Source organism: Ammospiza caudacuta, chromosome 4 (genome assembly GCF_027887145.1).
Source record: "Ammospiza caudacuta isolate bAmmCau1 chromosome 4, bAmmCau1.pri, whole genome shotgun sequence".
NCBI classification, from domain to species: Eukaryota; Metazoa; Chordata; class Aves; order Passeriformes; family Passerellidae; genus Ammospiza; species Ammospiza caudacuta.
The window spans coordinates 32432415-32576593 of NC_080596.1; the positions used below are offsets into that span (position 1 = coordinate 32432415).

At 39.1% G+C, this 144179-nt stretch overlaps 1 long non-coding RNA gene across 1 annotated transcript; it reads left to right on the plus strand.

The window, feature by feature from the left end:
- The first annotated feature begins 4378 nt into the window (after nt 1-4378).
- Nucleotides 4379-6075, plus strand: LOC131557291 (uncharacterized). The gene is made up of 3 exons (XR_009274724.1): nt 4379-4466; nt 4915-5036; nt 5896-6075. It is a non-coding gene; the product is annotated as an uncharacterized LOC131557291 (long non-coding RNA).
- The last annotated feature ends 138104 nt before the right edge of the window (nt 6076-144179 follow it).

Consider the following 144179-nt stretch of genomic DNA (forward strand, 5'->3'; position numbering starts at 1 on the left):
TTGCAGAATCCCAAGCAAGGCTCACACACAGCAAGTGAAGAGCCCCGTTTGTGCGTGGGTTTTTCTCGTAGCACAATTAGAGATATGACCCCAAACGCTCAGGGGTCAGAACTGGACAAGTGTGTGGGCAAAAGCTTTTATCTCACCTGGCTCCTCTGTGTATTATCTACGACAGTGATTTATGTCTCCCCTTTCAATTTCTCAGGAGAAATGAGATGATTGTGGATGAGTTTTTTGAGTAAATACAAGAGTTACATTTCTACCAAGATGTGGGGTCCAGCAGTGCTCTCCTGGCTGGATCAGTACTTGGGGAGGTTGTGTGCTGTTTTTATATCAGTTACTGCAATCCTGCATCACATTATCCATTACTAAAGCAATTGATCTGAAAAAAAAAAAAATAAATAGCTGAGGCAGGGTTCTTATGGCTCATTAAGGGCTTAAATACATCTAAACTGGCATTTGATCCAAACTTGTATCTGTTCATGAATGAACACTGGATGCAGTCAGGATTTTGAGGACCTGATAGCAGCTCCTGACACACACACCCCCACACCACCTGGCATGTGTGTGTGCAGGTGGAAAAGAAAAAATTGATTGTCTTGCTAAGGAGTTACTTTGAAACTGGTTTTATTTTGTGGATCTCCAACCAGTGAGGTGAGTAAAACATATAAGAAATAAATACAAATTATAAATTATGTGCACTGTGAAGGTAATTTATATTTGATCTCTAATATACCATAAATGCAGAATGTAAAAAAAATTGGCAGTAACTGTATGGGCTCTCTGGTCTTCCACAGAGCTTGTTGAAGTGGTATAAAAGGGCACACTTCTCCATATTCAGAGTTTTCTAAAGATTTATTTTAAAGCATATTTGTAGCTCTAAAACAGCATAATTCAAACATTTTCAAATGGTGAATTTCTTGTGTTTTAATAGTACTCTGGTTGGGTTTATACTCTCAAAGATAGGAAGGAAAAAACCATTGGTTCATTCATTAAATTAGTTTTTTCAACTTTGGGGCACCTTGTTATTGCATGTGACTTTCTTTTCTAACCCTTAGACTGATGTTAGGTCTTCTGGTGATGGAAGGCATGGTTAGGTATAAAATATACTTACTGAAAGGTGGACTGTTTGTGGCAATATCTTCTCCAGCCTTACTATCCATCATTCCTGACCCTAATCTTTTCCATCTGAGACTGCTTCAGGCTCTGAAAGACAAAAAACCCAATGTTGATTAAACCTAAAATCTGTATATAATTCATTATTCGCTGTTTGCTTATGCTGGAAATAATTTTGTGCATAGATCTCCATGGCAAATCTTACATCCTTTATTGTTCATTTACTGCTCTACCAAGGTAAGTGCCTGCATTGGTTACTCTATATTTGCAGTTGGGATTTTAATAATTGAACAAGACTTTAAAAGAGTAACAACTCTTGAACAAAGAGAACATAACAATGGGAAACGCTTCTTTACAGAGCAGGACAGCAGTTTGATGCATAGCATTCTTCCCAGGAGACTGAAAGTCATGTCAAAGCTTTGGGTGATTTTTGAGCCTGGTTTGTTTTCTCTTCTATTAAAAGAGCTAGGCTAAGGCCTGTTGTAACCAAAGAGGGAAGTTGTGATATGGTTTTCACCTTGCAGAGAGGCAGACAGACACTGGCTAGAGTCTGTGTACAAATCACAAACAGGACAGGGCTGCTGTGGAACTGCCTTGAGCTGTTTCATTTTCCAGCATCACTCTCATTACATGGTTATGACAATGGGAAGATGCCACCAGCTCACATCCCAGGCAGCAGACCAAGAACTCAATATTTCAACTTACTTTATAAGTTTTTTGACCAATTATACAAAGCAAAAGCACATTGACAGTAGTTCTATCCAACCACTATAAGCACAGGTACCTTTGGTTAAAACAATGCTTGCTTATTTTGAATAAAATACCTGCTTGTAAGCCTTAAAACACAATGCACAGAGCTCCATTATTAAGCTTCAACCTTCCTAATATCTTGCTAGATAAACTTTTCTGTAGCTTAGAGAGTTATTCTAGACAAGTGTTAATACACAGACCATTGTTCTATTTGTCCTTGCTTTTCTACAGTTTAAATAATTTTTCTGCTGACCAATCTCATGGCTGCTGCTTAGCTCTGATCACAGTTCTGCTGTCTCTGGGGCCTGCCTTTTGCAGCTTTCCCAAAACCCTCTGATTTTGTGGATTCCCACAGCAGACTAAGTGCCATGAATTGCTGCAGCCTTAATTGTGAAATGCTGCTGTCATGACAAGGCCTCTTCATAGAGCAATGTTGTGCATAACTTTTGGGTCTGGTTGGAATAGACTGTGAAAAAAGGGAGATGGAAACAGGGTTTGGTCATATATTTATGAGCTAGAGGGTTTTTAGTTGCTCTGAGTTATTCATGCCGGAGTAGCAAAGCTGTTTGTGTGTACTGGATCACAGAGAGGGATTTGGGAACAGCAGAAATGATTAATCCTTGTGCGCTCTAAATCCCTTCCTGCAGAGGATGGGACTCAGTGTAAATGTCAGGAGTCAGATCTGGGGAGGGTGACACAGATATTGTGACACGGTGTATTGCCTTTCTTTAAACGCAACCTTGTGCTCAGATAACTGAGATTTCTCAGTGCCTCTGAGTCAGGCACCTGCATGTTTGCTGTGCTGGTGGAAAAGCCTTTTCACCCCAGCAATTCTGCAGTGCAACTCAGTCCTCTAGACCGCAAGGCAGTAAATTATGCTGTGGGGGAAATACCTCCATGCAAACTAACTCTTGAAGGGCAAGAACTGAGGTTTTTCATAACTTTTTGCACGTTATGAGTTATAACTGTAGCAGCCTGGAGTGATAACTGCAGCAGCAGTTCTTTCACTCAGTGTCTGGTTTGTTAAAGCACACACTGCAGCTGTGGCAGTGCAGGGCTCCGCTCTCTTCACCTGAGGCTACTCAAACCATCACCTCTCATGAGGATTTTGCCTGTGCCTGCTGTGAGATTCATGCTCTGGAGCTGTTGTGCTCCAAATGAAACCTGGATTCCTTTGGGACAGCAGAGGCGAGGGTGGTTTGAGGCCTTTCCTGGAATATTATTGGACACATCCTGAAGCACTTTTCAATGTGAGATGTTTTGGGTTTTTTTTTTTTTTTTTCCTGTGGGCTTTGGCTGTTCAGCTAGGAAGCCCTTTCTTTTTTCTACATCATTTTTTGTTTCAATATTTAGAAAGGGAAGAAAGGGCAGACTTTTCCTTTCTTCAAAAGGAAAGTTTGAGATGCAAGTTTGGTGTTTTCTCCTTGGTATTTGGCTTGGATACTAGCTTGGTACATGCAGCAATCTTTTATTATCAATAACAGTTACTGTTCTATGTAATGGTCCTATAATTAATTACACTACTTCAGCAAATCTTTTTAATTAGGCTTGCTCTTCACATGGTGTAACAAAACAAAAATAAAAGGCCTCTCACTGTGTTGCAGGCTTTCTACCGACTTGTTTGTGTGCTCTTTTGTGGGCAGATCAGAGGTAGCAAACAAAATAATGCTGGAAAGACACGATCTTGAACCAATGTTTGGTTAATAGAATTCCCTTGAGATATGGGCAAGGCTGTGGGACGTGTCTGATGGCCCAGCAGGGTTCATCAATGCGTCTCAGTGGGTAAATGTGTGTTTATTACAATTTTATGTTTGTCTGACAGCAGTTCCAGCTGCAAAGAGTAACAGAGTGCCTCTGAGGCTATGGCTTAGTGGTGTTCTTCTGGTTTTTAGATATGAGTGTTTTTTTCTGTTCTGTTTCAAGATAATATAGGAGCCCATGATGTGTGGGAGTTAACTTTTTTTTCCTATTTCTCTTCAGAATTAATTTATATTGGATGTCTGAGGTCAATTTTAAATTGGATATCTGAAGTGAAAGGCACTTGAAATTGCTCTCTCAATTTAACAGCAACTTTTTTTGGTAGTTCTTACCAGCATGCTTTGTTTAGATCTTGGTAAAACTTGGCCTTACTTGCTTTTTTTTGATGTATAGTGCAGCACAGAAAACAAAAAAATAATTGAAAAAGGTATAGTGTAGCATAGAAAAAATAAAAATGGTTTTAAACATGCTATACTTAAAATAGCTTAGTACTGGAAAACAGCTCTGTGCAGATTGTCATATTTTAGAAGTTTAAAAGAAAAAATGGTCTACTGTGACTACCCTTTTGTAGAAATATGATGGTTGTTAGCTTGGGAGATCTAACAACATAAAACCATGTATTTACTATTTTACCTTGGATTCAAAACAAAAAAGGTGCACATGCTCTACATGTGTGCTTTTAGCACAAACTCAAACGAGTTTGACAGAGGTGAAAGCCTGAACATGTAACGAAGGATCCTGGCACTCCATGCAGGTTTTCCTTTGGTGCCAGATGAGGAGAGAGGAATAAAAAGTCACCAAAAAGATGATGATAATCAGCTGCGTTCAGCTGTTCCTGTCAGGTATGGGCTGGTATGTTGTTGGTTTTAGAAGGAAATGCATGGGGAAGTAGGAAAGGAAGTTTTCTCTTACTCTAAAAGTACATTATGTGAAAGAAATTAAAATTAAAAAAACCTCAAGGTGGGATGCAAATTTGCAATGCGGATGTTTGGAAATAATTTTCGTGACTTAGTACAGAAAAATCATCACTTAAACATATTTTGATACGACTGTTTATCTGGAAAATATTTTAATGCTCTTAAAGGATAATTTACTTTAAAGGATAATTTACCTGTCAATTTTGCTACACTTTGTTGTGTTAATTAGTGGCTGTAAGGAAAATACTGAAGCACAGAAGGGAGGGAGGGGCATTAGAAAGTGGTATGTGATCTTCAGAAGTGTAGAAATAGGTTATTTCTGAAAAAATGTTAATACTTCAGAATTAGCATGTCTTTTACATGTTTGATTCAGTTTCTCAGAGAGCTGGATGCAGACAATCCTGACAGTCCCTCTTGGGACTGAGTCAAAGTGTGATTCTTCTGTGGCTGATCGAGGTGGTGCCGCGAGAGAAAGTTGCCTTACTTCAGATGAAGGTAAATCTTTTCACGACAATGGGAGTTCGATATTGTCACAGACATCTTCTATGAAAAATCCTTTCCCCTTAGGATTTTTCCTCCTGAGAAGCTGGGAGGCCTCAGGAACAAAATGCAAACATTGATTATCTGCTGCTGTGGAATGCAACAGGTGCATCTGTGACTGGCCCATGTTGGATGTTTGTAATTAATGGCCAATCACAGTCAGCTGGCTCGGACAGAGAGCCAAGCCACAAACCTTTGTTATCATTCTTTGCTATTCTATTCTTAGCCAGCCTTCTGCTGAAATCCTTTCTTCTATTCTTTCAGTATAGTTTTAATGTAATATATATCATAAAATAATAAATCAAGCCTTCTGAAACATGGAGTTAGATCCTCATCTCTTCCCTCAAACAAGAACCCCTGTGAACACCATCACAGATATTTTTTTCAAATAAATCACTGCCATAAGCTCCTGGTTTTGCATGTCTCCTGTAAGACTCTTGAATATTTTAACAGAGTTTTAGTGTTCTGGCTGCACAAGAGCTTTTTCTGCCAGTCAAACACGTTGTGAGTGAAGCGCCGGTTTGCTCTTCCAGGAGACTGAAGAGCAACCAAGCTCAGTTGAATTCCTCTTGTATTACACTGATGATTCAGGTCCTTGGAAGATTGTCTTCTTGAATTAACATCTCAGTTTGTCACTCTGCCTTTGGGCAGAGGCTGTTTTGTAGGGAGAGCTAGAAAATGTGAGGTTTCTTTAATTTATTGTTTCCTTCTTTGGTGTCTGAATTTAAGAAAAAAGGCTGCATAAAAGGAATTGTTTTTTTCTGAAGTTTGGAAGCTTTTTCCTTCAGACATTCTGGTTTTTGTTGTTCTTCAGAGCATGTTGGATACCTACAAGAGTTCCAGGAGGAGTTCAGAAGAGAACTTGGATTTGTTTTCACTTGTTCTGTTTGCCCACCAATGCTGCACAAATAGCATACTGCTGACCTGATTCTAAAACCCCTACTTCTTTCATTCATCATTAGAGAGAGGGAAGATTATTTCTTGTATTTTTCCTTAATATTAGTTTTTCATATGCAAATTTTCATATTGAAATTTATGCTTTGATTTATTTTGCTGTTTAAAAATTCACTTTTTTTTGTTTTCAGAAAAGAAAATAAAGGAGTCGCTTTCATTTCATGTGCATGTTTTTATTAAACAATGGTAGGGAAAAACACTAAACTAGCCCTTCGAGGAGGTTGGAGCCTCCAGTCACTTAGAGAAGCCTGCTTGCTCTTGGTAATATTTTCTTCTTCCAGTATGGTTTCTTTCTGCAGCCTAGAAGCTGCTGATGCTGATACCAGAAATGTTGCTGGCTCTTCCTCTCTGAGACTGAGCTTTGATTTTATTACCTATCTGTAACAGATGTGATTTGAGTCAAATGATGCCAAAATCCTTGTTTTGAACCTATCCTAGTTCATCTTCTTTCTAGTACGGGGATTTTCAGTGTAAATACCAAAATTCAGCTGATATAATAACTTCCTCAGAATCTTTTAAAATATAAAAATATTATATGAAAATTATATCAGTTATATCTCCTACTTGAGATTTAGTGATCATTTCTCAAAACATACCACTAGATTTAAAATATCTTGATCTGTAGATATTTTGATTTAATCTCCTTTTCCTGAGTGATCAGTGATCCAAAATCAAGTTCTCATTTCTTTCAGACTGGGCCTCACAAAGCACCTATTCCACTCTTTATTTCTCTTTGTTCCCTCAGTCCTTCTCCAAATAAATATTATCAAATGATTCAATAGTGTTATCATATGATTTACCTCACCTACAGTGCCAATTATGTCAAACATATGACATATATTATTTCAAACTCGGACAGATACAGTGACTTTTTCTTGTAACTTGACATCTGGGCATATTATGGAATACTTTTAGGATTTTTTTTTTTTCTTAATGAATTTAGACTTAAAAAATGTAATGACCTCTTTACCTTTAATACCCAGTGCTCACCTGCTTGCTTTCATCTTTTTCTTGATCTGTTTCTCTTGGGATAAGAGTCTTCTCAAAGAATTTTTTTCCCCCATTTGATAAAAAAGGTCAAAGAAGGAGTCTCCAAATTCTTCTCCTGTCTCTGCAGGTTTGTGAGATACCTCCATAGACCAACATCAGATACTTCCCAGCTTACTCTGGCAAACTCACTTGTTTTACTTATTTTGGTGTACTGGGCACCAATTTTTTGTATTTGGTCTTATTCCAGTATCTTTTTGTCTTCTAATTTAAGTGCACATAAGAGTTGCTCCTAAGAAGCTCTAGGATAAAATCCCTGTTTGTCCAGCCAGGATATCATCCAGATGTGCCTTCTGTAGCTTTTAATTTCCTTCTGCAGACACACCATTTCCAAAATACTTAAAAGAATTGATGCAACAATTATAATATAATTCAGAATATCTTTATCTGCCCCTTAATTTATGTCTTCATATTTAATTTAATTATAAATAATTTGTTTCGCAGTTTGTTTGCCTTATGTCACCTCCTTGTAACAGCTGCAGACAAGAAAAGGAACAATGCTGGATGAATTAATATCCAAAACTTTTTATTTTCTTGGACACTGCTTCATATTGACATGCTCTTTGGCATGGCATTTTAATATTTTCCTTTGCAAGTCTGTATTTCATGCACCAAAAACCCCACCACACAATCCCCTGCTATTTGAGTAGAAAATAAAATCCAATGCTTCCAGGGCAGATATGGATGAGTAAATCTTTTCCAGGGAGAAATGGATAAGTAAATCATTTCCAGAGATAAAGCTGAGGGATCCATGGTATGTGCTCAGCCTTACATCTGCTCCATGTGTTTGTCTTCTCAGCAACCTTCCTTTATCAATGCCATTGAAGAAGTAAAGTGCCTGAAATACTCAGAAAACAATAGATTAGCAAGCGAAAGTCAAATTTTTGGGTCTGAACAGAGACTTAACGTCTCATTCTTAATTCTTTCGACACGAGCACATCAATCTCCCTCACCTGGGCTTTCAAGAAACTGAAATCTCTTCCATGCATTTGTGATGGAAACAAACTGACCTTGCTAGGAGAACCTCTACTTCTCAACACAGTATCCTCAGTTTGCCTTCTGTTGCCATCAGAGATTATTTGCTTTCCGTTCTGTTGTAATTTTTGCACACATGGTGTATTTTTTGCCTCATCACTGAATTTTGCGTGACAAGAAATTGGAGCCATTCTTCCGACTGTACTCAAAGTTGGAAGGAACACCTACATTTGCTGAGGAAATTAAACTAACCTATAATGTTAAAATAGGTTTTTAACATTATAGTTAAAAACCTATTTAAGCTGTGGAAATAATGTATATTTTGTATAGTCTGTGTGCATGCCATTTCTTCATTGCCTATTTCCTGCCGTTCCTTCATTGCCTATCGCCTGGTGTTGGTATCTAATGACTTGTCTTCCTTACACTCTGATGCTTGGGGAACTCTTTCCTCTCTGGAACAACTAATTTTTAGACAGTTTAGCTGAAATGCATCCCTTTGTCAGCATTAAGGCACCACTGGTAAAATTATAGAGTAGCACAGAGAAGCACGACGGAGATAATCAGGCTATCAAGGTTATAATCTGTTCCTCTGCTCATGGCTACAAGTTAGAGTGGCAGAGGGGAGGATTAGGGTGAAGGCACGGGGAGCCTGCAGTCATAAACCCACAAAGCTATGAAAACACTGCAGCATCATTTAGAAAATGGAAAGTGCTGTTGTTTCATCTGGTTCATCTCTAACTGCTTTAGCCTTTGGTGTGAGTGGCCGTGCTGCTGAATCAGCAGTGGCAGGGCTGGATCCAGACTGGCTGAGGTTGTTTTAGGAGAAATAATACATAAAAGGTGTGTGTGTGTGCTTTTTAAATTAAAGACAAGTGAGTGTACACAAGAAACGTTCATTCTGACAAAATATGCTAAACATGCATCACAGAAGCCTCAAGAAAAAATAGAATTCTGTTTTGGTTACCAATGCTTGAAAACGTGGATAAATATTTTAAAGGAGGGATATGCCTATTAGGAATCCGTGTTTGTGTCAGGGAAGAAAAACAAGAATTTTCTTCTGTTTGTGGGTTGGCATTTTGATTTGATTTAGTTTGGAGTTGAGCTTTCAAAATCATGGTTCTTTAGAATTCCTTCTAAGACTTACACGGCTAATATTTAGTTTCCACTGTGGAGGCATTTTTTTCATGTGTGTTACAGCTCTTACAAACAAGTCAGTTTCACTTTTAATGAAATTTTATGGTAGTTTTCATTGTTGCTGTGAATCAAAGACAAAGTTTACCTTCCACATAGAGTAGAGAATTCTTTTCATTCGGTAGGCATGTCTTGTAGCTGTCCTAAGTGAATGTATATTTTAAATAAATTAAGAATTGAATAGACAGCACTGAAAACTCCACTCCCTTATCTCTGTACCCAAGACATACTTCTATTAAAAAGCAGGGGGAGAAGACCAGATATTTCTCCTTCTGCAATTTCTATCAGCTTTAGGGTCTTCTGGGTTTATGCAGGCAGTAGGAATGCAGTCACACTGGAATTTTCCTTCTCCTATTTCATCAGCAGTATGTCAGAAACAGCATTTCTCAACAGGACAAAGGAAGTATCCTATTGTTTTCATGGACAGGCCAATGTGCAGCCCATAGGAGAAATTAGTGACTTTTAGAAGTGGATAAAGTTTTATTTGTTGTTGCAGTCCAATTGTAAGTGCACTAAAAAGCATAGATTTCGTGGTTTATTTTTTCAAGCCCATACATTCCAGTTGTAGAGTAAATGTTTGCTTAATGAAACAATTTTTAACACAAAATTTACTTGGAAAAAATGTGAATATTTTACTGTCCACAGGCTATTTTGGTTTTAATGCATTCAGCTATTTGCATGCATGGATTTAATAGAAAAATGTGGGGTGAATTCCATGTTCTCCTCTTATGGGTGCTGTTCTCAACTCTTTGCTCTAAATCCAATAGTTGCAAGCTAAGTACAGGCAACATTAGCAACACCAGCAGCAGTTCTGTACAAAATGTGATTATCATGTACCCATAAAGAAATCAGAGTGTTGAACATCGCTTTGCTGAGCAAGAGGCATTACAGGCTCTGGGTGATTTGTTTGTTCCTGCTTTAGGGTGACTGCACGCCCACCTGAAGTGGTGACAGTGTGAGTCTCCTTCTGTGCCATTAGATGAAGTGGCATCGTTTTCATGCTTTGGCATTAGTTAACTTCACGTGCTCCCAATCAGTGCATCCGCATCCAAGTATCTCCAAGATATTTCAGTGTGCCCTTTCTTTGTCAAGACCATCTGCACGAGTATTTCAGTCAGTGTAGACAAATGCCAAAAGTGCTGGAGCATTCTACTTAGTCATACAAGGCTCTTTAAGAGATTTAAAATTGCTGTTGTGCAAACTGATGTCGCTTTACTCAGTGTCAGCAGCTTTTACAGGGCTTGCTCACTGGTTACGCTTTCTGGAAGTTTTGAAGAGTGAAGATATCAGTAGAGCCAGTCCAACTTCTTTCTTTTTTTTTTTTTTTATTATTTGTATTGTATTTCTAACAGGCTAGGGTGAAAGAGGAGAATTTGTGCATGCTACTAATGTGTTTTGCCACTATCTGAGTGCTGTGTTCAAATAGTCATTTTCAGAGAATGAAAAAGAAAATTGAGCAATATTATTTTGTTTCTGTACAGTGTGAATGATCCTAACAATATCTTAATGTATTAGGTGTTCTTATTTGCATGGTTTTCCATTTTCCAGGCATTCCATTTTAGTGATTTCCTATATTCCTTAGGAAAATGGCAGCTGGTGATACAATTGTCTGGCATTTATGAATGGGTCTGGAATGGGCCACTTGAAATATGGCAACCATGTTTTAAATTCTTGATCAAGCTTGGCTGGACTGCTTGGCTGGAGATTGACTAATCTGAATGAATTAGGTCTTTTTTAACAACTTGTTGCTGTTTTTTTCTGGCTGTCCTTTAGGCCATGTGTTGGATGTTCAATTCTAGTCTGTCCCCATGGGGAAGATTGACAGTGGCTGCTTGTATTTAATAGAACTCATACAAACTATTTCTGAAGAGATTAAAAAAAATTATTCTGGTCTTAACCTAAAAAGTGAAAGAACTCCCTTGAGTATTTATTCAAGCTGAGGCACAATGAGAGTAAACACTGTATGTAAAATCTGAATTTCTTACACACTAGTTGTGAGGAAAAAAATCTTCTAAAATATTTAAGTTAAAGGTTGCCATAGTAAGATAAGTAGAAATAGAAATAAATCACTCTGCTAGATTTAGTAATGATAGGCTTTAGGTGTGGGCCTTCTGTCAGTCTTGGTATCATAGCAGGTGTATTTTGGTAAAGTAATATTGGTCAACAACTCTTTGTTCAACAGGTCACATACTGCAAAGAGAGAAAAATCTTTTTGCTGATAATAACCTGACCCCACTGGAGAGGGGAAGCAGAAGGGGGGGAAACCTACCAAATGTGTGCTTAAAGGACCTGGGGCATCCCCTGTGTGATGATGTTGTGTTTAAGTCACTAGATGATATACAAGAGTTTTTCCAGTATTGACAAGTACAAAATAGAACGATGTGAGATGCTTGGGGAAAATGCTTGGTGTCACAATAAGCAAAGCTGTGGCCGAATTGCTGAATTTCCCAAAGAAAATGTTAGAATGAGGTGCATGGTATTCCATTAGCCTGAAGAGTAGTGCTGTAGAGAGAGGCAAGAAACAATAGAATTCAATTTTTTACTGATCCTGGTAGCTCTTCCCAATCCACAGGTCATGGCAGTTGGTTTTTCCCCTTCTGAAAATTAAAACCTAATTTGGCCTGACACGAGTCACTGAACAGTCCATTACAAAAATTTTGTTTTGCTAAGCATTTCTTGGTACAGAGTGCCAAATAAAGGGGTGGTTTCACAAATGTGCTGTTTGAATGAAACTGGGATAACTCTGTGACTTTTATGGGCATTTTGGAGTACTCAGCACCACAGCTGAACAGATTCACTGATAATGACCTTTCTAGTCCATATTTGGACTTAAATACGTTGAAATAAAATTTTGGAGAGTGAGAATATTAGAAATACTGGTTAAGTCTGGAAGTTACTCTTTCTCAAGAAGTCCTACCCAAAACTCTGCTTTCCTACACCTTCATTCCTAAATTTTTGTATAATTTTATGATGACTTGGATAAGGTACTGATATCATTGAAAAAAATTCCATCCAAAGGAGTGGATAGGCAGACTTTCCCTCAGAACCCAGACTTAAACCAATTTGGCCCTCTGAGTAAACCACACTTAATGTGTGAACCAATAAATGACAGTAGAAATGCTGCTAAAAAAGCTACTCAAATCCAGCAAATCTAGAACTACCAATTACTTTTCTGCAGATTCTTGGCTTCTGCTCATGCACTGCATTTTTTCCAAGAGAGAAACCTGGACCTTAAGTGAAATCTGTTGTGCTTATGCTATTGTTTTCACAGGAATTAACTTTATAGGGTTGACACAAGTGACAAAAATGCCCGCCAATCTTAATTTACTAGTTTTAAATCATACCCTTTATGTCCCGGTGTGTTGAAGAAAATACCACAAAGAGGAGTCCTGTTGGTGGGCAGATAGCTGGTGAATAGGAATACTGAATAAACAGTCTGGGTTTGGATATTTTCTTGCTGCAATCAGGATCTCAATCAGTCTGTACTACAATCTATTTCTCTTTCTTGAGAAATGTATACCAAACAGCAAACAAAATATTCTCCTGTATTAAAGTTCTAGTCAGCATATAGCTCTGAAAAAGGCTGCCATGAAGAGTCATATTGGCTGAATTCTAATATCTCTTGCATGGTAAATGCTGAAATTGGATATGTCACTGAAAGCTGCTCTTTGGCACTTTCGGCTTGCATGACCTGCATTTCCTCAGCAGATCACTACAGGTCCTGCTGATCTTCCCCTGACACCGCTTGAACAAGATCTTTCTAATGGATATATTTTCTTTTTTTTTCTTATTTTACTTACTGTTCCTCCCCCCACCATGTAGTTGGTATTAACATGCTTTCCTTGCAAGCTGGAGCATGCACTGCATGTCATTCCCTGCTATTTCCTTCTTCAGCAAATTTATTTCGCTGCAAGGGAATGCTCTCTTGTGCTGCTCAGTGGTGTAATATTCAAATGGGTGATATGCTTGAGCTGCCATATTATGCATTGGCAAAAAGAAAAAAAAAAAAAGAGTAAAAAGAGTCTTATTTTTTGAGAGAATTTAGCCCTGAAGGCACCGTGTATCCTGTAGCTGTCCTGGTCTATCAAGGGGAGCTTAGCAGCAAGATATAATGTTAGAATTCAGATGGCAGCAAGTTTCTGGATGTTTCCAGCTGGCAGAATGTGGGTTGCAGCTCAGGCAGGCCATGCTGAACTTCTCTTTGCTTGGCTCCAATACACACAAACACTGCTCAGCCTCTTCCATGCAGCTGGATGTGCTCTCCAGTGAGGATGGCATGAAAATTCAATGTGGGGGGGGATGCTGTCTGGGTCAAAGCATGGACTTCTGAAGTGTTTTAAATTTGCATTCAAATCATTCACACTTAAAGAGATGCACTCATGAAAGAGTTTGGCCTGAGAGACATTTTCTTGTAACATACCATGTTATAAAAACCATTACGTATTATAACATACCATGTGGTAGGAACAGACTGGCATTGGAAAAAATGGCATCACAGCTAATTTATGGGGTCAAAAAAGAAAAGAAGAAAACTGTGTGAGGAATCTTTTTGCTATAGGTTTACTCAGCAATGTTGAGCACAGTGATAGCTGCTGTAGGCTTTGGGCTTTAGCAACTGATGTCAGCAATCCTGCTATGATATGCAGAGTAAGAGTAAAAAAGCCACAACAGAGGCTTAGTTTTCCCCCTGTGCACCTAACTATGAACATTACAAGTTTGTTTTACTATTATTAACGTTACAAGTTTGTTTTGCTGTTATTTCAGACTATATATTGTAGTCTGTCTAACTTAGTTATTAGAATCAGTGAAATTATATTTGGAAGCCCTCTCTGAGAAAAGCCAGCAATTTGAGGTCAGAACCCATGAAGAATGGCAAGCGAAGAGTTCATGTCTGGTTTGGGTCAGGATTTCTGAAGCAGGATCTCCCCAGAAGGATCACAGCTCTGGTTTTTGGGTGTAGCTTTTAAGGAAATTATTTGTTGTATTTGGGAAGGGAATTCCTTCTGTGCTTGTGCTTGTTCTTAATCGGTTTTTGTTATACTGTGAAGTGTTCCTCATTAACAGGGGTCTCCTCTTAATTTCAGTTTTTAGGATATGTAATTGTACTGCCTGAAACATTGTCCTTCACAGAACAATACCCTGTCTCTAAAAGAGGTCTTTTAAAACTGGCTAGGTAATTGCAGATTATGCTACCTGTATGTACTTGTGTTTTGTAGATTGACCTTGGTCTCACCTGCCAGAATTTTATTCCAATAATGTCAATTTTTGATATGAAAGAAGATAGGAGATGTTGAGCTCTGAGCTGGCAGCACAACAGAGTTCTCAATAAACATTGGCATGGATTGGCAGTGGTTTTGTGATAGTCTTTAACAGCAATAGAGGATTTATATCCCACTTGTAACAGTGAAATGTACATTACATATGAAATGCTTTACTCAGCAACACTCCTTTTGAACATTGGGTTCTCCAGTTTAAGTTTTTTCCTGGGCTATGTTTGGACACATAGAACTTGGAAGGGTGAGATGATTTGGTACTGTACATATTGCTGCTATGACAGTGGAGATGCCACACAGCTTTTGTGTTCTCAAAAGCCACATCTTTGCTACTGGTTAAATATTCAAAGATGTTGCAACAGTTCAGTTCATAAAGCCATAAAGATAATGATGTTGAAGAATGTTCATAACTAATGCTTAAAAAGAGATCCAATATATTGGACTATTTAAGTAAATCATTAGGGGAAAGAAAATTCCGCAGTGGAAACTTCTTTAACCTTCTCACATTTTTAGTGCAAATACGGTCCTACAAAGCTGCTTGATTTGGAAACAAATTTACAGAAGTAATTGGCATATATGTGCATATAAATAGGAATAAATGCATTTAAATGGCAATCTTCCAGCCTATATTTAGCAGTGGATCAAGTGCAGAATGCTCTTTCCATCTCCTTTATTTCCTTTGAAACTTTGCGTGACGAGTTCCTCTCTGTAGATTGTTCTGTTAACTTTCTTCCATCTGTATCTCCCTTTAGCCTCAGGCTGTTAAAAATGAGACAGTTTTTGAATGAATAATGCTTATGTGATGGCTTTTTTATATGATTAAAGAAAGTGTGGCATGATATTTTGGTACCCTTTTTTTTTTTCCACTTCACTAATGATGATATATAGACTGTAAGAGTTTCTAAGGAAGGAAGAAGAAATAATACTATTCCTGTTTGATCCTTTTTCTTGGTAGGAATCAGGTCCTGTTTTGCCTTTGTTCATTTGGGCTCAAGCTTTTTCTAAAGATGATAACTGATACCTGCCTTAATGTTGATTCAACTGAAAGAAAAATATTATCTTCACTTCTGCGAAATTAAAAGTATCCTATAACTTGAACATGTGAAAGAAATATTGCAAATGTTATTGACATAAAAATTTTAAAATTTAAGAGCTTCATCTCCCTTAATTCAGTATCAGATTACACTTATATCAGTGGAATTTTGCTGCTGAACTCAAATCTACTATTAATACTGTATTTCAGTATTATAGGCTGTATAGATCTCTGTTGACAGGATTTGTGAGTGTCAACATTAAAAAAATGAACATTTTTTCAAAAAACTACCTGTAGCTAATATTACATTTGGCCTTTGAGTTATCCAAGCAACTAAAGAGGTGAAAGTTAGTTGTTTCATGGAACAGGCTTTCAAGGGTTTTAATTATTCAAAGGATCATAAAGGCAGGAGTCAGAAAATGTAATGCTAAACAATGGATCCACTTCATATCCCTGACACCCTATGGAGCTATTTTGAAGTTAATGAACCTCTTTGTTTCACCCTTTTCTATCTGAAAGAAAAGTAAACAAAACCCGTGAACTACCCTCAAAGAAATGTTTTCATTGACTCTAAGGGAGCTATTGGCATTAGCAAATCTAGCTGTGATTTAAGGAATTAGCACTCTGTCCTCTCATTTTGTGTTCTGTTCAATGAAATGTTGAGAAATGGATAGGTATACAGGCTGCCAAAGCTTTAGGTTACTGAATGAGATATGTTAAAGTAGTTGGAAGCTTTAGGCAGTTTAAATTTCAAAAAAACCCAACCAAAAAAAACCCAAAACAAACCAAAAAAACAAACCACCTCAAACCACAAGGTTTTTCTATCCACTTGGAGAGCATCTGAAATGTTCTGTGTCTGGGAAATTAATCCTCTTTGGCTTTTTTTAATGGAAATACTTATTTACTTCATATATTCAAGGGAGTACAGAACAGAATTTAAGGTTTTGGTCAAGGCTTAATAAAATAAATACTAAATGGGGAAAGCAAGCAAAGGCTTCAAAACCTTTCAGCTGTTGTGATGGAGTTTGATTGTCTGGGTTTGACTCAACAGAGAGTCCTCCAGCATTTTGGTGCTGTGTTGGTCAATGGAGCACTTGGGTGATGCAGAACAGATGGAGCTTGGTGTGATCTTCAGCAAAGCAAACAAGATTTTCATGAAAGAAGCAAGTGCACACCGCTATTCTCAAAGTAAAGAAAAAAAAAGTTTATTTTCTAACTCCAACGTTTATAGTTTTCTAAGAATAACAATAGATTGGAGGGTGACAGTGTCACCTCTCCAATGACACTGGTCAAACCAACAGTCCATCGACTTTCTCCTCCTCTATAAAAGAATGCAAAACAATGAGCTATTTACAAAAAGTGTGTGAGAAAGTTCACTACAAGAATGTCAACATCAGAAGGCTTAGAAAATCTTAAAAAACCAGGGTGGCACGAGATTATTTCATTATGCCACCAGTAACACATCTCAGCAGTTGAACTTGCTGGTGGCAGCAGCTGAAGTGTGTGCATGCACGTACAGCTGTTCCCCAGGTGAGATCCCGCTAGAAATGTGCCCAGGGCTCTGGCATTTGCTGCTGGCCCCTGGCCCTGTGTGGTGGCACTGGGGAAGGGATCTGTGGGTGCTCTGTCACTGCGACTTTGCCCCTTTTTTGGGAGGGCAGCACAAAGTTTGTGGTCTGAACTTGAATTTATCTGCTGTGCTTGAGCGAAACTTGAAATTAATTTAGGGACTGAGAGGCAAGTAGAGAGTCATTAAATTATTAATGAGCAGAACTGATCGGGCACATCACTTTGTTCATCACATTTGCGTCTAGTCTTTTTTTATTTTATACCTATGTCTTTCACATTCTCTGATTAAGATTTGTAGGCATACAAAGACCTTTAGAATTATGGTTCTGATGTGAACTTATTTTCTTATAGCTGTGCCAGGTAGTTGGTAAGGTCAGAGAACAGGGAGTTATGGTGACTTCAGCCTTTTAAGGAAACTGTTTGCAGTGATCTTTAAAAACAAACAGTTTTCTCTGTGTGAAATGAGCGGGTCTTGGTTCAGTTGCTGGTAAGGAAATGAAAACATTGCATATCAGATAACACAGCTGGGATTTTTCCACATAGTTCACCGTCTCTGTGTTAATCTCAGACATTTAAGAGAGTAATAAGAGGGATTAGTTTTATTCATTTATTCATTCTCCAAAGACATTTCATTCACAGCAGATGCAGGTTTGCTGACATGAAGAGGCTTTGGTGATATGTCAGCAGAGTTCAGATGTGATTTGCTACACTTATTGGACTACTCACACTAGAAAACTCTCAGAGCAAAGCCTGCATCTATATATATTTCTCCTGAGACCTATGGGATATATTTCATGGTTTTTTAGAGGAACTGAAGTTTTTAACTCTTTTTCTAACATACTGTGGTGAAATAATTGGGTGCAAATCCTGGGGAGGAGGTTAATTGCAAATCAAAGTAACAAGTGGTACTAGTTACAGAGGGATTTAAGGATAGCAAAAATAATAGAAAATAACATTGATGCATCAAGAATAAAGTGAGCTGTTCTTGCCATGCTTATAGACTTTAGATACAACCTCATAGAAACAAGTTTTTAATACGCTGTGATTAAAAACCTCCCAAGTTTGGATGTTATGCTGCTTGTTTTATGCTGGGTAGGGCCTTGTTCACTTGCACCCGAAATGTTTGCTTAGAAATAGCACAGAAGTGTAATGAATGCCCTTTATCTGTAGTAGCTTTGTATTTTAAAACCAGCTAAAGAACGTCTGTCTTTTTAAAAGTGTGTATATAGTCATATTTGTCTCCTATCTCCCAGTTGATGCTCTTGGACCTTTTTGCATCATGTCAAGCAAGCTATTAGCATGCACTTCAGTTTATAAACATCCTGGTAATTATGTTTCTGATTTCCTACATCTGCGAAACACAACAGACAGACTTTTTTGGTTTAAAAGTTTAACACCACGCAGGGTGATTCGGAAATGAACGTCGCGATTCAAACCGCGTTCTCAACGGTTTTTAATCCTCACCGAATATGGAGTTTTTTTGCGGCTCCCAACTTTCATTTAGCACTGAAATACTGAGCCCATTCTGGGCTTCTCAGCCCATTTCCCACTGGTGCTCCAGTGCAGCTGCCGTGCTGCCATCAGCCATTAATGCTCAGGCAAAGCCAACAGCTTGTTAGGATGTGTCTGAGCCGTGCAGGGGTGCAGATGGCATGTTCTGTCTGCCTCTACCTGTAACATCTGGCAGCCGTCAGATGTGAGAAAGCCCAAATGAGAGGGAGGGAGATAATGTTTTTATGCTGAATTGAATAAATAATTTTTCCAGACAAATTGTCGCAGTTTGCTTGAGGTCATAAAGGGAAAAAAAAAAAAAAAACAAAAAAAAAAAAAAAACCACCCATGTAAATGGAGGGCAGAATTAGCCTGCTTGGTTAAATTAATTGAATGAATTTATATATTGTGTGGACTTCCAATTCAATTTTTGAGAATTTCTGTGAGCTGGTTTAGAGCTGAACAGATCAATGCTGTAGTACCTAGGGAGTTTTCTCCTTAACTATCCCCAAGAATCTATCAAACTACAGACTAGGCAGATGGCTGGGAACAAGTTTTTTTATGCTGTTAGCAGCTTTGCTGTTGGTCTTGATGCAATTTTAAAATATTTTCTAATTGTATTTGGGATTGTGCAGATCAGATTCAAATGGCATTGTTTCCTTCTAAATGACCTTGGTGATGCTATGAAGATCCTGACAATACAATGACTGGTTTGCCATCTCATCACATGGACAAGAATGTGCAAATTTATTTCCTTCTGAATCAAATGCTTCTTTCCCCTCACACCTTATCCTTCAAAAAAGCCTTAGTGTGGTAAGATGTAGTGTCCTTCACAAAGCTTTTACCCTGGAAAAACTACAGCTTGGTAAAATGTAAGCATGTGTATGCAAAAGCAGAATCTGTGCCGCAGAGAACCAATAATCTGCATAACTCTCAATCATCTCAGTTTTGATTGGAGAGAATTTTGCATTCTTGATTTTTTATCAGTTAAGAAGGTGAGAGGGTTTGGCTTCTGAGATTGGCTGAGTGATTTGGCTGTCTTTCCCCTCCCCTCTCCCATTTTCCTTCAGTTCTTAAACTGTTTTAGTCTTGGTCCATGAGCACTTTTGCTTTTGCTCTCTCTGGTTTCCAGCTGGGGAAGGGCAGTGAGCTCTGAGCACAGCATTGCATGGGATGGAACATCCCTCTGGCCAAGTCAACTCACCTGTCCTGTCTGTGTCCTCCTTTCTTACTCCCAACTTTCCTGTTGGGGAGAGGAGGGGAAGATATTAAGAAACAGAGAAAGCCTTCATAAAATGCCTTTTTTCTCTTTTTTCTTTCTTTTCCCCAGCTTTTTTGTGTCCACCTCGTTGTTCAGAAACAGCCACGACAATGTTGTGTTATCTACACAGTTTCAGCCACAAACTCAAAGCACACCATACAGGCTGCTGTGAAGAAAATTAATTCTGTTGAAGCCAGATCCAGTATGGATAGGAAACTCTGCCCAAGTTAAATTTATATAAGATTTGTTTATCTTTAATTAACAAGGCACTTTTTCCTGCTATGTAGACAAAGTTTGCCAGAAAGTGCTCAATTGTGCAGGAGAGGTGAATAAGGTTATAGTGCAGTGGACGCAATAAAGCTGTAAAGCCCCACTCAGTTCCCCCCCTCAGTTTTACTAAGCTCGAGACACTTTACTAGTTTTGAAAGATGGATCATGTCAGTAAATCTTAAGATTTGTTGGCCTGCCAAAGAAGGAGGAACAGAATAATATGGCTTTTCATCTACAACAAGTTTTGACACTGTTAATGAGTGCAGAACAAGTGAGAAAGGCTTTGCAGACCAAGTGAGGAAGACTGATTTCTGATATCAAAACCAGCTCCTGGGGAAAGACCTCATCCTGTTACTTGCAAAGTCTCTTGGCTTTCAGAATAAATAATGCAGACATTTTAGATACCTTTTTGTTTTTCAGAATCTGTACAGAAGAATCTTGACAACACTAACAAAAACTGTGACGCAATAATCACCCTTAAGTTTTGAAGAGCTATTAGTAGAGAGGCATATTTTGTGTTAGCATTTATATTATGAAGTTAACATAAAGATTGCTTGAAAGTCCAATGTCCACTTTTTTATGTTTGCAGTTTAGCTTCTAAGACATTTTTGAGGATGCAGAGTTGTCAGGTGGTTCTTCAGCCCTGTGGTATGAGAATACAGTTTTAATTAATGCTTCAGCAATAAAAATGCATCTGTATTCTGTGTCTTTTGCATCCTTAAAATAGTTGTCTTCGTTCTCATTCGAGTTGTGATTTTCTGCCTTTTACACACCCAGAGTAAGAACTAGACTACTTTAGAAACAGTGGCAGCCTATCACCTAAAGCAAAACATGCAGATAATTTGCATTTTGAACTGCTGACCTGTTTGCAGGCCTCATTTTCTCTCTCGCTGAAAAGCTCCAAAAATGCCTGTTGTAACCTTACAGCTGCTAGGGAGGGAAAAGGGGAGTATGTAAAGCAGGGTACCAGACCTCCTCCTGTCAGTGCAGCTGAATAGGTTCAGCTATTGTCAGTCAAGTAGATACTAGTGCTATTACACTTGCAAACCTGATGTTCCTAATCAAAGTCGAGTGTTTGCCATTTCTCTGAGTGGAGAAATTTGACAACCTCCGTTAAAAGTGATGGAAACAATAAGACAACAAGCAGCCTCTTGGAAAGGAGAAATTAAGAAAAAGAAACCCAAGGAAATGGTCACAGCGGCAAATTTGGGCATACCTGCCACATCCAGAGGGAATTACTAAAAATCCACAGGCTGGGTACTGTTCCCCTTTATATTGGATTTAAAAACAAAGGTTTCCTCATATAGTTCCTTCCCTTTTTTTTCTCCACGAACTGTAGTGATTTTTTAAAATGAGAAACAGTAATATAATTTGGTTGTGCAGAAAAATACAATATGTGCCAAATGATTGATCACTTTTGGCCTCGGAATCCTCAGGCAACTATTTTGCAGTATGTTTTAGGAGTAGTTTTGAAGATATAAATAGATCATCACAATCTGTGGCAATTAGCAGATAAGAGGAAATAACAATCAGCTCTATATACTGGATATGTAGTAAAGCTGGATTTTAAAACCAAAGGGAACACAGAAATTCCCCTTTTGAGCTCATGATTCAGTCATTCTGTGGTGGAATTCAGCAGACAAGAAGTTGATTTTTGGGATACAGTTTAATGATGTGTTGTGGTTTAACCCCGAAATTAACTCAGTCCTATTACTGCTGGCCCACTCTTCTTCAGCAGGAAAAAGTGAGAAAACGTGTGACTTGGGATGAAAACAGCTTAACAGGCAAAGCAGAACAAGGAATAAATTCACCCCTTCCCAGGGGCAGGCAGGGGCTCAGCTATCCCAGGAAAGCAGGGCTTTCCACTCATAATGGTCCCCTGACTTTCTGTTCTGAGTGTGATGCCATATGGATCATCATGTGGAACATTCCTTGGGTCAGCTGGGATCAGATTTCCCAGCTGTGTCCCCTACAAACTCCTTGAACACCTCCAGCTTAGTGACTGGTGAGGTAAGGAGGGGAAAAGGCCTCTTCTCTCTGTATGTGCTGCTTAGCAATTGTGGGAATCCACAAAATCAGAGGGTTTTGGGAGAGCTGCAAAAGGCAGGCCCCAGAGACAGCAGAACTGTGATCAGAGCTGGGCAGCAGCCATGAGATTGGTCAGCAGAAAAATTATTTAAAAAAGCAGAAAAGCAAGGACAAATAGAACAATGGTCTGTGTATTAATGCTTGTCTAGAATAACTTTCTAAAGTACAGAAAAGTTTATCTAGCAAGATATTAGGAAGGCTGAAGCTTAATAATGGAGCTCTGTGCATTGTGTTTAAGGCTTACAAGCAGATATTGTATTTGAAATAAGCAAGCATTGTTTTAACCAAAGGTACCTGTGCTTATAGTGGTTGGATAGAACTACTGTCAATGTGCTTTTGCTTTGTGTGATTGGTCAAAAAACTTATAAAGTGAGTTGTAACATTAAGTTCTTGGTCTGCTGCCTGGGATGTGAGCTGGTGGCATCTTCCCATTGTCATAACCATGTAATGAGAGTGATGCTGGAAAATGAAACAGCTCAAGGCAGTTCCACATCAGCCCTGTCCCATCTGTGATTTGTACACAGACCCTGGTTGGTGATAAGCAATAGCAGAAACACCACTGCATCATTAACACATGTTCAGCACAAACCCAAAACATAGCCCATACTAATGCTGTGATGAATATTGCCTCTGCCCCTGACAAAACCTGTGCTTGGTGCAGTAGAAGATGTTGCCTTGCCCTTGTTTATTTATTCGTGCCTCCCCTCCAAAGGGGAGACATAACTTCTCATGAAATGGTTGTCAGTGTGGTTCTTAAAAAGCCCATATTGTTTCTGATAGGTAAACAATTATTGGTTTATGTTTGACCTTGTTTGGGTTACAGTGACACCAGTCAAAGTGAAGATCTCGGGACATTTGTTTACGTGCTCTTTAAAGGACTGTTCTCAATGAGAGAAGTTTGGGGGTTATGTGCACCAGATTCGTGCAAGCTTTTCTTCAGGCCTAGAATAGAAGGAATAATACCAACCTCCTATTCCTGGAGATGAGCTTGATGGCTTTTTCTTAGCAGGATCTTTCTGTTTCAGACCCAGAGAACAGCTTCTGTGCAGGAAGTCTTGTTTATTGAGCTACATTAGCTGATTCTGCTCAGCTTTCTCTACACCCTGCATCACTTAGACATTCATGACTCAGTGGGAACAGCACATTGCTGTGCATGTCTGTCTCTTGCTTAAAAAGCTTCATTGTATTATATGCTTTCTAAAATTGTTTTAATCTAGAAAAGATATGTTTTCATCAAATATAGTAGAACAGAAGTCAGGTTTATATAAATACATGGCTCATATGCATATATAGGAGGTGAATGTTTTTGGTAAGGAACCTTTCATAAATGTCTGTCCTGGAGGTAATTTTAGTAAAATGTGGTAAGGTTGCCAGTTTCATCTGTTGCAACGTGCCCTTTGCCAAGTGTGCAAAAAAGAAACATCATGAGTTATGGACTGATGCTTTGATCATGTGTCACTTAGTTACAGCAACTTAAGGGCAGATACCCAGGAGAAAAATAGGCCCCATTTAAGGAGCTTCATAGTTCCTAAATTTGGTGTGGTAATTTCGGGGTCCCCCGTGGCAGGAAGGAAATGATGAATCTGACTCCATGTTATTAGAAGGCTGATTTATTATTTTATTATATTAAATGATATGATATTAAATAGTGTGATGTTAAATTATATGATAGAATTCTATACTAAACTATACTAAAGAATAGAGAAAGGATGCAGACAGAAGGCTACAAACAATGATAAAGAAAACTTGTGACTCTCTCTCCAGAGTCTGACACAGCCTGACCATGACTGGTCATTAAGTTAGAACAATTCACATGTTGGATAAACAATCTCCAACCACATTCCAAAGCAGCATAGTTTTCAGTCTTTTCTGTTAATGAATCATCTTGCTAGTTGAAAATTGGTACCTTTTTTAAAATGAAAGCTCTTAATTTTAAAGTTACAGCTTGTTTACTGAAGTGTTGTCATGACAACCAAAAACAAAACACAGGAGAAGCAAATGAGAAAATATTGTTTTCATTTTTCTCTGAGGCTTCTCAGCTTCCCAGGAGAGAAATCCTGGGCAAAGAGGATTTTTCAGAAAATATGATGGTGACAATGTTGTAGTGTTCTCAAGAGGCATAAGCCAGTACATTATTTTATCCCAAATTCATCATTCCAATGTGATCATGCTGTAAGACGATGCAGCGAAACTCAAACATTGAACTTACTGGTTGCTGTTTTTTTTTTTCCCCTTCAGTAATGAAATTTATAATTAGCATGTTCAAGATGCTAAAGAGAATGTGAGCATGTTAACAACTCTCCAAATGTCAAAATGATTTTGCAGTTGTCATTGGTTGTTCACATTAGGGAAGATGCTTTTTACTACTTGGTAAGTTTCTTCCTGTCACAAAATAGAGCACGGAAGTATTGAAGTACATCATTCAAACCTGCAAAGCAGTAGGGGTTGATGCTAAAGGCCATAGCTGTCCATAACTGTTAAAAGCATCAATTCATAACAATTGGTGCTAACATTGCTTGCTCTGGTCAAATTTATCTTAAAAAAAATAAAATCTTGTGCACTAGAAGATGATAAAATAAGCTTTAAAAGAAACCTCTTAATAGTGTTACCAGTCTTCTAAAAATGAGCATGGGAAATCACATAAATAATTTCACATAAAGAGTATGTATCCTTATTATATTAATGGACTTCCTTTAGAGCAAGAGAAAACATTCAGGATGATCTCAAGGTAGTCCACTTGCTTGGCCAAAATCTTACTAAGATATGTCTTGATCCAAAGAAGCATAAATAAAAAAGCATAATCTAAATAATTTGCTTCATAGAGGTGAAAACTGTTGCAAATATGTTGTTACATTATATTTAAATTATTATCTGAAAAGATGATAGAGATCTATCACTCCAAAATGAAAGAGGAGACCTGGCATATTTTTTAGGACACAATCTTCTGATCATTAGAGTATTCTTAGACATTAGTCATGAGCAAAAATATGTTTTGAATACAATTGCAAGAGCATGAGTGCTGATGAAAGATTAAGGTGCTGTTGTGTAGCCAGAAGAATTACTGATTCATGGAAAACACTGATTTCTTTGCAGTCTGGAAGATGAATGCATGTAGTACATGAGAACAGAAGCTCAGCTGGGTAGAGCATGGTGTTAATAAGGCAAAGGTTGTGGGTTTCATCCCCATCTGGGCCATTTTCTAGAGTTGACTCAATGACCCTTGTGGGTCCCTTCCAACTGTGACTCTGTTTGCAGGCTGGCAATCACAGTCAGTTCCCTTTGAAGATATTAATGCTTTCTTGAATTCTGTTGTAACTACGTCCTCCTGTAATTTTTAGTGTATTATTCACAGTAACCTAACAAAGTATATTTGTGTTAAATGAGCCTGTTTAATCTATCTGCAAAAAATAGTTAACAGGTTGCTTACCTTTAACAAACTAAAATTTTTTAACTATAGAGTTACTACCCAAATGGTATCAAAAATTCTGTTACCTTAAGTGCAGAAGAGCAAGGCAGAGTTGTTGAATCTTCTATCAGATGGCATCTAATTTAATCCAGGTGAAGTTGGTGTATGATGATCATGCACTTTTTTTTCTGAGGATCATCAACTTTGTCAGAAAAAAAAATATATATAGCATGTTCTGTTGATCTGTTTTATATATCTGATGTTGACACACAAGATTCACCCTGTTTCTCATTTCAAAAACTTCTCAATTATCTCTCAGCCATGTTAATTTCAGCTTAATTTCCTTCATTTATAGGATGCTTTTCCATGTCTGGACCTTGGAAAAACATCCTATAGATGAAGGAAATTAAGCTTTATGCTGCCCTAGAACAAGGTTATTCCTCCCTTTATTTTTGGCTAAAGTGTTTTTCTAGGGAATAGAAGAGTGTGCTTCTAATACTATAAGCTGGAATACTTATGAAGCCTGCTACACTAGTAGCTTCACTGACTGTAAAAATACTGACTATTGGTGACAGGAACAGTCTGTGAATTGTGAAGTGGTAGCATATATACATATATTCTTTTAGCTGACTGTTAAAGACCCTTTTTCTTTAACAGTGACCTGCACTCCTGAGACAGCCAGAGGAACAATCCTTCTCAGCCTGCAGTGAAGTCACTTACATCACCTTTAAGTAAAATATTTTAGTAAAATCTTTTAGTAAAACATTACCTTAAATCCAGTAAGGCATAAATTCATCAATTAACTCCATAGTGAATAATCTCTAGCATTCTCAATTTCTCTACAGATGCAGAATGTGTGTGGGTTGATCAGAGTAGCACGTTTGACTCAATCAAAGTATATGCCTTGGATACTGAATATGGATAACTCCTTGGTAGCTTTCAGTCTGTTCTGTTAATTAATCATCTTGCTAGTTGAAAATTGGTACCTTTTTTAAAATGAAAGCCCTTCATTTTAAAGTTACAGCTTGTTTACTGAAGTGTTGTCATGACAAAATGCATCTATTAAACTTCCAATGTCTCCTACTATTTTCAAGTGGTCCTTAATTCTAAGGGCAAGAGTAATTTTCTGCTATTGAACTTTTAATCAATTCCATAAAACATAAATAATTATGACAGTGCCCATAGGTAGATCAGGTAAGGATTTTGTGCAAGAAATTTTATCTATTTCAGCGAAGGATGGAGGTAATGCTCAATTTTTCTACATTGATTTTTTTTTTTTAAGTGGCTTCTTGAACCTTATTCAGAGCTGAATCAAAGGGATACCAGTGGCCTGGCTTTGTGTGTTGCCGTGGGTGATGTTGGAAGTTTGCAGCTGCCCCTTGATACACCCTAATGCTTGGGCAGTGTGAGATGGATCCCAGGATTGGCTCCGTGCTTCCATTTGCTTGGGGCTAATTTCCATTTTCTTGTCAGAGACATGTCTTGACTGGGCATGTTGCAGCCAGCACTGTGAAGGCAGAAATTGCTTCAAGTGGAACTAGATGAGCCCAGTAGTCTTTTCCTTAAAGGAAGCTGCTATCAGCTCCGTTGGAAATAACCCAACCAAAACCCCACAAGGTCTTTTCCCTGACAATTGGGAAAGACAGACCCTGGATTTCATTTACTGTTGGAAGATGCCTCCTTCTCTTCAAAGTCTAGTTGTGCTAATTCTCAGAGTTCAGCACTACTTTTGTTGAAGCACATCTTATTATCCATTTATCTGCTGAAATGCTGCACGTGGGATGTGAATGCATGTTATTTAATCCCTGATAGGCAGATTCTTCATCCTTTGGTAAACAATTAGATTTTCACCTGGAAATTGCCTTTCATTCAGAACAGATTAAGTGAAAATACAAATGGAACTACTCACAGCATCCAAAATAGATAATATGGGTGCTAATGTTTTTAGACTTTGGTGGAGAAATAAGGAAAGCATTTCTACACAGAAGTAAAATTGGAAAGATTACTCTCTCTACCTGCATTTCCCTGACCTCCTGATCTGCCTCCCTGACCAGAGTGCTGGAAGGTATCTTCTAGAGAAAATTTCCTTTTAGTAAATTCTAAACTGCTTCAGGAACTCACTTGAAGGCTTCCTTGGGTTCAATTTCAACCCGCTCTTCCTCCGAGGCTCACTGATTTTATGAAAATGAGAGATGCTTCAAAGCCCTGACAAACGAGAGGCCAGCGTGCTGTTTTTGGAGATGCCAACCCTGGCAGAGCAGCCCAGAGGCCACGACCAGCAGTCAGATCAGTGAAGTTCATCCTCTGGCCTGCCTACCCCCACTTAGCACTTTAGTCAATGCCTGTATCCATGGGCACATTGATGAACGTGCAGGGGTGCTCTAAACAGATGATATTAACACAATGGGATTGCTGCTAGCTGTGGGTTGAGAGGAGATGTAGCTGTGCTTTCTGAACTTGAGGATCACAGCTTTGGAAGGAGACAGTCAATCTCCAAGGGACAACACGTTTCCCCACAAAACAACAATTTTGCCTAAGACCTCACTTGAAAATAAGTAGATGTTTGACACTGACTAGCAATGCTGAAGTGTTAATAACTTGGAAATGTCGCAGACATCTTTTATGGAAAATCCTTTCCTTAGGATTTTTCCTCCTGAGAAGCTGGGAGGCCTCAGGAACAAAATGCAAACATTGATTATCTGCTGCTGTGGAATGCAACAGGTGCATCTGTGACTGGTCTCAAGTGCTTGTTTCTAATTAATGGCCAATCACAGTCAGCTGGCTCAGAGAGCCAAGCCACAAACCTTTGTTATCATTCTTTCTATTCTTATCTAGCCTTCTCATGAAATCCTTCCTCCTATTCTTTTAGCATAGTTTTAATATAATATAACATAAAACAATAAATGAAGCCTTGTGAAACATGGAGTCAGATCCTCATCTCTTCCCTCAACCTCAGACCCCTGTGAACACTGTCACATGGAAATGTTGCAGAATAAACTCATGCAATGTACTCTTACCTTGCTTGTAATTTAATTAGTGAGTTTTGATGAGGCTTTTTTTTTTCCCTAGTAGGTTAAGAATGTCTTCTAACAAGACTAAATAGAAAAATTGCTAATATCAACAAAGCTGTGCTTTTCTATCATGTCAAAGATAAATTCCCAGTATTTCCTGGCAAGGACATGAAAGCAAGCAATCAAGCAATTATCTATATATGAACCACGTGTCTTGGAAAGCAGGTGTTATTCTGGAAACACTTGAAAAAAAAGATTATTTTTCTTTTTAACTGTTCCTGTTTTAGCAACTGCTAGTCAGCTTGAAGTATGTCCTTGATTCTCCAGTCCTTAAACAATGCACTCTTCTATCTTAGCTAGAAGTACATGTAGGAAAAGAATAGGGATGAAGAAGAATTTGCAGGAAAAATAATTTGAAGTTAGCACGACGCATGCTGGGGATTGGCAAAGTAGCAATGCTTTTTCTTGGGGTTCTATTTTTGCTATACATTTCCTTTAATGCAAAGAAGTCTGCAAATATAACTGTTTGAAAATTATTTTAAGATGGAGATGGACATTATTTGAACTGCTTGCAAACAAATTTAAGTTTAATTTATTCTTCAGTGAATTAACTTGGTTCTAATCACTGAATTCCACATGACTGAGTTCAAAGGAAGATCATGCACCCCTGCTTCTTCCCTAAATTTTAATTTCTTCTTGGTGTGCTTCAAAACCTGAACTCTTTAGACACACCATACTTGACCTTTAAAACTTCAGTGTCAGAGGAGTCATGACAACTGGATGAAGCCATGCAATTATTTGTCTAAAATGTTTGCATAAATGTTAGAAGCCCCATAAGAGCAGTTTGTGGGAATGCTGTAGCTTCAGAGGCATGGGATGCTGCTGAAAGCTGCATCTTCATGAATTATTAGTGCTTCTGCTCAAGATGTTTGCATATCTTGCCTGCTTTTAGTGGAAGTTGATTTCACTTTTCTTGATGAAGTCTGAAAATATTTCTTCTACTCTTTTCAGGCTTGTGAATAACATCTACCCAAGTATGTGTAGTCTGCTCTTATTTCCTCCTCATGATTATCTACCAACATGAGAGCACAGTTTTCCTTCATGATGCTGCACTTCTCAAATAAGCACCAGTGTTCATCGTTTGCTGGGCAATGTGTTCTGTAAAGAAAAATGCATGGTGTGTATAGCAGGAGAACTACACCTACAGAACAATTTCAAATATAGCTGTGCTGTATTTTATTTGATTTTTATTTGATTCTGAACAGCCAATGAAACATAGAATTTAACCATCACACTCTGTTAATGTGTTGGAGCTGGCAGAAAAGCACCAGTGTAGGTTGGCATACTTACTGTGACAACACAGAGTAACCTCTGTAAAGAGCAAAGAATGGTTTTCTTTCTGTCAGTACAGGAGTGAACCAAGAGAGAGAAATTAGTGTGCCTAATGCATTAATGCCATGGGAGCCATTTGCTGAGGGGTTAAGACTTTTCTGCACACTTGTAAATCTCGAATGTGTAACTGGGCTGGGCTAGGAAGATGACAGGAGCTAAAGAAAACATAGAAGACTTAAGAAAAAAAGCAGCTTAAAAATGAAAAGAATAACAAAGTATAAACTATATGAATACCTTAGTTGTCAGCAGACTAATTCAGTTTGAATACATCAACAGTTTTGTGCATCTCTGCAGATTAAATGTAAAATGTGCTCCAGGAAGGACTGGCTCCTCCTCCAGTCTTAACCTGGTGACCGCTGCTTCTTTGAAGAGGCTACCACAGAAGATAAAATACATTCTTGAGCTGCAGTGATAATGTTGATTTTACTTTAAAGAATTTTAAGGTTGATAAACTGTATCCTGTGGAATAATTTAAATTTGAGCCACAAAACAAAATATATTGTTTTAAATTGTCAGAGTTGACCAGTGGTAAATTTATGTTTCAGTGTTTGAAAAGCCTCTTCAAATTGCTGTCCAAGAAATAATTCTTTTTTGGGTTAATTCATCTTAAATTGTCTCAGATTAGCTCAAAAATATAGAATCTCTGCATATCACTAGTCAGTGTAAAAAAAAAAGATATCTTCTGGCTGCAGAGCTTTCTAATGAAGGACTAGGGAACAGCCAGTACTCAAGGGGTTATCATCAACTCTTGAAGTACAGAGAATCCCAATAAGGATGTGTAAGGTTCCTTTGGTCTCTCAGCAGGCATTTGAATTTTTCTGTGCATGGATGGAAGAAACGTGGACACACTCACCAAAGATGTGTCATGAAGGTTGTGGAACTGTGACAAACACTTGTGCTTTGAACACAAATGTGAGTGTGAGGGATAAAATTGAGCCAAGAACAGTTTCTGAAACCTTTTGATAATTCACTGGCTACCCACCCTCATTAAAACATTTAGGAAATGTGTGTGGGCTCAGTTTTAATTCTGAACTGAAACAAAAATGAAAGATGGAAGGAAAAAAAAATCAAATTCATCTAAATGTAGTCCCCTGAACATGTAACTTAAAAAAGAGTAGTGAGCTTTATCCACCCATTATACACTACTCAATGAAAGACCTGCTCATTAACTACTTTAATTACTGAAGGCAAAGATCCTCTGGAGCAGGGTCAAAAAATCTGTGCTCTGGTCATAATGAAGAGTGGGTGGGGATATGGGAGAGAGATTTATACTCGACCATATATTCCCAGAGAGATGCTGTCACTTTTGTGTTCAAAGGAGAAAAACATACAAAACCCCACAACAATTCAAGCCAAGGAATGTCGTGCACTAAGTCTAGGAAAAAAAGGGAATCATTCCTTCTGTGTGAAGAAGTTAAGTTGAATTTACTTAAGTAGAATTTAGTAAAGTAAGCTGAATTTAGTAAAGTAGAATTTAGTAAAGTTGAATTTAGTAAAGTTGAATTAAGGAAATTAATTTATAAGGAATTAGTTAAGGAACATAGTTTCATTGTTTCTGTGAATTTCTGAGCATTCCTTCATTCTAGCCAAACTCCTAAAATACTTTGTCTTCCTGAATTTGAATATTTTATAAAGCAGGACAGTTGAAATGGGGAAAGCCAAGCTGTGAGTTACACTAGACATGATGTAAAGCCTTGTGTAGGAATATAGCAAAAAAAAAAATGACATGGTTTTGTGTGGTTCAAAAATAATGTTCTCTGCTCTCAGTCTGCTCATCTTTAATTGCATTGCTGCACTATCTGTTGCAGAAGATGAACTTTTGGGGTGATTTGTGTTATAAATGATTTTCCTATCAGTAAGAACAGGCCATTGTGGAGATTTTCCTCCAGCTCTCAGATGGAGTGGCAACTTTGGGCAGAATAAAATTCCACAACAGGTAAGAATCATGGCCGTACTTTTGAGCTAGTGAAAATCATTAATGTTTTTTTTTTAAACTTGTTTAGAAGGGAAATTCTGGCTCCCTGCCCTCAGTAGGTTGTCTTTCACTTTTATGGAGCCGTTCCTTATGATGAGCAGCAAGTGGCTTATCAAGCATCCCCCCCTTAGGTGTGAACTGGTTTGGGGTTAGGATTCTGGTGACTTGAGCAAGAAACCAGCCAAATACACTGGTTTTGGGACTTATATGAAGTTTGGTGGAGCCTGCTTGCCCTTTTTGGCTGAATAGGTGGGCAGGGCACATAACCTCTCCTATGCTGAGTCTGTGACTCTGCATAAAATAATTGCAAATTAAATTTGAAAAGCAAATTGAGAATAAAAACCAAAACCAAGAAAGGTATAGTTTAAAAATTTTTTTGACTACAACATAAGTTATCTTTGACTCATTGCACTACAAAAGTGATATTGAGACTGCCAAATTGTACAAAGAGATTTTCCCAGACAGTGTTTGACATCAGTGAGCCAGACTGGAGGAGCAGTGTGAAATCATCTAATGATGCATGACATAAGATTTTGTTTTGTAGGGTATGTAAGCACTGTGTTGATGAATGTCAGAAGTTCAAGACTTACATGAATTACACAAAAAGAAATTTTAGGGCTTTCTCCAAACAAAATTTTGACACAATAGTTGTTCATAGCTCTTTCACTGGGCTACTCAAAGGCTGAATTCTGCAGTCCATTACTCACTTTCTGTTCAGTAGAATGTGAACCTGGTCCAAAACCAAATCTCCCCTCTCATGCTCATTTAATTTAGGCTTACTAAAATCTGAATAACAGACCCCCTATTTGCCAATTAGCTGGAAATATTCTGATTACTAAAGACATATCAATTTTTATGGCTATGAACATTTTTCTTCCATACGAGTGAAGCGAAAAATGTGTTAGATGCTCTAAGTGAGGAAAAAAATCTGGGTTTAAATATTTAGAAATTAAATATAAGTATGTATAATTGAGAGAAAAATATGCTTATGATTATGCTTTGTGTTAATGAATCATCAAATAGCAAAATGTACTGGGGCAGGTGTAGTTGCATATGTGTGCAAGTATATATATATATATATGTATATATGTATTTATATATATACACACACAGTTCAGTGTGTATTTCTAGTTGGTCTGTATATCATATTCTCCACTAGATTGTTATGGTGATATTCAATTGATTGGGAATAATGGCACCATAAATGTTTGAATTAGAGAATTTAGGTGACAAATAAGAAATATTTGTGTGTAGGAGTTACTGTGTGATGTTATCTGGCAGGCTGAATACTGTCCTCTAAGCGTACTTCCAAGGAAAAATGATTCAGACTTATTTCTGAATCACAGGTTTTCTTCTCCCCTTCTCTTGTCTACTCTGAAAGGGCAACATAAAACTGTAGCACTTGCAAAATGGGTCTTTGCAGGAACAGTTTTCTCCCCTTTCTTTTTAAATATCAGAACTGTTCCACTGAAAATACTTTCCATAGTCATACTTGGTTACACAATTTTTTTTTTCTAATTTTTTTTCAGTGATTAGCACACTGAAGTTAATTAATTAGAGGTGTAGACACATTCTCATTTATGCCTCTGTAGTTGTGCTCCTGACCTGTAGCACCACTGTTCACCTTTGGCTCTCCTGCCCTGATCAGATGCCAAAAAAACCAAAGCACTCCATGATTTGTACCTAGAATGACTCACTGAGTATGCAAGGTGTTTTATTTTCTTTGCCTAGGTAGCACCCAGTTAAATCAGTCATATCCTGTAGAATAACTTCAGATCACTCATGTGATCATAACACAAAGTGATCTTAGAAATGTGACTGTTCTCCCTTCCCTGTCAATTTGTCAGTGTCTGATAGAAAACACATCATTGTTTCAGGTTAGTGGTTTGGTTATTTTTTATTACTTTTATGTATTCTGCTTATAAAGTAAAGATAAGGGAAGAAAGAAATAGAAATGCTTTTCACCAATTATGTTGAGCTTCAAGCCATTCTGAGTGAAGGGAGTGAAGGCTTTTATGCTGTAATTTGTTCTCACCCCTGGGGTGTATAGGTCTCTATCTACATTTCTCAAGTATAAGCAGATAGTATTCAAATAATGAGAAATCAGGCTTGTTAATCCTGTAGTTCCTTCCAAAAGAGCTCTGTGCTGCTCAGGGAATTTGGTGCTACTGCTGGGTCCTGTGCTTGGGGCTCTCCAGCCACTGCTTCTAAATGGTGCTCTTCCTTCCAGGGGTGTGGAAAGCCTTTCTGCCATGAGCTCATCTCCCTCTCTGTCTCTGCTCAAAGGGCAAGGATGATGTGTTTTAGAAATTCATGGGTTTCTTGAAGTGCTGAGTCCCTGAGCACCTTTCAAATGAACACAGCGCTGTGTATGCTACCCTAAGCATGTATATTTATTTGACTTTTTGTCATTTTGAGACTTTCTAAAATGCTTAGGACTTCCAGTGCTTTATAAATAAAATGTGTGGTTTTACATGTGGAAGCTATGCCAGCTATGTCAGTGTTGTGCTTTTGGGAGGATAGTACAGGATAGTAAGTTTCTGCTTCTTCAATTCAAATTTCTCACCAGGGCAAAGGGATGGAACAGGGAGAAGGGGAACAGTACTGGCATTATCAGCCCTTTCAAAAAAGGCTGAATTTGCCCCGTGTTTAGAATTGTGTATGAAGCAAATATGTATTTATTTTAAAGCACTTTATTTTCGACTCTGATTCCACATTTTAGCAACTTGGCTATGTATAAAGATTGGGACAATCAATACCCTAAAACATCTAGCATACAGTTTTATCAGTAGAAATCTCAAAAACTGACCTTCTCTTTGTGCTTTTCATTCATCTACTCTTGAGATCAATGCTTCTATGGTGCTTTATTAATCAAAAAGGCATTTGTTTTTGTTAGACATTTTGTTAATAAGTTCATGCTTCCTGCCCCTCGTGGCCAGGGTTCATACTTCAGGAGGATACAGCAGAAAGGTTTTAAAGCAAATGCTTAATGCCTTAGTGATTTTAGCATTAGAACCCTGAAGCTTGGTAGCTGAAAGTTGTACAGAAGGGATCAAATCCCCATGGAGGATTACACAACCTGCTGCTGAGAAAGGGCCTGAGGTAGCCTGCCCCTTGCACCTTGCTTATACACAATCACAATTTTTCCTTCAGGCTAGGCAAGGCAAAAGAGTAGCAGTCCAAATAGTTTTTGGTATTAAACATCTCTATGACGGTGCTTAAGTAATTTGATTTATCTGGTCATTATATTAATGATATATTATTATACATCATCATTATATATATTACACATGCTATGTTTCTCTGGTTTTATTTAAATATAAATATTTATTTAAACATTAATATTAAATATATTTAACACTATTATATTTATATTTAATAAATATAAATTAATATAAATATTGTATGAATATAAGATAAATATGAAATATAAATATCTAATTAGCATAAATATTATATTAAATATAAATATTTATATTAAATATAATTTTTTTTTTTTCAGGCTCGATGCAGTAGCCATGAAGTTGCTGAAGCAGCAGCAGTGGCTGCTCAGTCCAGATGTGGCACTGAGAGCACTCCCCTGCAGGTAAGGACAGATAAGTGATGGGAGAGGTTTGTGTCCAGATTTTTAGAGAAAATGGGAGTGAAGGGGAAAATCAACACTTCTGCCTGCCAGCCTCTAAAAATGAGAAGAGCTACCAAAAAAAAAAAATTTTTTTGGTAAATTGATTTTGTTATGGCCCCTGATTAGCATAATTGTGTAACCATCCTAATGCATTCTTGTTAACTGTAAAAAGTTTTTTCCAAGGGCTTGAACAAGTACATCTCAAAGTGCACTGCCAAATGTCTTTACTAGAACAGAAATCTCTGAAATCTTTGCTTAACTTTGACTGCAGTTGTGCAACTGATTCTGTGGATTTAGCTGCATGAACTATTCATCCCTAATCTCAGAAATGTGTATTTTGATGAATAATTTCTAACAGAAAGGCAAAAGACAGGAAGCAGGAGTGATCTACTTGTCATGTGGAGTGTTTAGAAAGCCCAGGGAGACAAAAGAGCTGCCTTGCGTCAATTTCCCTCCGCAGGTTTGCATTAGCAGGGACTTGGGAAAGTAGCTCAAGAAACGTGTTTGTGCAATGAACACTGTTACCATAGCTGTTCTGGGGGGGACCAGGCCATTGCTGACTTGTTAAGCAGCTTTTACTCTTCAAAAGACAGAGCTGTGTGCAGTCTCTGAGACCAGAATCCTAATGAGGCTGCTACGCTTGCCCTTCTTTTTTTTCCGCCCCATCCTGTCAATCCCAAACCTTTGTAACGCGTTGTGATCTATTGAGAGGTTCATTTAAAATGTGGGAGATGGATGGGTCAAAGGCAGGGTTCTGGGTGCTCCTTTGTGGCACTCTTGCTCCAGAAGGTCAAGCAGAGGCGCTGCCTGGCCCTCAGCCCCTGTCTGTTGCCAGGATTCCGTTTCAGAGAAGGTCTGTGGACAGCGCTGCACATGTGAGGGATGCTGCTGATGATTTGTGAAATGCAGGAGTTCTGATACTGTGTGATGTCAGCAGTGAAAATCAATCCGCAAAATGCATCAAATTAGTCTAGAAAACATTGAACATGTACATTTATTGCCTGGGGAAATGAGAAATCTGTCATCTCTTTGGTAGCATCAGTTTATCATCCTGATCATAGAGTTGCTCTGATTTTGTGACTTACAAACTGTAGTTACAGATTTTTGTGATTCTTCTACAGTCTAGGTACTGTAGAGGCCCTAATTTTTTAGAACATCTGCTGATAGCATCAGGATCTGCAGTGGCTGTACAACTGGAAAGCGTTCATGGTACAGAGAAAGGAGAACATTTACAGATCTTTTCGGTGGAAACAGAGAAATTATTTCTTAAATCTCTGTGTGTACTTTTTTTTGTTCTGAAAGACACGAGACAAATATACAGGTCTCCTGGAATATGTATGGACTATGGCATGACTTGCTGGATAAATCATCTTCCACTGATACAACTGGAAATCTCAGTCTGCCCATCAGCAATTATACCGTAACACAAGCTACAGTGACCTGCGTACCAAGCACTAGGAAACATTTATTTTTTTTTTTGGTTCAAGAATTAGCTAGCTAGTGTCACAGCTGTGGTATTTACACCCCTGCTATATTCCTTCACGGAAAGGCATTCAATCTCCCTATTGGTTCAAACATGATGGTTTTTCAAAAGAGATTTAGAATTCCTCCAATTTTCAAATATGAGCAGACAAAGTGAACAGTAAAAGAGATATAGTCTAGAAGGAGGCTCAAGTAAATGCTAACACTAACTTTCAACAAAAAAAACCTAACAATCTGATTGTGTTAGTGAAAGAATTTTGGCAATAAGTGGCAATAACTGCCCTGGTTCTGGCCAGGACAGGATTAATTTTGTTTTTGCAATAGCTGGGAGTGGACATGGCTAGGACTCAGTGGTTATTCTATAGCCCTTACATTATTGGCAGGGGACAGGGACTGTTTTCTGGGAAGAAGGGGTTCCTTCTGGTCAAGAAAACGTGATGCAGGGAGCCACTGGTACAGTCTATTATCAGGGGGTTTTTATGTGTGGATTGTATCTTTTACCCTCTCTCATTAGCAGTGTTGATGTGACTGTTTATTTTTTCTTATCCCATAGCTATTTCCAGTCAATTGTTCTTATATCAACCCCTGTTCTTTGCTTTTATGCTTCCAGTTCTCTCCATCCTGTCACAGGGGAGAGAAGGGGACCGAGCTGTGGGGACAATCTCAGTGGGGACACTGAATTGGGGGATGCTGTTCCAAAACCCCAACAGCCTTATTTGGTGCCCAGTGAAGGGTTTGAGGTGACAGACCTGCTGGCATGTACCAGATTGAATTTCTGTCTGGCAGTAATGAGCAGGCTCCTGTGTTTGCCATGGGGCTTGTTCCCACGAGTGCCAATGAGAGCCTTGTGCTTGTTAGTGGCTGTCACTCCTTGCTGTGGTGCTGTACCTCTTGTCACCTCACTGAATTGTGCCTCGGGATGTTTGATGACAGCCAGGGATGTGCCTGCACTGGCAGGTGGCCAGGGTATGGCTGCTGTGCTGGACAGGCTGGCACTTGGGTCCCAGCTTGACTTGAAGGGATTGTGACTTGTGAATGAGCAGACAAGGGAGGAGATCCACCGGAAACTCTATGCCAGAGCAGCTGGATGGCTGAAGGAGGATGTGACCCCATGAGACGCCTGTGCTGGAGCAGATTTGCTGGCAGCACTTGTGACTTCATGGGGGACGCACGCTGGAGCAGTTTGGAAGAACTGTGGGAAGGACAAATGCTGGACAAGTGCAAGGAGGACTGTCCCTCCTGTCTGGGACACCAGGCTGCAGCAGGGGAAGCAAAGATTCCCTTCCAGTCTGTGGCAGTCCATGGAAGACACTGATGTGGACTATTCTGGGGGGCTTCAGCAGGAACCCTCAGCTGCAGCCAGACTGGGGAGAAGAAGAGGAGTTCATTGCAACATTATACCAGATTAACACGGCCCAAAAGGACCAGGGGTGAAGACTGTATTGAAGGTACCTTTAAATTGTTGCAAGCCATGATTTGAGTTGTCTGTTAGAGGAATTACTGTGACAGAAGCCACACAAACCTGTGGAGGAGAACCTTACAAGGAGCAGCTGCAGTGCAGTAGTGACTTTGGTGAGCTGAGCTGGCTTTGGTGCCCAGTAACCCCATGTCACACACCCCTGTCCTGTCCTGAGTGACCACCACAACAGAAGCACCCCAAAGTCATGGGCTAAATTATTTCAATGGACATTTTGTGGGCATTTGTGTGTGCCCACAGCAATGACCACAACAGAAGCACCCCAAAGTCACGGGCCAAATGAATTCAATAGACATTCTGTGGGCATTTGTGTGTGCCCACAGCAATGACCACCACACAGCAGCCCAAAGTCATGGGCCAAATGAATTCAATAGACATTCTGTGGGCATTTGTGTATTTTAGAAAAGAAGGCAAAGGGTTGTGGTGGGCAATTAAGTTGTATTGCACGGTGTGGGATCTTAGCATGATGTAAACAGCACAGGATAGGGATGGAATGTGCTGGATTTGGCTGGGGTAGAGCTGATCTTCACAGTGCATGGGGCTGTGTTTTGGATTTGTGCTGAGCACAGGGTTGATAACACAGAGATGTTTTTGTTGTTGCTGAGCAGGGCTTACACAAAACCAGGGATTTTCCTGCCATTCGTGCTGCCACACTGATGGGAAGTTGGAGGTGCCTGGAAAGCTGGGAGGAGATACAGCCAGGACAGATGACCCCAACTGACCAAAGGGATATTCCAGACCATAGGAAATTATGCTCAGAATATGGAGTGTGGAGGCGGTGGAGGAAGGCAGGGACATTTAAAGGGATGGTTTTGTCTTCCCAAGTCCCTGTTACCTGTGATGGGGCCCTGCTCTCCTGGAGATGGCTGAACACCTGCCTGCCCACAAGAAGAGGTGAATTAATGCCTTGTTTTTCTGTGCTTTTGTTAAACTGACTTTATCTCAACCCACAAGTTTCCTGGATTTTACCCTTCCCATTCTCTTCCCAGGATCCACCTGGTGGGGGAGCAAATGGCTGTGTTGCGCTGGGATGAAATCACAACAGTAGATTACATGCACTTATATGTGTCACTTCTCATTGAAGACTTACGTGAGAAAACTTAACAATTCTTACCTTGTTCTATGGTTGCAATAACTAAAGAAATGTTGGTTTGGTTTTGGAAGTTCACCTAGCAAAGCATCACAGTTACAGTCCAGCCAACACACAGAAATTGTACAGAGGAAAGCAGACTGAACTGCTGTCTTAAGAACATTATGTAGACAATATATTTTAGGTTTCTAGCTAGAGACTCACATAACCCTACCTTTTATTAAAAAAAAAATCGATTTAAGAGGATTCCACTATATATCTGAAAAGTAGCCTGCATTGCGGAATTTAATAGGATTATGTTATTGATTCCATCTTTACAATGCTAGCTACTATTTGGTACTTGTGAACTGCAGACTATTATGTGACTGAACACAAGGGAAGAGGGATTAGTTTGTAAAAGAATAAGCAGCTTTCCCCTAAACTGCCCTGAATCAAACATACACCTGTTTTGGTCTGTTTAGTAAATGCCAACTAACAAAACATCAGTGGCAGCACTCCCTAAAAATGGATCTCTTCTTACAGTCACTTAGTCTCCAAGCAGAAGGCAATCAACCCCCTTGTGAAGTCATATCTGTTGCTATAATGCACCTGTTTACAGTTTCTTCAGGACATTCTACCTGCATGCCTTTAATCAGGGAAAAGCTGCTAAAAAGTTGTCTGGAAACCCATGCCATGCATTGATACTAATGTATCTCCTGGCAATAAAAAGTGCTTATGGCTATTTTTGAACTTAATGGAATAAATGCCCAATTGAAATATGGTTTCCATAAAAGTGCATTTTCTGGAATGTAGCTCGTCTTAACTGAGAAAATAGTTTTATGCGCTAAGTCACTTCCTGACACACCAGCATTCTCTGCTTATTTTTATTATATTTAGTGACCATAGCTAATCCCTAATGTTTGCAAAACCTGTTAACCTCTGATGTCTGATTCCCTTTGTGATGACAAGTATTTCTATAGAATGTATTGTGTAAAACTTTGAGAAAAAAAATTAAATTAATTTCATACAAGATAGTCATCTTTTCTTTCTCCACTTCCTCTTCCCTCTTCTCTACACTGAAATATTTGTCTTTAGTGCTCAAATCCTTTCATTTATCTTTAGCACTGAAATATTTTTCTCTGTCTTTGCTAGTCAGGGCCTCCTAAGCTGTTGCTCTTCTTTAGTTTTGGATGGCTCTGCTTCAACAAGGCAGATGGCCAGCTGTGAAAACACCAGCACAGCAGAGCTACACAGAACTTGCTAAGGATGAGCACCAGAAAAATGCTGAGGTCCCAGAGAACAAATTATACACCTCCCAGATAAAATTTGAATTAGCAGCCTTCCCTGACTCAGCAGTCTGTGCTGAACTGTACCAGAGAAATGGTTATAATGTCATCTTTACTTTTGAGACAGGTGGCAACAAGTGTGGAACAGTTCTCTCTTTCTTTTCCAGTTTGGTTAATAGGGGAGGATGTGGAGACAAAGAAACCTGCAATAATTCACACATTATCCTGTCAGCTTTACATTTCTGAAGGCTGCAGGTGATGGTGGGTTTCAAACCTTCAAGAAATGAAGAAGCAAAGAAAAATTTGAGTACAGTACATCAATGTGAGAATCCACAAAATCAGAGGGTTTTGGGAGAGCTGCAAAAGGCAGGCCCCAGAGGCAGCAGAACTGTGATCAGAGCTAAGCAGCAGCCATGAGATTGGTCAGCAGAAAAATTATTTAAACTGTAGAAAAGGACAAATAGAACAATGGTCTGTGTATTAATGCTTGTCTAGAATAACTTCCTAAACTACAGAAAAGTTTATCTAGGAAGATATTAGGAAGGTTGAAGCTTAATAATGGAGCTCTGTGCATTGTGTTTAAGGCTTACAAGCAGGTATTGTATTTGAAATAAGCAAGCACTGTTTTAACCACAGGTACCTGTGCTTATAGTGGTTGGATGGAACTACTGTCAGTGTGCTTTTGCTTTGTGTGATTGGTCAGAAAACTTATAAAGTGAGTTGTAACATTAAGTTCTTGGTCTGCTGCCTGGGATGTGAGCTGCTGGCATCTTCCCATTGTCATAACCATGTAATGAGAGTGATGCTGGAAAATTAAACAGCTCAAGGCAGTTCCACAGCAGCCCCGTCCCGTTTGTGATCTGTAAACATCCCCCTGCCAGCACCACATCCAGAGTACAGTGGAACACGTGAAGAGCAATCAAAACTCTCTGAGAATGCTTCTGCCCCTCCCAGCTGGTGTGTGCTGCTGTCAGCAGTGAGGCACTGCTGCATGGAGCACTGCTTGCTGACAAGCTATGTTCCTCCATCCCCTTCAGCCTGAGTTTGAACCAGCTTAACAATAACAGAGAATTTCAGACCTCAGGTATATGTGCAATGTGAATGCTTCTTAAATCTTACTGTAGGAATAATTTTATTTATTTTTTTAATGTGGAAACTAATATTATTGAGAAGTGTCTAACTTTTGTGCTATTTTATTGAATTAGCATTTGAAGTACTTGAAAATCTGAGACTTTATGGAGTATCTTTCCTTTTTCTGGCCTGTCAGTCCTTTAAAATATTAAATATATGTTTTAAAAGCAGGCCAGGAACATGTTGCTTTTGCACAGTAGAAGGAGCAGCACCTAAATTGCTTCATGGTTTTTTTTTTTTTTTAAAGAAGTCTGTTTGCCAAATGATCTATGTGCAATTAATGCTGATGATTGCTGCTAAATCTAATATGAGCTGTAAGCATGAAGCCTCCCATTGCTGTCGAGCAAGAGGGAGGCAGTGCCAGGTAATGGCATTCAGTCAATGTTCTCTGTCTCATCAGTCAAGGGAAAGGGTAGAGGGAACAGTGCATCACTGCTGGCTATAAAATATATCTGGAAACAATGTGCCTGAGTGCATGGGCTCAGGGAGGACACTGAGAAAAACATCATGAAGTGTATCCTGTCCTTTATATGTTTCTGGCAATGAAAGTTGGATTTATTAGCAGTTTGTTGCTACAGTAAAAAGCATTCACAAGATTTACAGCTGAAACAATAGCTGCAGATGTTCACTTCCCTTGTATTTATTGAAGGTTTTGTTGAGCTCATGGCATCCTTTGAGTAATTGCCATCTGAGGCATGTTTTGTAACAAGGACTGTGTCAGAGTTCTCTGTCACTGTATTTCATAAAGTTCTATTAGGTCTTTAGGAAAAGGCAGTTCAAAAACATTAACAAAAACAAATATGTGGGCAAGTGGTAAAGGTGATTACTAACTGGCTGTCAGTCAGGATTTATAAATTTAGAGATCATCTCATCAACTAATGATGGGTTTTGCATTTTACTTAAACACAGAATAACCATTGTCTTGTTGTTGGAATGAGTTTCCAGAGTGTTCATTGAAAAAGCCCAGAACATTCTCAACAATTCAAAAAGGAGACAGAGAACTATACTGTAGTTTGAGGTATTTTCCTTTCCTTTATAGCAGAGTGGAAAGGTAATAATGTGTGTAAATCATGGTAATACAATAACACTGTGTTTAGTTTGTATGAATTCTTGCAGTATATAAGACACACACTTGCAAAATTGAGGATCTTAAAGTGTTTGGCTTAATTTTGTAGAAGTTAAAGAAGTAAAGGTAACTTTGAATATATAAAATGTTTTCTATTCAGTATCATTCTATTATTTTTTCCCACCTTTCTTATGGCTTTTGAAACATAATTTAAACCAGAATTTAAAGATTAAGCTAGGCCCATGCTTTGTACAAGTTGTTTCCATAAATACCCTGTGTGAGGCCACAGAGTCTGGCAGAAGCCCAGTTTTACTGTTATTGCACAAGTGTCATTGATTTGTATTTAATGGGGAACAAAAAGTAGGAAAATGATGTAATTTTGAAACCAAATACTCATAGAACTAATGTATTATAAGGAACACACTTTCTGTATAGCTAATTTCAGAACTCCTACCACTTCATGTGCATTGAACTTCTATCTTTTTGTAAAAAGAGTCAAATTCAAACTGGTTTGGTTTTTTTGAGTATACTCATTTCAAAGTGCAGACCTTGTGACTTTCCTGATTTTCCCCATGAAGTGAACATGACCCTTAGTGATTTGTGTCTTACTAACTCATTTGAATTGTGTGCTTGGATCCAAGGCCCCTACCTTCAGTATCTCTGATGGTGTTTGCCTTTACATTCTCTTGATCTGAAAAGGTGCATGCTCAGGAGTTGTCCCTCTAACATTTCAAAGCCTGAAATACACTGTTGACTAATTCCCTACTGTTTCAGACAATTTTTTTTTTCTGTCATTGTCATAGGGGAAAATAAGCCCAAAACTTAGGTAAGTAAGGTGAAAGTCTTGGTTTTAATCCTGTGTATTGTCAGATTTTTTTTTGGTCTTACACTGTTCCCCTGTCCTGCTGAGAAGGGCAGTGAGGGTGGCTAACAGCCAGGGCTAACCCACCACAGATCCATCTATAACCATTTTTCTAGAAAAACAGCACCAAACAAGCAACAAAACCCACAACTCCAAACAAACAAAAACAAAAGCTGCTACTGAAAAATGTAAAAGAAAAAAATGTAACAAGAATGATGGCAATCACTTCTATTTCCTTTTCAGAAGGAAATGAAAACGGTGCTGTTTACAAATGCCATGTAAAATGCCTCCAGCATTTTAAATAAGACTTTAAAATATTACATTAAAATTAGCATTTTTCACCAGTTTCTTTTTTAAAAAAAGAAAAACACCGAGACTCAAAATAATTACTATAAATAAAATATTAAAGAGAAGCCATTTTTATTCCATTGCCTGCATTAGCAATGTAATAATTTCTTTTGAAGAATGCCATTACCTCTAGTAAATATTTAGTCCCTGTGCTTACACAAATCCAAACTGACTTTATCTGAAATCAGTTGGACAGCCAAAGGCAGTAAACTGTTGATGCACGTGATAAATGGTATGTAATTATTTAGGCATCTTAGTACAAATCCATTTCCAAATAAAGCAAAGGACACTAAGCTAAAGGAGATGCTACAAGTCGTCATTCTGGGGCTTGGCACAGCTTCCATCTTGGGCACCAGATGGAAGGTAGAGGAGTTTGCAGGAGTTTGGCATTCCTGCAGCTGCTGTTAGGACAGGGAGAGGACATGTGTGGCATTCACATTTCCTGGAAAAATCCCTTCACCCAGGGGTTTTCTCATGGGAAGCTGGGAAGCCTCAGAGAAAAGGAAAACAATTCTTATCTCATTTGCTTCTCCTGTGTTTTGCTCACCTGGAATGTGTTTGGAGATTGTTTACTCACAGGTGATTGTTTCATTGGATTCTGCTGTGAGTTGATTTCACTCTTTGGCCAAGCTATGTCAGGACTCTGGAAAAAATAATGAATTTTCATTATCTTTTTAGCACTGAGTAAGTATCTTTTCTGTATTCTATAGTATAGTATTCTTTAATAAAATATAGTATAATAAATTAATAAATTAGCCTTCTGAGAACTATATTATATTAAAGAATACTATATTAAAGAATATTTAAGAATACATTATATTAAAGAATATTAATATAATATTGTTCTTTATTATATTCTTAATATATTGTATATAGTATAATATATATATCATTTCTATATAATGTATATTCTTTATATATTATAAAAAGAATGTAATAAAGAACTATATTATATAGTTATATTATATATATATATATATATATATATATATATATATATATATATATACTAGTATAGTATTCTTTAATACAACATAATACAATAAAGTAATAAATTAGCCATCAGATTCATCATTCCTGCCTTTGTTGGGGCATTTCCCAGCAAATAAAATAGACATGAGTAATGCCATGGCAGCAGTTTTCTAGTCCTCTCTCTTCCCCTTCTTTGCACAGACCTCCTTGCACTGGTCCATTGTGCAAATAAGTTAAATCATGGAAGCCCAATTTAAGAAAGCAGCCAGGTAACCACAGGCTGCTGATGCTGGTGTGTGCTGCTCTTTGATTAAAATAAATGAACGTCCTGCCCCTGAGACTGAAAATCCTGGGAGCCGTTTTTCTGGCTAAAGATTTATTTAAGTTTTCAGTTTAAAGGGAAAAGGCAGAATGGAAGAGAGTTTTCTAGTGCAGAGTGATGAGAGGGTAAGGAAGGACTCTTTCTACCTAGAACACAAGCAGGCAGATGTGTCTCTGTTTAGGAGACAGGAATGTTGTCCCATGTATGCATATATTTAATTAGTTCAGTTTTAACTTGTACCTCCATCCATCCATCCATCCAGTTTTGCTGTTTTCCTGTTTAAAGAGTCAGCTGAGCAGTTCCATTAGTGTGTTGCTTTTGAAAGTAGGAGGAGAAAATTGGTCTGTAACTATTGTAACAGTATAAAATTACTTATCTTGAGAATTTCTTCCAGTCTTTGTTCATAATCAAAGCATTTTCAAGACAGTTACAAGTCACTGTGAGCACATGGGTTAGATCTGGTTATGCTGTGAGGGCCTGGAGAAGATTATGTTCAGAGCAGCTTTTGTGATTTCTTTTACTCTGCCATTTATAAGTGAATATTCATAGATCATTTCCTTTCAAATATTTACTGGATTTTCTGTTTTCACATTTTTAGTCTTCATTTGAAATAAGCAGGATAATTTGGAGAAAACATTTTGATTACAGCCAGAAGCTATAAGTATTATTTAATAAAATAGTGCTGCAAGATGCAAATGATTAAATGGAACATGTTTTAGATACTTTAAATTGCTAAGAACTTAAAACGACATATTCTTTCACACTCCCAGATGGAACAAAACCTTGATATATTGAAACCCATATTTTTTGTTTCTCAGTGACTAAAATGAATTCTTTTTTCCCCCTTTTTTCTCCAGTGGGATACTGTAGGAAATGGCCCTCCTTTGCTGAAAGCTAAAATACAAGGATTAAGCCATTAGGAAAAGAGGTAGGCAACTTGGTTTCCAGTTTTATCTTCAGCTTGTGGAGTATTTGTTTAAAGAATGGCGCAGTTACTTTAATTCTCTTGAAAGATCATAAAGAAATCATAAGTGATAAAGCTGAAAATAGGAAGCATCAGGTTCAGGTAATATGATTTAGGAGTATTGTGAATACAAGTCAAGTCTCATTGTACTTCCCCTTACTTAAAAGGTCAAGAGTGATTTTTGTTTAAAACTCTGAATGTTTTCTATTTGAATAATGAAAACAGGAAATGAAAGGTATAAAAAGATCTGGTTAATGCAAAACAGTTAAAATGTATGTTTTCCTTCAGAGCTGTGAAAAGGTTTGTGTTGCAAGAACAATATTATTCTCAGGGTTTATTGCATCTGTATTCAATTTCTGCTGCTTTCCTTTCTGAAGCACAAAGCCCAGGCTGCATTACTGTGCTGTGAGAATTTTATCAGAATTGAATGCAGCTCTATATTTGCATCCTGGCAGTCTGGGAAGGAAGGTCACACGTTTACAATAAGTACAAAGCACTTTGATGTTCTCTTTTGTCCCTGAGAAGAGGGCAGGCTGTGTGTATTGGTTTTGATGGCTTTTTCATGACAAGCTTGTGTGAAAATAAACTGCAGACCCTGCTTTGAAGCAAAGTCAACAACAAGGGAACACAGATTTCTAGTTAAAAATGAAAAGATGAAATAATTAAAAATAGAAATAAGGGTAGAAAAAATGTAGATTAAGCAAAGCAGATGAAAGCATAAGCAAGAATAATTTGTGACTTGGGATCCTGGACATTGATTATGGCTTTCTTATGTTCCTGGGAATTTTTTTACAATGCTATTGAATGCACTGTTTCTGTGTTGGGGTTGCTTTATTTTTTTCCTTTTAAACCTGAAAGCAAACTCATGTGATCTCAAAGTCCCAAGCCCAGCTCTGATATTGTGCTCCCAGCTGGAGGTTCTATAACAACCTGAGACTATTTCCCCTTGGAATAGAAGTACATATGACATGGCTATGTTTTGATAATACATCTCTACAAATAATGTTCAGATGTTATTTCCTGCCCTTACTGTCATCTTGTTTGCAAGATGACAAAGGGATAAATAAAATGATATGGATACTATGACATCCTATGTGATTTTTCAAGTGGTATTTTGACATTAAATTGTGAAATAACTAATGGAAGGTAATTACAAATTACCACCAGGAATTGTGAAATAGATAGTTTTGTCAACTAACTGTGAGAAAACCTGGAAAAAATATGTTTTGTTTTTCAAAGAAACTTTTACTTTATTCATCTAGTTAATATCTATTAAATACTGTGAAAGTCTGGGGTTTAAAAATATTGTGACTACAGAAGAGAATGGTGTACATTCCTTGCTTAAAATTATATAGGCAGTTGAATAGTTGAACAACAAAAAATAAACTTTTCTGTCCTAATCTGCTACATTGGAGCCTGGAGAAAAAAAAAAAAAAAGAAAGAAAAAAAAGGTAGAGGCAGATTTAGTATTATAAAGTACAGCTGCTAAATACCTGCACTTCATCTCTCAGTACTTTGAGACTGAACCACACACAGAAGTACAAGGTAGACTTAGGGATATCACAAAGAGATTCATAAGACAGATGGCAGCACTTCCCTGCACCTGCCTTAGACAGATGAGCTGCCTTTCTTTGGATTTTTTTCTATTTCTTTAGAGTAAGGCATCTGGAAATACAGCTATGTTGCACTTGGGCTTTTTATAGCTGGTGGTTAAAAGACCCAGAAATTTTGGTAATTTCACTGAGGTCATCAGGACTATGTCCTTGCATCAGTGGAATATGATTTAAATATTTAAACTGCTGAAAATTTTGTTAATCTCTTTTGTAGGTTTTTATTTGCCCAACATATTGTAGTAGTTACACAAATTTTGTATGCTGGTGTAGGTTTTAATTGACTTGGAAGAACTATTAATTCATATTTCATAACCTTAGCTCTTAGTTAAGATGAATGGACCCTGGCAGAAGGAGGAAAAGCATAGAAAAGATCAGAAGATCTTTGCTGTGACAGTAATATAGGTACAAATGAATAAATAGAATAGAAAGGCTAATAAAGAACTGAAGACATGAGTCAGAATCATGTAAATGAACAGATGCCCTGCAATCAATATAAGAAGAGGTAGGTATTTAATTAAACAAAAAAAACCCCAACCAAACAAAAAAGTAGATTTGGGTAAAAATAACATCTGCAAAGTTTATTTTATGGTATCAGTGCAGCAGGTGTTGTTATGTGGCAGTAGCTTAACTCTGCTTTGAAAGTATTTTGCAAAAGGCAGATTGTGACAGGACTACTTCAGCTGTCATGTATCCTGCTCCAAAAGTGGTGCCATTAGCTTCACTTGAATTCATGCAGTGTTCCTGGTGATTTTAACGGGAATAGTTGCTGCTGTACAAACCTGGGAACTCCATCTGAGTATTAGACATGCCAGCTAGAATGGACAACACTGAGAGCTTGCAGGTCCTCACATATTTTTACTTTAAATATGGTTGTTACTGCCCCACAGAGGGGGTAGGGTAATCTTGAACCTCAAAAGATATGCATCTAAACTATTTCCAGATTTGGAAAAATAAAAGCAGCCAGACTTTCCTTGTTAACTCTAGTTCCTGCCGCTTAATATTATTCAGGTGAAAATTTTAAGATGTACCGTCGCAGACATCTTCTCATGAAAAATCCTTTCCTGAGGATTTTTCCTCCTGAGAAGCTGGGAGGCCTCAGGAACAAAATGCAAACATTGATTATCTGCTGCTGTGCAATGCAACAGGTGCATCTGTGATTGGCCCATGTTGGATGTTTGTAATTAATGGCCAATGACAGCCCAGCTGGCTCAGACAGAGAGCCGAGCCACAAACCTTTGTTATCATTCTTTGCTATTCTATTCTTAGCTAGCCTGCTGATGAAATCCTTTCTTCTATTCTTTTAGTATAGTTTTAATGTAATATATATCATAAAATAATAAATCAAGCCTTGTGAAACATGGAGTCAGATCCTCATCTCTTCCCTCATCCTCAGACCCCTGTGAACACCGTCACAATGTACCCTGATTGTCCCCTGACAATAGAAGCTTCAGCTCTTTGCTTGTAAGAATAGAATATGTCGAAATGAAAATGAAGGATTTGATCTTCCACACTACTGATGCTGGATGCACTTCCCTGAAATCAGCATCAAGAGCACAGGAAGTTGTAGAAACTTTTAATTCTGTGGGTTGTTTGCCTAAAGAAACCAAATGATGAAGAATTTTGTCCTTGATTCTGAAAGGAGGAGAATGGAAGTTTGGTGAAGTAATTTCCTCTCCTAAAGAGGTAAATGTGGTTTCCTTTTGAGCTCTGCAGCAGCATTAGAGGGGACCAGTGGTGGAACTGGATTTCAGGTGATGTGGGATAGATCATAAGCCTCTATGACACTGTGAGATGGTGGGTGACAATGTTCTCAGGGTGAGGGAAGAGTTGAGGATCTGACTCCATGTTTCACAAGGCTTGATTCATTATTTTATGATATATATTACACTAAAACTATACTAAAAGAATAGAAGAAAGGATTTCATCAGAAGGCTGGCTAAGAATAGAATAGCAAAGAATGATAACAAAGGTTTGTGGCTCGACTCTGTGTCCGAGCCAGCTGGGCTGTGATTGGGTATTAATTACAAACATCCAACATGGGCCAGTCACAGATGCACCTGTTGCATTCCACAGCAGCAGATAATCAATGTTTGCATTTTGTTCCTGAGGCCTCCCAGCTTCTCAGGAGGAAAAATCCTAAAGAAAGGATTTTCCATAAAAGATGTCTGTGACAATGGTGAAGCATTCTGGTAAACTGGTTGGACTGGCTGACACAAGAGGAGCAGAGGAGTGAGGTGAAAGAAGCAGCTGGCAGAATGTGTGGCAGCAGCAAACAGGAAAAGCCAGTGGCTGCTGCACTCCTTGATCCAGAGGATTTCAGAAACATACTAAAGCAAGGTTTTGCCTTCTTCACTGAGAAGCCCTTGGAACAGCCTCAAAGTGCAGTTCCAATAGGAAGAGTTTGGGAGTAAAACAAGAAAATGAACTGCAGCAAATCTAAGGTTAGCAGAGTGTTACCTTAGAGTCCTTGGGAAACTAAGAAATTAAGTGACTGAGAGAATGGTTGTGGAGCATGACCTTGCACTAAATCAGCCCTGATTTCAAGGGAATAAAAGGTGGTGACTGCAAATGCTGCTTTTATTTGACTTTGTGGAGAACACTCATATGATGCAACTAAAAGTCATGCAGATCTGCACTGTTCATAAATGCAGAGTAATGAATGCACTTAAGGAAAAGTTAAAAGAGCTCCACTGATATATATGCAATGCTGGGCTCTCATTCAGTTCTCAGCAGTTAGGAAAGACAGCTGGATATTACATTCAAAAACCAGATGAGGCCCAGAGCAGGAAAGAAGAGAGGTGTGGAAGAGGGGAAGTTCCTAAAAGAAAGATGAAACTGACTCTTCAAATGACAAAAAAACTGGTGAGGTGAAATATGATGGAGATTTAAGAAATGATGAGAGTATAGAAAAGGTGAATGGGGAGTGATTGCTCGCTGCTTCTGACAATGCTGGTTCTAAAAGGTGCCCAATGCCATTATTCAGCCTCAGTTCTAAAGTGGAAAAATAATATCTCTCTTCCCCCTTGGGGAGAGGTTAGTCATTTAAACTTATGCTTTCTAGAGGTAAGGAGTCCAGGAGAACAAGAAAAAAATTTGGAAAATCCAGTGTTCATTAGAGGCTATAAAACATCTTCCCTAAAACTGATTGTCAGCTGCTTGTGTGGTGTTGGAGGGAGGGAGTTTTTCTCCTGGCACACCTTGCCTGTCACACTTCTGCTCTTTTCCTGAACACCTGGGAGTAATTTTTTGTTGGGGTAACAGAGGAAGTAAACCTTTGTTCTGACAATGTAAAAAAAAATTCTCCTTTCATATATTGTAGTTCTATTTTAAAATTTAGATGTCCTGAAAAAAAAAGAAAAAAAAAGAGGAAAAAATATCTTACTTAATCAGGGCAACTTGCAGAGTTACAGCTGATGGGGAGAAGTTGTTGAGGTGCACCTTGAAGAAAAGCAAGGCCTGGCCTTCATCAGTAGTCATGGATCTAGTAGTTTTGGCTCTCTGCTTATATTTTGCTCTATGGGTACCTGAATTACTTTGGTAACTGCATATGCTGTGAAATTGTGACAAAATGGAGCAAAAGCTGAGATTAAAGCTCTGCAAATTGCCTGGTTTACTGGGTATGAATGCTTAGACCTGGCAGCTCTCTGATCCAGATGAAATTGGTTCACATTGAGCCTGAACCATGCTGGTTATGACTGGGAACAGTGTGTAAATGCATCAGCTTTTAAAGGGTTAGGAATAGGCACCAGCTGATCAAAAGTTTCCAGGCCCATGGGAAAACTCTGCCATCTAAATAATATTTCAGTGCCCAATGGAATTTGCGGCTTTATCCCTGTATTCTAAATAACTATTTCTCTAATTTTCTCACTTTGACACTGTCTCAGCATATATTGAAAGAAAAGTGTCTCAATGCTGTTACTTTCTTTTCTTGTCCTCACTGGTGATTCAAACGCCTGAACAATAACCAAGTTGATTGCATCTAATCCTTATATTTAGTAAAAGTTTAAGTTCTGGTAAAGCAGATCCCTGGGAAAGATTCTTAAATATTAGCTCTCTGCCACTTCTGTCTTCAGTAGAATGGCTTGGCAGTGAACTACAAAATAAGAAATTCTCTTAAACATCCAGCGTTCTCTTCTTGTCAGAGAGCTGTTTGCATCTGTGACTGCATGTCTGCTGTCCCTCTACCCATCTATATTCGAGAAATGATTTTTCCTGTAGTCTTCCATGCAGCTCTTCCCAATCATCTCTAACAATCCTACAAGTTCGTCTGATGGCTCCATTATTAGGGTAGGGATTACACTATTATTAGGCTTGGCATAGCCAATGATAGCTATTAGAATGAAAAGATGTGCTCAGTGTCAAACCAGCAGAAAACTGTGGTGACATTAGGTATATCAAGACATCAGGTATATACTGTCACCTGGATTTACAAAAGCTTTTTGTTTTGGATCTAAAATTTGTTAATGGACTGTAATCAAAACGATTCTATTTTTATTTTTTTCATAGACAATTCTCTCTGTGTATACAATTCAAATGTATTTAGCTGTTACATGCTAATTTGTTAAAACATGTTTTTATTAGTGGTCTTAACTTAGGCAAATTACAAGATTTCACTTTGACAAAAGTGATGTAATATTCTTCTGAGTTCTGTGGTTTGCTGTTATAATGTTTACAAGGTCTATTTTCCTGAATTTCTGTCCTAAGTCAGGCTTTTGCATAGGGGCCTGCAGAATAAAAGTTAAGTGCAGGTTTATGCTAACATGCAATTATTTTGCAGGCTAAATACTTCAAAAGGAAAAAAGCAGAATCAAAGGAAATACCATAATGATGGAAAAACTGAAGAGAGTGAAATTCATTTTGTTTTGTTTTGTCTAATGGTACTACAGACATGCAACCTTTCATATATTGATTCTACTCTTCTCTGACTTCGACAAAGATGTAACTACTTAGTAATCTTTAATTTCTTTAATTTGCTTTCAGATAATTATATTAAGATGCCTATGTTGCCTTATTCTCTGAACTAAATAAATAAAGAATAATTTTTAATTGATTGAAGGTAGACTGGAAAAATATTTAAATCATAATTACAATTATCTACTGATGAAAAGTAGGTAAAATACTTAAAACACATGCTTTTTCTAACTAAGATATGCTTTTATATTATGATATTTTTAAAACATATTTAAAATACGTTTTGAAACACATTTCAAACACAGAACAATTTTTTTCTTGATGCCTGTTTTGTGTTTTTCAAATGTGAATGTTTTTATAGATGGCCACTGAATAGTATTTTCAGAAAAACACATTTTTTTCATAGTCTTAATGTCTACATTAAAATAATTTAAAGGTCATCCTCAGGATAGCCAGTCTTATTAATTCAATAATAATAAATAACACAGATTCCTATTAATTCAATAATAATAAATAACACAAAATCCTGTCAGAAAAATGGATTTAGATATTTGTCTGTATTCACCAATTCTTCTATTTAGTATTCTTATTAATTCAGTTGAAGCATCTGAAGCAAAGTATGTTAGTATAAAGTAAGCAGAACTAGTGTTTAATTTTGGTTTTGGGTTTTTTTTGTTTGTTTTAATATTTGATGCTTGCAGCAGCACCCAACAGACCAACAAGTGTAAAGCTGATGTAAAATTCTCTTACTTTGTCCTCCCATAGCTTCTTACTCAGGAAAGAACTCTGGAGCTCTACAAATTAAGCAAGAGAGCAGAAGTCATAGAAAGCAGTTCTTGATTTCTTAGGAGGATTTCTTAGTGAGTTACTAGTGCTGTGGTAGTACACAAACCTTTACCTTCCTTGTAAAGAAGGTTTTTCTCTACCTGGAGTGTTTTCAGGAGCTGGGAGTTGATCAGAGCAGCAGCTGGTGGCCCTGGCGGCTCGGTGTCACTGCCAGGGTGTTTTTGGAGCCTTCCTGCTGTGCTGTATGAAAGCTGTGCTCCCCTCTGAAGGCAGGAACTTGTTAACACCTGGCCCTGCGGAACGCTCCCTCACACAGCACAGGGACAGAGGTCTGTGCACCCCTTCACTGAGGCTGGTGAAAAATCAATTTCCCACTCGTCACACAATGGTCTGGAGCTGTGAGACGCAGCTGAAAAGCCCAGCACAATGTCCAAAAGGGGATATCTGTGTCCCCTGGGGCTGTTCTGGTTGTTAGGAGCCGGTGCCAATGTGTGCCTTTTCCCTTTTCATCCTCAGCTTGTCCTTTATCTTGACTGATAAGAGGTTCTCAGAGCCAGGAATACATCCCACATCCCTGATTCCCAGAGAGAGCTCTGCCCAGAGGTGTTTCACACACACTCTATTGTCACTGTGGAGATGGACGCGTGATTTACACACACACTCGTGCAGAGACAGCAATGGCTTCTTCTTTATTACAAGCTGTTCTTGAACTTTATACCCTTAACAAAGCCTGACCTTATGCCATTGGCGACATCAAAGCTCATTATATTCATTGGACAAAGCAATAGCCTCTTGTATTTTATTGGTACAAAGCAATTAATGTCAATAATTAATTGGCATGAGTTTACAACAAGTTATTAAGGCACATATCCTCTGACTGCAAGGATCCCATATGTGTCTGTTTTATCAGCTTCCATGCTAATGGGCCTGCTTTCTTCCTTGCTGTGGATAAACTCATATTTTATCAGTTTCTTCTTCTGTTAACCCAGTTGTTTGGCCTGCAGACCAGCTGCTAAGCCTGTCCACAGTCTGTGAAGCCTCTGCCAAATGGGACATCCCAGTTTTTCCTGCTTTCATGCTCTGCTGTTGTGTATTGGCCCAGCTGAGGAGGAAGTGAAGAACACCAATGTTCTGTGTCCCTGCCATGTCCTTCTGTGGTCCATAGCCTGATGTGCCTGATCAATGGAGTAATACCAGAGAATATCATGGACTCCTGTTGCTTTTCCCCATATTTGTAATTTTCACACACAAGCATGTTATCTACACACAGATTTGTGCCCAGGAAAACAAGGAGAAGGAAGATTATTATATTTATAATAATATCAAATTATATTCATGCTGAGGATTGCTCTGCTTTGTATAAAATACTTCTCACATTTGAGGTTGACCCCTGGTTTTAACCTAGAGATGTTTGTTCATATTTTTGCGTGATCTTGTGTTCTTTCAAGGGCATCTTGTACATTGCTTTCCCTTTAGATAATAATAAACATTTGTTCTCCTCTTTTAGTAATAATATAAGAGAAAATAGTAATATTAAATGTTTAATAATTTATGCTAACTTCTGGATTTATTTTAGACCTAAGCCTACAAAATGAATCATGCAGCAGATGCTGATTTTTTGTTATCTACAGCAGGAGTCAGGCTGAAGAGTGAAGAGGTGGAATAACCTATGGATGGTATCCATCTTCCTTCCTACTCCTTGGCTTATTTTTGTATGGTCATAGACCTATAAATGTGTAATGGAACACTGCCCTAAGCTATAGCAGTTAATACAATATGATTGCATTAAAAACTAAGAAGAAATTTTAAAAACCAAAAGATATGTTGCTGAAAGGTAGAGTTTAAAACACAGTGGATATGTTTACATTCTGTATTTAAAACAAGCTGACTTGTTTATATGATGAGGAATCTGCAGATTAATTGAAGTGAATATTCACTGGAAATATATTAAAATATTCAGCAATTTATGAACTATATCTGCCTCTAAATTCTAATCAATTCTTTTATTATAGAAAACCTACTAAATACAATTTATAAAATGAATATATACATTTTTATATCCTTTTTATTCTTTTGTGTATGTTGAACAATGATTATAGTGCAGTTAACATTAAAAATATATTAGTAATCACAATGCAGGCTTTTTACTAATTTATTAGTAAATTATGCAGGCTGCAGAAATAGAACTGTTCAGGCAGTGGATTTAAACAAAACTCTTTAAACATGTATTCATTCACCTTTTAAGATTGTATTTAGTCATGGATTATTACAATCTGAAGCTTTCCTGCATTCTGTTCTTAAAGCCTATAATTTCCTGTTGATGAATTAGCAATTAAAATAAAATTCTAAGGTGTTCACAGAGACAGACTGAAGAGTCCAGGAGAAGAGTATTTAGTCTCTAAGAATAAATTGCTTTTTTTTTTTTTTTTTGAATTGTCTACCAAGTAGCCTGAAGACAGTGAGGTGATTGCATCTATTATCCAGCTCCTGTAAAACAGGAGCTGATGTGAAACTTGTGTGTGTTCTCTCTCTGCACAGGGACTGTAGGACATGGGGTACATGCAAAGGCTGTCTCAGAAATGAGCATCTGCTGCTTCATACAGCAAATGAGATTCTTCACAAAGCTTATGAAAAAATAGGCTACAGAACCAAGCCTACAGAACCTCCAGAGTCTTCACTTTTTGAACATAAAAGTGAACAAAACCATGGGTTTAATTATCACTATCTCAAACATTTTAAATTCAAGCAATATTTTTCTATTTAATTTTTGTCTTTAAAGCTTCTTTACAGCCATGGGACTGGACACCTTGCTGATTCATACGAGAATCTTGTTTTACTTTTTCATTTTAATGCTCTGATTCTTGGCTACAGTCAGCTGTTCTCCCAGGATGTTCTGACTTGCATCTGATCTGTCCAAGTCCCTAGGAATATGTGAAACAAGTGGAGGTTTGCCTCTGCACTGAGAGAACTTCCTGAAAGGAGGAAGGAGAACCAAACCTTCTGTGTGTCAATGCTATGTGTCATTTAGCTCATATAAATGATCCAGGAGAAAAATTATTAATTTCATGTTTTTTACCTCAAGTAATAATTTCATGTTTTTTTTACATTTCCTTGTTAAGAAAGGAAAGGTAAAAAACATGAAATTAATACTTGCCCTGGACTTCAGGCCCATGTTCTCCTGTATGGCAAACTTAATTGCATGCATGACAATTCTAAAATAAGAAAGGAAATACTTTGTTATCTATGCTGAAACAAGGTTTAGATTTTGGTATATTAACATTTTTCAATTACATTTATAACTTTCATTATGGAATTCAATTTTACAAATTTATTAAATTTTACCAATGCATTTTTTTACTGCCTAAACTTTTCACTTATTTATGACAGCATGCCTGAGGATTATTCAGTGTTGCCTGTTAATTTTAAAAGCTTTTTTATTCTGCTGATACATTTTATCATAAGACTGTTCTTTATCTTGAAACCACGTCATTTAGGAAGCATTTTGGTGAGGCCATCCTTGCTTTCTTTAAAGACTTTCTACAACAGTTCCCTTCAAGCTTCTGCAATTTTGCTCCTAGAACACACAGCCTCCCCACTCTACTTTATGTTAGTATTGGTGGATTTTTCCCATCTGCTCTTCTTGCACAGCTTGCTCATTCCTTTCTTGTGAGACATATTTAAAAACTGCAGGCATTGGAGTGTCATCCCAGGCTGTGCTGGCTGGTGACCTTCTTTCCTGTAAACCTTGAGCTGGCCACATTTTCTTTTTGCCTTGCTTAGTTTATTTTTCTACTCCATCCTTGATTCCACCAAGAGCTTCAGGTGTTCCACTCCTTGTTTCCGTTTCAGGCTTTTCCCATTCCTTCTGGTTCTTAACTGTGAGACTCATGAGTGAGGCTGACAATAATAAGAATGTTTAGATGGAGTCCCAGTGAAATGAAAAAATGGAAGGTCACAGACTTCACCAGATCAGCCAAAAGTTTATAATTTCACCCATTCTAAAAAATAACATGAAGAGAGTTTTCTTTCAGAGAGTTTCTTAGTGATTTGAAATTTCATGTCTCTGTAGAGCTTCTAAAAGTTTCTTAGAAATTGTTTTTGAGTTTTAGCATCAAACAAGGATGAAAAAATCCCTTGTTTTATGGTTATAATAGAGACCCATGATAAAATTAACTGGAATTTAGGAAAAGTGTTAAGGGAAGGTCACAGACTTGACCAGATCACCAAAAAGTTTATAGTTCTACCTTTTCTAAAAAATAACATGAAGAGAGTTTTCTTTCAGAGAGGTTCTTGGTGATTTGAAATTTTATGTCTGTGTAGAACTTCTGGAAGTTCCTTAGATTTTGTTTTTTTTAGTTTTAACATCAAAGAAGGACAAAAAAATCCCGTGTTTTATAATTATAACAGAGATCCATGATAAAATTATTGGAATTCAGGAAAAGTGTTGAAAACTTTTTAGTTGTGCACTTGTAGAAAATGTTCTGTTTTATATGGTATGTTTACATTTAGAGAGATCCAATAGTAATCCCATGTAAGAATCATTCCTTTGCTTGATTTGTGTAGGAATGCTGAGGATTTTGTGCTGCAAGGCTTCCTATACTTGCTAGTTAAAATGTGCCAGAAAGTTGTTTAAAAACTGCAACAAGAGTTTTTAAACAACACACGAAGTTTAACAACATACAAAGTAGCATTGTAATTTCTGGTTTGGTTTTTTGCTGGGAAACCTATGAATATCCCACTCTTTTATGATGGAAAATTTAGAGCTCTTTAGAATTTATTTACCTGAGAGATGCAACTTCTCTAACAGTTTCAACTGCCAAATAAGTGGGTTTTTTAAAATTCCATTGATTCTGAGATGAAGATTATTTTTTCTTGCGTATGCTAATGTTCTGGAGAAGATTTACACTTGTGGCAAGTGCTGAGATAGCACACTCTGTAATAGGGTTACAAAACTATTTTCTTATGAGCCAAATGCAATTCTATTCATTTGCAAAAATGAAAGCCATTAAATATTTACAAGCGGAGAGAAAATTGAGATTGAAGAACAGCAAGGCAAGTTTTTAAAGGATTTTGGTGGTTGACTCCAATTACAGCTTTTTAATAATATCATACTTTGTGTTGTCAATATATGTTAATTAATCAGGCTAATTACATTATGAAGATTTACGTGCCCTTTTTATTTTGTTGTCAGTGGTTTTGGCTCCCCGAAAATAAAATTTTTGTGTGTTTCTACAAAACAGAGACATGTTAAACCAAAAAGGTCTTTTTGGATCCATAAATTGTTCTCCTGACTGCTACCAGACCTGCTAGAAAAAGTCTATTTCATTCACAAACAGATCATTAGGAAGAGCTGCTTTGCCTTACTTCTGGATTTAAGGAATATCCTGTCTTATGTGCTACTGTTATAAGCAACACTTCTGTGGTTTATCAGGTGAGTTAAAATAAAATCAAGTTACTTTTTTGAGAAAATACCCAAAGATTGAGAAGTGGAGAAATAAACTAACTGAATTGCTTCGACATTGGATTGTTGCTGCTCAGATTGCTGTGTTTGGTTTTTTCATCTAAAATGACATGGTTTTCTTCTGTCAAAAAGATTAGGAAAAATACCTCAGATTGACAGAATTGCCTGTATTATACATGTTATTGAAAGAAGTTATTGTTCAAGTAATAGGCAACTTTAAGTAGTCCGAATCAAAGGAGTTCCACAAAGAGCTTTGAGAGAAAATGTAGGAAATCATGATTTGTGCAATTAAGGGAAATTTTTGTGAAATGCAGCAATAAGATAAGCTTTCTTCCTTGAGGATGTTTCAGTACAAAAAGAAATTAGAGGTTTCCTAGAAGCCCCTAAGTACCCCACCCCACCCTTTCCAATATTTGTGTGCAGGATATTTATTATATCCAATATTTCTGGATCTTTTAAGTGTGATGAAACAAGGTAAATTTTATGGAGAGAAATGAAAGAAGTGAGATACATCCAGATTATGTCACTTTTATTGGTTTTGAGTATCATGAGAATGAGGGCAGTAGACCTTAGCGTTATAGTTAATGAATACATAAAATGGAGTGTTAAAAGGGCCATGCTTTAAAAATCCAACCCCAACCAACCAAACAAAAAAAAAGTGTGAATCTCTAGTGCCTTTCATTTTAAGAGCCAAGTAGAAAAAAATAAACTCTTCAAAATATTTGTGATCATGTTCACAGGGGTTTATGGATGAGGGAAGAGACGAGGATCTGACTCCATGTTTCACAAGGCTTGATTTATTATTTTATTATATATATTACATTAAAACTATACTAAAAGAATAGAAGAAAGGATTTCATCAGAAGGCTGGCTAAGAATAGAATAGCAAAGAATGATAACAAAGGTTTGTGGCTCGGCTCTCTGTCCGAGCCAGCTGAGCTGTGATTGGCCATTAATTACAAACATCCAACATGAGCCAATCACAGATGCACCTGTTGCATTCCACAGCAGCAGATAATCAATGTTTGCATTTTGTGCCTGAGGCCTCCCAGCTTCTCAGGAGGAAAAATCCTAAGGAAAGGATTTTCCATAAAAGATGTCTGTGACAAATATTCAGGCTGGAGGTGAGAGGGGAAGAAGGGTTTTGGGTGAGCTTTTCAGGTGACTCAGGAGGCAGCAGGTGGATTAGCAGAAGCACTTTGATATCTGGCCCTGCTCTGGGAATCTCCTGTTTCTAACTCCAGAGGAATGGTTTAGTCTGATGTAAAATGTAAAAGTAAAAAATAACAGAGTATGGGGTTAACTTTCAATTTATTAAAGTGTTCACAGCCATTTTAAAATTTCTGCAGGAGTGTGATAGTATTTACTAATATTTTTTGTGTTAAATATTAATGTTTTTCCTTGTTGTGAGCGTATGACGTTATTTTCCTTTCATTGCTTCTTTCTTCAACTGAATGAATTAATTGTTATATATTTTTTATCATCTGAAGTTAGTTGTCTAGTCAAATTTGAAGATTCTTAGGGTCGTTGTGGCTTATCAGAGATATAGTACAGTAATGGGAGTTCAGTCCCCATTTTGCTGGAAAAATAAATTGTAAATAATTAATACTGAGTATATCTTGAACTCCAGAAAAAATGAAGCATTTTCCAGTACTAGCACCTGCAGATAAAGGAATTTTTATGTGTATAGGATATTGGTTTACACAGAAGCTCATTACTTTCACAGATGGTTACAACATTGCTGAATTTTTTTCTGATAATTATTCATGCATAAATTTGTGAAGCATATGTCAGGGAGGATAGTTGTTTTTTTAGTGTTTGTCCTCCATTGTTAAGGAGAACAGTGGATATATGCCTATGATAGGGAGGCATTTTGAAGTGGAAACATTCTATTTGCTTGGTATATACGTTATGTGATTTATAACAAATTTCATGACAAGTTTAGCTACTGGCTCAACTGCTGTTCACAAAAAAAAATCAGTTCATTAATCAATATTCATTTTTCATACAAAAACATTATTATTTTTAGGCATCTAAAGGCCATGAATACCCAAGAGTCAACACATTATTAAAAATGTTGAGTGTCACACTCATCCATTTGTTTCAGTTTAAAGGCTGGAAAAAAATTTTTTCTGGAATAACTGGATCAGAATTCAATGTGCCAGTTTGCAACAACAGAACACCCTAATGATAAAGTGCAAGACTATGTAATAGAAACGAATGAAGTGTAAAATAAAATAATAGAATAACATGACAAGCTAAACGCTTTCTGCAATGCAGCATTCTTGAAAGTGAGTGCATCATAAAAAAAATAAAGTTACTTTCATGTTTCCTAATTTCACATAGGAGATATTTCTGATTTATCATCTACCTGTTTGAACAATATTTTGTTGTTTATCTGGTTTAGCAGATCTCTGGATCTGAAGTTCAGGATTTAGTAGCCTCTATGGAATAAATCTTAACTCAAATATGCAGCAGGTTGGGACTAAATAGTTTTTGTTCTTTCTTTTAATATATTCACTATATAATTTGCAGTGCATTTGCACAGTTTCAAAAGAGAGGCTTGAAATCACTCTGAAATGTAACAGCTTATTTCAAGTACTCAAAAGTGCAACCTCTATTTTCTGCACCATGCCATGTTGAGGCTCAAGCTTAAATCTGCAAAGGTGAGACTGAAAAACCACAATAGGATAAAGAATAATGAAGGAAGTGCTGTGCAAGTTGGAAGATATTTACAACCCAGCTTTACCTCACCAATTTTGAGGTCACTATTCTCTCTTCATACCCAATTAAATTGTGGTCAGCCTGCACAATTAGTCTACAATTAAGGAAATGAGGTGATCTTAATAAGTGAACAGACCACTTGCCTTGAAGCTCTTCCACCCTCATTTGTGGAAGATGACACTCATCAGGGAGAAACAAGGAGACTTCACCAGTCCCCCATACTTTATGTTTAAGATTCTCTGTGAATGGGCAATGAGGAATTCTGAAAACGACATTCGTTTGCCATCCAGAGCAATTACTTCCATCCTTCTTCTCATCCCTTTGCCCCCTCTGAAATGGCAAACCATTGGTTATGTGGCATTGTGCCTGGGCCCTAAAAGAATGGGGATTCCTTCCCTAACAGCCACAGGTGGTCACCCTGTAAGTCAGAGATTTGATTACCCATATCATTGGCTTAGCTTGCATAGCTGCAAATGCTATTAAAGGCAATAAAATTATCCAACCTTTACATCACTGTGCTGTGGGCAAAGGAGATTGTTCTCAGCAATCAGCATTTATGTCCAACCATTTAACACTGGTGAAGCTGTGCTAATGGCTTTCTGTGACATTTTTGAAAGGACAGCCATTAGATCAAACGGGCAGATATGTACCTAGAAAAATGTAACGTTCAAATATTTGGGAAGAAATGGAATTACCAACTTTGTTATCAAATTAAATTAGTAAACAAGGCTGAGCAGGTCTTAGGTGCAAAAACAGATCTCTGGCTCTTTCTTTTCACAGTTCAATAACTCGCTGCTGTGGACTGAGATTGGAGCTGATGGTGTGATTGGATTTGCAGAATGATATCGTTTGTAAGGCTTCAGATTAATAGAAAAGTGAAATGAAATTGCAAACAGGTAGACAAAATAGGCAAGAAAGGCAATTCATTCCTTTAATTATGAGAAGTTTGAAAGAAGAAAAGGGTTTTATGGATGATATTATGGACCACTCACATTGCCCTTGGCATGTGTGATACTTCTACCAGGGTTGAACATCAGCTCCAGGGACAGGTACAGCAATGATCCCCAAATCTTATTGCCTGGAGTCACACGTTACCTGTACTCAGATTTTGCTCACTCTCTTTGAATAAAAATTGATTTCTAAATTTTTTTTTTAATATCTGAAGGACATAATGTCCAAGCCATGGCCTTTTAAGTGATACTTCTCTTCCTCCCTAAACACTGTGTGTTGGATCAGAATGCTTCTGTGATGCTGGATGTTCATTCTGGCTATTCCATGTTCCCTGAAAAACCTAATATCCAGTGTATGCCTGTCAAATCCTAAATAATTCTTGTATTTTATAGAATAATGTTTTAGATCAATGCAGGTTTTCTCTTTTCTATCAGTGCAGATAATTGAAATATTAAAGAGTACAGGAGCGACATAAATAGTGTTCATTACAGAAAAATCTAATTTTACCTATATGAGGCAGTCAGGATTATGGTTTGATTTGGAGTCTCATCCTACTTTTATTCATTTGACTTTAACAGAAATCACCTTCTAGTCATTATTTAATCCTGAACACTGGTAGTACTGCTAAGGTCAGCATGTATTCCATAGAAAGCAAAGTTAATGCTAGAAGTGAAAGTTCTCTGAAATTACTTTTCAAGTGTTAGTGAAATAAGTGAGGAAAATGATTACCACCATATCAATTTGTAACTTTTAAGGCACTTAAAATATGTAAATATAAAGCCATAAAATATGGCTGTTAATACCATGACTTCTAAGTATATATGATAATGTAATTGAAAGGTCAAAGAGAAGACCTCTTCTTGTAAATACTTAAATGAGAAATCTTTGCTCATGAATAATTCTTTTTAGGTGAGCAGGAATGGGCATTTCATTAAGTATTGCTCATGGGAATAAGCACTGTAGGATCAGACCTTCAGTGCTTCAGTGTATTAAGCAGGAACTCCATAATGTCACTCTGATAAATTTTTTAATCAGTTTTTTGTCATGATCTGGTTAGTTCCCAAAGCAACTGGAATAGAAATCAGTCCAATTCCAAAAGGCAGTGTAGATCTGCTTCAATTACTGAGTGCCATACCATTAGTCTTGGTTGTAGGACCAAGTTGAACGCTGCGTAGTGTGGAAAAGCAGCTGATTCATGATCCATGAGAAATTATTCCACCCCACAGGCTGTTTTAACATGGTACTATGCTAGTGATAAAATATAAATCTGGTGTCTTAGTTGCTGCTTAGATTTCTATCTATTTTTCTAATGACTCAAGCCTTCCTGTTGGGTATTTCATCCAATTCTAATATTCTAATATTGAAATCTTGGCATTAGAATTTGAGCCTTCTGTACACCCAAATGATTGGAAGAGTGTTCTGTCTTCTACTGTTTTCCGTCTGTGAATCTGTCTTGTTCAGCAACTTTGGCCACATTTGAAGGCAACAGGAGTAAGGAAAATGTGAAGAGTTTGGAGTTTTTTTCTCCTGCTGAATCCTTGGGATTAAGAAGAAAAAAAAAAAAAGCAGAATTCCTTCTTCAGTATCCACATAGTAGTTACGTGTTTGCTAAATTCTAATGAAAGGTATAAAAATTCATATATTGCTCCAGCTGTATAATGCAAAAATAATTTGAAGATTTTGCCGGCTTTATCCTGAGGTAAGCTGTGAAGCTGGATTTTGCTTTCACTTGTGTAGATAGAATATTACAGAAACTCAGTCTAAATCTCCAATTAAAAAGTGACTATGAATGGTCAGATTTTATATTTCAGATTTGTGGAGCAATTAACCCTGAGTTTCTCAGGAAAAGCAATAATTAACCCTTCTCTCTTCAGTCTGGTCCCATAATCTTTATCTTGTCTGGGTTAAAATATTTGAGGGCTAATTACATAGATCACCTTTAAATGTGTAAAGACCTGGTTTCAAAGTTATGAAACAGTGCATGTGGTACTTGGTTAACAGCTGGGTATAAATATTTTCAGTTTCAATTATGGGTGTTGAAGTTAGATCTATATTCAGAGGATAACCCTGCATTTCACAACTATTATCAAGTTGTATTTAGACAGTGGAGTGGCATCTGAAACTTTTTTTATGTTTGCATATGAGTTTGCATACTCACATGCAAACAAAATAAATCTTCAGAGAGAACTGGGGATTACAGGAAATGTATCACACTGGCTTGTAGTACATACATGCTGCAATATGCTGCTTGCAGTGTGAAGATACACACAGCATATATTTGGGGATGTAGAAGAGATTATTCCAGTGCTAGCTTGTGCTGGTTTCCTCTGAGTTGCCACAATGACATCATCACTCTAGATGTGAGAGCAGAAGGACTTAAACTATATCTCAAAAATGTGGAAAATCAAAATGTCTGTTTGGGAAGACTTGCTTGGCATCTCTTTGTCCATTACCAACTGTAGAGCCCCAGTTCTTGCTCCGTGAGGTTATTTAATAGAGGCTTGAGGTACTACTTTTCCTTGAAATGGGAACACAGGAGAAATGCCACAGATTTTTTTTTTGGTAACAGGAGGTTAAAACCCAAACTTTACTGGCAAGATTTAGGAGATCAGAAATTTGGAAGACTTAAGACAAAACATTCAACGAACCCTAATCATTTCACTGAGCATCAACTTAGCAAATTCTACCCTTCCAATTTTAAATTACCATACTTCAAGGAGAAGAAACTAGGAATGGAAGGAAGGAAGGAATGGAAGAAAATGGCGGAAGGAAGTGGCGGAAGGAAGGAAGTGGCGGAAGGAAGGAAGTGGCGGAAGGAAGTGGCGGAAGGAAGGGGCGGAAGGAAGGAAGGAAGTGGCGGAAGGAAGTGGCGGAAGGAAGTGGCGGAAGGAAGGAAGGAAGTGGCGGAAGGAAGGAAGTGGCGGAAGGAAGGAAGTGGCGGAAGGAAGTGGCGGAAGGAAGTGGCGGAAGGAAGGAAGTGGCGGAAGGAAGGAAGTGGCGGAAGGAAGGAAGTGGCGGAAGGAAGTGGCGGAAGGAAGTGGCGGAAGGAAGTGGCGGAAGGAAGTGGCGGAAGGAAGGAAGGAAGTGGCGGAAGGAAGGAAGTGGCGGAAGGAAGGAAGTGGCGGAAGGAAGTGGCGGAAGGAAGTGGCGGAAGGAAGGAAGGAAGTGGCGGAAGGAAGGAAGTGGCGGAAGGAAGGAAGTGGCGGAAGGAAGGAAGTGGCGGAAGGAAGTGGCGGAAGGAAGTGGCGGAAGGAAGTGGCGGAAGGAAGGAAGGAAGTGGCGGAAGGAAGGAAGTGGCGGAAGGAAGGAAGTGGCGGAAGGAAGTGGCGGAAGGAAGTGGCGGAAGGAAGTGGCGGAAGGAAGGAAGGAAGGAAGGAAGGAAGGAAGGAAGGAAGGAAGGAAGGAAGGAAGGAAGGTCTTTCACCATCAGTTTGGTACATAGAATTAAAGAAAGCATGATAGACACAGCATCTTGAAATTAATTCGCTTTGGAGTAATTTCAGGTTCTTGGTGAATATAGACAAACACTTGGGCATCAAAGTGCACAGATCTGCAGAGTTTGCTTAAAACCCCATTTTGGGAGTTGAATAATTTGTCTGCCTGAGCATGATATCATCAGAACAGCAAATTTTGTCTGAAATTTTATTTTCAATCTTGTTTTGAAAGGACTTTAGAATCTTGGGTTTGATTATAGAAGAAATAAGCACTGCTAAATTGACAAAACTTGATACAAATAATCTGGTAACCTGGAGAATGCTGAACTACACTTAAATTTGATGTGCTAATTAACTAGGTTCTTTCTACATGATACAGTGGTCTGCATTTTACCAGTACCCTGCACACAACCGCATGGATACATACACTTTAATATTTTCATTTAAAAGGGTTTAAAGTGGAGTACTTAGTTCTTAGGAAGTGCTACAATTAAGTGCTACAATTAAGTGCCACCAGAAGTTATCAATTTTACACAGGCAGAGGTCTGCTAATTTATGCAATTACAAAGCCATTTGTTTATGGAATGTTCCAGTGAACAGCAAAGAGAAGCCAGAATATCAAATGCCCTTTGGTAGGTAGGTAGGTAGGTATCAATTCATTTGGAGGAGTAAAAGTAAAAAAAGTAAAAAAAAACATGGTTAAAACAAATGCATTATGATCTGCCATACTGTTATTGATGGTCAGCCTTCAGGACAACTCCAATAAAAATTAGACATGATTTGTGCATGTCTGTCTCCTCCAGAAATGCTATAAGGTTTTGTCTTCAAATCCAAGAATTGCCCACAAACCTAGAAAAGGAGCAGGATGATAGAGCGAGGAAAAAAAGAAGACACAAATGAAAAAAATGGCCCAAACTAGGACTTCATTACTTTGGGTTGTCCTTGTCTAGCCATTCCTGGCTTTCCTTTGGGAGTGAAATCTTGCATGTAAAAGGTCAGGTTTTTCATCTGTTGAGATCAATGGTAGGCTGCCCACTTACCCCAGCAAACAGTGAATCATGTCACAGATTTCCACAGCTGATAATGGTGCAAAAATAGTCTTGCTCTCTCAGACTGCAGGAAATAGGAAATACCTTGGTCAAAGCATCACCCTCTCAAAAAAAAAAAAAACCAAAAAATTGCAGAAAAGCAGACCAGAAAAGATGAGGTTTCTTGGGAAATAGTTACTATTTATCTATTTATCTTGGAGCAGAGATGAAGGAACCTGAAGTTAATTGTGGTGAGTCAATACCAGCTGTGACGTGATGACATGAGTGGCACAGTCTGTGCGCTATGTGAGGAACACGTCCCTCACAAGGCTGCTGCTAATGAACCCAGGAGTTCTTTCTGACAGAAATATGCCACAATTCTCATTCTTTCTCGTTGCAGGAGACAGGATAGCCTTTCACACCAGGATTCATTTCAATCCTTAGCCTGGCATGATGTGAAGAACTGAAGGGATGTGCAGAACAGTTCTGAGGCAGGAAAACATCTAGCTCAATTTAAAGCAAGAAGGTATGTGTCCATGCACAGACTTCCACCAAACACTGGAATTTATATTCTTTAATATTGAGATTTATTTTCAATTCATACATTTGGCCTACAGCCTAGCCAGTCTCGAATCAAGAATTTGTGATGGCCAAAAAATGAGCTTACTTTATTTCCTAAAACTTGACTTCTAGTCAGGGCTGTATATGAAAATAACATTGCACTGGTACTTGCCAAGCTGTAACTTCCATTTAAAGTGCATCTGATACAGGAATACACATATGCCAAGCAACCAAATCATAATTTTATTCTTATGTTGGTGCATTTAGCTTTTGCCTATGATGAGCCTGTGGATATGGTGGGAAGGACCCCTTCACACTTTACTAAGTGTGGTTTCAATTTTTGTTTTGGTTTTGTGGTTTCCTTAGCCTAGAAAGAATTCAGAATGAAAATACACAGTTCCTTTTCATAAATGCAAAAAACTAACAATTACATAGCCAATTATTTAGTAAAGATTAGGCTTTAAAAAAAAATCTTTTGTCATATAGTTTGTCAAAGGAGATGTAAGATGAAACATGATCAAGAGCATTCATAATTTGAAACCTACTGAATGTTGAATGCTTTGATTTATAATTGATGCTTTAGATACATTATAAGTGTGAAAACTTCAGATAACTATGGTAGTTTACACACAGACATAAAGGATTGTGCACTAAAAGCTCTATTTTAATGGACCTGATCCTGTCAAAATATCATCAAGAAAGAAATAATGCTGCTAAATACTGAATTCTATTTTACTCTACTGATGAAATACTCTGAGAATAACTGAGCATCTTCAGAAAGAAGCAGCTTCACATTTTTTTCCTTAAGAAGGCTAGTTGTGTTTCATAATTAAACAATCAATACCATGCCTTAGAGGTCTGTGATAAAGTAGATTCCATTTTATAACTCAAGATACCCCTGCCATCTTGCTGATAATAACTCTTTAATGGGCATATGACAGAGAAATTTGGGAGTGAGTATAGCAAGAGTTTTGGTGTTTGTGCCAGTATTTCACTTTTTTCTTATATTTAGGCCATTGTAGCTGAAATATGCCTATCCTCAAATTGAACATGAGCAGCTCTGTCAGAGAGGCAGGTTAATAACTGAGAACAAAGGCTACCAAGAGAGGATTGGAACTTTGATGAAATGGGGAAATGGGAGCACTGGTGCACCTATCAGGGGTCAGCTGGGAAGGAAAAACCTCCCAGTAGCAAGGCATTGAAAAGATCTGAGGAGCTGTGCATCAAAATGCAGCAGGTTCATCTGCACAATGTGAGTTTCAGAGGGAGAACTGCAGGCAGAACTGAGGCAGTTCAAGAGGCCAGCCTGGTGCACACTGCTGAAAACTCCAAACCCAGTGCAGAGCACTAATTAGTGGTGGGCCTGGCATGGCATTCTGCAGTCTATGTTTTTGAAGGTTTCCTCAAAACTTGTTATATTCAAAGGAGGGAAAAGCTTCAATAAAAAAAAAAAAAAAAAAAAAAAGAAAGCAAACAGCTTTTGATTTTTAGCTGAGTTTAAAACTCAGCCTTTTATAATATTTCTGAAAATGAAGAGCAGATTTCTAATAAAAGAGCTAATTTTTATTAAAATTCTGGTGTCAGCAGAACACTTCATCCTCACAGACAGAAATGAATTAGTAGTTCGCAGATATTTATTCTAAGTTTCCAATAAATACTTGGCAAAAATTCAATAATGTTCATTAAATACATAAATGGAAAAATTAAAAATAAAGATTTTTCCCTTGTGATTTATTATATAGTGTTTTTGAAAAGCAAAGTTGAAGGAAGAAGTCGCTATCTGGCAGAAAAAGTACTACAGAAATGTTAATTAAATTGTATAGTCATAAGCAAGCCAGTGAGCAAGAAAAAAGCTCCCTGCTTAGAACTGGGAGACATGTTTATTCTGGCTGGATGCTTAAGGATGTGAAAAGATTCTTTTGGATATTAAAGTGAAATTTCAATAAAGCACACATGTAAGAGCCTGAATGAGGGATGCAGGACTCCAGGGGCTCTCCAAAATGCAATTTATTCCATCCAAGGTGTCACAGCAGCCCAGGGTCGTGGGTGACAGAGCTGTGCTACAGCTGTCAGCTCCAGCTGCAGGCAACCCTGGACACCCTTTGGTTCTGGTTACAGTGCATTATAGACTTTTCTTTTGGTTCCAGTGCATTATATACTTTTCTTTGCTGAGCATCTTCATACAGTAGCACCAATCTATACCTTAACTTTTATCTATAGCCTGTCATAACTACTGTAATTACCATATATTCGTGTTACTATTCTCCCATCACTAAAAGTTAGTACATTACAGTCCAAGCTAGAAGTTGTTTTTCGGTTTTCTTGCAGTGGAAAATTCTGAGACCTTTTTTCTACTTGCAGCATTTGCTGACTTGTTTGCCTGTGCTCTCTTTCTGCTTGGTAAAAACATTTTCTTGTTTGGGGTGGGTTTATCCTTTGCTCTAAGCCATAAAAACCCCTTCTAACTAACACACCACTTGCCTCCTTGGTTAGCCAGTAAGGCTGGCTCAGCAATTCTTTTCTTCTACATCAAAACTTGTTTCCATCTGTATTCCTTCTTCAGATTCTACATTTAAAAATCTTTCTGCTAAGCAAACACATCTGTGAGACTTTCTTGTCAAACTTTCATCCTTCCCAACACACACAGAGCTGTATTGCTGGGCACTATTCTTTTTGAGTTGACCAAATGAGGAAAACCAATTAGGAGGTCTTTCATAATTAAGAGGCTGGAAACAAACTTAGGGAGGCTTTTACAGACACATCTGTGGCACAATCACATTCTGGAGTGATTACAGAAAAGGTGAGGTGGTGCACAAGGAGCTGTTGTCACTGTGACTGGTAGGAGCAGATTGGGAAACTCCTTGGACTAAGTTTGGGGTGCTTCAAATTCAGCTGGGATTAGAGCCAAAGCTTTTTGCTTTTTTGCATGCCTGTTTCATTTTTCTCCATGTAACCCTGCATATTGGATGGTTTCTTTTGTGAGTCTAACACCTTGAATATAGACTTGAAAGGGCATAGGAAAATTTTAGGTCTGTCTCCAAAAATTCAAAAATGCAAAGCCCTACCCACACAAAATCCCCCTACCCAAACCTCATATGAAGGAAAAACTGATTTCTGTAGCTCATGATTGTGACAGTGTTCACAGGGGTCTGAGGATGAGGGAAGAGACAAAGATCTGACTCCCTGTTTCAGAAGGCTTTATGATATATATTACCATATATATTACATTAAAACTATACTAAAAGAATAGAAGAAAGGATTTCATCAGAAGGCTGGCTAAGAATAGAATAACAAAGAATGATAACAAAGGTTTGTGGCTCGGCTCTCTGTCCGAGCCAGCTGACTGTGATTGGCCATTAATTACAAACATCCAACATAGGCCAGTCACAGATGCACCTGTTGCATTCCACAGCAGCAGATAATCAATGCTTGCATTTTGTTCCTGAGGCCTCCCAGCTTCTCAGGAGGAAAAATCCTAAAGAAAGGATTTTTCATAAAAGATGTCTGTGACACATGATAAAATTACAAATCTCTTTTGAAAGTGCATTCCCATCAGTGTAATGAGAGTCTATTTTTCAATACAACTGCAACACCCCTCAGCCCCAATTTGCTTAATTTAATGCAGCTTTTAAGTGGCACTGAGCTTTACTTTAGGGAAAAAAAAACTCATAAAAACAAACCAAACCCTCCCTTTATATTATACTTGAAAAGGGTTATTTACTTTAAACTGTTGTTTAAAAGGGCTCCTCAGAAGGGTACTCATCTGTTTCTGGACACCTGGTTAACATTTGGAAGATTCTACCCGAATTTTGTGTGGGGATGCAGAGCTTACACTGAGAATTTAATCAAACATTTGGCCAGCCTTATGTGGGTAGTTCAGCAAGGCACAGGAATGTTCCTCAGCAGGATTATGGCAGCTCTCTCTAAGAAGGTACACAGCTTTCTTTTTTACATCACAGGGTTTCGTAGCATTTTTTTAATAATAAATATTCCTCCTCTCTGAAGGTGTTGCTTTGTACAGCTAGAGCTTTCAGATCAGCATCATTTCCTGGCAGTGATTGCCAGTGCTGTGGTTTTAATAAAAACAGTATCAGAGGATCGTGTTCTGAAGCATATTTTGTCAAGTGAAATGGTACAGGAATATTCTGCACAGGCTCTTGTTTTCTAAAACTTGACATTTGTAGAAGTGATTTGAATAGTTTGAAGGAGCTTACTGATCCATTCACAAGGACTTCTTGTCTCATCTAATGTGAGGGATATGTTTGACAAATCTGATGGGAAATAAGTTTCAACCTAAAGAAACTAGTGGGTTTATTGGGTTATTTTGTTTGGGGTTTTTTGGGTGTTTTTTGTTGTTTTTGTTTGTTTGTTTGTTTTATTTTCTGTGGTGAACTGAGGGACTGACTAGCATTGTTCTCACTCATTTTTGAACACCTATTGGATACGAAATGAAGGGGGTAAAAATTTTCTTTTACTTGTTTCTACAAAACAACGTAAAATTTTTACACATAGAATTGGTGCAAATTTTGGCCACAATACTCCCAAAATTGCAGCCATGGACAAAGCTGGGAATTGGTGACAGAATATGCAGTGGCAGACTTCTCTTGTGGTAGTGATTGCTTGCAAAAGGAAGATTTGGAGGATATTTTGATTGGCAGAACAAATTTGGGGTTTTTTTTTGCTTGGGAGGGTTTTTTTTGTTTTTTGTTTGTTTGTTTTATGGGGTTTTGTTGGTTGGTTGGGTTTTTTCTTGCTTTTTTGTTTGGGGGTTTGAGGGTGGTTGTTTAATTATTTTCTTTGTTTTGTTTTTTGTTTGTTTTAGGTTTTTGTAAATAATTTTAAAAAATAGCTCCCTAACAACTTCCAAATAATTTTAATGCAGGTGGTGGGAAATGTTTAATTAACTGGCACATGCATTTTGTGTGGTTGCTAGAGCTTGTTTTCTTCTTTCTCCCTATCACCCAGGTACACATTGCAGAATGTTCTGTATAAATAACAAATAGCAATTTTCAGTGAAGGATGGGGAGGAAGAAAGGAGAGAGAGGACCACACATTTTGTAGGCATTCTGAATGTCTTGTAAAGTTTTCTGGTTTGGACTGAACTCTATTATTGCTGTGAAAATGGAAGGACACAAGGTCATAGGTGCAGAGCTGAATTGCATGCTAGTGAAGAGATATAGATGCATCCAACACCATGACATAAAGCTGACATTTTATTCCTTTTTTATAAATACAAAGCAAAGTAGAGCTGATCAAGTATCACAAGTGACTCATAAAATGAAGTAAGAGCATAAAGGCATCTGAAAACATCTGTAGAAGTCTTTGGAAATTTTCTGTGAAATTTCACACTCTACTTGGTTTTGATTTTTTGCAATTTTATTTGTTTCTGTAAAGAGAATAAAATTCTATGTGCTTTTAAACAGCTCAATTTAAATAAAGAGGTAAAATCCAGACTAGAGCTGATTTTGTTGTGGATAGTGATAATTAAGATATATACAGCCAAGGTAAACTCACTGCTGTTTATTTTCATTTTGTAGTGCTGCTTTGTCATTTCACTCTGTTACTTAAAATGTTCTTGTTTTCTTAAACTGGCATAATTCCTCCAAACTTGCTTGAAGCTTGGCTGTTTCTGATTATTCCTGCCTTCCTCAAATATTCTCCATTTTAAAGAGATGCCACTAATGTTTGTTCCTTTACTTTCCAGGGAGTTGAAGGTATTTTCAGAAATTGTCTAGATAAAACCTAAATGTCAGATTCTCTACGGCAGTTAAGTACCAAGTTCAGTGGGAGTTAAGTGACTTACAGAAGACAGAAATACCTTTGGAAATAGGGGCTTAAGTGCCTTTTCCTATCGCAAGATAGGAAAAGAGACAAAAGAGACAAAGGCTTCTATTATTTGTGCTTCATAAGCACAGATGCACTTTGAGTATAGTAATTGCAAGTCTACGGAGCCTGTCAGAATTTTGTTTGCATTTGTAGCACAAAAACCAAATATATCTCTTTCACAAATAATCATAGTCAATAAACCCCCGAATCATGTGCATTCCAGGCGATTTCTGTTGGGATTATGTGCTCTTTGCTTGTGCTTGTGGGTGTAAATGTGGCTGGGGGCAGAAATGATCTTTTCCTCTTCCTACGCAACGCTGGGTAGTTGTGATAGAGGAGATCTCCAGGGGAACTGTAGGGTAACCACAGCAAGGAAGGCATGGGTCAACATGTAGCCATTTGCTTTTTTTCTTCCTCTGGCACCTTTTTGGAGGCCTTGTACTCTCTGTAGCAAAAAAAAAAAAAAAATACAGATCCTTTATTTGTAGTGAAAGCTCTTCTGGCTCGAGTCACCCCTTAGTCGACACAGTGCCTTAACCCAGCAGCACCTTGATCCCAGGTACTATGTTAGGCTTTCTCTCCTGAAAATAAATTTCAAAGGTATGATGTGGCACAAACCTGCACTGTCTGTACTTGGAGAGCCCTTGCAGTTGCAGAACAAATGGGCAGGAATAGCACTGAGCATTGCTGGAGGCTGTCCTGCAGATCCCAGCAAAACAGCATTTGGCTTTGACACCATTCCTCTCTAAATGGATGAAGTGACAACAAACATCTTCAAAGCAGTTTGCTTTAAGTTCACTCCTTTCTGGTGAGTTTTAGGAGAGTGCCAAGAGGGGACATAGCTATCCACCTCTTGGGATTAATATGTTATATCACATCTGTCTGCCTAATGCAGAGGAATCTCTAGTAATGTAAAGTGCCTGACACTTCAAAGGCAGTCAGAAATCACCCGTCGAGATATTTATAGAGTCCTTCTATAGGGAAATGTCTTAATGTCTGCAGATCAGTAACTGCCTTAGATCTGAAGCAGGACAAGTAATTCTGTTTTTATTATCCATTCCAGTGCCTCATTAGTCCTTTTTTTTTTTTTTTGGCTCTGATTGGTCACATGAAATGTGCAGGAAGGCACTACTTGTATGTCAGTTGACTCAGTGCCACACGTCAAAGAAAAGTGTAAGAGAAGGGGAGAGACAGACGAGAAAGGGAGAGCAAGATGTGTCAGCCTGGCCTCAGCACAGAGCTCCTCTTGGAGCTCAGTTTTGTCACTGGGTGCCCAGACACAACCCAAGCAATGGGCTTTTCCAAACATATCCAGGTGAGAGCAGAGTCAGGCAGGGTTGAGTGACTGACATATTCAAAGCCTGTAGTACTCTGCTCCATGCTGGGGGAATGTTTTGGAAGTAGGAGACATTCACAGGGTACTATCTTGTCAAACTGCTTCAGAGAACAGGGAGAGTACGTAAAGTCAAAACTGGGGGGTTTGACTATGGAATGGTCTATGCAGCACAAGGGTATCAGGTGGGACTCCCTTTATCTCAGTAAAGGGAGGAGACTTGCCTCAGGGACTAGGTGTGGGAATCCACAAAATCAGAGGGTTTTGGGAAAGCTGCAAAAGGCAGGCCCCAGAGACAGCAGAACTGTGATCAGAGCTGGGCAGCAGCCATGAGATTGGTCAGCAGAAAAATTATTTAAAAAGTAGAAAAGCAAGGACAAATAGAACAATGATCTGTGTATTAATGCTTTTCTAGAATAAGTCTCTAAGCTACAGAAAAGTTTATCTAGCAAGATATTAGGAAGTTTGAAGCTTAATAATGGAGCTCTGTGCATTGTGTTTAAGGCTTACAAACAGGTATTGTATTTGAAATAAGCAAGCACTGTTTTAACCAAAGGTACCTGTGCTTATAGTGGTTGGATAGAACTACTGTCAGTGTGCTTTTGCTTTGTGTGATTGGTCAAAAAACTTATAAAGTGAGTTATAACATTAAGTTCTTTGTCTGCTGCCTGGGATGTGAACTGGTGACATCTTCCCATTGTCATAACCATGTAATGAGAGTGATGCTGGAAAATAGCTCAAGGCAGTTCCACAGCAGCCCCATCCTGTTTGTGATTTGTACACAGACCCTGGTTGGCATCACCTGGCACAGGTTTAAACTGGATGTGAAGAGGAAGCAGGACAGCATCAGGCTTGTCCCTGGCAAACTGTACCATGAGAGTGTCTTGGTTTAAGACAATTTATGGGGCAGACACTGCAGTGTGAGTTACCTCCCCTTTTAGCTTTAACCACTAGCCTTCATCAATAAGGAGAGATGTACATGAGAAGATATAAGTTTAAAAAAACCCCAAAAATTAGTAAAAAAACCCCAAAACAACCAGCAACCTTGTGGTCCTATGGAGATGATCCAGGGAGACTCCTGAGATAACAACCAGCAGGGAAACACCAGAGGATTATCTGAGAAGAATTAAGGGATGTTCCTGTAGGAAGGTGACACAGCCAACAGCCCAGCTGAGGTGCTTTTACACCAATGCACACAGCATGGGCAGCAAACAAAAAATACTAAAAAGCACAGTGCTACTGGAAAGCTACAACTGGTTGCCATTCCTGAAATCTGGTGAGATGAATCCCATGACTGGAATGTGACTATCAATGGCTGTAGGCAGTTCAGAAGAGACAGGGGAGGAAGGAGGGGCAGAGGACTTGCTCTCCACATCAAGATGGCACCGAGATGGAGTGTGGAGAGCTGTCTCTGAAATATAGCCATGAGGAGGTCAAAAGCCTATGGTAGCAATCAGAGAGCCCAGCAGCAAAGAGAGCCTTGTGGTTCACTACAGGCCCCTGGCAAAGGGAGGTGTTTGACCAAGCCCACTTGCTCCAGCTGCAGGAAATATTGTGCTTGAAAGCTCTTGTCCTGCTGGGAGACTTGAACCTCCTTCACATCTGCTGGAAGTTGCAGAGTGAGCTGTAGGCAATCCAGGAGACTCCTGGAACACATGGAAGGTTGTCACATTTATATCTTCTGGAAAAATCCCTTCACCCAGGATTTTTCTCCTGGGAATCTGAGAAGCCTCAGAGAATAAGGAAAACAATTCTTATCTCATTTGCTTATTCTGTGTTTTGCTGCTTTGGAATGTGTTTGGAGATTGTTTACCACAGGTGATTTCTGGTGTGAGTTGTTTTCACTCCTTGGCCCATCAGGGCCTAGCTGTGTCAGGACTCTGGAGAGAGTCACAAGTTTTCATTATTATCTTTTTAACCTTCTGTAAGTATCCTTTATATATTCTTTAGTATAGTATTCTTTAATATAATATCATAAAATAATAAATTAGCCTTCTGACAAGATGGAGTCAGACTCATCATTCCTTCCTGCCATGGGGCACCACACAAATACAATAGAAGATAGCTTTTTGAGCTGGGTAATAGAGAGCATTGCCAGAGGGGAGGCAATCCTAGGTCTGTTGGTCACCAGGGCAAGTGAGTTAATGGGAGAGACAAGGATTGGAGGCAGCCTGGGCTGCAGTGATCAGGCATCGGTGGTGTTCACACTCCTGAGGGATATGGGTCAGGCCAGGTGTAAAGTTAGGCCCCTGAACTTCCAGAGCGCAGACTTCCAGCCCTACAGTCAGTGAAATTCCCTGGGAGACAGCCCCTGGGGACCAGGGAGAGGTACAGAGCTGGCAGACGTCTAAGGGATTCTCCCATGGTGTGCAAGAGCTAACGATTCCCAGAAGCAAGAAACTGGTCAAGGAATGTGAGACACTGGCATGGCCCTGTAGGGACAGGCTGGTCAAACTGAAGGGAAAGGAGAATAAAGAGTTGAAACTGGCACAGGTGACCTGGGAAGAGTATAGAGATGAAGTACAGACCAGGGAGGAGCTGAGCAAAGCCAGGACAAAGGTGGAACTGAACCTGGCAAGACACACCCCATTAAGGCCAATGCTGCAGTGATCAGGCATCGGTGGTGTTCACACTCCTGAGGGATATGGGTCAGGTTAGGCCCCTGAACTTCCAGAGTGCAGACTTCCAGCCCTACAGTCAGTGAAATTCCCTGGGAGACAGCCCCTGGGGACCAGGGAGAGGTACAGAGCTGACAGACGTCTAAGGAATTCTCCCATGGAGTGCAAGAGTTAGCGATTCCCAGAAGCAAGAAACTGGCCAAGGAATGTGAGACATTGGCATGGCCCAGTAGGGACAGGCTGGTCAAACTGAAGGGAAAGGAGAAAATTATGAATAAAGAGCTGAAACTGGCACAGGTGACCTGGGAGGAGTATAGAGATGAAGTACAGGACAGGGAGGGGCTGAGGAAAGCCAGGACAAAGGTGGAACTGAGCCTGGCAAGACACACCCCATTAAGGCCAGGCTAGAGGTCATTTCCAACACTGGTCTCTCTGCCTCATTGCACAGTTTGCTGTGGGTTTTAGATGAGGCCAACAAGGCAAGCAAAATGGGAATCTGCTTACTTTGGGACTAAGCTGCATGTCAATCACCAACCTAACATGACAGGGCAACAGTATCCCTAAAACTGGTTGAATTTTACACATAGTGCCTCATGTTTCCCCCTGACAGTGATGCAGCATGGTCTCTGTGCAGCTGTGAGAAATCTCTTACTTTGGAGCTGTGCCAGTCCTGCGGCTGCACAGTTTTGGGGAATTAAAGTCCACGTGCATCCCTCTATCCAGATGTCCTTTTGCTTTACTTACATTGAAAATGTAGGAGATGCAATAAAAGTTTATCTCCCTGCTGATGAAGATTTAGCACAATATCAACATTTATTCTAGCAATTGAGTGCTCAGTGGGCATTTTAAATTATCTTTGCAAAAAGATGATGCTGAGATTGCCATGCCTGGAAAAAACTGAAGATAATTCTGGATTTGTGTTTGTAGCAATTCAGAATGAATTTGTAGCAGTTGTGCAGTGTAGTGCAGCTGTATTTTATTTGAGGGTCTGCACATACCCATGTTATTACTGCAGATCTCTCTTCTCATTTTCTTTTGGACTAGCATCAGAAATTGAAACTGTGGTAGTAGGAGTGGTATCACCTGTAAGAGGAATACCTTGGGCTGTAGATTCTTTTTTAACTGAATCATGCTATTTTCACAGTCTACAATTTGCCCTTAGTCTAAAGGTTGTTTATTATCCACCTTGGACCCTTCTTTTTGTCTTGGTCCAAGAAAAGACCAACTTAATGATTTTTTTCCTCTTCTGTATATGAATACAATTATATATAATTATATATATATATATATATATATATATATATATATATATATATTCTATTTAAAAAAAAAGAAAACCTTTTATTTTGTTCTAATACTTCCCCAAAATTGCCCTTTCAAATACTATATTTTCAAATCTGGTTTAGCTAATGCAAAAAATAGATTTTTTTGCTTTGGTGTGGTTTTATTTTTAGGAGAAGACACAAATAATTACAACTTAGGCAAACTTAGAACAAAACCAGAGTCTTCCAACCAATGAACTCCCAACTTGGTGCTTGGACTGTGAAGGAGAAGCAGCTTTGATTCTCTTACTCACGGGCCAGTGCATAGAAACATTCAGACAAAATCTCTCTCTGTGAGAGGTGAGGAGTGCTGAACCTTTATTTTGGTATTCAGTTGTCATGGATTACATTGTCTTCTTTAAGGAGAAAGGCTTGTAAGCTTTATTTTCATCTTTGCCTGCTGAATTTTAGCTTTTGGATCTCAATTATTTGCTATTCTGTAAGCTTGCATGGATTCTGTAAGCTTGCATCATTGATGCCATTCATTAATTTGTCTTTCAATGGATTTAGCTGCCCTGCTGTCTCATCTTATGGTCTCATCATGGTCTTTTACCATGTTTTATGGCTGAGATGAAAGCATCACATTGAAAATACTTTATTGTAGGACTGTCATGGTTAATATATTTTTCCTTTTTACCATTGTTTGCCATTAAACATCCTTGTTAAAGAAAAATAAAAAAGGTATGTATTTCTAAAAAGAGAGCTCCAAAGTTAAATTTATCTTTTTGTGATCCACTTTGTCACTTTGAAAAAAAAAATCTTGGGCTTTTCCAATCCAGATTTGTCCTGATGAATTAGGTGCTGTCATCTTCTTTTTCTTGGAAAGAACCTGAATTTCCAATTTGGTGGCTCATGGATATCTGATTGAGCAGTGGTGTTGTGCAGGATCATAATTTCTGGCGGGCTTGGACAATAATGTCTTGCCATACTAAATTGTGAGCTACCTTCAGCTAAAGCAGTGAATTAGGAAAAGCATGGCTGAAACCAGAAATTATTATTTCTATATAATTAAAAATAAATTATATGATATAACAATATATATTATATCTTTATATATTGTATATAAATATGTTATATATAATATATTATGTAAATTATATATTATATAATAGATTACATTATATATTATATATATTATAATATATGTAATACATATTGTATATAATTATATACAATATATATTGCATATATATTGTAAATGTATATACATAAAATATATTAGATGTAATATGTATATAATATGTTATATGTATATAATATATGACACATATATATAATACATATTATATGCATATATAATACTATATAATATTATATATAATATATTATATATTGTGTATTACATATTATATATTATATATTATATATTATATATTATTTATTATATATTATATATTATATATTATATATTATATATTATATATTATATATTATATATTATATATTATATATTATATTATATATTACCTATATTATATATAATATAATATATATTATATGTTATATATTTAATTATATAATTATATTATATAATAAAATTATCCATATTTTATTATGTAATAATATTATATAATTATATAAAGTATAATAATTTATTTTAAAAATGGCATTGCATTTTAACCTTCTTTAATGCCTTAGCTATTTGTGGTTGATTTATAAGTAGTTCATTGGGACACAGGTTGTATGCTGAGATGACAAGACAAAACACTGACGTGTAAAGACACCTTTCAAGTGAAAGTGTGGGTGTTTCTCTTGTCTCATGAGACTGCTTCCTCCTTTTTTAAACTAAAAATCTCACTTTAGAGGAAGGACAAGGAAATATTTTGGTTAAACCTCTGTAATACCACTAAAAAAAAATACTCACTTTAGGGTATTCCTGAATACATAAATACAAATAAGTCCGGCCTGAGCAACAATTTTAATGCCAGCGTGTTTTTTTGAGCTGAACAAAGCAAGAGCCTATGCAGGTGCTTACAGTGGTGATGCACTGCAATGGGTTAGTAATGAGACTTTTGTAAAGGAAGTACTAGTGTTCATGTTTTCCTGAACCAGAGTCAACAAGGATGCAAATATTAGTGTCTACACACAGCTCCATTACAAAATGTGCTGATTTTCCCTGCCTGATCTGCCTCCTGCTGAGTTAAAGAGGCAGCTTTAAGGTCAGCATACAAAAATCCTCATGCATGATACATTTATTTAATGTCTTTATTACTAAAATCTACCTGCATTCCTTAATACCTTTGGTTGGCAGAAAGTGTCCTGAATGAAATTCTTCTCTCCTTCTGTCTAATAGAAACAAATTCTGAGGTTCTCTTGTTTAACAACTGTGCAACCTCTTGCATCAAGATTAAACACTTTGTTTTGTCCCCAGGCAGTTGTATATTTATTACTCTTGAGGCAGTGCTATTTGAAATAAATGGAATTGAAAGATCCTGAGAAATGGTTTCTGAAACACATATATTGAGTTATTCTCTCCTATGTGAGCAGAAAATGCTTCTGATGCTTTTCCCTGCACCCTTGCAAAGGAAAATAGCTGATATAAAAATATCACATGATGGGGGTGGTGAAAAGGTAAGCATTTTTATCCTCAGCACCGAAGCTTTTTGCTGCTTATTGTCCTGAAAATAATTGGGTTATCTTTATGAAATGTATTACTATTCACTAAAGATAACATAGGTAAGGGCATAACAAAGGACAAAATAAAAGATAAAAGGAAAAAGTCTCTCCTTTTCTGCCTCAAAAGGTACAATATGCAAACAAAAAAAAAAAATAATCCATGGCTTGGAAATAGTCTTAAAAACTTCTCAAGATTCATATCTATATTTTGGGCTGGTGACAGGGCTTATCTCTTCTCCCTGATCAAAATAATAAATGCTCACCAAGAGAAAAGGTTCTTTTATGTTATAAGGAAAACAATTTCCATGTAGCTTTTGTGTGTGTGTACGCATATTCATAAAATATGGATTAGCAGCACTAGGTATTCAGCTAAGTAAATATTCATAAAATAAAGGTGAAATTGATATGCATTTCCCAATAGAGAGTAATAAGCATATTTTGATTTCTTAGTAAAACATCAGACGAAGGGGAGAGAAAGCACTTTCTTTTTGCCTGGACATGTTTTATTCCTCATTCTCATTGTGCTGATCCTGCTGGCAAAGATTTTATGACATTTTGAATATACAGTATTGCTAATATTGTTAAATATAGAAGAATCAGGTCTATTGCTTAAAACATAAAATAGAAAGACATTTTGGATTATTTTTTCCCTTGATTCTAGATTTTGTCTTTGGGGTACATTAAAGTTGCATATTTAGGTCCTTTTTTATATATGTATCTGAGAGATAGATATGCCTTTTTTACTGAAATCTTATATTCTCAGAAGTGTAGGTTCTGGTGCCTTGTTAGCAATATGTGCTAACAACTATTGGAAGACTCAATAAATAAGATATGTGCTGCAGTCATGAGCTGTATACTTACTTGTAGGTATTCCTGATGGCTTTATTTGCAGTACACATCATCATTTAGAGTAATAGAATGGAACTGTTTCTGAATAAAATGAAAATTAAGTGGATATTCTGAAACGTCTCAAGAGCAGCTCCATTTCAAACATAGGCTTCATTTCAACAAGCTATTTCAAAATGGCCTGTTGAGTGAGAAAAAATATATATGTTGGTGTTCAAACAGGCAAAAGTTTAAAAAAAATCAAATCCTTGAGGTAAAACAGAATGCAAATGGGGTTTTTTTTGCTATTGTTTTCATTTAATGCCTAAAGAGTTAGCTTAGGCTCCTGTTTTTCAGAAACAGAATGTTTCAAACCCAAAGTTGAAGAATATGTCTTCCTAGAATTAGTATTTGATGTACACTAGGTTTGGAATATGTCTCGTTCTTTACCAGAGTTTGTCGCAGACGTCTTTTACGAAAAATCCTTTCCTTAGGATTTTTCCTCCTGAGAAGCTGGGAGGCCTCAGGAACAAAATGCAAACATTGATTATCTGCTGCTGTGGAATGCAACAGGTGCATCTGTGATTGGCTCATGTTGGATGTTTGTAATTAATGGCCAATCACAGTCAGCTGGCTCAGACAGAGAGCCGAGCCACAAACCTTTGTTATCATTCTTTGCTATTCTATTCTTAGCCAGCCTGCTGATGAAATCCTTTCTTCTATTCTTTTAGTATAGTTTTAATTTAATATATACGGTAATATATATCATAAAGCCTTCTGAAACATGGAGTCAGATCTTTGTCTCTTCCCTCATCGAAGAACCCCTGTGAACACCCTCACGAGAGTTTCTGTTGATATTGATTCTTTGTTTCGGTTGGGCCTGTTTGTAGAAACTATTTCGCCCCTTTCTTCTGTTTTACCACTTGGGTCAGTTGGGTCAGTTCCCTGTCCAGGCTGTGGAGATGGGTTTATTTGTGCATGTGCAGAGATCATATCCTCACCCCTCTCTGCTGCTGTTTGGTGTTTTGTTCTTTGAACACAAACAGAACATTCCAACAGCAGCCATGCTTTGGACAGCCAGGAAGTGTGAGGGCTTTGTTCTACTCATTTTATGGGCTTTTCCATTAATGCATGGGATATGTGTGTTCAGTAGTGTAATTTCAGGGTGTTCATTGCCATTAAGGAAAATAAACACAAAACTGTATTTTGCAAGTGGCATGGAGCTGGGCTGAGCCAGTAAATAAATGTTATATATTTAAAGGATACTTTTATTTTTTTTTAATTTTAGAGCTGCTAGAGGAAAGATGAACATTGTCGTATGGTTTGAATTTTTTATCTAAATTAGACCATCATCTGCATGTCACTGATCATTTTCACATGCTGAATAAATTAGACCCATCATAAATGATGGCAGCAATCTCCACTAACAGAGCTTGTTGATACCTCCTTGTTGAAGTCTATTATTTAAAATAATTCCTTTGGCTTTGTCAATGTTTACACAGGGCAGCATCTTTAATGTTGATTTAAGGTTATCTCTATGTTCCATAACTAGAATACAGAACATTTTTATTGAATACAGAACATTTTTATTGATTTCTTAGCCACACTCTTCTACTTTACTATCCATAAATGAATTTTGATTCATAAAAGAAAAACCCTGGGAGTCAAATGTCAGCTATCATCCAATATATTGCTCTCTGCTGCAAGTAAAATAGTCTGCATCTCATCTTGAAAATATAATGCATGTAAGTCTTCTCTGAAAGAATTTCAATAAAATATTGATGTAAGCACTTTTTTTTTCATTTTGTTTGATAAGGTATTTTGAAGATATGGACAGCAGCACAAAACAAAGCCTGGAGTCATTCCATTTTGTATTTTGTATTTTTTTTGAGCTTTTCCACAAAAGGTGGATGTTTTATTTGTGTTAGAGAAAATACTCTGTGGTGGAAAATACTCTGTGGTATTGTCTTGAGTGATTTGTCTTAGTAGATTTTGTGCTGGGAGATATGATCAAGCCTAGCAAAGCCTAATAACAAAACAAGTACTGTACAGACTCCTCTGGATATCACTTTTGTTACTTATATCACATTCAGGGGCCCTGCTTTTAAAGAATGTGTTCCTACACAATGCTTTTAATTTTTTCCTCCTAAGTTTCTGGCTTGCTAATATGTGCTATTAGAATATTTTGTCTTTTTTAAAGACAAGGTGGCAATTCCATGAACAATCTAACCTGATTTTCTCTTCACAGCCTGAAAACAGACGAAGAAAGGCAGCTCACAGTAAGAAATCTGATGCCACCTGGAAAATTTGGACACATAGAAACTAGAAAAATGACACCTTCTAGGGGCTTACACACTTGGAAAATTATTCATTGCAATTGATGGGGTTTTTTTTGGTTTTGGGTTTTTTTTTTGGTGTGTTTGGTTTTTTTGGGACTTCATCTGACAGAAATCAGGTGACTGCTCTTCATTCATGTAATTCTCATGCAGAAAGTAAAGGCAAGTTGTGTGATTTTTGTGCCACAAATTAAAAAATGGTGATCACTAGCATTGCAGTGAATATCAAATGAATATATAATAACAGAACATTAGGAAACAATTAGAAAAAGTGCCTAGGCATTATTAATTCATGCACTATTCATTGTACCAACATTGTTCATGTGAAAGAAGTCTGGTGTTCGTTACATTTTAATCATTCAGTGTTGAAGAGGGACTAATTATTTTCAAATAATTGTAATAAAACTGTAAAAGATCCAGTTTTATTAAAAAAAAAATCATGGAATGTCTTATTTACTCCCACAGGTTTTTAATAGGGGAAACATATGGCTGCCGTTATTTGTAGGACAATGGAGGCTATCACAGCAATTGATCATTTTTCAACTCTTACAAAGAAGGCAGAGGTAGTGTTGCCCTCACAGGAGGCTGTGTTAACTATGGGATGGATCATTCCTCACCCATCCAGGACAGACCTTGACCTGACTGAGCATTATTGTCCCTTCCAGCCAAACTACTTGGATTTCTTTAGTGCTTCAGGAGAGTCCTGGGCAATGAGAGCAGCAGGTAGGACTCAGGGTCAGTGAGGGATGTGCCTGCAGTGGGTAAAACTGGACCACAAAGGGAGTAGCACTGGGTGTGTCCATCTCCCTGCTGCCCTTTTCCTCCACTGGGGAAAGCATTTAGGGGCTTCCAGTCCCCTCTGAAGAAAGAAGTTGCTCATATCTCCTTGGAAAATAATCTCTGCTTTTACACATTATGCCTGAGAGGAAAACTGAAAGTTTGGTGCCTCCTTCATAGGAAAGTTTCTTGGGTTGAGGCTTTCTGAAGATGCTGAGATAAGGTGCTCAGGGATTTAGAGCCTGGTGGAACAGCTGTGAATGAGAGAAGCAGATGCTGACATGCCGCATGGCCAAGAAGCCAAACCCCAAGCCTGTTTGTATGTTTTGTATGTGACAGCTCCTTGGGTTTTGTTCTCCCTTCCTCCCTTCTCTTGGCAAAGTATCTCATAAATGCTTCCAAATGGAGAGGTGGATCTCTAGGGACTTCTCTGCTACCCAAATGCAGTTCTGGGAGCTTTTCTTCCTGGAGTGACATCCTCATGGCTGGGGGCTTGGCGGGCTTGCTTTGAAAATAGCATGTGTCTCACTCTAATTTCTGTATCTTGCCATAACTTGTGGTTTAGGAGACTTCAGTTCAGGTGTAATGACACAGCCAAAACACAGAAGGCCAGCTGGGTGGTGTCCCAGGACGAGGTGAGAGATGAGAATCTGACTCCAAGTTCTCAGAAGGCTGATTTATTATTTTACATGCTGTGTTATATTATGCTATATATTATATTATATTATATTATATTATATTACATTACATTACATTACATTACATTACATTACATTACATTACATTACATTATATTATATTATATTATATTATTACATTACATTGCATTGCATTACATTACATTACATTACATTACATTATATTACATATAATATTACATTATGTTATATTATAATCATATACTAAAACCATACTAAAGGACGATAAAGGAGACATCAGAAGGCTTAACAAGAATGAATAATAAAAACCCGTGACTGACCAGAGTCCTGACACAGCTGGACTGGGATTGGTCATTAATTAAAAACAATTCACACTGAACCAATCAAAGATGCACCTGTTGGTAAGCAACCTCCAGACCTCATTCCAAGCAATCAGATAATTACTGTTTACATTTCTTTTCTGAGGTTTCTCAGGAGAAAAATCCTGGCAAAGGGATTTTTCATAAAATATCATGGTGACTAATGGTGGGAATCAGTGAGCTAATCTGGGGTGATTTAAGTGGTAATTTTACTTTAAATGAATAGTGCTTGGGAAAAGCTCAAGAATATGGGTTAAGATCAGTGGAAACAAAGCTTACTGTGGCTTTTTGCTTCATGCTTTGTCTAGTAAGCCATAGTAACATACAGTTAGTATTATATCAGGTTTACTTTGGTATATTGTCTTTTTTGTAACATCTGGGTCTGGTATATTTATGTTATTTGGGGATAAAAATAACACATATTTTCTGTGTGTGGATTGGTTGGTTTAAATTCACAAAAAAAAGAAAAACCTACACGTTCTTGCTTTGGTATTGGATTCTTGAGTGGATGCTTTTCATTATATTATCTTCCATAGTTTTATATAGTATTGATGAAATTGAAAATCAGTGACCTGACAAAAACAAAATAATACAGCATGAAAATTGCTACCATGATTTCATGCTGTGTTAATGCAAGGATGTCATTCCTGCTTCAGAATAATAACAGTGTTTTGCTTCTGAACTTACAGCAGCTCTCTCTCCCTCTCTTCCTCAGCCCACCCCTCCTTTTCCCTTTAAAGAAAATTGATGCCACAATGAAATTTGTTTTAATCACATATCTTGGTTGTTTGTTAGTGAGTAACCAGTACTAACAGGTAATTTTTTTGAGGCAGAGAGTGGAATCTCTGAATTGCATAAGCATATGCAGAAATGCAGAAAGAAGCAGGTTTAACAGTCACTATAACAGGGCTAATTGCAGAATCTGGGATTTTTTTCAGTCATTCTTCCTCAAAGAACCATCACTCAGGCTGTATGGCAGCACTCTTTAAATTCCCACAGGGCACTCACTCTCTGTTCTCAACAATTCCTATTCTCCTACAGGTGCCAGAAAAGATTTGAGGAAAGACACTAAATTCTGATTAACATACACACTGAACTTGGAACAATGTGATCAGGTTTCAAATATCACCTGATTAGAGACCTCCTTATGGAACCTTCCAATGGTGGTAGAACGTACAAATGAGATGTGAGCATTCCATGAAAAGTGAGGAGGTCCTGGAGAAGTTGTGCCATGGGGGAAGTGTGTCTTTCAGGTCCCAGACAACCTGATCAGACTCTGCCATCATGAAAACTTCTCCGTCCAGAGAGGGAGGGATCAAATGCCAAGTCTCAAGTTAAAGGACAGCAGCAGCTCCTCCTTGTTTTGGCTGTCCCTGTTTCTTCACTGTTGGCTGTCCTTCTGTTTCTTCACTGCTTGCAGAAGAGGGTGGGCCTGGCTGTTCATGTGTGCGCGGAATGAAGTATCCATCTCTCCTGTACTTCATGGAGGAGATGGAAAGGGAAAAGGAAGAAACAGAGCACTGTGCCCTCTCCTCTTGCTCTACCTGACTCGCCTCAAGAATAGAGGTAAATTTAAAAAAACCCAAAAAGACCTGTCCCCCTTCCCCTGTCACAGACACATGTTATGAAAAATCCTTTCCTTAGGATTTTTCCTCATGAGTAGCTGAGAAGCCTCAGAAATTAAATGTAAACATTGTTTATCTGCTGCTGTGGAATGCAACAGGTGGATCTGTGATTGGCCCATGTTGGATGTTTGTAATTAATGGTCAGTCATAGTCCAGCTGTCTCAGACAGTCTGAGAGTCACAAGATTTTATTATCATTCCATTCCTCTTTTTTTCCTTGCTAGCCTTCTGATGAAATCCTTTCTTCTATTCTTTCAGTATAGTTTTAATATAATATATATAATAAAATAATAAATCAACCTTCAGAAACATGGAGTCAGATCCTCGTCTCTTCCCTCATCCTGGGACCCCTGTGAACACCACTACATTCCCACACCCAAGAAACAGCTTATTGCATGGAATAGTTTATTCAGCACAGAGCTGAAGGGCTGCTGGTACAAAAGTCTCCCTGTGTGTTTACTTGTTCACAGTTACAGAATTCTCCCACAATAATTGAGGTCTGAACAGGTTCAGAATCTCTTCTCACGTACAAGGAGTTTCCTTGACTTTGGTTATTTTAGGCAGAAAATAATTTATGACTCAGTGAGCCAGAGAGGAAATACATGTGAACATGGGGCTTAGTGGTTACCGTTCACCTGAGGGCTCCAGTTCCCATGCTGAGGACAGACTCAGCTCTAATGTCAGCTTTTGGCACAGCAATTTGAAGTTCTCTTCCCAGCTAAAGTGGTTCATGTGCTGCAGAATTCTCCAGTTTAGCATTGTCCTCTGTGACTTCATAGCCTCCATGAGGAGATGGGAATATCCTAATGGGTATGGTAACCCACCACTTTAAGGACAGATAGGGATATGGGGTTGAATTCTGTGACCATAGGAAACAGTTCAATCAGCCTGGAAGATGGTTCTGAATGTTTCTGAGCTGTTTTATAGGGTTAAATAAGAGGTACCTCATCCTGTAGCTTAATGAAAAAAAAAAAAAAAAAAAAAAAAAAAAAACAAGGACAACCTCTCCTTTATTTTCAAAGACGTAATATTGATCACGTCTACTTAAGACAGAGGATTTTGTGAAGTCACACTTCTATTCTGGATGCTTCTTATTAATAATCTCAAATGGTTCTTTGGTGAGCAGGCTAGTTTGGCTCACCAGCTGACTTATCATCCTGTCACATTCTCAGAATGATTTTCAGAATTTTCAATCTCTATCAGATAGCATGAGGACGAATATGAAATAGGTACTAAAGAAAAAAAAAGTCTCCTTCCAAAAGATAATTTTTATTTGCTGAATTAATTTCATTCTGGAACTGAGTGTTTCAAATCATCCACTAACTCCTGCTTGCCTTTCAGCCTGCCTGAAGCTCTCTGTGCTTTGTCTTGCTAATAAAGTGTTGTGTGGCTCAGTTTTATGTTTGTTTCTTAAACTGCTCTTCCCCGTTGCCACTGTTTGTTCTGCTTGTTTGCGGTTTCAGCATCTCTTTGTTTGCTCTCCTCCCCTGCTGCCTTTCCATTCTTGCAGCCCTCTGGGGTTTTGCTGTGAACTGCCCATCTGATGGGTTTCTTGCTGACTTTATCTGATTGCTGGAGCTCCAGCATTAGCTGCACACAAGGCTGGAGCACCATCCCTGGGTTCCAAGCTGCCAGGTGCTCCAGCCACTCAGCTCCAGTGCTTGCTCTGGCTCTGAGGCTGCCTGGTACCAACGAGACAGGGTGAAAGGAATTTTTTGGGCTGTTCTTTCATTTTTTTCTATATCTATGCCAAAAGGATCTCCAAGTGTGGTTACTTAGTTATTTGGATAGCATTGAATATTGCTGTAACTTAATGAAGAAGTTCTAATCTAAGTACAGGAATGTCATCTGAGGACCTTGATTGCTTTGCATCTTTTACTAAATATGATGAGGTGGTTTTTTTTTCTTTTGGTAAACATTTTGTTTTCCATCACAGATAGAATCTTTTCAATGAATATGATTTCTTCATAATTCCTTGCTGTGGAAAACAAATTTTTATTACTGATAGAAGCATGAGGTGAAAAAAGAGGTGCAGAGTTTAACATTCTTTATGATAGAATTTAAATTTAAGATAAAATTAAACCCTGAATTTGAATTAAATAAATTGATTTAAACCCTTTGTGGAGTTATTCATTCAGTCTGGCATCTTAAATCTTTCAAGAAATCTTTCTTTTAGTATTAGGATATGTACAGGATGGCTGTTTTCACCAGGATGGAGGTAAAAGTCAAAAGATGTGTTTTATATAACATCCTTGCTAATACATTTAATCAGTATATTTACTGATATTGAAAATTTTGTTTTACAGATTCTTAGAACTGCCCCCATGCTGTATGAAGACAAATTAATCATATCCAAATAAAGAGTGAAAAAGGAGTATGAAGAAGGGGAATGGAAAGAAAAAGAATTCCAAATAGAGTGACTGCAGTTCTTATACCAGAACATGTGGGCTTTGATTTTTGTTGTTACTTTTCTTTTCATCATGGGAGAGGTCTTTTTCAGAGCTTACAGAGTTTTGAAAAAGTTTTAATGGAATTTTTTTGGGGAGGATTTTTCAGTCATCACGAGGCAAGGGGAGATCATAAAGGGGAAGAGCAGGGTGAGTAGAGGAAGAGGGAGAATTGGGAGATGGTGCAGGAGGAAGGTGGGGGAGTGCTGGGGCTCTGGGGGGTGCCAAATCCATGAAGGGCCCAAGGGAAAACCACTGAGAGCAGAGTGGGCATAGTGACAGTGCCAGGTTTTGGTTTGGGTTCATTATCTTCCATCAATAATGTGGTTATTCATGATAGAGGTGCTGAATGCACCTTTGCCCACACCCCCCTGCCCACCCCAAATCATGTTCATACTTCCCCAGTTTCTGAGAAATCAAACCTACACTGAGGTGCAGATTTCAGACTCTGTGGCTGGGTCATTTTTGATTTCTTGCTGAGAAGAATTTTCTTCTTGGTGTTTTAAAATTCTTCTGCAGCTAGAAGAGAATACCTTTTCTAACGCCAGATTAAATGCTAATAAAATGTCACATTTAAAACCACTTGGTTTTAAAGGCAGGTGGTTTCACAGGAACTGTGAACTACACAGCTGGTTCCAAATAGAAGGGGTAATATTCTGATTTATTTTGTTTATATCTATATAATTTGACTTTTAGTTCAAATAAAAGAATGGGCAATATTCAAGTACATTGTGAATGCAATGGGTCAATTTCACATTTGGGAGAACAAGTTCAGATAAAAACAAGATATGTGTTATTAATGAGCCTAATTTGTCACTGAAACAAGTTTCTTCAAATGTGGTGGTTATTTGTTGTTGGAACCCTAAATTGCAGCTGTATATCCTCCTAAAATATCCTCCAACAAATGTAGTTGTTGAAACCCTAAATTGCACCTGTATATCCTCCTAAAACAAGCAGCAATTGAAGCGGCATATTTTGGTTTGATGCAGAATTTCTCAGATTTTAGGTGAACTCTATAGAAGCTATCAGGCTAGATAAACAGACTTGTTCTTTCTGTGTTTTTAATTCCTGAAGGCACACTCTGTACAACAGCTTTGCAAGTCAGTGGCAGCAATTACATTTGGCCACCGGGTCCCCAAACCAAGCGCTCCGGGCCACAGCGGAGGCACAGGCTGCCCTCAGCCTCTTCCTGCAGGGAGGTGAAAATCTGGGAGCACCCCACCCCTGTGGGGTCAGATGCAAAACAAACTTGTCTGCACAGAGCCACATCAGCTGCGGGGGAAGCTGTCTGCACAGCCAGGGCAGGTTTTTGTTCTGCATGTGTTGTGTTGCTTTAGGCGCGATTTCGAGCGCTGCTTTCCAAGAATCCGCATCGGTGGCTTTCCAAAAGCCTTCCAGAGATCCAAACTGATCTGCCACAGTACACACCACCTCCTTGTGGTATCCCTATGGAGACGAGCTGCTTTGCTGCTTTTCCGGCTTCCTCTTATTGAACATGGTGTGATCAGAGAAGGTTAGTCCAGAAACCCTCTGTGTCTTCTGCAGAAACAGGACATCCAGAAGGTTAACCCAGAAACCCTCCATGTCCTCTGCAGAAACAGGAATGCCAAAAGGTTAACCCAGAAATCATCCGTGTCTTCTGCAGAAACAGGACATCCAGAAGGTTAAACCAGAAACCATCCGTGTCTTCTGCAGAAACAGGAATGTCAGTTTTGGTCAAATCCTGACAAAGGATTTAAATGGCAAGCAGAAAATTCTTCCTGCTTATGATCAGGAAGGTACCTAGCAATATTTTTTTGTAGGTGCAGGCTGCTCACAGCAAATGGCAAAGTAGTACATCTGCTCCGGGTATTTATGTTTTGCTTTAGGTTGCAGAAAATTCCACAATTCTATTTCATTATTGCATAGCTTGCTCCTGCTAGTTGCTGTACAATTACTGAATTAGAAAGTCAGGTGAATTTTTAAAATAGTGCAAAGTATGTGTTTCTTCATGGATACATTTGCTTTGTTTTTGGAATATGTGCATAGTGATACAATGCTTTGTGACACTGGTCACAAAAATAGAATATATTTTTCTCCAATTTATTCCATTTTAGGAATTAAATAAATTAAGCTTCCTTTTCTTTTACCTGTATTTTACAGAGAAACTGTGATCTCTTAATCTCTATGAAGCTTCTCCCTATTAGTTTACCCATTGGCACGGGCTGACATGGAGCCTGTGGAGCCTGCAGTTGGTGTTCTGCAGCTCAGAAGAGTCTGCTCAGAAAGCCAAGTCCAATATTTGCCTACATATGTGCAACTCTCTTTGACTCCAGGGCAGGAGATTTGCACTTGGGATATAATGTAGTGATGCAATGCTTTGTGACACTGGTCACAAAATAAAAATAGAATATATTTTTCTCCAATTTATTCCATTTTAAGAAGTAAATAAATTAAGCTTCCTTTTCGTTTACCTGTATTTTGCAGAGAAACTGTGATCTCTTAATCACTATGGAGTTTCTCCCTATTAATTTACCCACTGGCACGGGCTGACATGGAGCGTGTGGAGCCTGCAGTTGGTGTTCTGCAGCTCAGAGGGGTCTGCTCAGAAAGCCAAGCCCAAATTTTGCATTCCAATATTTGCCTACATATGTGCAACTCGCTTTGACTCCAGGGCAGGAGTTTTGCACTTGGGCTACAAAATAAATTGATTTGTCAGTTCAGTGACCGACTTAAAAATAAATAAATTAAAATGGTTCCAGCTGACAAGAAACAGATCACTCTTTACTCCTCTCCACTTCTTTTTTCCCAGGTAATCAAAGCAAGATGCTTTTTTCAAACAAAAAATAAATTAATTCCCAGACTGTGACCGTGTTCACAGGGGTTCTTGGATGAGGGAAGAGACGAGGATCTGACTCCATGTTTCAGAAGGCTTGATTTATTATTTTATGATATATATTACATTAAAACTATACTAAAATAATAGAAGAAAAAATTTCATCAAAAAACTAGCTAAGAATAGAATAAGAAAGAATGATAACAAAGGTTTGTGGCTCAGACTCTCTGTCCAAGCCAGCTCACTTGGATTGGGCATTAATTAGAAACAACTAACACAAGCCAATCAAAGATCTACTTGTTGCATTCCACAGCAGCAGATAACCATTGCTTAGATTTTGTTCTTGAAGCCTCCCAGCTTCTCAAGAGGAAAAATTCTACAGAAAAGATTTTTCATGAAAGATGTCTGTGACACCAGACATTTTAGATGAAAGCAAATCTAGATTTTCGGGCGATATATGGGTGATGCAGTTTTCTTTTGCATACTGGATCAGAAGCTGTCCAAATCTCTACTGATTTTAAAGAGATGTTTTTCCCTCCCAGTTAACTTGAAAGAAAATGACCTAGCTGTGGAGTTCTATGCTACTACAGAATGTTGTACCTTTCTGTTGGAACATCTTTGCTACATATTAAATACTTAAGCACCTCTTTTGGTCAAAAAGGACTCTACAGCCTGCTGCTAAGAACATTCTGGGGATTCCCAGGTTCCTGTATCAATGAATCCAAGTGCTCAATAGAAGAGAAATGATAGACTGAGGGGGCATTAGCCCACAGTTCTTCATTTTTCTTGATTTTGTTCAGAAAGAGATTAGACTTAGATCTGAGCCTTGACAGCACGTTTTAGTTGTTGGGCTGCAAAGCCAGAAAGCTCCATTTTGGGCAAAATATTGTGAAAGTAAAAATGGTTAAAATATTGTGGGAAAATAAATAGTGGCCACTTTGATATGAGCAGATCACGTGTCTTCTCCCAGGTGACAATTTATACAATGAGATGAAACAGCCTCGTGCTGCACTGGAGTGGTTTAGATTGGATAATAATAAAAATGTCTTCACTGAAAGGATTGTCAGACATCAGAACAAGCTGCCAAAATAACTGGTTGAGTCTACACCCATGTAGACTTTGAAAAGACATGTAGATGTGGCACTTGGGGACATGGTTTAGTGGCAGTGCTTCACAGTGCTGAGCTAACAGCTGGACTCGGTCTTGGAGGTCTTTTCAAAGGGAAAATTTTAGTGATCGTATGAACTAATCATTGGGAATCTTGTTTCTATTGTATTATTTGGTGGGAGCTACTCAGTGTGGACTTGCCTTGATTTTCTATTTGCTTGAGTTTGGCAAGAAGACATATAGCTTCCAGTCTGAGAGTTTAATATATCTGAAATGTATGGTGAAACTTTTCTTGGTCATGAGAATGGCCTTGTCTTGCATTGCTAAAAGTTTAGTATGGTGATATTTTAATTCTTGCAAAATTCTCTGCTACATTTATGCATCCAGAAGATATTTTCCCTTTCAAATGCAGTAAGATGACACAGTATGTCTCTGAAAGTAATACTCTCACAAAAAATGGTGAGACTTGACTCCAAAAAATATTCTTGAATCTAAATTTCATAAGTAAAGACAATTGGTTGTACAGAGTCATTATTCTTTTTATCCATTCCTTTTGTTGAGACAAGTTAGTGCAAAATCTTACCTGCCTGGTCTGGCATAATGATCTTGAGTCAGTGGACAAGCTGTGATGATTTCAGTCTCCTTTTGAGTTCCCCTCTCACCATTTTCCTAGTGCCTGGGATGGTATTTTTAAATCTCTTCTGAGCTGTGCTGCTTAGGATTGACATTTCACTCAGTTTGCACAGCCTTCCTTTGTGTGACAGTTAATTTAAACCTCGTGGTTCTGTTCTGGCATAATTCCCCCATCCTCTTCAGGTGGGCTGTCCCTTACCTGAAGCCACAAGCCACTTGATGAAGAAATCTGCTTACATGACCTTGAATGATTTATCTGCTTGCATTTTTCCCAGAATTTGCAGAACCAATGGCCTGGGAAGACAGTGGTGGAGGGAAAAGCACCATTGGGAACGTTCAGCTCCTCATGATGGAGGTAGAGCTTCATTGTGCGAGCCAGGCACTGGATTTTTGCACGGTGTTCTGAGATGGCTCTGTCTGCTTGCAGTGAGTGAAAACCAGCTCAACACAGCTTGTGAGGGCTCCCTCTTTGGGCTGGCTTGGCTCTCTAGGTCCCAACTCCTTTTCCAGAGGGTTTAGGGAACAAGAACCTTAGAGATGTTTCAGAACAGAACTCCAAGCAGCCTGTGGCTGTACCCCAGAATTGTGTTTGTGGGCACACGGGTTTTCTCTCTTAGATTTCTCCCATTCTTTGAGCAATAAAGTGAAGGAAAGCTGGTTGGCTTTTTAAAAAAAAATAATGATGTTTTAAGTGTACTGTCTCTCTGAGTCATGCAAAACTCTTAATGATTCCCCTCTGTGAATAGTGTTGCCTAAAAATTACCTTAAATGTCCAATTATTTGGTATTCCAATTCTGTCTCAATTTTTTTGAGAAATGTACTTTATTCTGCTAGCTGTATTCCCTCCTATACTTGGTAGGCTTTATTTTATTTTTTTTCTCTTTGTCTATGTACTTATTTGCAAATGCTCAGTAGACTAATTAAGGTTCCTGAAGGTTTAACCTTGTCTTATCAGTAGATCCTGAGACTTGCCATGGTGTCAGCTCAGGAGGCTGGAGGGAAGGGTTCCAGAAAATATTGTGTGATATTGCCAAACAGGGCTTTGCTGTTGAAATTACTCATTTCACAGAGCTTAGGTCAATGTTAATGTGACAGGGGACATTTAATCCTGTGGGAAGGTGTTTACATCACATGGTTTTAAAAGAAATTTTATCACCTGAGTCTAACGGAAACTGTGCTGCTTGTATTTGTCTTAACTGCTCTTTAATTTGTGAAAGAAAACTGTACTTTTAATTAATTTCCAAACAAAAGCAAATTGTACACTTTGCTTATAACTGAGTGCACTGGGATGGATCTGCATCAGCAGAGAATATTCACCTATTTTTGTGTAAAGGAAACATATTTCTGAAATAACTGCCAAAATATTAGGGGGGCCCTCCCACCCTAGTTATTTCAAAAGAAAGGCCAGAAAGTTACAGCAGCTCAGGTCAGCCAGATCCTGCTCTCCTTGATGTCATCGTGTGATGCCATCAAACAGTGCTAGCTTCTGGTGCTCTACCTTTTGTTTGATAAAATGAAAAACATTTAAAATGTCTCTGGTTTTACCTCATGGAACTATTGCTGGTCCTTTTAATTGAGATTTTGCACCCTAGCTCTGGAATACATATTATTTTCTCATAAGAGCTTCTGATTCCCTTCTATTTGTGAGACAGAGATCTTCACTGGATTTGCAGTACTCAAAAATAATAGAGGGCAACATAATTTATATTTTTGAGTTTTTTAATTGTCCAGATAGTAGATGATGTCATTACCCTGTGTTTGGGCCAAATACACAATGTATACACATCCTAGAGGAAAGATTTGTGCCAAAATTACACCCTTGCCTATAGCAGTGACAAGCCTCAAAAAATATAAAGCTACATCAAAATGAAAAAACTAAAAAACATAAAACCAAAAAAAAAGAGCAAGCAAGAAAGAAATCTTCTTTTGTTGTATAATAGTGAAGAGATGTATCAAAATCCATAAATTAGGCAGAACTTTAAATCCACATATAATTTCAATTACATACATCTGTTTCTCCTTAGGAAGAATGAAGTGAGGTCAACAACTAAACATTTTACAGCCATCAAGATTCTGGGATGCTTTTAAAGCTATATACATGTGTGATTTGTAAGAAACCTATTTATATGTAAAATTTCTCATTTGAACATTCATTCTTTTTATTATGCAAACACAAAATTTTTTGGAAGCTCCAGGCTTGGAAGTGAAGTGAATGCACATATTTCAGCCCAATGGTATTGCTCTATTTTTTTTTTTTTATTTTAACCCCCTGATGTTTCTGTTACCATGAAGAAAAATATCTGTTTAACTTTCAGATCTGCAGATAGTAGGGAATACATGGGGCATAGATTTTCCTTCAGAAAAGTATGTAAAAGGTTTCTGAGTTCTTTGACAAAAATAAAAATTAAAGCCTTAATGGAGGTTTTTGAGAGAAGATGAGCAAGGGAGGAACATTATATGCTGGGACTCAAGGTAGAAGATTTTTGAAATCTTTGAATTATATGTAATTTCATGTATTTGAGTGGCAGTTCCTGTGGTTCTCTCACCCAGTACCAGGCACAGCCTTGAACAGAGCCCAGCTCATTCAGCAGAACATAATTTTAACAGTAATATTAATGAAGCTGATGACTTTACTGATAAGATTTATAGAAACACAGAACAAAAAGGAAATACATTTTACATTCATCCCAAATGTAGGGTATAATGTATTGACCCTCATTGAGCTTGCAGCCTTTTCAAATTCCTCAAATATTATAAAGTGAGCAAGGACTTAAGTAAGCTTGCTCAACAATAAATCAAACAAGAAAGCAGAATCGCTTGGAATGCATAATCATAAAACCTTCATGCATAAAATAAAAAGCAAAATACTGACCTAAATTGTTAATAACAGGAAAAGTCTGTTAATACCTGTTGTATAAACCCCTAATCTTTACAGTTGTTAACAGAAACTGGAGTGCATGCATAAAAACCATCTCTTCACAGCAATACTGTTATCCACATCAATCAAGATAATCCCACAGTAAAACCTTGCTAAAGAAGAGATGTGGCATGTTTGGATAATGTCAATGATTAGAAAACATGTCCCAGAAAATGCCATGCAAAACAAGTTTAAATATTAATGCACACCTTCCTAGCCCTTTTCAAACTGAGTCTCAAATTATTTACGTGGACCTCAAGGGCTGAAATCTGATTCCACTTCCAGATGTGAAACAAACAGAAGTTTCTGTGTGTTTGAAAGCAAAGCATAATTTTGTACCATAAAACTTCACAGCTGTTATTTTTTTGTTTTTTTTTTCACAAAATATGAATTTTCTCTCTTCACAAGGGAAATTGAGTCACAGAGCAGGGACATGATTGATTTAATGTGAACACAGCACATCTTGTTATCTCTTGCTACCACTTCCTCCTTCATGGCTCAAGGAAACCCATGCTGCTGGTTCAAATTCGTTCCATCTTAGGCTGACAATGCATTTGATCACAGCTCATCAAAGAGGACAATTTTGTTCTTTAGACCACACCATAAATTAGGTGCCTGGAAGATTTTCATAGGGTGTATGGTGTGTTCTGGAGAAATCATTGAAAAAGACAGAATTACACTCTAAACCCCTGTGAACAATCATGTCCTTATTTTCTGCTCTAGATTGATGGTAATTGAATATTATTTGCACTTGCAGGATGGCATTCATAGACTGCTAATCACTTGGGAAAATACAACACATTGAGCTCTCAAGTGTTGTTCTGCTGTTGTTTTTCAGGGCAATCAAAGAATTGGCTCTCCTCGTGTGCTTTTGAGGAAGGTGGTGTTAAAATAAATATGTAAGTGAAACAGAATTAGTTCAGCTAATTTTAGAGAGGTAGAATTTAAAAGTCTGGATCTTAGCTGGTTCTTGTGATTTCACAAATCTGGAGTATGCTGTCTTATGAAATGCCTTTTTCTGTCCACAAATTTAGCAGGACCTTCTTAGCAGACTCAGGTGAGTATGTTGTAGCTATCCAAAGTTAGAGGAATGGGTGTCACCTAAAGTTAAATTGAAAATAAGGCACCTTTCTGCAGAGCTTAGCAAAATTGGAGCTCTTTGAACTTTCTGGAGCAGTGCAGCAGTCAAACCCTACAGAAACCAACAGGCATGGGAGAAACACAAAGGAAAGCATGAACATAGAGTAGAAGTAAGGTTCACACTAATACATAAAAATTGTGTGAAAGTCTGTGTTTCAATAAGAAGGTGGTCAGGTTTGTAAATGGAACTCATCAATATTATAATTTTTGAATGAGAAGGCTCACAAACAGCAGAATTCATTATTCAAAAAGGCCTCAGTTCAATTCAGCTGCATGAAATGCTGTGTGGATTTAAGGATACAGCTGAAAACCTGGATGATCAGCTGGATAGCCTTACCAAATGAGAAAGAAAATGTGAGGAAGTACACCATGCTAAAGCATATCTTTAATAAAGGCCTGCATGGAAAGACCACATGTAGGAAAGAACTTGGCTTGTTTTGGTTTTTTTAGGTTTAATTTTTAAAGTAGAAGAAAGATATTATCTCTGACCTCTTTTCTGTGATGGAAAAAAAAAGTAATTAAACATTATTTTATGATAATTTAAAATAAAAAATAAGATATTATTTGGTACAGAAATAAGCATTCTACCTGTAGTGCTTCTCAACTGTGATTAAATCGTTTAATTGTTTTTAAAACCTCCAAACAACTGTAACCAAAAATTTGTGGTGCACCTTAAGCACAAAAGAGAGGAAACTGATTCTGGCAGTGGACTGAGCTGTAGGAATGCTGCTTTCTATTTGTGGTTCTTTCTCTTTATGTTAAACATTTGTGAATAGCATGTGCTTGACCTAGATGGCTGCAGAAGGTCGTGGGAGCCCCATATATTCAAGAACATCCAAAATCTGGAGGTTTGCTTGTTTTGGCCTATGCTGATCAAATATAACCCCTTCTAATAAGTGGGAGTGGACATGGAAGATAAATCATGCCTCATTCTGTCATTGTTCTTTTGAGCTTTTTTAAACCTTGTTCTTTTGGGCTTTTTTTAAATCCATGTTGGCCTCATGTTGGCTTTTCTTAAATCTGTGTTCAATGGACCTGGGGCCACCAGGTGGCATCTGGCCATGCTATTAAACACTCCCAACATCCAGAAGTGGAAGGATTGCATCCAAAATGCCCATGGAGAGCACATGTAACCTAGTGGGCTGCACTGCAGATATCCAAAAAGTGCCAGGTCACTGCACCAAAGGTGTGACAAGGGCAATTTTAATGGTTTAATAACTGCAGAGAGAGAAATTCTTGTGAGTAGGAATGGTTTTGGCTCCTGAGTTTACTGGAATAGCTGTAGTGCTGGTGAGCTAGAATTTCTGACAGTATGCACAGAAAGTTCCTTTACAAAGCTAAGCACTTATGAAATGAGAATTTTTATTTTTTTTTAACTTTTTTAACTTGTGTTAAAATGTTAAAATTAAACGGTGTTCCTTAATCATAGTATAATCAGCTGTGATGATTAATGCCTGGTGTAAAGGTGAGCTAGAGCATTATGAGTAATGGAAGTATTTACAAGAGATGGATGTTACCAAATACATGAGGATTTATTTCCTCTGAGAAAACAGAGGACACAACATGTACAAGAAAGAGGGTCACAGGGAGAGCAGTAAAAATAAAATGACTTTTAATTTGTCATTACAAAGGTGGCTGTGAACAATTTACTTAGGGGAGGAATAGAACTCACCTTTTTTTCAAGGAATAGGTCTGAACCATGCATTTTTTCTTAAAGTTGTGATTAAATTTTAGAACTTGGTTCCAGATGAATGGCCCATAGGCAGTTCAGGAAATCCTTACACTTCTGACTGCCAAGAGCAGTGATGTTTGCTAAGCAGGACCAGTCTGTCCTCACCTTGTTTCTCCCATGTGCCCACAGGCTGCAGTGGGAGGCAGGATTTAGCTGCTTCACTCTAACCCAGCATGACTGTTTCTACTTTTCTGTAGCCCAGATCATGTGTGTGGAGAGCACAGAAAGGAATGGGCAGCAGTTGTTGGCAGCATGTTATTCTTTTCCTTTATCACTCGCTTGTCAGCAGCCCTGAGATGGTTTTAGAAGTCAGCAGAGCAAAGGAAGCGTTGCAAGAGGCATTGGAGGGGAAGTTATGACTCTACAGCGTTTGTTTGCCTCATTATGCTAATTTCTCCATTATCTCTGGGGTAGTGCAGCATCTTGATCCAGGTGACTTTCCACTCAGCTCTTCATTCCATTGTTCATGGGTTCCCACTCTGTAAAACCGGGGTGCTGTGGTGAGAAGGAGTGATGGGAAATACACTGTGAGATGCCCAGCTTGTCTCACAGTGAAGGCCATCAAATTCTCCAGATGCAGTGCCGCAATAAGCTGTCAGGGAATAAATCATGCGGCCCAGCCAGGGATTAAACCATGCAGCCCAACATTTACACAGCCAGGCAGCAAAAGCAGAGATTTTCAGGTTCATACCTGAGGAAGTGCGGCAGGATTGCTGCTGACACAGAGAGGCTCTGGAACTCCCACGTACATCACTGCAAACCGGGCAGATTTGTCACCTCTGTGCTTTTGGGCACTCCAATTTTCACTCAGGAACCTGTGAAGTGTCTGAAGGTAAGAATCCTGCCCTTCAGTTTCCCCAGTTATAAAGTAAAAAAATAATTTTTGTCTTGCCGAATGCTGGGGTTGTTTAAGTTACCTTGAGATTTAAAGATGGAGTGCATCAAAAAAAGCACAAAATGTTTTTAGGTTTGGTAGCTGTACATTGATGCACAGATAGTTAAAAGAAAAACTAGTTTTGAGCAAATTCATATGCAATTTCTGTAGACAACTGCCATTATCCTGTGAGGCACAAGTATTGCCAAATTATGAAACTAATTACAGATATTAAACTAAATATCAGTCTTCAAACCCTCTGTTGCCTTTTTTTCTTCCTTTGAAGGCTTTTTCTTATTTTTTTATTACTGTGGATACCTATAAAACTTTTAATTTGAATAATTTAGAAATTTGCATTTAATTTTATTATATTTCTTTTCATGTTACTGCAGTGTTGTCTTTGGGCTTTTAATTGATTTTTTTGTTATTGTCAAACACTTTGAAACTTCTGAAATGAAGTGCATGAAAAGAATAAGTAATAACCCAGTCTTAAGAAAAAAACAGCAATATTTTATTAAAGAGAATCTTTCATAGAATTAAATCCTGTGATTTTAGTATTTTTTTGAGCAATTACAATAGCGTTTGTAGCAGGTCTTATGGAAGTAATGTATCTGCATCTATAGAGCAGGCATAGAAAATGCTGCAAATACATGCCTTTGATCTAAATGACAGAAATAAATTTGTTAGGGACACGGTAGAATTAAGCATGTTTAAAGTGACCTATATTGCTTGAAGTGCAGGTAGAGTATTTCTCCTTTTGATCAGACTATTTGATTTACAGCATAAATAAAATTAAGTTCTATGCATTATACATGTAATATAATTTGGCACATTAACTCTTACAGATGGAGGTTAATATTTTATCTATCCCCTATTTTTATTTTTAATTTTTTCCTGTTCTGCAGTTAAATTTATCACAAGTCTGCAGGCATGACTTGCTGCTACACATGGACACGAACAATTAAGTTTTCAGTCAGAACTACAGGGAGAGACTCCAATCCAAGTGCACTCACTAAGCCTTTTGGTAGCTGCATTGATAAGGCAGGAAGAAGTTCATGTGCAAGAAATCCGATGTGAAGGTGCAAATCTCATGCTTGGCTGGTATTTTGTTATCTAGGAATAAGTTGATCCTGAGTGGCATCAGAGAAGTTTTGCTCTCAGTGTTTCTGTTTCTTTAAAAACTGTTCTAAATCTTTTGGACCCTTATCATTACAGGGAACTCAAATTTGTTAATGTTGTGATTCGAGTTACTGTTCCAGAAGGTTTTAAGCAATTTTTTTAGAAACTGTTCATTAATATTCAAAGCTTTTTAAGAAAAGTCATAGACTTGTGTCTAATATTCAATAAGACACGTTTTTGTTGCTTTTTTATAGATCTGGAAGTTGGAGATGTGCTTTCTAGTTTAAAGCAGTCACAAATGCCTTAAATCATTATGATAAAATTAGAATATTGAAAATACCATCAAACTGGTGCTCGTTTTTTCTCCACATATCCAAAGGCTCTATGATTCCAAAATAAATTGCATATAAAATAATGATACAATCAGTAATTTTTTTTCAGTTAATCATTAGCTGCTGTAATTGATTTTGAGCACAGCATACTGCTATGTGTACTCCTTGTTTGAATAGCACAAGGCTTGGCAGTCTGGGTTCCTACAGAGCTACAGTATTTCAAACTCCCTTGAGAAGGGAGGCAGACTAAATCTATGATGACTGTTGAGTGAAATCTGACATGTTTAAAGAAGATGCTTCCATTGTCTGACCTTTCACTTTCTGGTAAATTCTGAACTACTTCTTACCTATTGAGGTACCCAGCATGTAGAGCTCCCACTCAACGCTGTCAGATTATGGAGCTTTCCTTCTATTCATTTTATCACAGCACTCACAGTACTTTGGGTTTGAGATTAAACACTTGTGTTAGAAGTATTCAGGCTTTTTCTGTAGCCTTCAAGACCTGGATGATGCCCCAGGGGATAATTCAGGAGAGGAATCTCTTGTGACCAACTGTCTAAAGAGCCTTCTGAGTCCAACTTCATGCTTAACTAAATGGCTGTGTTGGGTTGCATTCAGAATATTGTTCCTCCACAAATTCCAGTGCTAAGTGTGCTCAAGGGGATGGGGACAGCAGCAGTACCAGTCTGAGTTTGCTGCTATATTTTTAATTATTTTTTAATATATTTTTAATTATTTTTTGATTAATAATATACAGACCTCAAAGAAATAAAAAACATCTAATACTGGAGATACAAATCTGCATTGCTGAAGGAATTACCAGAGTGATACAGGAAGAGATTCTTGTGTAAGACTTGATTTGTAATTATGGATTGTAAGATCCTGTCTGTACTCAGTTCTCAAATGCATAATTTATGAGTAAAGCCTGAGTAAGTTTTTCAGCCAATAAAAACAACAGTGAAATTGGAATTTACGGGATTACGAGCACAATAAATTTTATGAACAGTTATAGCTTTTCAGTCTTTTTCTCCTTTAACAGAAAAGAGACAAAGAAGTTCTTATAACCCAAAAAGTCAAGGAGTTGCATTTCCACTTGAGAGCTTTTATGGGAAGATACAGTTAGACACAAAAGGTAGAATAAGCAAAACATAGGTGAGATTTAGTTTAATAGACATGATAATCTGAAATCTCATTTTGTTTAAACAGCAGGAGCCAAGGAAAGAAAGCTCCCAAAAATTTGAGACAAAATTACCAGTGCTTTTTCACAATGAAGAATTTTCTTGAAGGCTGAAAGAACTTCCATACTGGTTTTACCAGTTTTCAGTACACATTGATGTTCAAAACACCTCAGTTCTTGCTCAATGGTAATTGTAAATTGCATGAATGCTGCAGAGAGATAAAATTATTACAATAAATGTGATCTGCTGTTGATTACTATTTTAAAATAATGGATATAAAGTTCAGAAAATTTATGACTATTATGAGATTAGTCAAAGCAATATCAAGTGCAGTCATGACAATTTCCTTAATGATCAAGAAACCTCACAGTGAGCTGGGAATGAAGATATGGGATAGTGAAGCACACATGAATGAAAAACTTCAAAAAAATTTGTTGCAATTTACAACCATTTTTCTTAGTGTTTTCCTACAAAAATGCTTCATTTCACAAGCTAAAAATACTGATTCGACTGGCCAAAAATTAAGTAATTAAAATTGTGCGTTACAATCTCAAATCAATAGCTCAATTGTTGAAAAGAATTTGAAAAAATGCAAATCTCACTCGAATTTTTGTCTGGAAGATTCAAAAGAAAAGAGGGAAGATGGGGAGAATGGAAAGAATAGGGGAGTCTCTCTTCATATTTGAGTCTGGATGGTTTGAATATTTCTTAAAAGTCTTCAGAAGTCTTTTGAAAAGCTTCAGATGTCAAAATGGAAACACCTGAAGGCCTATTATCAAAATAATAGCCTCTACAGTCTGTGAACTTGGATAAAGAGAAATGACTCATCTCCAATGATAGGGGACTGATGGATTCCACTGCCAGACAGTGACTTGTGTGACATGACTGGATAATAAGGGCTTTTACAAACTCCTTTGCCTATTTAATGGCCTAAAAATGGATTTTGAATCACAGGCTAGGATCAGGCACCCAGAGATGGATTCCTTGCTATTTTTAAGAACTCTTGAGACTGCAACTATGGATGGTATCTATGCACACTCTTTGCTTAAGTGGTAAAATATTCTGTCCTCTTTAGTGAACAAGGGAGTAGCAATTCCTGTAATTTTTAATATGAGCTTAGAAAATGTAACTGACAGTGATAACCTCAATGAACCATCCTGGAGGCTGCAGGTATTCATTAAATAATAATCACTCTTTGTAGTGCATTAGCACAAGGAGCCTTAGCCATGGACAATGAAGCTGTTCTGCCAGTTAGTAAAAAAACCTCCTCTGGCAGAAAGACCTTCCAATTTAAATTCTCAATGTGACACAACAGTTGGATGCAGGAGATGATAGAGCAGGTAAAATGCTGTAGGGGTCTTTTTGGTAGTATTTAACTCATAACACAGTGTATTCAAGTGTATTCTACAGGTTTTGAAGTATGAGAATGTGATTAAAAGGAAGGTATGTGCTCATGGATTTCAAAGAGAAATTCAGCCTGTTGGATTCATTGTATTCACGGGAGACCAAGTAAAATATCAAGCTCTTTGTAATAAATGAGTAAATATTTTATTCAGAATAATTAAAGTATTGTTTTACAAACATTAAAAGGCCTGCTAAAAGCTATGCCATTCATTATTATCTTAAAAATATTTATATTGGGTCGTTGGAATAATTACAAACAGCAATTCTTCATAAGATAAATGGGTAGGATTAAAAATAAGCACATACAAAGCTATTCATCAATTAAATAAATCAGCCCATGCTACGAAAACTCCATGAAAAGATACCTTGGAGATTTAGTTAATATCAAGGCAATACCTATTACATGAATGTTGATTGTTTGGACACGACAAGAAGGAAATCTTAGAAGTCTAGTCTAGATAAGATTAGAGGCTTATTTTCTTTTTAAAATACAGGGGAAGTAGTATGGACACCAAGCGATTTTGATCTTTTTTTTAGAGTGACTCTAATACACCTGTGCAAAAAGCCAGATTATCCTGTATATCCCCATACAGACATAGGAGGGAATTGTGTCTGTTATGTGTTGTATGTAGCCTAGAGCCACATTTCTCTTCACAGAGAAAAGCAAGGCACAATTCTCCCCAAGAATATTCCTGAGATTCCCATTCTCTGAACCTCAGATGAAGGAAAAAACAATTCTTATCTCATTTGCTGTGCCTGTGTTTGTGCCAAAGTAGAATGCAATATGGAGATTGTTTACCCAAAGTGATGGGGTTTTGTTTCCTTGGTCTATCAGGGCCAAGAGTGTTTGTGAGTTTGGACTGTTGGGAGAGAGTCACGAGATTCTGGGCAGTGTGTGCAGAGCTGAGTGCTTGGCAGATTCAGTTTAGATGCAATGTAATATAGTATAATATAATACAGAATAATATAGTATAATAAAGTACGTAATTAGCCTTTTGATAAGATGGAGTCAGATGCATCATTCTCTCCCCCTCAACGGGGGCAAAAATATCCACTACACATGCCCACCCCAAAAACCCTTCCAAACCCACCATCCTATAGTCTTCAAATGTTTCATTTCATGCCCCTGTGTAGGCTATTTCTTACCTAAACACCTGGTGCCTTTGGAAAGCAGAGCTGCAGGTCTTTTTAGCCAAGAGTATGGGAAATCAGTAGGTCCAGCTGTAGGCAAGTGATGTCCAGCAGTCTCTGGGTCGTCAGAGACCAAGTCAGCATCAAGAAAAGAGTGCAACATGTCTGGATTTGTGCTTTATGGAACTTGAGAAAGCTAACAAATATTATCAGCCTGGGTGGTGGGGCAGTGCCAGGCTGACCAGGCAGCATTTATCACCTTCAGCAGAACTGCGCCTTGTCAATGTATCAGCCTCTCAAATACGCCAGGGGAACCGGTGGTGTAGTGACACCACATAACAGAGAGATGAGAAGAATAGTAGCTGAGGAGAGGCCAAGGACCACCCCCAGGTTGCCTGCACAGTGTGACACCCACACTGGGTCCTCTCTGTCCCCCAACATGTCACAGCTGCTGTCCTTTCTCCCACGGTGTCCCAGCCTCCAGCTGTCCCTGGGCTGTGTGAAGGAGTCTCACTGAGACCCTCCTGGCACATTGTCTGCAGAGAAACTTCAGAGACCAAACTTCCTGTGCTGAGCAGCTGTGAAAGTCTGTCCGAAATATCCCTCATCTGCCCCACAATCCCTCAAACAATTTGGGGACCACTGAAGAAAAGACATCCCCTGCCTAAAATCTCTGGCTCTGTAGGAGTAAGTTACACATGCCAAGGGCCCCAAGACCTGCGAGCACAGTGCTAAGTTATTGTTCACAGGTGGTGTTTGCTGTATGCTACACTGAGCCCAATGAGAAGAGGGGAACCGTGTCCTTTTTGCAAAAACAGCCTGGGGAGCTGTGCCCCCCTCTCGGCCTGGCTGGACTTCTCCTGAGTTTCAGGTGGTCTCCCACAGAAGACCCTCACCTGTTTTACAACCATCGTGACAGACAGACTGAGATGTAAGGAGCCTCTCCATCAAGGACTGAGACATGGAACCCCCATGTGAAAAGGTCCCCCTGCTCCTTCCAAGGACTGAGACATGAAACCCCCATGTGGAAAGGCCCCTCTGCTCCTTCCAAGGACTGGAACTGAAACCCCCAGCCCAGGGAGTTGTGTGGGGGAGGCAAGCTGACCAAAGCGAGATGTTTGCCTGCAGGTTGTGACCACTGGACCACGAAAACAATGGCTCTCACTTACTGCTGAGAACATGGGGCTACCTGTTATATCTATTCCTTATTGTATCTGTTTCCCCCACTCCTCACAATTTCCAATAGAGTTATCATAATAAAAACCTCTGAGTTAGCTAGAGATTTGAGATCTCCCCAACATAAGAGGCGGATCCTCGGCTGGACTGGACCAAAGGACTTTGTCTATACGTTTGGTAGCTATATCCCCTCTTTCTCTTCTCTCTCTGTATTTTTCTCTCCCTTAATCCCTCTACTGCATTTTTGCTGTGGTCATTCAATAAAGGTGCATTTGTTTTGATTATCATTGCAAACCCCCCTTGTGCCGTGTTGGTTTTTGCACCCTGAGATCAATCCAGGAACCATCACAAAACCCATTTGTAAGGACAGATCATGACATCAGCCTGTGAGGAGAGTTACATCTTCACCTGAGGAGGAAAGCAGCTCTCTCACCTGAGCAAACAGAACTCTAAGCTGGAAAGTCAGAGAGCTTTCTTTGCTGTGGCAGGTTACCCTCATTATCACTGCAGGGTTAGTAAATTATAAATATATACCCATTAGGAGAGGAAAACTCATATTTAAACACCAGCTCTGATATTTCTGCTGGGCTTGCTATTATTTTATTATTTCTAATCTTGTAAACAATAATATTTCAAAAGTAAAATATGTTCACAGTGCATATAACTCCACAAAGGAGCATCTTCTGCTACATATAAACAGCAGTACATGAGCCATTCCAGCTTGTCAGGTCTGATTATCTACTCACTACACACAGCCTCTAAACTGAAAGAGACCAAAATTTAGGTTGGAAATGCATCACTTCCCCATATCCATTCTTCAGCTCATTTCTAACTGGAATGAAAGGCAACTGGGTGATGTGGAAGGCCTGGGGTATGTTTGTTGCAGGGAATGGGGCTGCTGGAGCTTTGCTTCCTGCACTGTGTGCCCTGGCCAAGTGTCTGCCATGAAGTATGTGTTCGCTGAAAGGTCTGCAGAGTCACCTATATATGTCTAAATAGGGATATAAATAGAAAATCAGGTTGGGTAGTGTGTGCAGGCTTTATTTGGAAAAAAAAGAAACCCAAAGAGAATGAGAACAAAAAGAGCTTTTCAGTGTCTCACGCCTGATGCTGGCCAAGATCCAGATAGATCCCTACTGCTGGCTGAAATTAGAGCTGTGTCAGTCTACACTAAACTGTGTCTGGCTGCCTGCTGCCCTGGATGGATTTTCTGAGAGCTCCAGGTCATCCAGATTTGGGAGTGTGTGACAGTGTTCTCAGGGGTCTCAGGGTAGGGAAGAGATGAGGATCTGACTCCATGTTTCAGAAGGCTTGATTTATTATTTTATGATATGTATTACATTAAAGCTATACTAAAAGAATAGAAGAAAAGATTTCATCAGAAGGCTGGCTAAGAATAGAATAGCAAAGAATGATAACAAAGGTTTGTGGCTCGGCTCTCTGTCCAAGCCAGCTGACTGTGATTGGCCATTAATTACAAACATCCAACATGGGCCAGTCACAGATGCACCTGTTGCATTCCACAGCAGCAGATAATCAATGTTTGCATTTTGTTCCTGAGGCCTCCCAGCTTCTCAGGAGGAAAAATCCTAAGGAAAGGATTTTTCATTAAAAGATGTCTGCAACAGGAGTGTCCATCTTCTTTTGTTTGGCTCGTTCCTTATATTAGTGGCCAAGAGATAGAATAATGTAAGAGTCATTTTGGGAGCCTAGAAAATCTGAAAACCTGCCTGTGAGTTTCCCTTTTCCAGTGAGAAAGTCTTTTGGTTGTCAGTGGTACACTTGGACTTTTTTTGACATTTCAAGATTAATAATATTGACTAAAAATATGCAGTAAGGAGGAGTAAGCTCTTGCTTTCCACAAATATAGAATGCATTTTTAATTTAAATATTTACAAAATAGAGAATGCATTTTTAATGTACCCATTTACAAAAAGATAAAAACTTCTTTTTCTTTTTCTTTTTCTTTTTCTTTTTCTTTTTCTTTTTCTTTTTCTTTTTCTTTTTCTTTTTCTTTTTCTTTTTCTTTCTTTCCCTTCCTTCCTTCCTTCCTTCCTTCCTTCCTTCCTTCCTTCCTTCCGCCACTTCCTTCCATCCGCCACTTCCTTCCTTCCGCCACTTCCTTCCTTCCTTCCGCCACTTCCTTCCTTCCGCCACTTCCTTCCTTCCGCCACTTCCTTCCGCCACTTCCTTCCGCCACTTCCTTCCTTCCGCCACTTCCTTCCGCCACTTCCTTCCGCCACTTCCTTCCGCCACTTCCTTCCGCCACTTCCTTCCTTCCTTCCGCCACTTCCTTCCTTCCTTCCTTCCTTCCTTCCTTCCTTCCTTCCTTCCTTCCTTCCTTCCTTCCTTCCGCCACTTCCTTCCGCCACTTCCTTCCGCCACTTCCTTCCGCCACTTCCTTCCGCCACTTCCTTCCTTCCTTCCTTCCTTCCTTCCGCCACTTCCTTCCTTCCTTCCTTCCTTCCTTCCTTCCTTCCTTCCTTCCTTCCTTCCGCCACTTCCTTCCTTCCTTCCGCCAATTCCTTCCTTCCTTCCTTCCTTCCTTCCTTCCTTCCTTCCTTCCTTCCTTCCTTCCTTCCTTCCTTCCTTCCTTCCTTCCTTCCTTCCTTCCTTCCTTCCTTCCTTCCTTCCTTCCTTCCTTCCTTCCTTCCTTCCATCCTTCCTTCCGCCACTTCCTTCCTTCCTTCTGCCACTTCCTTCCTTCCTTCCTTCCTTCCGCCACTTCCTTCCTTCCTTCCACCATTTCCTTCCTTCCTTCCTTCCTTCCTTCCTTCCTTCCTTCCTTCCTTCCTTCCTTCCTTCCTTCCTTCCTTCCTTCCGCCACTTCCTTCCTTCCGCCACTTCCTTCCTTCCGCCACTTCCTTCCTTCCGCCACTTCCTTCCTTCCTTCCGCCACTTCCTTCCTTCCTTCCGCCACTTCCTTCCTTCCGCCACTTCCTTCCTTCTGCCACTTCCTTCCTTCCTTCCGCCACTTCCTTCCTTCCGCCACTTCCTTCCTTCCTTCCTTCCTTCCTTCCTTCCTTCCTTCCTTCCTTCCTTCCTTCCTTCCTTCCTTCCTTCCTTCCTTCCTTCCGCCACTTCCTTCCTTCCTTCCTTCCTTCCTTCCTTCCTTCCTTCCTTCCTTCCTTCCGCCACTTCCTTCCGCCACTTCCTTCCTTCCTTCCGCCACTTCCTTCCTTCCGCCACTTCCTTCCTTCCGCCACTTCCTTCCGCCACTTCCTTCCGCCACTTCCTTCCTTCCTTCCTTCCTTCCTTCCTTCCTTCCTTCCTTCCGCCACTTCCTTCCGCCACTTCCTTCCGCCACTTCCTTCCTTCCTTCCTTCCGCCACTTCCTTCAGCCACTTCCTTCCGCCACTTCCTTCCTTCCTTCCTTCCTTCCTTCCTTCCTTCCTTCCTTCCTTCCTTCCGCCACTTCCTTCCGCCACTTCCTTCCTTCCGCCACTTCCTTCCTTCCTTCCTTCCGCCACTTCCTTCCGCCACTTCCTTCCGCCACTTCCTTCCGCCACTTCCTTCCGCCACTTCCTTCCTTCCGCCACTTCCTTGCTTCCTTCCGCCACTTCCTTCCTTCCTTCCGCCACTTCCTTCCTTCCTTCCTTCCTTCCTTCCTTCCTTCCTTCCGCCACTTCCTTCCGCCACTTCCTTCCGCCACTTCCTTCCGCCACTTCCTTCCTTCCGCCACTTCCTTCCTTCCGCCACTTCCTTCCTTCCTTCCTTCCTTCCGCCACTTCCTTCCGCCACTTCCTTCCTTCCTTCCTTCCTTCCTTCCTTCCTTCCTTCCTTCCTTCCTTCCTTCCTTCCTTCCGCCACTTCCTTCCGCCACTTCCTTCCGCCACTTCCTTCCTTCCTTCCTTCCTTCCTTCCTTCCTTCCTTCCTTCCTTCCTTCCTTCCTTCCGCCACTTCCTTCCTTCCACCACTTCCTTCCTTCCTTCCTTCCTTCCTTCCTTCCTTCCTTCCGCCACTTCCTTCCGCCACTTCCTTCCGCCACTTCCTTCAGCCACTTCCTTCCGCCACTTCCTTCCTTCCTTCCTTCCTTCCTTCCGCCACTTCCTTCCTTCCGCCACTTCCTTCCTTCCGCCACTTCCTTCCTTCCGCCACTTCCTTCCTTCCTTCCTTCCGCCACTTCCTTCCGCCACTTCCTTCCGCCACTTCCTTCCGCCACTTCCTTCCGCCACTTCCTTCCTTCCGCCACTTCCTTCCTTCCTTCCGCCACTTCCTTCCTTCCTTCCGCCACTTCCTTCCTTCCTTCCTTCCTTCCTTCCTTCCTTCCTTCCTTCCTTCCTTCCTTCCTTCCTTCCTTCCTTCCTTCCTTCCTTCCTTCCATCCTTCCTTCCGCCACTTCCTTCCTTCCTTCCGCCACTTCCTTCCTTCCTTCCTTCCGCCACTTCCTTCCTTCCTTCCACCACTTCCTTCCTTCCTTCCTTCCTTCCTTCCTTCCTTCCTTCCTTCCTTCCTTCCTTCCTTCCTTCCTTCCTTCCTTCCTTCCGCCACTTCCTTCCTTCCTTCCTTCCTTCCTTCCTTCCTTCCTTCCTTCCTTCCGCCACTTCCTTCCGCCACTTCCTTCCGCCACTTCCTTCCGCCACTTCCTTCCGCCACTTCCTTCCGCCACTTCTTTCCGCCACTTCCTTCCGCCACTTCCTTCCGCCACTTCCTTCCTTCCGCCACTTCCTTCCTTCCTTCCTTCCTTCCTTCCTTCCTTCCTTCCTACCTTCCTTCCTTCCTTCCTTCCGCCACTTCCTTCCTTCCTTCCTTCCTTCCTTCCTTCCTTCCTTCCTTCCTTCCTTCCTTCCTTCCTTCCTTCCTTCCTTCCTTCCTTCCTTCCTTCCGCCACTTCCTTCCGCCACTTCCTTCCTTCCGCCACTTCCTTCCTTCCGCCACTTCCTTCCTTCCTTCCTTCCTTCCTTCCTTCCTTCCTTCCTTCCTTCCTTCCTTCCTTCCTTCCTTCCTTCCTTCCTTCCGCCACTTCCTTCCGCCACTTCCTTCCGCCACTTCCTTCCGCCACTTCCTTCCGCCACTTCCTTCCGCCACTTCCTTCCGCCACTTCCTTCCGCCACTTCCTTCCTTCCGCCACTTCCTTCCTTCCGCCACTTCCTTCCTTCCGCCACTTCCTTCCTTCCTTCCGCCACTTCCTTCCTTCCTTCCTTCCTTCCTTCCTTCCTTCCTTCCTTCCTTCCTTCCTTCCTTCCTTCCTTCCTTCCTTCCTTCCTTCCTTCCTTCCTTCCTTCCTTCCTTCCTTCCTTCCTTCCTTCCTTCCTTCCATCCTTCCTTCCGCCACTTCCTTCCTTCCTTCTGCCACTTCCTTCCTTCCTTCCTTCCTTCCTTCCTTCCTTCCTTCCTTCCTTCCTTCCTTCCTTCCTTCCTTCCTTCCTTCCTTCCTTCCTTCCTTCCTTCCTTCCTTCCTTCCTTCCTTCCTTCCTTCCTTCCTTCCTTCCTTCCTTCCTTCCTTCCTTCCACCACTTCCTTCCTTCCTTCCTTCCTTCCTTCCTTCCTTCCTTCCTTCCTTCCTTCCTTCCTTCCTTCCTTCCTTCCTTCCTTCCTTCCTTCCTTCCTTCCTTCCTTCCTTCCTTCCTTCCTTCCATCCTTCCTTCCTTCCTTCCGCCACTTCCTTCCTTCCTTCCTTCCTTCCTTCCTTCCTTCCTTCCTTCCTTCCTTCCTTCCTTCCTTCCTTCCTTCCTTCCTTCCTTCCTTCCTTCCTTCCGCCACTTCCTTCCTTCCTTCCGCCACTTCCTTCCTTCCTTCCGCCACTTCCTTCCTTCCTTCCGCCACTTCCTTCCTTCCGCCACTTCCTTCCTTCCGCCACTTCCTTCCTTCCGCCACTTCCTTCCTTCCGCCACTTCCTTCCTTCCGCCCCTTCCTTCCTTCCTTCCTTCCTTCCTTCCTTCCTTCCGCCACTTCCTTCCTTCCGCCACTTCCTTCCTTCCGCCACTTCCTTCCTTCCGCCACTTCCTTCCGCCACTTCCTTCCGCCACTTCCTTCCGCCACTTCCTTCCGCCACTTACTTCCTTCCTTCCTTCCGCCACTTCCTTCCGCCACTTCCTTCCGCCACTTCCTTCCGCCACTTCCTTCCTTCCGCCACTTCCTTCCTTCCGCCACTTCCTTCCTTCCGCCACTTCCTTCCTTCCGCCACTTCCTTCCGCCACTTCCTTCCGCCACTTCCTTCCTTCCGCCACTTCCTTCCTTCCGCCACTTCCTTCCTTCCTTCCTTTCTTCCGCCACTTCCTTCCTTCCTTCCTTCCTTCCTTCCTTCCTTCCTTCCTTCCTTCCTTCCTTCCTTCCGCCACTTCCTTCCGCCACTTCCTTCCGCCACTTCCTTCCTTCCTTCCTTCCGCCACTTCCTTCCGCCACTTCCTTCCGCCACTTCCTTCCGCCACTTCCTTCCGCCACTTCCTTCCGCCACTTCCTTCCTTCCTTCCTTCCTTCCTTCCTTCCTTCCGCCACTTCCTTCCGCCACTTCCTTCCGCCACTTCCTTCCGCCACTTCCTTCCTTCCTTCCGCCACTTCCTTCCGCCACTTCCTTCCGCCACTTCCTTCCTTCCTTCCTTCCTTCCTTCCTTCCTTCCTTCCTTCCTTCCTTCCTTCCTTCCTTCCTTCCTTCCTTCCTTCCTTCCTTCCGCCACTTCCTTCCTTCCTTCCTTCCTTCCTTCCTTCCTTCCTTCCTTCCTTCCTTCCTTCCTTCCTTCCTTCCTTCCTTCCTTCCTTCCTTCCGCCACTTCCTTCCTTCCTTCCTTCCTTCCTTCCTTCCTTCCTTCCTTCCTTCCTTCCTTCCTTCCTTCCGCCACTTCCTTCCTTCCGCCACTTCCTTCCTTCCGCCACTTCCTTCCTTCCGCCGCTTCCTTCCTTCCTTCCTTCCTTCCTTCCTTCCTTCCTTCCTTCCTTCCTTCCGCCACTTCCTTCCTTCCGCCACTTCCTTCCTTCCTTCCGCCACTTCCTTCCGCCACTTCCTTCCTTCCTTCCTTCCGCCACTTCCTTCCGCCACTTCCTTCCGCCACTTCCTTCCTTCCGCCACTTCCTTCCTTCCGCCACTTCCTTCCGCCACTTCCTTCCTTCCTTCCGCCACTTCCTTCCTTCCTTCCTTCCTTCCTTCCGCCACTTCCTTCCTTCCGCCACTTCCTTCCTTCCTTCCTTCCTTCCGCCACTTCCTTCCTTCCTTCCTTCCTTCCTTCCTTTCTTCCTTCCTTCCTTCCTTCCTTCCATCCTTCCTTCCGCCACTTCCTTCCTTCCTTCCGCCACTTCCTTCCTTCCGCCACTTCCTTCCTTCCTTCCACCACTTCCTTCCTTCCTTCCTTCCTTCCTTCCTTCCTTCCTTCCTTCCTTCCTTCCTTCCTTCCTTCCTTCCTTCCTTCCGCCACTTCCTTCCGCCACTTCCTTCCGCCACTTCCTTCCGCCACTTCCTTCCTTCCGCCACTTCCTTCCTTCCGCCACTTCCTTCCTTCCGCCACTTCCTTCCGCCACTTCCTTCCGCCACTTCCTTCCGCCACTTCCTTCCTTCCTTCCTTCCTTCCTTCCTTCCTTCCTTCCTTCCTTCCTTCCGCCACTTCCTTCCACCACTTCCTTCCGCCACTTCCTTCCGCCACTTCCTTCCGTCTGCCACTTCCTTCCTTCCGCCACTTCCTTCCTTCCGCCACTTCCTTCCTTCCGCCACTTCCTTCCTTCCTTCCTTCCTTCCGCCACTTCCTTCCGCCACTTCCTTCCATCCTTCCGCCACGTCCTTCCTTCCTTCCTTCCTTCCTTCCTTCCTTCCTTCCTTCCTTCCTTCCGCCACTTCCTTCCGCCACTTCCTTCCGCCACTTCCTTCCTTCCTTCCTTCCTTCCTTCCTTCCTTCCTTCCTTCCTTCCTTCCTTCCTTCCTTCCTTCCTTCCTTCCTTCCTTCCTTCCTTCCTTCCTTCCTTCCTTCCGCCACTTCCTTCCGCCACTTCCTTCCGCCACTTCCTTCCTTCCTTCCGCCACTTCCTTCCTTCCTTCCTTCCTTCCTTCCTTCCTTCCTTCCTTCCTTCCTTCCTTCCTTCCTTCCTTCCTTCCTTCCTTCCTTCCTTCCTTCCTTCCTTCCTTCCTTCCTTCCTTCCTTCCTTCCTTCCTTCCTTCCTTCCTTCCTTCCTTCCTCCCTCCCTTCCTTCCTTCCTTCCTTCCTTCCTTCCTTCCTTCCTTCCTTCCTTCCTTCCTTCCTTCCTTCCTTCCTTCCTTCCTTCCTTCCTTCCTTCCTTCCTTCCTTCCTTCCTTCCTTCCACCACTTCCTTCCGCCACTTCCTTCCGCCACTTCCTTCCACCACTTCCTTCCGCCACTTCCTTCCGCCACTTCCTTCCTTCTGCCACTTCCTTCCTTCCGCCACTTCCTTCCTTCCGCCACTTCCTTCCTTCCGCCACTTCCTTCCTTCCTTCCTTCCGCCACTTCCTTCCGCCACTTCCTTCCTTCCTTCCGCCACTTCCTTCCTTCCTTCCTTCCTTCCTTCCTTCCTTCCTTCCTTCCTTCCTTCCGCCACTTCCTTCCTTCCGCCACTTCCTTCCGCCACTTCCTTCCGCCACTTCCTTCCTTCCTTCCTTCCTTCCTTCCTTCCTTCCTTCCTTCCTTCCTTCCTTCCTTCCTTCCTTCCTTCCTTCCGCCACTTCCTTCCGCCACTTCCTTCCGCCACTTCCTTCCGCCACTTCCTTCCTTCCTTCCTTCCTTCCTTCCTTCCTTCCTTCCTTCCTTCCTTCCTTCCGCCACTTCCTTCCTTCCGCCACTTCCTTCCTTCCTTCCTTCCTTCCTTCCTTCCTTCCTTCCTTCCTTCCTTCCTTCCTTCCTTCCTTCCTTCCTTCCTTCCTTCCTTCCTTCCTTCCTTCCTTCCTTCCTTCCACCACTTCCTTCCGCCACTTCCTTCCGCCACTTCCTTCCTTCCTTCCTTCCTTCCTTCCTTCCTTCCTTCCTTCCTTCCTTCCTTCCTTCCTTCCTTCCTTCCTTCCTTCCTTCCGCCACTTCCTTCCGCCACTTCCTTCCGCCACTTCCTTCCGCCACTTCCTTCCGCCACTTCCTTCCGCCACTTCCTTCCTTCCGCCACTTCCTTCCTTCCGCCACTTCCTTCCTTCCGCCACTTCCTTCCTTCCTTCCGCCCCTTCCTTCCTTCCTTCCTTCCTTCCTTCCTTCCTTCCTTCCGCCACTTCCTTCCGCCACTTCCTTCCGCCACTTCCTTCCGCCACTTCCTTCCTTCCTTCCGCCACTTCCTTCCTTCCGCCACTTCCTTCCGCCACTTCCTTCCGCCACTTCCTTCCACCACTTCCTTCCGCCACTTCCTTCCTTCCTTCCTTCCTTCCTTCCGCCACTTCCTTCCTTCCTTCCTTCCTTCCGCCACTTCCTTCCTTCCGCCATTTCCTTCCTTCCTTCCTTCCTTCCTTCCTTCCTTCCTTCCTTCCTTCCTTCCTTCCTTCCTTCCTTCCTTCCTTCCTTCCTTCCTTCCTTCCTTCCTTCCTTCCTTCCTTCCTTCCTTCCTTCCTTCCACCACTTCCTTCCTTCCTTCCTTCCACCACTTCCTTCCGCCACTTCCTTCCGCCACTTCCTTCCTTCCTTCCTTCCTCCCGCCACTTCCTTCCGCCACTTCCTTCCGCCACTTCCTTCCTTCCGCCACTTCCTTCCTTCCGCCACTTCCTTCCTTCCGCCACTTCCTTCCTTCCTTCCGCCACTTCCTTCCTTCCGCCACTTCCTTCCGCCACTTCCTTCCGCCACTTCCTTCCTTCCTTCCGCCACTTCCTTCCTTCCTTCCTTCCTTCCTTCCTTCCTTCCTTCCTTCCTTCCTTCCTTCCTTCCTTCCTTCCTTCCTTCCTTCCTTCCTTCCTTCCGCCACTTCCTTCCTTCCTTCCTTCCTTCCTTCCTTCCTTCCTTCCTTCCTTCCTTCCTTCCTTCCTTCCGACACTTCCTTCCTTCCTTCCTTCCTTCCTTCCTTCCTTCCTTCCTTCCTTCCATCCTTCCTTCCGCCACTTCCTTCCTTCCTTCCGCCACTTCCTTCCTTCCTTCCTTCCTTCCGCCACTTCCTTCCTTCCTTCCACCACTTCCTTCCTTCCTTCCTTCCTTCCTTCCTTCCTTCCTTCCTTCCTTCCTTCCTTCCTTCCTTACTTCCGCCACTTCCTTCCTTCCTTCCGCCACTTCCTTCCTTCCTTCCGCCACTTCCTTCCTTCCGCCACTTCCTTCCATCCGCCACTTCCTTCCTTCCGCCACTTCCTTCCGCCACTTCCTTCCGCCACTTCCTTCCTTCCTTCCTTCCTTCCTTCCTTCCTTCCGCCACTTCCTTCCGCCACTTCCTTCCGCCACTTCCTTCAGCCACTTCCTTCCGCCACTTCCTTCCTTCCGCCACTTCCTTCCTTCCGCCACTTCCTTCCTTCCTTCCTTCCTTCCTTCCTTCCTTCCTTCCTTCCTTCCTTCCGCCACTTCCTTCCGCCACTTCCTTCCGCCACTTCCTTCCGCCACTTCCTTCCTTCCTTCCTTCCTTCCTTCCTTCCTTCCTTCCTTCCTTCCTTCCTTCCTTCCTTCCTTCCTTCCTTCCTTCCTTCCTTCCTTCCTTCCGCCACTTCCTTCCGCCACTTCCTTCCGCCACTTCCTTCCGCCACTTCCTTCCGCCACTTCCTTCCGCCACTTCCTTCCTTCCTTCCTTCCTTCCTTCCTTCCTTCCTTCCTTCCTTCCTTCCTTCCTTCCTTCCTTCCTTCCTTCCTTCCTTCCTTCCGCCACTTCCTTCCGCCACTTCCTTCCGCCACTTCCTTCCGCCATTTCCTTCCGCCACTTCCTTCCTTCCTTCCTTCCGCCACTTCCTTCCTTCCTTCCGCCACTTCCTTCCTTCCGCCACTTCCTTCCTTCCGCCACTTCCTTCCTTCCGCCACTTCCTTCCTTCCGCCACTTCCTTCCGCCACTTCCTTCCTTCCTTCCTTCCTTCCTTCCTTCCTTCCTTCCTTCCTTCCGACACTTCCTTCCTTCCTTCCTTCCTTCCTTCCTTCCTTCCTTCCTTCCTTCCTTCCTTCCTTCCTTCCTTCCTTCCTTCCGCCACTTCCTTCCTTCCTTCCTTCCGCCACTTCCTTCCTTCCGCCACTTCCTTCCTTCCTTCCTTCCTTCCTTCCTTCCTTCCTTCCTTCCTTCCTTCCTTCCTTCCTTCCTTCCTTCCTTCCTTCCTTCCTTCCTTCCTTCCTTCCTTCCTTCCCTCCTTCCTTCCTTCCTTCCTTCCACCACTTCCTTCCGCCACTTCCTTCCGCCACTTCCTTCCACCACTTCCTTCCGCCACTGCCTTCCGCCACTTCCTTCCTTCCGCCACTTCCTTCCTTCCGCCACTTCCTTCCTTCCGCCACTTCCTTCCTTCCGCCACTTCTTTCCTTCCTTCCTTCCGCCACTTCCTTCCGCCACTTCCTTCCTTCCTTCCGCCACTTCCTTCCTTCCTTCCTTCCTTCCTTCCTTCCTTCCTTCCTTCCTTCCTTCCTTCCGCCACTTCCTTCCTTCCGCCACTTCCTTCCTTCCGCCACTTCCTTCCTTCCGCCACTTCCTTCCTTCCGCCACTTCCTTCCTTCCTTCCTTCCGCCACTTCCTTCCGCCACTTCCTTCCTTCCTTCCGCCACTTCCTTCCTTCCTTCCTTCCTTCCTTCCTTCCTTCCTTCCTTCCTTCCTTCCTTCCTTCCTTCCTTCCTTCCTTCCTTCCGCCACTTCCTTCCGCCACTTCCTTCCGCCACTTCCTTCCTTCCTTCCTTCCTTCCTTCCTTCCTTCCTTCCTTCCTTCCTTCCTTCCTTCCTTCCTTCCTTCCTTCCTTCCGCCACTTCCTTCCTTCCTTCCTTCCTTCCTTCCTTCCTTCCTTCCTTCCTTCCTTCCTTCCTTCCTTCCTTCCTTCCTTCCTTCCTTCCTTCCTTCCGCCACTTCCTTCCTTCCGCCACTTCCTTCCTTCCGCCACTTCCTTCCTTCCTTCCTTCCGCCACTTCCTTCCTTCCTTCCTTCCTTCCTTCCTTCCTTCCTTCCTTCCTTCCTTCCTTCCTTCCTTCCTTCCTTCCTTCCTTCCTTCCACCACTTCCTTCCGCCACTTCCTTCCGCCACTTCCTTCCTTCCTTCCTTCCTTCCTTCCTTCCTTCCTTCCGCCACTTCCTTCCGCCACTTCCTTCCTTCCTTCCGCCACTTCCTTCCTTCCTTCCTTCCTTCCTTCCTTCCTTCCGCCACTTCCTTCCTTCCTTCCGCCACTTCCTTCCTTCCTTCCTTCCTTCCTTCCTTCCTTCCTTCCTTCCTTCCTTCCTTCCTTCCTTCCTTCCTTCCGCCACTTCCTTCCGCCACTTCCTTCCGCCACTTCCTTCCTTCCTTCCTTCCTTCCTTCCTTCCTTCCTTCCTTCCTTCCTTCCTTCCTTCCTTCCTTCCTTCCTTCCTTCCGCCACTTCCTTCCGCCACTTCCTTCCGCCACTTCCTTCCGCCACTTCCTTCCGCCACTTCCTTCCGCCACTTCCTTCCGCCACTTCCTTCCGCCACTTCCTTCCTTCCGCCACTTCCTTCCTTCCTTCCGCCACTTCCTTCCTTCCGCCACTTCCTTCCTTCCTTCCGCCTCTTCCTTCCTTCCTTCCTTCCTTCCTTCCTTCCTTCCTTCCTTCCTTCCGCCACTTCCTTCCTTCCTTCCGCCACTTCCTTCCGCCACTTCCTTCCGCCACTTCCTTCCGCCACTTCCTTCCGCCACTTCCTTCCTTCCTTCCGCCACTTCCTTCCTTCCTTCCGCCACTTCCTTCCTTCCTTCCGCCACTTCCTTCCTTCCTTCCTTCCTTCCTTCCTTCCTTCCTTCCTTCCTTCCTTCCTTCCTTCCTTCCTTCCTTCCTTCCTTCCTTCCTTCCTTCCTTCCTTCCTTCCTTCCTTCCTTCCTTCCTTCCTATATATAAAGGACATTTTTTATGCCTGTTAATGTAAAAAAACAGAAAAAAAACCATCATTAAAATTCCCTTGCATGATGAAAATTAGGAAAAAAGTATTCCAGGAAATACATCAAATCTGGACCTACAAAATCTACCCTAAGAAGACACATCTTTGTGAATTGATTGAAGTCTGAGGGGACAATCAAGACCTTACCTTCTGCAAAGATTGATTTTGGGCTGCATTTTTCTCCATGTGTTCTGTAATATACCGAAATTCACTGCTCTATAATCAGAGTGATTTGAGTTTTGAGTGCTGCAAAATGTGAGTAAAACCTCTTCATCCTTGCTAACTTTCCATTTTCAGGTTTTTTTCATGTGACAAGAAGACATAACTATACAAAATATCATCCTGGTAGAATACAGGCAGACTATTGTGTGATGGGATCACAGCCAGCAGTCTTGGCTTTACATTTTTAAATCTGAATGTGCCCGGCTCAAAATTCAGGTTTATTAGGAGTCATCAATGGCAGTTTATGCAAAGAGCAGACAGTTCCTTTATGGTGAAGCCTGCTTGCCAGTCTGTTACACAGTTGGGTGTAGCTGAAGAACAAGTGGGAGACAAATGAGGAAGTTTGATTCCTGAAGTAATTGGGAACATCCAAAAGTATTCTCTGTATCTGTTAAAGAGAGCAAAGGACATTCTTGTGAAAAGCCTGGCTCCTGAAGAGAGCTTCTACCTGTGGGAATCTACAAAATCAGAGGGTTTTGGGAGAGCTGCAAAAGGCAGGCCCCAGAGACAGCAGAACTGTGATCAGAGCTGAGCAGCAGCCATGAGATTGGTCAGCAGAAAAATTATTTAAACTGTAGAAAAGCAAGGACAAATAGAACAATGGTCTGTGTATTAACACTTGTCTAGAATAACTCTCTAAGCTACAGAAAAGTTTATCTAGCAAGATATTAGGAAGTTTGAAGCTTAATAATGGAGCTCTGTGTTTTAAGGCTTACAAGCAGGTATTGTATTTGAAATAAGCAAGCATTGTTTTAACCAAAGGTACCTGTGCTTATAGTGGTTGGATAGAACTACTGTCAACGTGCTTTTGCTTTGTGTGATTGATCAAAAAACTTATAAAGTGAGTTGTAACATTGAGTTCTTTGTCTGCTGCCTGGGATGTGAGCTGGTGGCATCTTCCCATTGTCACAACCATGGAATGAGAGTGATGCTGGAAAATGAAACAGCTCAAGGCAGTTCCACAGCCGCCCCATCCTGTTTGTGATTTGTACAGAGATCCCTCCCAGCATCACTACCTCTCCTGAAGGATCATGCTGCTCTCTGAACTTCTCTGGAGATCTGGGCTGCTGCTAAGGATGCCATGTGCTTGAAGGCAGAAGGGTCCTGCCAGCCCTGAGCTCCGGAGAGTTGGCCTCTGCATTCTGCTTCACCCATTCATCCCACTCAAAAAACCCCACACCATCCTGCCCCACACTGCAAGAACTTGGTGTTTGATGTCCATTTAATGTCATTACATCCTCATGTCTAATTACATCCTAATAACCTTACCATTTGTTCTCTAGCTTGTACAACTTATGTGGTTTCCCCCTCTGGCTGTGGGTTGTTCTGTTGATATGGCTCATAAAAAAGCTGTTGGCAATATAAAATGATGTAAGCAATAGGAGTGCCTATCTCTACAGTATATAAAGGATTTCTGTAAAAATAGCCCTTATGTAGATGTTAAACTAAATGCTGATAGTTCTCATCTTTTATTTTTAATATTGGTAGCTCACTGCAAGATGTTCCTGTAGCAAATGGGAGTTCCTTCACATTAAATGTGGAATTAACTTTTTCCTACTATAGAAATGGCATAAAAAATGCTATAAATACTTCATGTTTTCAATTATAAGAGAAAAGAATTAGGAAAGAGGAGGAAAAATACTAAGAGCTCTTCCAGGTCCTGTTCCACCAATCCATCAGTGTATCCATACACTGCTTTGTCCAAATTCCAGGAGAAGTAATTTCCATCAAGAATTTTTCTATAATCCAAAATTCATTATCAGATTAAATTTATTCTCTTTTTTTTTTTTATTTTCTTTTAATTATACAACTAGCTGTACTTCTAGAGTATCACTGACAAAGAAGTAATAATTTTCTTTCCAGTTCCTCTCTCCACAAAAATCCATCATTGTGTTGCATTCTTAGTATTTCCTTAGGTGTTTATCTCTTTGTGGTGGTGATATGAAGACAAATTTTCCAGCTGCATTAAGGTATTCTGTGATGTTTTGCCACAGAAGAAAAGAAAAATCCGTAAGGTTTACCATGAGGATGTTTATGGAATGCCTGAACAGCAGATTATATTGTGTATAGTGGAAATGCATCTTCATTTCTTTCTAGATGAGAACTTTTTATCTCTTTCTGAATGAACCTTGATCAGCTATAAAACTGCTCTGAGTTTCTCACTGAGTTCCCAGGCAACCAGGCTGCTTTTTGAAATCTGTATATTTTCACTAATTCTTTGGAACAGGTCTTTTTCCTGTCTCGTGTTCACAGAACATAACAAGAGTTCATGTCTACTGGGTATTTTATGTGCACACAGTTCCTTTTTCCATATATGTTTTTTTAATGAAGCAAGACATGGATTCTGAAGCTGGTGCTGTGAGAACTTTTGTTATATGAAAAGCCCCTTCATTAAAGATAATATTTAATTTTTTATTACAACTTTCATTTTGCAAAGATATTTTTCCTGTTTCTTCTCAGAGTACTCTCTGTGTTACAGGTGTCAAATTGATTGACTCCTGGGTAATTATTTTTCATTTGTGCAGAATTAGTACTATTGATGACAACTGTGGAAGTTCATTAATAGTCTGATAATACCACACAATACTACTACATCTTCTGTCAGACAAAACAGTATTCACATCATGAGGCCAGAGAGAAGGCCAATCTTAGAACAATACAGATTTTTTTTCATTAAATAGATTTTTTTTCTTCAGTTCCTTATTTCACTTTCATTTCCAAAGGTGGAGAAGGTAACATGGAAACACATATAAATGTGTTTGCCCCAGAGAGAAAATCCCTAAACTTGCTCCTTCAGAAAAGTCAGGTATAATGTCTGGGGTAGAAGTTAAAACTGACTCTATGTGGTGAAACTAAAGCACTTGACCAAAAGTCTATCCCTAAATAACCTCTTGAATAATCTTTGAACAAACAGTGGTTCTGTAAATTATTCTGTATAAAAGTACAAACAGATAAAATATAATATGGCTACTTTACATTGTAGCCCATTGTCTTGTGGACGTTTTATTGCTACTGTGTCTGGAAACCTTGAAAGAACAAAAATTCAATCTACTGCCAAATATAGAAATCCTAACATCTTAATAAGGCTGTGAAATCACCTGCAATCAAACAACAAATCCTTTGGAAAGTTATTGTTCTTGGACACAATAAATTACTTTTTAAGAACCATTAAGTTTTCAAGTGAATTAAGACAAAGGGTTAAGTGAGTGAAGTGAGAGTGGCTTACACTGTTGTTTTATGGGATAATGATCTTTCTTCAAGTCTGATAAAACAGTTATGGAGTTGCTGTGAGCTCCCCATAATGTTACTGATGTAGTTGATAGTTAAAGAAGAAGCAGACTAACAGGAAAACTAACCATTCTCCTAGAGAAAATATGTCTGAATTCCAGATACATGGTAAATTATCTATGAAGCTATTGTTAATTATTTTATGGAGTTAACTATGGCTTTAACAGGAAATTAATTAGTGCTGTAGCTGTATGTTGGTGTAATGTGAGATATCATTTTCCCCGTTCCCATACGGAGGAGAGTGATTACAATTTAATACATGTCTACATGCTTTCAAATTATCTAACAGTATTTTAATGCTTTACAGTTTATATCAGATCCCAAGCAATTCTTCAGTGCCTTCATCTGCCTCCTCAAATTCAGGGAGGGCAGCCAGTGCTTTTGGAAGTTGGCTGAAGGAATTCCACCTCCTCCTTCAGAGACCATGCCATGGGTCCTTAGGGGAAGGACTGAATAGAGCTTTAACTGGTGAAAGGAAGGTAAAACCAAACTGAAGTACTAGAAATCTCAGTTAAATTCCATTATTTATACTGGAGAAACTCTCTCCCTTGTTCTGCTGCTCTTATTGAGACAGACTTGTCATTGAAGAAGTTTATCTCATTTTGTCAGGTCTGCATTTTTCTATTTGCAATATTTTTGTTAATATTATTCCTTACCAGTCCTACAGCATTTGCCTACACAACCATATCAGTGAGAAGGGTTTTCTCTACATTTTAACATGCAGCATTGTCCTGTATATTTTCATTTAATATCCCCCACACACTCCTGATAAAGTAAAAATGCCACCAAAACAAATGAACAAAACCCCAGTTATACAAGACCACTCCAAACACCTGGAAGCAGGACACCTAATAACAGAACACAAGGAGCTGAACATTGATTTTCTGCAATTCACCAGTTGTCATATCAGCAGAAAGCAGAAACTTACTTTCTGAATGAATTATCCAATTTCCTTTGCCTTGTGCCTACCCCATTTCAGAATAGGTGTTTCAAAACTATTGATTTGCATATGCTTGAAGTACACTATTGGCTGAATAAATCCTACAACAGGACTAAGCAAAACCATTCTTCTGGTAAACGCTGCCTGGGCTATTTAGAATAGACACTGAGCAAGTGAAAGAAGTCCTGTATCAAAATTCAACTTAGATTTTTTCTCCTAAACTGTGTAATCTTTAGTGATTGAAGTTGTACTGAATCAGTCAGATGACTTTATTCCTGCCCAAAGGCTTTTTGGGACAACTGCCTAACAATCAGTTCCCAACCAGCCAATTGCTTTTTGATTTTTATTTTGCACATTAGAAAGTAGCCCATTAAAAGCTGATTCCTTGAGAGAAAAAAGAGGAAATATAACACCTGCTTAGTAAATGACATAAAATAGCTCTAAAGTAAGGATGTATTTAAAGTGAGAACGTATGAACACAGATGTGCTTTTCTTTATGTGAATTGCTAATAATGTTTCTAAGACTTTTGGGAAACTTGCTTTTGTTAATCAGTTCATCAAAGAGTTAAAAGAACAAAATTGTGAGAGAGTTTTGCTTCGCATCAATCATTTGCTTCAGAATTTGAAGATCACTCTTCCCTTTTAATCAGCACATGGAATATATTCTCTTTTCTTGGAGAGGGCAATTTGTTCATTACTAATTGAAGTAGACTAATTATAAATGATTAGCATTTGAAGAAGGCTTTTAACTGCTATATAAGACCAGTTCAGTGTGCATTTCTCTGCACTTCTCATGAGTGTAACTTAAAATACATGATTCAATAAAGGCCTCAGTATAAAATAGGATTAAATGTACTTATAAGGCTTTAGCAGTCATTTTTGCTGGTCTTTAATTCTAAACCAAATGATGCTAAATATGCAGAATCACAAAAGACAGAAATCAGGTAATTCAGTATAAACATTCTTGCTTCCTGTGACATATTTCTACTACTTTCCCAAGTACCATTTCACTGCAAATATTGTTTCACAAAGCGTATTAAAAGTACCTTAAGCTTTTAGTTCAAAATGGCAAACAACTCAAGAGGTAATACTGATCCTGCAAATCCAAAAGAGTCAGAGAAATTTACACTGAAAAGAATTGGACAGATTTTTTTAGTTGCTTGGAACAGCAGCAACGGTATGGATAGGTGCATCAGTTTAGAATAAAGCCATCAAAATGAATTATTTACATACCTAAATACGTCTAGAAGAGAAATAGGTTTTTTAGCTCCTCACTCCTCTCCTTGCTCTCTGGTCATGACAATAGATGCTGCATTGCTCTGCATGATTTTCAATCTGTGAACACGAATGTGACTCCTGCCTTTAGAACAACTCACGTCTGCAAGGCTAGGGCAGGGAGAAAGGCAAAAAGGAGAAGGGCTTGAAGCCCTTCTGGGAATCCAGTTTTTCTCTTGGTGAAAAGATTCTTCACTTGACTTTTCTATTTTGTCCTCTGCAACTTGTTTCAGTTTTCCAGACTCTATATTCTTTATGAAGATATCTATCGCTATAAAAAGTCCTTATAATTCCCTCTCTCCTTCCCCTTTCAGGACCAGCTTTGAACATGAACAAGGACCAGTCTTGAGCATGAACCAGGAGCTGCAACCAGGCGTCCCCACTATGAGAACATTCCTACACAGCATCATAAATGTGGAAGTTTGCATCAGTGCATGAATGAACGCCCCTGCCAAGCTGATCCAAGGGTAAAATGAAATACCAGGTGCTAAAAGGTGCAGTGCACAAACACAGTCGAGGCACCCTGTACTCACAGACCTTAACAAGACACACCATCAGGTTTTCTGAGGCTTCATAATAACGGAGATTTTTTCATGAATGATGGGGATGTTTTTTACTTTGTCACCTGAGAGGTGGAGCAGTTAAAATATGGAGACTGAGCTGAGAAGTCATTTGGAGTTCCTGCTGCTGAATTACTGGAAATTGCTGAATGGGGAATTGGATGAGTCCGTGATGTTCTTGGCATGAGGAATAAACACAAGGAGATTGTGTTTCATACAAAAAAGTGACCCAGTATTACAAGAATGAAAAGAGAGGGGTGACATGGACACAGCTTTGTAGTAGAAGACCAGTCTTTGCAGCAGCTCTTTTAATAAAGGGGTGGACCAAATTTGTTTTGTATTTATATATAAACATGGCAGTGAAATGCTGGCCATTCAGATTAAAAAGTGGTGCAAGTGAATATCAAGATGCCTATTTTAATTTTGTGGAATTTGAAAGATGTCAGAGAGACAAGGGGGCAATGGGTCTGGGATGCTGAGGGCTGTTAGTTGTATTTAAAAAGTATTTAAATTTAAATTTGCAGGTAAGGGTAGCCTGAGAAAAATTTAAATGCAAGAGTGAAGGAGACAAAATAATATGTATTTTGAATTTCCCACCAAGAACCACAACAAAATCTAGAGAGTTCTGTAGAAGAAAGACAGCAGGAGAAAATTATCATAGTGCAGAGACAGAGAAGCCAAAAGGGGACTGATTTCAAGAGTTACTTAGCTGCATTGAAGGGAGCTGGCAGTTCAAGGCAGGACACAGAGTGCTATTTCTGAGTGTAAAGAGATTGAATAGAGAGGAGAAATGGTAGTTAAAGAGGCTAGGGGGTGGGACAAGGTTATTTAAAAAGATTGGATGTGGCACTTGCTGCCATGATCTAGTGAACAGTTAGAACATCGACTGGACTTGATGATCTTATAGGTCTCTTCCAATCTTGAACTTCTGTGATTCTGTGATTCTGTGATTTGTGCTGTGACATGAGAGGATGGGAAAGTGAGGCAAAGATTAAAAGACAAAATAAAAATAGAGACTAGCAAAACTGAATTTCCAGTTCCAGTGTTGCAATAGGTAAGTAACACGGAGTAAAGACAAAAGATTGTGACGAAAGAAAATGGAGAGGACTGAAATAAGTTCTAAAAATATGTCACAGATGTTTCTTGAATCGCCAGACGGTAATCACTGTGCCTACTGGGGATGATGAAAGTAGACAGGTCCAGATATTGCAGGACAGACTGCATCATTCTGTGGTGCTCTGATCCAGGCTGCCTTGTTTTCTGGCAGAGGCATCACAGAGGGAAGCTGGGGACTGGATTCCTTGAAATTTGGCTGAGGTGGATCTGAACACTCCTGTTTCTGCATGAGGCTGTTACCCAAGATGAGTGTCTGTGACGGTGCTCACAGGGGCTCTTGGATTGGGGAAGAGATGAGGATCTGACTCCATGTTTCAGAAGGCTTGATTTATTGTTTTATTATATATATTACACTAAAACTATACTAAAAGAATAGAAGGAAAGGTTTCACCAGAAGGCTAGCTAAGAATAGAAAAACAAAGAATGAATAAAAAAAGCTTGTGTCTCAGACTCTCTGTCCGAGCCAGCTGACTGTGATTGGCCATTAATTACAAACATCCAACATGGGCCAATCCCAGATGCACCTGTTGCATTCCACAGCAGCAGATAATCAATGTTTGCATTTTGTTCCTGAGGCCTCCCAGCTTCTCAGGAGGAAAATCCTAAGGAAAGGATTTTTCATTGAAGGATGTCTGCGACAAGTGTCAGCCAAACCACTGAGAGACTTTTGAAGAGGCAGAGAGTTAAACCTGTGGGTCAAGCATGCCATGAGTGGGTGTGTGAACATGCTCTGAGCTCAAAAATGAGTCTAAAAACCTAAACATTATCCTGTCAATTTTTCTTATTCTTCTGACATTGAAACAGGGTGAAATTGAGACAAGTAAATGCAGGAATAAAGTTTCAAATCAAAATCAGATAGACAGTGTTTGCAAAGCCTTATTATTAAAGTGACAATGAACAGAAACTTCTTGGATCACAGAGCTGAAGTCAGATACCTAAAGTCATATCTATTTCAGAAGTCTGAGTCCTTTATAAAATGGTTTTTAGGCTTTTCATCCCTTTCTTCAGAAATGATCTGCCATTTTTGAGCGCTCTTATTAATGTTTAGTAACTGTAGGGATGTTGTTCCAAACAAGAGGATATCTGGGGATGTCCTCCTTTTCCCTGTCTCCCTTGTAGAAAAGTACCTAGTACAGCATATCAAGAGTAATGAGATTTTTGTATCATTATAAAGATAGAAGTACATTTTAGCTCTGTTATCTACCAATGTTGTCATCTTTTGCACAGGTACTCTGCACAAACTAAAACCAACTGTAGGAAAATCTGTTATAAAGCTTCTCCTTCAAATATAACACTGAAGATGACAACTGAAGGGTAGTATTGCAAAGTAAACTACAAGTGGCTTTCACAGCTTATACTGCAAGTATCCTAACAAAGTCATAAAACCAAAATATAGCCACTAGGTATTTAAATATCCTTGCTATCATACAAAACTAAATAGCCTGTAATTTTTCTTTTTTTTCTGTTTTATATGCCAGGGGATTCTTTCAAATGTATTTACCATAGTCATTTTCCCCCCATTATCTCCTAAATTTTTGCAAATTTGAGCTCAGAAATACTTACCTATATTAAAAATTCCTGATATTCCTCCTCCTCTCTTAGTTTCTCTGTTTCACTTTTCTATCTCATATCAGAAACAAAGTGTAAGTGTATTTGCAGATTTCTCTTTTTTCTCTCCAGCTTTTCTCCACCTGCAGGTCTTTGATTTGAAATTGTAAGGCACTTAAATCTTCTGCCAGCATTCTTATAAACAGATTCAACTTGTCCTTTTGTCGATGCTTCAGCATGTAGCCAATTTCCTCTCTTTTCTTGCAGTTTAGAAGACCTCAGATAATTCTGCCTCTGTTCTCTCACAAATATATGAAATTCTAAGCAGTCATCTAACTTCACATTCATGAGGCAATTTCATTGCCACCAAATTGCAGACTTGGCAAAACACTGTCCATCTGCCTTTGAAATGATTTAAGAAAGGATTGAATTTCAGAGATGCTGGTGCAGACAATCTAATCTGCTACATGTCTGCTTGTACTTTTACAGAATAGCCTTGTTCTTTTGCATATCCCAGCATGGAATGCTTAAACTGTTGTTGGGCTTAGTTAAAATTTCCATTCCATTCACCAGTGCTTCATATTTTATTTGATAAAAGACAAGGTCAGTGGGATTCATAGAATTTGGCCTAAAAGTGCTGATTGCAGGGAACAATGCAGTTCTGAATAGATCTTTAGAAAGGACTGATCTGGTGTCAGTATGCACTCTCATGTGGCTTGGCTGCAGTTTTGGGCTGCTGAGGTAGAAGTAGTGAATGCTTTTACTTGTGTTCCAAACTCTTAGTTAATGCCTTTGCAGATAGGTTATCTGGGAATGGTGTAATGTATTAATCCCTCAGATTTATTTAGATAACCCCCCTCCGAAAATTTAAGCAGCTGCCTCCTCAGATTCCTGGGTCTGAAGCCAGTCAAATCATCTGGAATCCAGTGGTTTTTTTTCCCCCTTTTCATCTTCATTTCAGGACTTTCTGTCTGCAGGCTGTAAGCATCCACAAAGGAATGTGAGCAGCTGTGGTTACAGAGACGTGTCTGCTGAGAAACAACGTGTGTTCACAGTGGCACAGTGGCCTGATGGGTGGGATTCTTTTTAAACAAAAAAAAAGTATTTATCCTGTCTCTTGAACAACGTGTTTAAATGTAGAACAAGCAGAAATTCTGATTTGCTGTCCTTTCTCAGTGGTCGCTGTCGCTCAAACAGTGGCAGTCCAAATACTTCAGTGTTAACTTCCAAGCACACTAAATCTGCTGCAGTCAGGAAAGATATTAAATACTAAAAAAAGAAACATACTGACTAAGTTGCTGGCTCTCAGGCTGAACAGGCTCATACATCTTTTACCCTCAATAGCTTGTAGACTCTGATGCAAGAGAGGAAGAGTGGCCATGTACTCTGAGAGAAGGCATTTTCATTATGTCAAAAATAAATGGCTGAAACCTGAAGTGTGGCTAGTGCCAAGTGTACTTCCTTGGCAGGAGCTGGTGGCATTCTGAATAACAAAGCCTTTGAGATGTGTTTCAGCAGTCCTGTATTATTCATTTTGATCACATAAATGTTTATTATCTGTCTCTAAAAATAGATGATCTGAATTTGAGAATGTTGCAATGGGAATAAATGGTGAGTCGATGAAAACTCCTTTGGCAGTGTATCTAAGCCACAATCAACCACTCACAATTTTTGGTATATAAAGACTTTGGGGAGCAGGGGGTAGTTAATGTCTGTAGGCTTATTGGCTCTGTGTACATTTGCTATGACCCTTTTGTTAGTGAAATTACTCAGGAAGGAGATAGGAATCAATGCAGCACTGCAGGCAGCGTAAACCAACTTGTACACGTTTCGAATATAGTTGTTAAGATCTTATCTTGTCATGCTTGCCCAAACGATAACAAATCCCAAATACATTCTTGCCATGGGGCTGCTCTAAACCAGACTGCAGACATGGATATTTTGAGCGATAATCCAGAAATTTGTAGCAACAAACTTTGCTTTCTCTTTTTGCCAACAGCGCCTAACTGCTGCTGCAAGCTGAACTCAAAGATGCTGATGTGTGTAACTGTAGTGATGGGTTTATGGTAAGTATTTGAAGCTGAATTTTCCTTTTTTTTTTCTTTTTAAGTCTTATGACCTATATTTCAGTTAGTTGTGGAATACCCTTGGAGTGGTTATGAGCAATTCTTGTGACTTTTCAGCTATTCTGAAATCTTATTCCTCAGTTTTTGTCCTGTGCAGTAGGATAGCACTTATAAAAACATATTTTAGTGGTTTTAAAATGGTGTCATCTTCTATACACTACTGAACATTTGAATTGTGATCCCTTATTGAATTGTGCCCTTTATTTGATATGTTGTCAAATGCCTTTTCAAATTTCTTTCCAATACTTCATCAGATTGATTCCATCATCTTTTATCTCTTCCATCGTCTCTTCCACCATTACAACATAGCAGTAAGAGTAACAAAGTCTGATTTAATAATCTGTCTAGAACATTTTATAGGTTAAATAGCATCTTTTTTCCAAGATAGAACCAATGTTGTGGAAATCAATTAGACATTTAGCACCATTGAAAAATATACGTTTTAAAAAATCTTTTAAATTTTGGTTTTTCTAGAAAAGATAAAAAAAAAAAGGAAAAAAACCCCAAAATCTATGTGATTAGGAGAATAGTAGCCCTGAGATTGTTCTCTCCTATCTGTTAAAATCCATTCCTAGCAGACATAACAAGAGCTCAACTTCATGGCAAAACTGATTTGAAGTGCATCCTCACTCTTGACTTTCTCTGCGGTGGCTCATTTCCCTTTTCCGTGCTCCTTTGCAATGGCATTCTTCCAAGCTGTGAGACTGAGAAGTACAAGCCCAACACTGATTTCAGTAGGGAACTGCAGAGACATTTGCCCTTTATTGTAGATGCAGAACATAAATTGAATCCAGGGAGAGCAGCATCTTGAAAGTAACCTAGGAATAATTTTTCTAGAGCAGACATTTGGATGATGAGCATTGTTCCCTTTTGCTAAGCCTTTTTAATATCATAGAAAGTCAAGCACGTTCCTACTGTAAATATTGTATATCCTTTTTTTAAACATGATTTTTACACAAACCCTTTTGGATGGCAATACAAATGCAAAATACTTAAGATCCAAATTAATTCAGAAGTAGAAGATCCAATTTGGAACTTTGCACAATAAATAATTGCTGAGTGTGGATTTTGATGGAGCATAATTTATCAGATAAAACTGCAGGTCATGGTGTATTTAAGGCCACTACTTCTAATACTGGATTTTATTGTAAAATCAATTAATTGATCAATTCATTATAGTCAGTCATTTATCATCCTAATGCAGACAATTTTTCTCCCTCAAAGTCAGACTACTCCTCTCTCATAGGAGTCATGCTTTCCATAACACTTTTTATTTTATTGGATTAGTTTGGAAAGGGAGAAGGCAGACCTCAAAGCCACACAGGCAGACAAAAACAATCACTTTTCTTCCTCTATGAAGGCAAAAATCACAGGCAAAACCTTCACCTGCAGGGAAAGAGATGCTACCAACCTAAACTAGAATCCTGAGTTTCTTGTTGTCCTTGCCAAATTGAATGTAGGGATTGTATTCAGAAATAGTTTATGGGAATTTTCACAGAAGTTGAGTCTGTACAGTGTTACCAGAATGTGTTTCTAGTAACAGTCAAAAATTCCTCTTAGCTTTTACCAGTTGAGAGGTTCCTGTTTGATTAGGGGGTGGCCAAGGGGCACACACATATCCAATGGCATTTCAGCAGCATGGCATTAAACATGGCACCATTCTAAAAACCAATCACCAGGTCAAAAATCTACAAGTTGTCTTTGCTCCCTTGGACAAGGGAAGGTTCAGAATGGAATCCAGAGAACCCATATCAATTATCTCCATTTAAGAGGAAAGGCTGATGGTAAGAATACATATGAACAGATTCAGGTGGTGTTTCCCATCCTCACCAGACTCTCCTTTTCTGCAGTTACTTATTTTTCTTATGTCTCTCACAATGAGGCACAGCCAGAAGGGTGGGATCAGGGGAAATTGAAATCTACACCCTCTGTGTGTCTGCTGTCTTTGTCCAGTGGATTTTCTACAATTATTCTCCTTTTGAATTTCTTCTCTTTTAAAGAGTGAAATTAAATATTCAAGGGGCCAGAAAGAAAAAAGAGGAGAAATATCTGTGATGGGTGCAACTAATCATTCACATGCTGATTTTTTGGATCTAGCAACAAACAATTCTTATTTATGGACCTTCAAATATCTTTTTTTGATGTATCCTTCTATCACAGTTTAGCATTCATCACTTACCTGTCTATAATCAAACTTCCTGTGATATGTGGAGGTGTATATACACTGACTATACATAAAAGTTTTGTATTTAAGTTTTTTAATTACACACCCCTCATTTTGATGAGGCATATGATTTAATCTACTTTAATTATGAATCTTTGTTTTCCTGCTGTATGTATTACTGATCAGTTTTTTGGCCATGTGATACACATATTTCAGTTATTTCTTTCATATAAATTTAATTTTTGCATGTGAATCCCAAAAAATAAACAAGTGTGAAAAATTCATTAAATGCAAATGTTCATTTGGAAATTATTTTTAGTGAGTCTGGTCTGCACTGAAGTAATGCAGATTATAAATTCTATACCATTTTCTGCAAAAACAACAAAAAAGAAAAAGAACAGAAATTCACAACTTGAGTTTTGCAATTTTAAGAGAAGGCCATCATCATGAAAATTCTTTCATTCCTTGTGAGATTACATGATCATAATCACAAAAGAAAACATGCTTTGTACAAATTTAAATAGTAACTAGCCATGGGACAAGTTGTGGTCTTGTTCTATATTGAGTTACTCTGATGGAGGGGAATCATTTGCTGCTCAGGGAATAAAAAGAACTCCCTATCTCTGTCTGTAACTTGTAATTTCGTTGTGTGGCTTACATTTGACTTTTTTTTTGCCATGGTTTTCCTGTCTCTCAAGAAACAATGAGAAATTCAGTACACTGTGAAAAAGTTCCATTAGATAACATCTGTTTTCTGGTGCTTCCTTTTTATTTTTTTACCTTGAATAAGGTCACCTAGCTTTTCTCCAGAGTGTTTAACAACAATGAGAAACAGATTCATAATGTCAGTGGGTCACTAGTACATTTTTGTCAGTGGCCTATATTTCTCCTTCAAGGTATTCATGTTTTTTCACTTGGAAATCCAGCATGAGTCCATTGAGACTGAACTTTAAAATGGAAATAAATAATGCTTACATCATTCAGTTTTTCTCTTGTGTCAGGGAAAAATAGGTAAAATATCCTTAAACCTCTATCTCTTTTTGTGTTGCATATCGTAAAGAAGTCAGCATAGCAGATTTACCCAGGAAGATCCTAAAGGAAGTTTGAGTGAAACCCTTTTTTCACTTCCAAAGTATATTTGTAGTCTGATTATTTGAAAAGCTCCATTATTATGTTGGCATTCAATGTTGTTAATAGCATTTTCCAAAGGAGAACTGGTTATTTAATTCAATTCCCAATTTTTTTTAAACAGAAAATGGAGTCATATGAAAACGCTGAATATATTCTAAATAAATAATTGAAATTTGCATATCATATGGAAGTGCCTGTCATAGAGAGGTTGATTATAGTGAGATTTATTACACAGGGAAAACATTTTTATATGCTGATTCAATTAACTTTGAAAACTTGCAGTAGTGTGCTGGTATTGCTTATAGCCAGTATTTGCTTCCAAGGCAGCAAATTTATTGACTGTGTTCAGTATAAGCCCCAGGAGAGGAGTCATAGAATGGTTTGGGTTGGAAGGGACCTTGAACATCGCCTAGTTCCAACCCCTGTGCCATGGACAGGGACATTTTTCACTAGACCATGTTGCTCAAAGATCTATCCAACCTGGCCTTGAACATTTCCATGGATGGGGCATCCACAGCTTCTCCAGGCAACATGTTGTGATATCCACATTTTTTTAACATGATTTCTTTGTCTAGTTTTTTTTTTTTTTTTCTCTTGGGAAGCAGAAAGGCAACAAGAGACTTCAGAAAAAATGAAAACAATTTTTATTTCATTTGCTTGTGTTGTGTTGGTGTGGAATGGGTTTGGAAATTTTTTACCCACAGGTGATTGCTTGATTGGACTCTGGTGTGAGTTGTCTTAACTCATTGGCCAATTGGGGCTGTGTTGGGACTCGGGAAAGAGTCACAAGATTTTATTATTATCTTTTTAACATTCAGTAAGTATTTTTTGTATTCTTTAGTATAGTATAGCATTCTTTAATATAATATAGTATAATAAAGTAACAAATTAGCCTTCTGATAAGATTCTTTATATATCTTTATATAAGATAAGAAAGCATCATTCTTTCCCCTCATTGGGGTTGGCATATGTTGTTGCATTTACAATAACATGTGCCAGGGCCTCACAATCCTCATAGTAAAGAATTTCTTTCTCAAGTGTGATCTAAACCTACTTTCCTTCAGTTTGAAGCCATTCCCCTTTGTCCTTCACTCCAGGCTCTTGTAAAGCCTCCCCAGCTTTCTTCTAAGTTCCCTCAGGTAGCTGGAAGGCCACAATTAGACCTTGGTTTTCTTGTAATAAGGGTTGTACCATCAAGTCTTCCAGTTTCAGTTCTTTTAGGGCTTGACCCACAAGTGTTTGAAAGTTTTGGCCATTGAATTTAGTCAGAGTGTACTGAAAATTGCTTTGGTATTCCACAGAGTTTTCAGACCTCAATTAAATATTTTCAAATAGCATATTACTGCAGCCAGAGTTATTAATTAATGCCAGATCCAGCACCCTTTGAAATAAATGTATTTTTAAGGCTCTGAACTTCAGACCATGTACTCAAAGACAAGGAGGTATGTAAATGGAATGTGATTCCCTGTCCAAGATGAATACATGCTTCTGATCATATCTGTATGAAATATTTAGATCCTGGTTTAAAGCACTTCATTGCTATTTTGACATTAAGCATATGAGTTGTCATTCAGGCTGTTTGGGCTTAGAATCAGCCATGAGGCTGAGAACGTGGCAATCAAGAAAGTTCTCAAATAGAACTTTAGACTTTTCTCTTGGTTGAGAAATATTATCAAATAAATTTTCCTGTCTGATTTTCAAATTCTGAACTCTTGGTTTGTTAGGTCCTCACTATGCTCTCGTTCAAAATGATTCCCTGAGAATAATAATACCCTATAAAGTGGCCTATTATTATAAATGAATAAAGCACAACCTCTTAAGCAAGAGGAAAAGAACGTGTAAAGTGCAGATCTCAGTCAATCTCTTTCAAATATGGGGAATTCTCATGAAAATTATGGCACTTCAAAAATTCTTTTTCCTTAATTTCTGCTAAAATTACTTGATTTATGTCATAGAATCATTTCTTCTAACTACCTAAGGGTATCTACTTTAAATGTTAATAACTTTATACTTGAAACTTTACATGATTGCTCATAGGTAATTCTACAATATCTTAAAAGAGAACTTGGGGGTCCAAGCTACAAAACAGAATAAGATATTTAAATTAGCAAGTGATCTGTTAGATTAAAAATTTGTGTAGTGAAAAAAATATCATAGGCAAACTTCATTAATGTGTTGCAGTAGAAACAGCTATTTCAAAAATTTTTCAGTCATTAAAACTCCTTAAATAAAAGTGCATAAAGTATGTAAATATAACTTTACATACTTTTATGCACTTTTATTTAAGGAGTTTTAATGACTGAGAAATACAGGATCAGAAAAAAGAAAGATAAGAGAGGAACAAAAAACTGAATAAAACTGAATTATTTGTATCTTGAACTGGATAAAAACAAAAAAATAATAGATTGTATTTTTTTTTTCATTTTTCCACAGCAAAATACATGCAGGTAGTCTCGATCAATTATGGCACAGGATAACAGATGGGAAGGAGCAAGTTTGAATTAAAAAAAAAAAACCCAGAAGTTATTTAAAACTTTAGAGCAGAGGCAAGAGTCACTATTAGAGAAGCCTCTTGGGTAACAACACCCTAAAAACTTTCAGTCTGTATGGATTGGATAATATTTATTTCAATCCTAAAAAACTCTGTCACTTACGCATTAGGTAGCTGGCAATGTCAAGTATGCAGCTTTAAAAAGATCATCCATCAATTTAAGGTTATAAGCTTTGGTAAATTTCCAATTAAAAATTGCTAAAGTAGGAAGCAAAATTGCTTATTTTGAATGAAATAGGACATTGATTAAATCTAATGACAACACATCTCCTGGCAAACAAAAAAGGCCATCCAGGCCTAATGGTGATGCTTACTATTTTATAATTATTTGAGCTTTCTACTTTTTCCCTTGATCATTATGGAATAATGGTCCCAGACTCTGAAGGGAGAGGGAAAAGTGTGTGTTCAATCCTTTACCTTTGAAAGCATTCTGTAGAAATATCACTTGTGAAAAGAACTCAGCTTTTCTCTTTATCTACTATGGCTTTATTCTCCCTATTTTTTTCTTCCTATTTAAAATCCACTGTTTATGCACTTTCCTCTTCTGGAAGGTGCAGAAAGCTCAAATTCTCTCTTTCCTGTGACTCTAAGCTTTGCACCTTTTGCCTTTCCTCATACATTTTTTAGCCAAGTGATATCTTGGTTGCCACCAACTCATTTTTACCAATATAAAAAGAGAAAATATTTCCTATGGAAACTTCCCAATATGGAAAATTCTCTACCACACCAGAGCAGCCTGCCCCTCCAAACAAACAAATGCTGTCTAATAAAATAGGAGATGGGGTAAAACTAATAGTTTTGAAAGATGTGCTACAACCAGATCATCTTTTTTTTAATGTTGTTTCTGCAAGGTTTGATAAAGATTGTTTTCTCATGGGGGAACACGGGGAATTTGTATTACTGCACTGATTTTGTTTAGTTGAAAGAAGTGGTTTGTTTTCATAGTCTGGGAGTGCTTGCGCAGATTTCCTTCCTACAAAGTAAAACCTGTTGGCTTTTGCTGCAGGGAAAAAACAGAGCCTTTATGACCTGTTATGGAAAACATTTCAGTTCCTTAAGATGAGACGAGACAAGAGAAGGTTGTTCAGCAGTAAATCAGCTTGCACTGAGTCTCCTTCATCATTAGGTTGTGCTAGGTTAGTTATGTCCCTCTTCTTGGTGAAATCCCAAGGCCCTGCTTAGTCTTTTGTGGCATTGGAATTCCTTGTGATCTATTATCAGATTATCCTTGAACAAGTGCTGTATCTTTCACTCCCAGAAATAAGCAATCTGCTCTGTAGCACTCACCATTACATGGAGTCATTTATTACTGCAGAACTTTGTCATTCGATTATGCTTCTGTGCAGAGCACATGGCCAAAAATCTCAATCACAGGTGTCTAAAGTTGCTTAAAGAAGTTGTTGCTGTTCCAAACTTCAGAGATGCTCATCTGGTCTGTGGCAGAGAGGATCCTACTGCAGTCATTTGCTGACTTCTGGTCCTTTTGCTCTCTTTTTTTAGATGGTGAACATTTTCCTATGGTATGTGGAATACTTTTTCTTCTTTTGTACATGATTTTTTCTCAGCACCCGGTGAACTGATAAAAATGAAAAATATTTAGCTAAAGCTTTAACTATTTCATCCTACTTATTATGTTCAATACCTTGCTGTAAGCCTCATTTCAACTTATTTTTTTTCCATGTTTTCATGAGGAAAAGCTGATTATAGATAACCTGGCTAACAGTAAGAGATTGTGGCATAGAAGAAACCTGTCAAATTCATAAACTAGCTGTTTTTAGGAGATCTATTTTGTTATGCTGTGTAGAAAGGAATTTAAATAGATTCTAATTCTGTTCCCCAAACAGTTTATCTTTGGTTTAGACTTAACTGCTGCTGGTAACTACTTTCTGCCCAAGGCAGGAATTCCTTGTGTTTCTGTGTGTAAATAAATGAGCATGCTGACATAGTACAATATCAGCAAGGGTACTTGTGTAGCCCAGACAGCTCTGGCTCTTGCTGAACCTTGTGAAATCCACTAGCTATGAACTATTTGCCCTTGCACTTAGCCCATTCCTTTCTTAACCCACAGACAATGTAAGAGAATATCATATAGAAATGGGAGGATAGTATAGAAAAGGTAATTGCCTCCGGTCTTTTCATTCCAATAGGCAGGAGAAGGAGCTTCTGCAATGGAAACTTAGTCTTTGAGTATGTACAGGACCTGGAAGGAGAGAACAAACTCTCAGAATGCACTGATGAGGAAGGAAGCTGTGGATTTGGCCAACTTTTACTAATTCCTTCTTCAAGTCACTCCAGGATTTATTGTACACCCTTGCCCTTCCTTTCTGGCTCTGCTGTGAGGTCAGTTTTTGGCTAATACATGCAAGAGGCTCTTAAGCACAGTACAGTGGAGACAAATTGCCTCAGATCACCAGGAAAAATGGTGCACAATCAGAATATGGATTAAAAAAAAAAAGATTTTTATCTTTCTTCCTACTTCAGCTATTTGAACCTATTTCCTATTTGAACCATGATTCATTTGTATTTCTATGGAAGGCAATAGGATCCAGAAAAAATGTTGATCTTTCAGGGCAGCTACCAGCTCAAGAGTATTATCAAGTCTTTTCTTTGCAACATGGTACTATAAATGCAACTAACATGGCCTGATTTTCACAGAATCAAAGAATATGCTGAGTTGGAGGGGGCCCACAAGGATTATCGAGTCCAGCTCCTGCCCCTGCAGACGATCATCCCCAAGGATCACACCATGTGCCAAAGAGGGTTGTTCAAACACTTTGTGAACTCTGTCAGGCTTGGTGCTGTGACCTCTTCCCTGGGGAGCCCATTCCAGCACCTGACACACCCTCTGGATGAAGAACCTTTTCCTGATATCCAACCTGAACCTCCCCTGACACAACTCCAGGCCATCCCTTGGGTCCTGTCACTGAGAACAAAGAACAGGTCAGTGTCTGCCCCTCATCTTCACCTCACAATGAAATTGTAACTGTGGTGAGGTCTCCTCTCAGCCTCCTCCAGGACAGACCAAAGGACCTCATCTGCTCCTCATATGGTTTCCCCTCAAGGCCCTTCATCATCTTGGATGCTCTCTTTTCAATGCTCTCTCTTAGCTAAATATATTTCTTGTATTGTGGTGACCAAAATGGGGTCAATATGGCACTTGTATGCCATGTATATGCCATTTTCTGGCTGGGTAATAATTAGCATTGACTCCATGATTCACAGAAGGCTGATCAATCCCTTTATTTTTTATATATACATGTATATGTTTATATATATATAAATGTATATATATATATATATATATATATATATATATATAAATATGTATATATATATATATATTTACACCCATATATATATATGTGTGTGTATATATATGTATATATATGTATATATATGTATTTATATTTTTGTGTATATATATATTTGGTACATATATATAAAATATATATTTTATATTTGGTATATTATATTTTATAAAAATATAAAATAATGTTAAAATTTTAATTTTATTAAAATTAAAAAATTAAAATTAAAAATTAAAAATAAAAGTTAAAATAAAATTATATTAAAATTAAAATTTTAATTGTTTTATAAAATAATATTAAAATTTTATTAAAATTAGAATATTATAGCTATAGTTATAGTTATTAAGAAACCCATTGTTTTTATAGACATTTATGATACACCTGGACCTTATTGGTCCTCCAGTCCAAACACCATCCCCATTACCTAATTAAGAAACCCCCCTTTGGTAAACAAATCTCCATAACATATTCCACATGTTGACAACAACAAGTGCAGCAAGGGAAGATAAGAATTTTTTCTCATTTTTTGCTTTGATCTTCTCACAGCCTTTCCCAGAAAGGCCGGGGAAAGTTGCGTTGCTCTCTGTGGCCAGAGAGCTGCTGCCAAAATGTTCCTATCTTACATGCCATACATATGCCATGTTCCTACCTTATAAAATTCACATTACTCCTATTTGTCACTGTCTTGGGTAAAACATTCAAATTGTGTGTCACTGCTTTCCTAGTTAAGTCTTTTCAGAGTGGAAGTGAAAAGTCACCTAAAATATTGAGGTGTTCAGATTTTCGTCATCCTACTGAGAACAGGGCCCTGCAATTGCTTCCCAAGGATCCTATTTGAATCTGGCAGGGAAAGAGCATCATTAGAGAGGGGAAATGAAGGTGTGACAGCACCTTGGGCAAGCTACCAAGTGCATGTAAAGGTCAAATAGTGAATGAGAGAAGAGAGTAGGAATTAAAAGAGAGGTGGGAAATGCCAGCATTATGCTGACGTTTTCATTAAGAAAATCACTGAATAGATGAAGCAAGTCTGACATTTACTTATATGGTGGTGGAAATCACTACACTGTGTGTGCTGCATGTTTTCCTGTTCAGTCAGCATATTGTACAGCTGTGATAAAGGGGGCTGTAATCATTTTGCAATAACGGTGGTACAAAATTGTTCATTGACTCAGCTTTTCCTCCATTAGGTGAAATATATTGTAACTGGCCATATAAGTCAATTTCTTTCACTATGCTTCCACACATATCATGGCTGTAATCATTGTTTTAAAATGATTTCTCAGATGGTGCTGCTTTCTACACAAATCACCCACATTTCCTCTATCTTCATTTAAACATATATGTTCACTAAACTGCTGTAACTGGGCAGCATACATTGTAAAATTTCATTCTAGTTGTATAACTAGAAAATTTCACTGCAGGGCTGCTTAGTGGAAGAAATTCATTAGGCCTGAGTGACAGATAAATCCACCATGAACTGTGGTGGGGTGCATTTCTGCATCCACCAGCTTAAAATGCACGCGGAAGAGTTAAGTCTCCATTGGACTCATGCAAATTACATCACTTTGGTAATATAAGGAGGTCATGAAAGGGTAAAAGCCTTTAGAAATACTCCTTACTTGAGAGGTGTTCTGGGGTTACAGGCACACTCCCAGGCAGTGTGAAAGTACTAGAAATGCAAAGGTGATTCTGAAAGTTTGGTGGTAAATTTCCCCCCTGGAAACTCAGTAACAAAATTCATACTTTGGAGTTGTGTGTGGCAGAGCAGGAGGCCAGATTTAATGATGGATGCTTAATCTTCTTGGAAGATGCTTGTAGCATTGAGCCAAAATCCCTTGGGGTATGACACACGGCCTGTTCATTTCAATTTCATGTCCTTTAACTTTTGTCCTTCTGCTCTTTCTTTGCATTGGAAGTTTCATTTGCACAAAGAATGGTATTAAAATTAGTGTTTGCATGGTCTCCCCACATTATCTTGGCAAACCTTGCACCTTAAATTATCTTCATAGGTCACATGCTATGCCCATGGCACAAAATATAGACTCAGCATCATGTTTAAAAAATAACCTTCTAGCAGATTGTGCCAGAATTGTTGTTTTGCATGTTTTGAACAGAAAAACCAGCTCCCTTTTTTGGGATGGGTAACAAAAGAGCAGAAGGGGCCAAAGGCACTCAAGGCAAGCATTGAACAGTGTGGGCTGCAGTACACTTTGGGCAGACTTAATCCTTTATTGATGAAATCAAGCCCAAAGGAAATGCAAGTGTGTTGTACCAGGCGGTCTGATGCTAGAGAATATTTTTGTAGTGTAAATGTAGCATAAATGTAACCTTTATTTTCTTATAAGTGTGGCCAAGCAAGACCAAGGTCATCAAAAAGGTCTGATTGGGGTCTGACAATAAATAGAGGAGTTTGAGTTCTAGACAGAAAACTTTTTCTGAGGCAGAGGCATTTCTTTTCATGTGATGTTGCCTTTCATGGCATCAAGTTATTTAGCCTCCAAGAAAAAATAACAGGGTATAGCAAAGGATGTCGCCTTATTTTATAAATGATAAAATGACTGAAGAATATGGGAGAGAAGTTCCATATTTCTGTCCTTGTCCTTCAGATTAAATTAAATTCCATTCTGATAATTTATTGAATCTGATATTTTTTATTGAAGGATCAGGGCA